Here is a 144,179-nt window from a genome sequence, read left to right as displayed (position 1 = left end):
CCTTGACAAAGCCAGGAGACACGGTGTCCTTGGAGTCCTTGTTGTGGAGTCAGCAATGGCAGCAGCCAGAAGAACACACCAGGTGCCATGAGGGAATTAATGGTTGGAAACAGAGCTAGGACAGATGCATATTTTATATAAAACTGCAAACGTGCAGCTGGGCCCTGAGGCTCTCATTCAAATGTCGTATGTAAAGGTCTCTACCTCTGTGAAACTATGGCAGAATCCCAGTCTGGGATATAGGTAAAAGAGTACAGAAACCTAATTTTTCCCAGTGGATTAAGTAATAACCCTTGATGAGACCTATATAATGTAGTATCTTATTATATGTTTATTTTGATCTCCAGTTAGAAAGGATTAAGGATTTGCTCAGTTGTAAAAAAATCACCAAATGGAAATAAAATTTGATTAGCTTGAAAAAAAACAAGTAAGTAAATTGCTTTTAAAATTGTTGAAATGTAAATATCTTCTGTCATTCTATCTCCAGATAATGGAGAATAAACACTAAGTATGGATGATATCCAACCAGGTGGGCATTCTCCTGGAGAAAAATAAAAATTACGTGAGTGCTATGTTAAAGAAATCATGTGAAAGTTAAAGGATGAATTGCAGAAGTTACAATAAAAAGTATGTGGTGGGGTTCCCCTGTGACATCATGGGCCTCACAGAGACCCAGAGACATAGGTGAGCATGAAATTATTGTCTCCGAGACAAGTCCCACATTGGTTGGTATGTCCCTGAGTCTCATATTACTCACATATATCTCTCTGTCCAGCGCTACTTCTAGCCTCTTTACCAAGGAAAGATATGATGTGAAGAAGGAGTGCAGGAGGGCAGGAAGAGGGCAGGCCCAAGGAGGCTCTAGGAACCAAGGAAGACAGGAAGAAGATGCAGCTTGAGTGGTCTTTATCCATTTCGCTCCTTCACCACGTTGAACCTAGGGTCTTCGAGTACATTGGAGTAGGAGAAGAGATTCTGGAGGAAGTCCACCTGCTCTTAACTTCCTCAGCCCAGAAGTGCTATCCATGACTTCTACTCATAGTCTGTGGGCCAGAACTAGTCACGTGCCCCACCTTACCTGCAAAGGAGACTGGGAAATGTAGAGTTCATGGACAGTTGGTGAGCCCTGTTTCTGCCATAGCATCTACTTATCTGTGCCTGTACTTTGACTGCCTTTGGGTCTTCTTGGCCTCATTGCTTGCTAATTCACTGACTTTAGTCTGCTATCTCCCAAAAATCTCCAACCCCACAGAATGAGCCAACACTTAGGGGAGGACATGGAAGGACTTTCCTTTCAGCACAGGAAGTCCAGCACACGTACCACATCAGGCTTGAGCTATAATAAATATACAGCAAATATACAGCAAACAGGGAGCTTCTTGTCAGTGTCTCTGCATCAATTACACTATCTCAGGATCAGGTAACATGGAAGGTAAGAGGAAATGGTTCTCGATCACCTTTTCCATTTCCTTTTAAAGAAGGATAGATTCTTACTGGGAGAGAAGCCTGGCCAAGAGGCTCCAGGTGCAACTTAATGGAAGGAAGGATGGACCTCCAGAGGAGGGTGTGTTGGAATGTGTGGGTGCAAGGATACATAAGCATATGCTATGGAAGAAGGTGGGCTGCCATGCTGCATAGGGCATGGCCCCTATTATGCTGCTCCAGTGTTGTGAGCAAACAGAATTAGAGATCAGTAAGAAACATATTCTATCTCTCACTGCCTGTCATCTTAACCTCTACCACATGAACTCCCGGCTGCTCCCTAAGCTACTGTGAGGCTGTGGGGCCACCTTGAAGGAGCAGAGAGGGGGCAGGCAAGAAGAATGATGGGGCTCTGTGCTTCCCACCTGTTCTAACAAGCTTGGAAGCCAGGGGCAGTGGTGAGTAACCCAGAGAGGAAGCCTGAGTGCTCAGAGATTCTGCTACCTCCAAATGCTGAACTTAGAGCTATCTATACTACCTGGCCTTTGGATATATCCAGTCTTTGTATATTAATGAATTCACATGTCTGGTAATGCTCCAAAGACACTGCTTTGCCCACTTAACAGCAGAAATTCCAGTGTTTTCTGTCCAGGGGTTCTCTGGCCCTAGATATCTTCCTAGTGGTGTTGTCAATATGAATGGGAAATTTACTTCCATCATTAACACTACTGCTTCTGGAATGATTTTGGACTAGGCTCCTTGAGGCTACTGGGGGCCAGGGCTGGGGTGTTGAAGTTGTATATCCTTGAATTGCCCAACTTTTCATATTCATTATACATATTTGACAAATGCTAGAAATGCAGTACAGCAAGCTGGTTGCTGCAGGGTGGGTTCTCAGAAGCAGATGCAGAGATGGAGGTTGGGGTGCAAGATGTTTGTTAGAGATCAACACCTGTGACAGGAAGGGGGATGAGGCAGGATTAGGCAGAGAAGTCAAACAGCAATGTAGGCCAACCCAGTGGGGGCTCTAGTGTGAATACTGCCATTCAGAGTTGTCCCAAAACAAATGTCTGGGGCTTTATATTCCTGAAATAAATGGGCAGGTCTTGTTCGGTTACCAGATGCATAGTGCTCCAGGATGGGCACGATCTCTCTGCAGTTGAGGCAGACCCTGAAGAAGGTGGTGCATATCCATGTCTACCATACTGATGGGCTAGTCCATCCAAACCAAAGAAGAAGGGGAAAGAGATGAGAAAATTAAAATGTGTGAATGGGACAAGGAATGAAGAAGCTGGAGCCACCTAGAGTGTGAGGTCAAATCCAACCTTCGGTCTTGGGGTAGAGAAGACACTCAAGTCAGAAGCAAATTCAGAGACAGAGGGGAACAGTGCGTCAGGAGCCTGAGGGTGCATGGTGACCAGGGTCAAATACAGGAAGTCAGAGTCAGACACGAGAGGCTTACAGCTGAGGCAGAGAGCTTGGGTTTGCCACTAACATCCATCCATTCATTCAGCAAGCAACTCTGTGCCAGGCACTGTGCTAAGTGGTGTGGACTGAGACATGAATAATTGAGCTCAAGGGCTAGAGTCTGCTGACCAGATACCTCATGGAAGGGCTGCACAGTCACATGCATTCCTTCTTCTGTGGGAGCAGCTTGATGCACAGTGGGACCCCTTGGTCGGACTATGTATCCAGTGTTGACACTCCACTCAAGCTGATGCAATTCAATTTCCTACTCTGGAATTTGTAAATTGTAGTGGAAACACCCATGGATAGAGAGTGTCAGAGCTGGGAGGCATTAGTGGCAGAGCCCTGGAGAGAAGGTCCACACACACCCTGTAGCATCGTTTTAATATCAAAAAATGAAAATAACTCATGGGCCAATTAATGGGAGATTAATTAAATAATTGGTCATATAGCCACATAATACAGTGTATGTAGCCATTGAAAGGATGAAGAAAATCTATTAATATATTTCTTTGCATGGAATATATCTGTGCCATATTATTTGAAAAAGCAGTATTTAAATATGTTAAACTGAAAAAATCCAATGCCTATGAAACAACTACTTATCTCTGAGGGAGAGGGATTACGCATGTGTTTCATTTTCTTCTTAAAATCTTTTCTCACCTTATGAATCATCAGCAACAAATATATTACTGTTTTTATAAAGGTAACATATTCTCACTTTCAGAGAAAAAAAAGGAAGCTTAATGATTTGTCCATTAGACCCCTCTTAGTGGCAGATGAAATGCTCTCAGCTTCGTCTGTCTCGGGATCCCTGGTGACTTGTTCCCTTCCAGCCTCACTGCGATGACCAGCTCCAGGGAGCCTCCAGCAGCCTGACAGGCCTTGCCTCTTGCTTGCTGCTCTATCCTCTTGGCTTGGGCCCAACTTCCTCAGTGCTGATGAGACACGGAACCACTCAGTGCCCGCAAATGTACAACCCCAAATGGGGAGTTTGGAATTGTAAACTGTACCATCTGGTAGACTTCAATTTTCACTTGGCGTGGTTCCCCCATGGCTAAGGAATTCCTCATTTCAAAGGCACATGTGAAAGTGCTCTCGTAGGTATCCAGAGGTGGAATATTTGACTGAACAATGAGTGCAAGTTTCTGCATCGGACCAGATACCAGGTGGAGGTGAAGGACATGGAAACATTTCTTGCTCTTTATCTTCTGAGTTTCCTACCTTAAAAGAAGGAACACAAACACACTTACTAATTCCAGCATTCTGAGTTGGGGGGAAAAATGACATAAGTACTTTTCTCCACTTTTAGAAAGTGACAGAGCTGGGCAGTTGATTTAGGACCCATTGACCAAAGGGAGGCAAAATATAAATTCTTCTCCCCCTCTCTGTGAGACTGAGCAATCAGCTGTGCTTACCATTGCCATGGAGCTGGCGATACACCACCACATTGGCCTTCCTACTTTCCCGTTTCACTCCTTTTCCCCACACTCCTTCCCTGAGATTGTACTCTCTAAGAAAGCACTAGCACATAAACTCTTGCCTCAGGCTCTGCTCTTTGGGGAAGCCAGGTTTGTTTCCTAAGTTAGGACAAAATGTCTCAGGATCATGCAGCAAAACAACCAGCCATGTGCAAACGTCAGGGCTGGTCCAAGGATGTCAAGACTTTTGCTGTGTAGAAAGAAACTCCCTGCCCCAACCCCCCACCTACCAAGGGCAAAATCTAGATTCTGATCTTGCCCCTACCTACTGTCCCATGTAATTAGAGCTTTAATGCATGCAAATTTGCCCTAATCCCTTGCCTTTCATCCCAACCAAGAAGAAACTAAAAGTGGAGAACAGTACTTATGTCATTTTTCCCCCCAACTCAGAATGCTGGAATTAGTAAGTGTGTTTGTGTTCCTTCTTTTAAGGTAGGAAACTCAGAAGATAAAGAGCAAGAAATGTTTCCATGTCCTTCACCTCCACCTGGTATCTGGTCCGATGCAGAAACTTGCACTCATTGTTCAGTCAAATATTCCACCTCTGGATACCTACGAGAGCACTTTCACATGTGCCTTTAAATGAGGAATTCCTTGGCCATGGGGGAACCAGGCCAAGTGAAAACTGAAGTCTACCAGATGGTACAGTTTACAATTCCAAATACATTATTACCAGACCAACATGATGCACCAACGGAGCCTCTTGCAATGGGGCTTATTTTTATGTGTCACTCATAGTACAGCAATTGCTTTGCACCTAAATATATGATGATGTAGCTGAATCACCTGCTAGAGATCCTGCATTTTTTTCCCTCTTTAAGACATGGAAGCAGTTGCACCTGAAAGGGGAAGTGCTGGGGTAGCTACCCTTGGCACAGGGCTGGGGCCCCTATTTCCAAAGAGAGTAGGATCGGCCCTTTAATGTTCATAATTTTTACACTCCCTGAGCACCACCAGATACCATGAGCCCTTGGTGCACCTGGGGATTCTCTTGGAACCTACTACTACCCTCAGCCAGGTGAGGAGCTCACACTCTAGGGATGAACTGGGACCCAGGGGACAGTGGGCAGGATTCAACAAGACTGTGGAAGGCTGTGGAAGCCTTAAGCTCTGTTATCTCCTTGTCTGCTCTTCCTTCTGCCCAATCCTCTAACATTACAGAAACAGGAGCCTCCCACAAAGAATTCGGTGTGAGGCTCAGTGGAAATAATAAAAGATTAAGAGAGCTTGTCAAATCGCAGGCTGCCGTTGTGCCGACACATAGGCCGAGATGTTTGCACTTCCATTTCTCCTTTGCCACGTACTGTCTCCTCCTGCAGCCACAGCTCCTTTCAGGAGTCTTTGAACTTTCCTGTGAAAGAACATCTTTTGCAAGCAGGTGGGAGGAACAAAACAAGAGTGAGACTAGGTCCACTTGAGTCAAACGTCAAGGGCTCTGGGCAGAAACAGGGTGGCATGGACACCAGAGCACTGGGCTGAGAAAAAGGCCACTGGAACCCAGCCCACCACTCCCAAGGAGAGAGGGCTATAAGTGCCCCACTGAGGCCCAAACCTCTCAGAAGCACACAGTTCTCATCTGCAATAATGAAGGCATTAGCCTGTATTGGAGGCTTTCAAATTTGTTCACTGTAAAGCATAACCACCCTTTATTCAAAACAGATTTAAAAAAAAGAAGAGAAGAAGAAAAGGAGCTGCTCTTCTCGAACTTGGAAAGGAAACAATTGAAAGCTACTGGGATTGCTAAAGCTCCTGACTAAAAATGACCAGGCACAAGGTACAGCCCGAGGATTCCTCTCATGTGCCCTTCACCCTGTCCCCCCAGATCGACGATGTCTCACCCACCAGGAATAGGCAGCATACATCCAACTCCAGTGAATTTTCAAGTTGCAAAGTGATATTTAAGTATCAAAACTGCTATTCTGTTTTGGCAGCAAAGAAGATGAGAAGTGACTTGTGCCACAGTCTGTGGTAGTTGTAAATGTAGCCACAGTGGAAGTGACACTTGATAAACAGGAGGAGAAAGTGTGTCGAGGAATTTTGTTCTGGTTGCTGCATCCTGAACTTGCATGAGAGGAAATGGGAACACTGCGCATGACTCGAGTTGAGATCCTGAGTTTGCACATGGTTTAGAGGGTTAGTGAGGTCCCATCTGCACTGCAGGACAGCCAGCTCTTCCGTCCCTGTGGGGCTTCTTTCTACCACCACAGACAGCTTCATTCTACCTGGGTTCATCCTGACAGATCAGGAGTTCAGAGACCTCCCCAGCTGACAGTCAGCAGTCTCTGGCCCCTAAGAAGCACTGCCACTGGCTTCAGAGGGTCCGGTTTTCCTTAGACCCTGGGGATGGGGTTAGGGAGATCTGTGTGGTGCCTCTTGAGTCAGTAGATGGTAAAACATCAAAAGGGAACTCTAAGCATGCAGCTGGCTCAGAACCATGAGTGCGCTAATCTGTGGCATTCCTGGGATTACCCAAACGTGGAGCAGAAAGGTTTTCTACATACCTCTTGGGAAGTCAATCTATAAGCAGTGAATGAAATTCTTGAGAGTAAGATGATATTCAAAATATTTACCAGTGGTTAATACCACATCATGTATACTGACAAATTAGAATGGATAATCCACTGGAGTGGATTCTGGAGAACTGCTGTTGTGCCAAGTGTTGACTGTTAGTTGTTTGACGGTGTTATGGGTTGACTGCTGTCCTCCCAAAATTCATATATTTAATTTCTAACCCCCCCACCTCATAATGTAAACTTATTTGGAAATAGAGTCATTGTAGATGTAGTCAGTTAAGAGGAAGTCATACTGGAGGTAGGTCCTGAATCCAATCTAACTGGTGTCCTCTAAAAAGGCAGCCTTGGACACAGACATGCACACAGGGAGAGTGCCATATGAACATGAAAGTAGAGATCAGGGTGATGGGTGTACAAGCCAAGCCCCAGAGATTGCCAGCAAACTACCAGAAACTAGAGGGAAAGGCCTGGAACAGATCTTTCTCCAAGTACCTTCAGAGGGAGCATGACCCAGCCAACACCTTGATCTGGGACTTCTAGCTGGCTCCTAGAACTGTAAGACAATAAGGTTCTGTTGTTTGAGCAACCCAATTTGTGGTACTTTGTCACAGCAGCCCTAGCAAACCAATATAGATGGTGAGGGTTTCTGGAAGTCCCAGAGGTGAAGCCAGAGTGGCAAAGGGAGAACATTTGGAGGCTCAGAGAAGTGTCTATTTACCAACAAGTATAAATGCATTTCAGTATTTTACCCATCAGTTTGGCTGTACCATTGCATACAAGCTGTTTATCAGACTTGACTGAAAGATCATGGAGTATCACGGTCTCTCACTTCCAGGAAAGTACAAGAAGAAGAGAGAGAAATATCTTTCTTGGAGAGTTAAAGAATCCACCTTTAGTAGGTGGTTGGAAAAGATGATTTTTATTTGCGGTCATTTTAGTTTTGTGAGTAACCTGAGCACCATTCTGTATTGTGCACCCACTACTAGTTGCTTTGCTGGCCGAGGCACTGACAATGGAAACCAGTCTAAGATTGTGTTTGATCTCCTGGAATTTACAGCCTCACTGGAAAGATAAGATTGAGCCATTTGAAAGAAAAGTTTATACAAAGCAATCGAAACGTAAGTATGATATGATTCATATAAGTTATTGTTACTATTATTATTAAGTACCAACTCAGATGACTAAACTTTAAAGATTTCCACCAGTCCAGGAGCTCTGGTGTGAGATGAATGGCCACGAAATGCTCGCGCTGACAGTTCACGTCTCTGCCTCCTGCTCCTCCCCCCCCTCCCCCGCCCCAGTATGCAAGCTGCTCAGAACATTTGGGTGTGAGCATCTCTCTCAGCTGTGAGCTGACGCTTCCTAAAACAATCGGAACAGACCCTATGCCTTCCACATGGGGTGTCAATGTTCCTCTCACGATTTTTTTTAAAGTCTCAATCCCAATATTTTAATTCATTTTCCATTTGGGTTCTGTAAGTCCCTCCTGGTTGTGAAACGTTAGGGTGGTCAGTTTATGTTTCACTAACTTCCCCTCAAGCCCTTTGAGATTTCTAGTTTGCTTAGGGCATCTGGACGTGAGCCAGGCCCATAAGTGTTAGCTGTGCTTTCTAGCAAAAGCCAACAGGAATTCTCTGTGTGGTGAGGCGAGGAAGGCATGTCTGACTGACAGGAAGAGGGAGGGAAAGGGTGAAGCTGAAACATAAGCAGCAACAGGCCTTCCCAGAAGTGGCAGAATTTACCAAGGGACACATTAGGAAACAGGGACTGCCAGGAACATGGTGCTCTTTTTAGCCCCTTTGGGAGGAGAGCACAGCCTTAGCATTGTCACCTCCGAATAAGAATGCATGAATTGAGAGGCCAGGGACAAGTTCCAATGTCTTAGAGCATCCAGTTAGGGCATCCTAAGGGATATGAGTCTGGTAATAAATACAATTCCAAGAAGAAGTTCCAACATCTGTTCCATCTGTGTCTGGGCCCAGACTGGGATACCATGAAGCCAATTGGCAAAATGTATTATTTCTCCTGGCTGGGAACATAGCATCTTTAGAAATCTAAATTCACCTTGACTTTTCTCCCACTTCTGTAAGTTGTTTTTGTTATTGGGTTTTGTTTTTCTTCTAGCCAGATTTTCTTCCTAACTACTTCAAACCCTGAACTTGGACACACGCTCAAAAAGAAAAATGCTGCCACTGCAGATTCTGTGAGCCTGGAAGACGGTAGCTTCGGGATGTGGAGAAGAGAACTAGGAACAGAGAAATTCTGATCATTCTACTGTTATTAATATTTAGAAATGGATCTAGATGCTTTATATATACTTGAACTTCATCTCATGAAACTCTTGTTGGCTTTGCCTGTATCTTTCCACTGCCATAAATGTCTCAGGGTAACACTGATGTGGTCAGTAACACTTAGATCATTTCTACCCCGATTATCAATCCTTTAGAAATAATCACCTTGATTTGCACACAGCTGCTTTGCTTCTATAAATTAATAATTAAATTGTGTTTCCTTTTCACTTTACTCCTAGTCCTGGAGCTGATCTACTGGTTTTATAAACTCTCCATGAACCTTGACAGTCTGTGGTGACCTACAGGCAAATTCCCTCCAGCAGGATGGAGCCTTCGAAAGAGCGACTGACTGATACTGAAGTGGGCTTTCACATTCCCCCTGCTGGTGACATCACTTAATCCCAGGATGTATGATTTTCTGAAAACTATAGGCCGGTGATCTGGGTTAATTAAAGCATTAAGACACATGCCCGTCTAATAGAAATCCAAAATGAAGGCCAACTGAAGAGTAAAGGAGTTAGAAGAATTTTAATATTTTCTCCTTTTAGTTCATTTCTCCTTGTGTTGGTTTGTTTTCTTGGAAATTTGCATATATGACCCCTTCACTTGTTTTAATCAGCCATTTGTGGGCTTTTGGCCTGGTGCACAAGGAAAGCAGTGATGGGAGGGAGGCAGGGAGGAGGCCGAAGGGACCAGGAAATGGGAGTGAGACTCAGTTAACGGTCTTTGTTGCTTGTCACTGGACTCTGATGATTTCTGAAAACCATTGCAGCCTGTTTTGTATATTTACAGAGGAGCATCAATTTACAGGGTAAATGAAGTTTTCTTCAAGGTCATTTATCACAGTGGAGCTGCTACCCCCGTGGTGCCAGAGCTTTGTACACAGAAGATACCCTTTGTACATGGGAATGTGTATTTACTACATTTACATGAATTCCTAAAAGTTGTGTGTGAATTCAGTTTTTATAAGTTGAATTATACTTTAAAAACATATGGGGAGCATATTTAAAGGAATACCGCATTGGATCATTTTGTAAAATGAATATTCACCTGCTGATTTAGCTATTTTGCAAGCAGAACTGGGTTTATCCGGTTTCCTAAAAACCGCTCACGATCGTCTGTACCACATCTGCAACGTGAGGGGGTTAGACTCTTGGGTTGATTTTGGATATTTCTTCTGGTCTAAATTTCTGGTTTTAAAATCTACCTCCAATTAACATTAAATTTTAAAAGTTGAGAGATCTGGCCGCTTTTTCTGTTTTGAGGTGTAGGGGAAGAAAAATAATTTTTCCTTCAACCCTCATACATTCTTAGTTAGAACAGATCCCTGTAACAAAAGACAGATTAACAAGAGAAAAGCAGTTATTAACATGTATATTTCATATATACATGGCAGACACCCAGGAAATGAGTAGTTTTCAAAGAGGAGGTTTGGATTCCAGCTTATATAGCATCTTCAACAAAGAACAGTAAATTTTTAGAGAAGCAACAAGACAAAGGAAAAGAACTTGGATTCTCTAGGGGTGGCAACTTGTGGAAGGTAAATGAATGGCAGACAAAGGCCAGTTAGGAAATCTTGTCCATGGGGATTCCTCTGGTGCCATCTCCAGCCCCTTAAGCATCTAAAGTTGCCTTCAGTAGTTAACCTTCGTTCTCCCTCGTAGAGAGAGAGGCAGGATACCTTTGTCTTTGTAAATCTATGTTCTGCTTTAAGGCAAATAGAGGGAAGGCAGCGAGCTTTCCTACATCTGCTTCTTGTTAATTGCCTTCAGTGCAACAATCCTTCACACTTCAGGGTGGCATATTCTGGTTTCCCACAGAGGGTACAGGGAGAAAAGGTAAAGTGATTCTTCTCAAGATTTGTCTTCTTTTCACAACCAATCCTTTGTTGCAATTATTTTATCCTGAAATAACAATTATTTGTATCAAGTTAGATCTACCTCTGACATTAGGGAGAACTCTACTGTGAATTCAATGTATTATTGACCTTTTGACTACAAACTAATTGAGCTCTGCTGGATTGAAAGGGGAGCAACTGAGCATCCCTCCTCCCTGTGGGGACTGACTGTTAAAGATGTGATATGTCTTAGCAGCAAAAGCACACAATTAAGGCACTCTGTATGTGTATGTTCCCACGGGGAACAAAAAATTAAGAAACATGCTTTTTTGGTTTTGATTATATAACAAATTGCATTCAAATGTACTGATGGATTATGGTCATTCAGCAAACCCTCTCTTGGACCAAATACCCTGCATATCTTTATAAAGTGAAAGAGTATTTGATTTCTACATTGACTAGAACACTGTCAAGTGATAAGGCCACTGTTACAGCCATTTCTCTATGTACATAAAGAGAGAAGAATGGATGGAAGGAGAGGTAGAGGTATGGATGGATGGATGGAAAGAAGGAAGGAAGGAAGGAAATTCATACTACATATGTTTTCTGGTTTTTTGAATTTGTTTTTAAATATTTTCTAATTTTAAAATAGTTTTAGATTTACAGTAAAGTTATAATACAAAGATAGTACAGAAGGTTCCTTTACATCTAGTACCTAGTTTCTCCTATTGCTAATATCTCATGTTAGTATATTTGTCAGTTAAAACTAATGAACAAATATTAATACATTATTACTAACTAAAATTCATACATTATTTGAATTTCTTTAGTTTTTACCTGATGTCCTTTTCCGGACCCAGGATCCCATCCAGGATACTGCATCACGTTAAGCTATCGTGTCTCCTTAAGCTTCTCTGGACTGTGACAATACCTCAGACTTGTTTTTGACAACCTTGACAGTTTCGAGGAGTACAGGTCAAGGTACTTTGTAGGTTGGCCCTCAATTTGTCTGATGTTTTTCTCATGATCACATTGGGGTTACAGGTTCTTGGGAGGAAGACAACACAGGCAAAGTGCCATTCTCATCACATCCTATCAAGGGTATGTGCTATCAACATGACTTATCACCAGTGCTAGTCCTGATCACATGGCTGAGGTGGTGATTGTCAGGTTTCCCTGCTCTTTTTGCCTCCTTTTCCATACTGTACTCTTTGGATGGAAGTCACTGTGGGCAGCCCGTACTTACGGGACAGGGAGTTATGCTTCACCTACTTGAGGGAGCGTGGTATCTACATAAATTATTTGAAATGCTTTTGTACAGATTTGCCTATGCTTATTTATGTATTTATTTATTTAACTCAATAATTTATTTGGACTCAAGGATATTTTATTCTTTGGGTTATAATCCAACACTGTGTTATTTATTTTGTTGCTCAAATTGTTTCACCTTTGGCCATTGGGAGCTCTTTCAGTTGGCTCTTGAGTCCTTCTGATCCATTATTTTGTCGTCTGAACACTTCCTTACTTTCTGGGACCACAAGATGCTCCAGGCTCATCTTGTATATCCCTGCCCCAGCCTTAGAATCAGTCATTTCTCCAAGGAGCCTTGTTTCTCTTTATTGTAGAATGATATTAGAATCTTGGTCTCAGTTTGGGTGTCCTTATTGCAGCCAAAACTCTAAGACCCAGGCTCTTTGTGCTGGTATCTAAAGTAGCAAGTTTTCAAATATAGATTCATGTGGTCTCTCCAGACCAGGCGGCTTGAAGCTGGTGAGGGTGGCACATCAGCAAATCTCTCCCTCAGCCCCACTGTCTGGTGGCTTGGAGTCTACTGACCTGTCTCTAGAGACATTCCTGCGTCTCCCCTGGGCCACCTACATCCTTAAGTCTGACCACATTAGTCAGAGATTTTTTTTTTTTTTTTTAGATAGATCTTTCCACAACATAACATTTCATTTTGGGGAAATGTTGCCAGCCAAAGATCCTAGAGGGTAGGTTTAACTTTTACATTTCTCCCTCACTTTGATTTCACAATATTTTGAGTATGCTTTGGAGTGTGTGGTCAGAATTGGCAACCATTTCTTTATTTCACTGAAGATGGAAGGGTTTTATGGCTTTCTGTTTGCAAGGGCAGGGGGTAGTGGTGTCTTTTTGTTTCTGTTCTATTACTATTACATTTTTCAGTGAGTTTTGAGAACAGTGGACTAAAAATGCTTATTCAATTATGTTTAATTGAAACACTTGGTGTTTCTTTTCTGAACCATTTTCCAATTTGATGAAGCCAAATATTTCAAACACTGATTGCGTGTCGATTTATTAAATGCTCAACACAAGAAATTGTCAACGTGCTCAAAGGCTTCCAAAGAATAACATCAGAACATCTCAGCTTGATTCACAAGGTCTAGTTTTCTTTTCAAATATCACACCCACCACTCCCTCTGTGCAGCCTTACACTCCTGAAAGCCTGACTTTTTTTCTTTTATAGGCTGGTTCATTCCAGCTCCTGTATTCTTGCTCATATAGTGGCAGGTGATCTAATATATGAGGAGCCCTAAAATAGGTACAATGATTTTGCTTTTTAATTATTTTACATATTTCACTTCATGAAAGTGGATTAAACAGAGAAAAAAGGTATTGTAAAGGTTACCGCAAAATTGTTTCTGTTTAGCTGCAAACTCTGTGATTCCTGGGTTGAAAACTTTGACCATCAAACCAGATATTGGCAGGGCAGAACATTCTACACATCGAAATTGAATCCCTGGATTTTTAATTTTCCTGGCTGTTAACCTACAGGGAACCCTCATGAATAGTATGCATTCTATACACATTAATAAATCCTCTATCGAGATACTTTCATCTTCACAGAAGCAGCCCACAGAAGACAATAAATCATTTCGTTTTTATTTGGTAATGCAATCTTTATTGAGCAATGAATCCTTTGTATATAAGTCAGAAGTTTATTGAATAAAAAAGAAATGTCTTAATAATAAGCACTTGTATCACTGTGGCATAAATAAACTTTGAAGTTTCACATTAAGAACTTTGCTCTACTTTATTTGGCAGTACTGAAAAGTAATGAAAGGATCTATACAGTAAACAAGCTTTAAGAATACATTTTAAGGTTTGCAGAATAATTTAAATTTAACAGAAGATGTAATTCTTTGGGATTTTTTATTAGGGTGGATAAAAGCAGGCATGCAGCGCCAGGTTAAAAGATATGGCATTTATTGTTGGTGGATACTTGCTTTACAGGCCATTCAAAGACAAGCCCTGTGTCTATGGCTCACAGTGAATAAACTGGAACTTCCTGGCTCACAGATTTCAACTGCCATACTTTTCTTATCTTGTCTCAAAAGAACAACCCGTTGTGATTACAGTGACAGCTGTTAGGAATGACTAAAGCGATGTTTCCTGTTTCTTTACCCTCTTGGGTAAATAAACATCACCTTGTGCATCTCAAGGATGACACTGGATAACTGTGTGTGATGCTAGTGGCCCCTACGCCATCAGTGGAACCCCATCAGTGTGCACTCGCATGCGTGCCACGGGGGTGTTGCTCACCCACACCTGCAGCTTTGACACTGGTCACCAGCCAGCACGGCATGTTTCTAATCTGCCTGTGATTATGAATGCAGTCTGGGAGACTGGGTTCCTTTATTATTATTATTATTTTTTTATCACTTGTCTCTCAGCTCCAAATTCTCTACTCTACACACTGCTCTGTAATACTGGAACGAGGACTCTGGAAACTGCATGTCCAGGACTCCTTTGCCAGCTGCCTCCCCAGTTCTACCAAGAAAAAGAGACTGGAGGGAGGGAGAAGAAAATTCCTGCTCTTTTCTGTTCTTGTCAAAGTCACCAAGTAGTTGGGTGACAATTGGCTACAACTGCTGGTGCCAACTAGCTTTTTGTGATTCCCCCAGAAAGGGCCATGCTCCCTTAGAGAGGCTGGCAGCAGCCGGTCAGCACCTCCCCAAGTCTGAACACCAACAGGTCAGGGACCCCCCTCTCAGCACCTACGCTTCTTCCCTGCAATTACCATTTCTGAGTTCATTTGATGTTCCTCTTTGCTCTTTCAGTGCTCCTCTATCTGTGTAACCAATTGCCTGTACTAAATCCCATCTTTCTGAAATACAGTGCAATTACTGTTTCCTGGCTGGATTCTGACTCCATGAGAGTGACAGAAGGGTTCAGAGGACAAGACTAGGAAATCACCTTCACCAGAACCCCCAGATTCCAAACACACAATTTGCAATTCTTTAAAAATAACTTAATTTAAAATTTATGCTTAAATTTATATAGAGTAAAATTCACTCCGTGTTGTCCAGTCGTATGGATTTTGACAAACGCAGAGATGTGTATCAGCTACTACAATCACAGTACCGAACAGTTCACTGATCCCTAATTCCCTCCTGTTGCCCTTTGCAGTCATCCCTTCTCCATCCCCATCCTTTGATATGCATGGTTCTGTTGTTCATCCTACAGTTCTGCCTTGTATGGAATGTCATATAAATGGAATCATACAGTGTGCAGCCTTTTGGGTTTGGTTTATCTCAGCAAAAATGCATTTGAGATTCTTCCATGTTGTTGCATAAAATCACTTAATTTTCATATTAATATTCATGTACTACATCAGCATAGTTTAGATTCTGCTCTGTTGATATCCTTGAATGCCTGTATTATAAAATTTTCTATTGCTGTATAATAAATTAACACAAATTTAGAGGCTTAAAACAATACCCACTTATAACCTTCCATGGGCCTGCAGTCCATCCTCCGTTCAGGGTCTCACAAGGTTGGAACCAACATGTTGGCCAGGGCTACAATCTCATCTGAGGCTCACGACCCTCTTCTGAGCTCTCTGGTTGTTGGCAGAATTCAGTTCCTTTTAGCTCCAGGCCAGGTCCTTGTTTTCTCGCTGGCTGTCGGCTGATGGTCTCTCTCAGGCTACAGTTTCCTGCCACAGGCCCGCTCCCCAGTGAGGCAATTTGCTTCTCCAAGGCTAGTAGAAGCCTGTCTCTCTTGCTTCAGATCTCTCCCTTCAGCGAATGCCCAGACTCTCTTTTAAAGGGATCACCTGATTAGACAAAATCCACCCAGGATAATGTCTGTCTTGGTTAATTCAAAGGCTGCTGAGTAGGAACCTTAATTACATCTGCAAAATCACTTGGCCTTTGCCACATAACGTAACCTAGTCACAGAAGTGAAATTCCATGACATTCACATGTGCTGCTCACACCAAGGGAAGGGGATTCAGGGTTTGTACACCAGGAAGCAGCAATCTTTAAAATTCTACCTACCACAATGCTCTATTCCTTTCTACCAATTCAAATGCTTCTCACACAGGCCATCTCAAATCCCACTTCTCTATGAAGCCTTCCCTCAGTCCTCATTTTGTAGGTAACAAAATTGAGGCCCAGAGCATATGCAACCTGCTGACAATGACTGATTAATGGCAGAGAGCCACTATCACAAACAATCATTTCACCTCTCTAAGCCTTACTTTCTTCATTTGAAAAGGTCAGAATTTAATGTGGAGACTATTCAGGTGTCCCCGGCTCTCACAGCAACAGAAGCAAGTGGGATGAGTCCACCATGAGAAACTGGGCAAGTCACCGTAGGGGGAGCAGAGCAGTTCAACTTTCATCTTATTCACATATTGTCACACCAAGGAAAATTGCGTGTGAAAAAATTTTTAAGAACTTCAGGAAAAAACCTTTAACACCATTGGTTTAGCCTAACCTCCCTCATCTTACCGATGAGAAAGCTAAGGTTCTTTCTCACTCTCCATTTCCAGTTCTGGGAGGGGAGATGAAACCCTTGATGGAGGGGCCCAATCTGAGTAGGTGCAGAGGAGAACAAGGACGAACAGAGAGAGCAAAGGCCGGGTGTGTAGACTGAATAATGGCCTTCCAAGGTGTCCATGTCTTAATTCTCTGGATCTGTAAATATTATTGTATATGCCGAAAGGGATATACAGCAGGATTAAATTAAGGATCTTGAGATGGAGCGATTACTCTGGATTATCCAGGTGGGTTCTATGCAATCTCAAGAGTCCCTATAAAAGGGAGGCAGAAGAGAAGAAAGAAGGGAACATGAAAAGAGGACAAACAGATTTGAAGATGACACACTGCTGGCTCAGAAGATGGAGGAAGGGGCCATGAGCCAAGGAATGTAAGGAATGCAGCTCTACAGAAAATACAAGGAAAAGATTCTCTGTTTGAGCCTCCAGAAGGAACCAGCCCTTCAGACACTCTGACTTTAGTGCAGTGAAACTGATTTTGAATTTCTGGCCTCCTGAAAGGGAATCAACTTGTGTTGTTTCAAGCCGCTTAGTTTGTGGTAATTTGTTACTGCAATAGGACACTAACACATCAGGGATTAGGAGAGAAGTGTATGCCCAGGGGATATGTTAAAATAAAACAGGGAGTCTCAACATTTTTGGTTGCAACTCTTGGTAAAAAATACATTTTATATCAATATCCAATATGAGCAAGCATACAGCTGTGCACACACAAACACACATAGAATACAAAATTTTGCAAATTGAGATTTATTTCACAAAGTATACTGGTATTTTCTGTATTATTTTATTCTATTCCATTGTTTCATTTTTTTAAAAAATGCTGGTTGGAACACACTAAATTGACTCCATAAATCCTCTAATGAGTACCTTCAAAAACACTGGCACTCAGGGAAGAGTAGGCCCTAAGAAGCGTAGATTGGGATCCAACTGAGATGGGCTTTCAATGTCAGCCTCTTGACAGCATTCGACAAATACTTCCAGTGGCTCCCAGTTGGGGCCACTGCCATCAGGGCCCCAACAAAGTACGGACTAGATCAAGTGTTTCTCCAGGACTCTGAATTCTCTTTCAGTGGTTCCCAACTGAGGGTGATTTTGCAGCACAGGTCCCGTTGGGCAGTGTCTGGAGAAATTTTTGCTGTCACATCTGGGAGCGGGGCCGTCACCAGCCTCTGGTGCATAGAAGCCAGGGCTGCTGCTGGTAACCATCCTACAATGCACAGGACAGCCTCCACCATGATGAATTGTCCAGCCCAAAACGTCCACAGTGCCGAAGTGGAGACATCCTGCTCTCGCTGCATCTTCCGTCAGCAGTGTTTGGTGTAGTTCAGTCTCTTTTGAAACCTTTCCCCAGTGGCGTCCTCCCTTACAATGCCCTGAGCTCCAAAACTATGCTTCTCCTACCTAGTATAACATGTCACAAGCTCTTGTGAATTAGGCTTGTGATAAGTGATAGTTGCATTTAAAAGAAGAGTTGATTAATGAATCTGAAAGTGGTGATTGGGACTGCACCAAGTATAAGAGATCTTCCTGGAACAAAGTGCCCTATTCCAGGCCACCACTGTAAGTGAACTAAACCACATGTGCACATTGTTTCAAACCTCCAAAGCTGCAGAGTAGCTAAACTCTGTCATTTAAAAGTCCGCTACTTTAGGTTATTGGATTTTACTGCAATCAGATTTAAAGTACTGTTTGAAGATCATTCGAACAGGGCATATGTAGCATTGGTCCATTGAAAACTGGAAGGATGACGACTTCCACATTATAAAGCTGTTTAGGAGCTGTTTTCACTCTACTAATAATTTTACCATTGTCTCTAATTCTGCATGTTCCCTTGTACTGCACTAGAAAGCAGCTTAAGGATAGAAGGAACAGTGAGTAACCAGCTTCTGTTGTTTCTACCAATAACTGGTATAAAGTATAGCATGTGTTTAAGAAATGACATCTAATTAAAGTCAATGTGGGACAACTTTCCCTGGGAGGCCTAGGCTACATTCACAGGGCCAGTTCATTGGGATATAGTAGTGTGGTTAGTATCAAAGGATGGAATATGAAAATAATCTATTTTAACCTCCACACTTGGGGGCTTTGGGAAAAAAAAAACCACACATATATTGCTAATAATCCCAGAATAAATGCTTTTTAGGTTTGGGTACTAGTGTCTCTTCTTGTTTCACGGGAATATGAAAGCACCTACAAAAATAAACTCTAGGAAGTTGAAAGAAACACTATAGTTTTAAACATCATAATTAGAATTCCTGCCTCCTCAAACTAAAATAGCTTTACTGTGGAAAATACTCTGATCTTAAATTCTGTGCTGCAATATGCAGCCCCTCCCCAACCCTTGGGGAGACTGGAGTGGTGGTGAGGAGAGGTCTCAGCAAACCAAATTTCAGGAGCTTGAATAGTTAAGGAAGGTGTCTGAAAAAGTAGGTTCCAGAAGGGAATGTTCCAATCAGAACAAACATTTGAAAGTGAAAATATTTACTAACCAGTCAGGTTCCTTCTGTATTTGTACAGACTTCCCCTGAAGCAAATGCACAAAAATTAAAAAAAAAAAAAAAAGCTACCATTTCATTAAATGCTGATCTTGTGTTTGGCACTGTGCTAAGCACCTTACATGAATTAGTTCATGCAATCATCAGATGATTACCCCATCAATTCTATGGGGTAAATACCATTGGCATTCCTACTTATGGATGAGAAAACTGAGGCTTACAGGGATCATTTGGTTTAAGAGGGGATGAAGCTGGAATTAGAAAGCAGACACTCTGACTCTGGAGGCCATGCAATTAATCATCCCGAGACATGCAGTGCAGGAGATTGTTTAAAGTACTGTCAAAGCATTATTTTACAATGGGCTCAAAGTGAAGGGAACTGTTGAAGTGTGAATAGTTGAAATGGGAGAGGTCAGTGAGTTCCTTTCTTTCCTGTTCCCAATCTCATTAATTTTTATGGAGCAATCTATTATAGAAGCTAATTCTAACATAGAAATTATATTCCCCAAATCCTGTGATCTTACACAAGTAGGAGCCGAATAGGTAATCCTTACCTCTTTCTCACCTGCAACAATCTTCAGTTTGGTCTCTCTTCCTCTCTCTCCCTACATACAACACAAACACACAGACACACACACAACATACTTAACATCTGGTTCTGGAGTTTCACTGAGTGAGCTGTGTTAAGTCAGTGGCAAGAATGCAAGCAGTAGGGTCCTAATGAAATCCATCTCCAAAATGGCTGTGATTTCCACTAGATGACCCATGATAACTATTATTTATTGTTCCCTGAAAAACATCTTTTTGGTCAGACATCAATGAGCTGTGCAGGAACGGTGGATGGGGACTCCTTTCTTTTCCAGCTGGTCTCTTGATATGAGGAGCCTGAAAGAACTAGAGGGCAGCTGTGGATTAAAAGTTAGTGTGTGCCTTGTTGTGCCTCTGAAAGCAGCACTTCCTTTCCGGGAACCAAGACATCTGCACCCATAGATCCTAGAGTCGTGAGGACCAGAAGCACAAATTCCTCAAGTGGGTCATTGGAGTGGTGAGTGGGGCCACTCCTACTTCTACCCCTTGGTACTTGGACCTATGGAGCCCACCTACTGGGGACACAGCACCATATGATGGCTGTTGATTTAGGGTATATGTTACATCCTGGTGAATATGCCGATCTCTGCAGAGTATCAGCTCCAAGCTGGTGCTCAGGTGTCCCTTTCAAGGGCCATTCCATTGCTCTATCAGTCCAGCAGCTTCTGGATTTCATGGCTTGTGGCAAGACCAGTCAATCTCACGGATCTGTAGTCACTGCTATCCGTCCTCTGCTGCAAAGTGGATTCCGTGGTCCTTTGTGATGTTATGTAGGATCCTGTGTAGGTCAATCAAACTCCCTAAGTCCTTGGATAGTGTTGTTGGCTGAGGCCATGCAGCCAGGAAGGACACGCTCATACCCAGAATATGTATCAATTCCAGTCAGGACTAATTTGCTTCCCTTTCCAAGATGGAAAAGGTCCAAGGTTACTTGCCACCACACAGCTGCTTGGTTGCCTCAAAGGAAGGTGCTGTGTCAGAGGCAGAGCCTTGGTCTCTTACTGGTAGATGGGATATTTGGCAGAAGCAGTTTCTAGATCAGCCTTGCTGAGTAGGAGCCCATGCTCTTAGGCCCATGCGTAGCCTCCATCCCTGTTACCATGGCCAGTCTGTTCAAGTTACCATTGTGTCAACGCTGCAGTGGACAGGAACAGAGGCAGACTGACACTTTTCTGAGTCCTTCTGTCTATTTGACTGTATTGTGCTTCTTCTGAGATAGATGCTCTCTGATGTGTAACATGCAATTCAAAATTTTCAAATGCACAAAAATTGTATTTTCATGCTCATTCCCATAGGTCCATCCACATGCTTCTTATCAAAACCTCCTTGTTTCTGATCTTCCAATCATTTTGACTAACCAGTCAAACCATTAGCCATTGCCTATGATCACATATATATTTTTACCTTGGGCTACTTTTATATTCACATCCAGAATGCCCATGTGCCCGACCCAAAGCTCTGCCCATTGGAAGGATTTCTCCTCACCACTATCTTACCCAGGCCTGAGGGAAAGGCATTGTTCAATAGGGAAGAATGAAATTGGAGCCAGAACCCCTGCAGCTAATTTGTCCCCTCTGACCCCATTCTTTCCCATATACCACTTCTGTCTTACCACAGATTGTTGCTGGGGCTGCCTAACCTTACGAGTCTGTGAGCTGGATGGATCCCATCTCAGTTCGGGATGCATGATCACTTGTCTCAACCAAGGCCTCGTAGCATCCAAGGTACAGTTTTTCACATGGTATATAATTTTTCACTACAGGTCGCATAGCTTGGTTGCAGAATCCTGGGGGGCCTGTGTTGTGATTCTCCAACTGAGGCTTGCCCATAGACACCACACAGCATCTTTTCCCATCACTGACAGCTCTAATATCGTTGGGTCTGTTAGGTAATACGGTCCAAAGGGAAGAATCACTTGCATAGTAGCCTGGACCTGCTACAGAACGCTTTTCTGTTCTGAGCATCACTCAAAGCTGGAAGCTGTGTAAATGGGCTGGAATAATGTTCTCATATGAAATATACTACCTCCAGAATCCGAAGAAGCCTACCAACCACTGTGCTTGCTTCTGAGTGGGGAAGTTATAAAATGCAATAAAACTTTAAAAGGCGTATCACAGACCTTTGGAGCCCTACAAACTTCACTGATATGGCAGGCTCTGAATCTTCACAGGGTTTATTTCTCAACCATTGAGGGATTGCATCGTAACAAAGCCTTCAATGTGCTTGTAATTTCTTGGTCATCCAGTCCAAATCGTGCAATCTTATCAAAATGTAGACCAAGGTGATTTTACACCCAGGGGATGCAGATCCTTCCATCTATTTGTCTTTTTATTCTACTTTTTAGGAATCCTCTCAACTTTATCTTCTAACCCTTCCATTAAATATTTTTTATAATATTTAAAAATATATCCAAGAACCTCCTTTAATTCCCATGTTCCTTTTTTTTTTTTTTTTTTTTTTGAGACAGAGTCTCACTTTGTTGCCCGGGCGTCAGCCTAGCTCACAGCAACCTCAATCTCCTGGGCTTAAGCGATCCTCCTGCCTCAGCCTCCCGAGTAGCTGGGACTACAGGCATGCGCCACCATGCCTGGCTAATTTTTTCTCTGTATATATTTTTAGTTGGCCAGATAATTTATTTCTATTTTTTTAGTAGAGACGGGGTCTCGCTCAGGCTGGTCTCAAACTCCTGACCTTGAGCCATCCACCCGCCTCGGCCTCCCAGAGGGCTAGGATTACAGGCGTGAGCCACCACGCCCGACCCCCACATGTTCCTTTTTTGCCCTTATTTTTTTATCTTTTACTTCCCTGGGTGTCTTACGTAACCTGGGTTCCCTGAAAGCATAGCCTATGACAAAGGCTTACACAGAAGTAATTTCGGGGGAATGCAGTCCCAGGAAGGTGTAGAGAGTATGAACTATACAGAGAAGGGGGGAAAGTCAAGAAAAGGATGTACTAGGGAGTTGGTTACTGCTACAGGCAACTGGCTCTCAATCCCATGGGACTTTCTGAGTATTACTTTTGAGATAATTCTCAGAACTGTCCACTAAGGTATAAAATGGGAGAAGCATCTATTCCACTCACAGCATGGTGTTAATTTTCCCTCACCTCCAAACTGTGCATATATTAATACCAAGAGCATTCCCACAACATTCAGCTGGGGTAGGGAGAAGTCCCCGGGCAGGGAGCAGGAGGTTATAGCTAGGGCCCCAAACAAGGCAATATCCAGTTGTAGCTGAAACTGGTCAAGACCATGAAGAATTGGTGGCAGAAGTAAGTGGTGGGCCAAGAGGATTCTGAAATGGTATGTGAGAGGTGTCTGATATACTGGGGATAGTGATGATAACTTTCCATTTTTTAAAATTTCATTCCTATTAGTTTGATTATGTTGTTTGGTCCATACTTTTCCTATGAGAATCTCTCCTCAAATATTTGGTGATTTTTGGCTGTCTGCTCATGTGTGAGGCTCTAAAAACCTGACTGGAAGCTGTGTGCGCATGGGAGAGGCTTTTCCACAGAATGGCTTTAGTGGAGGATTGTATGGATGGTCCACATCAATGGGGAACCTTAAAACATCACTAACTGCAGACTTTTCTCGTAGGCTAATTTCCCTAAGGAAGAATAGTCTAGAATCTCCTGCCTGACAAGATGGAGTCTAAGTCTGGTTACTAACAATCTGGGAGCTCAGTGGCAAAGTGGGCTGAGGTCCCACCATTCAGAAGGTATGCAGGGTGATCTCCTGGCTCTTAGTGCAGCACACCTGCCCTCAGCTGTGTGTGTGCCTGCAGCCTCCTGCAGGGGTGAGTGAGAATTGCTAAGGTTTGCGATATGGTGAGGGTGATCTGAGAGTCCCTCTGCTTCAATATAGACTTCTAGGTAATTCTAGTTTCAGTCCCACTGTACCTCTACTTCCTAGTCTTTCTGGGCTCTGTGGTGCAAATTCACATGCTTTCATGATTATCCCATTGTCTACTTAAATTTTAGCTGTCTCAGGTTTGCCTAGTCACATACTACTCATTCACAAGTTTTCCAGCTTCTAAAGTTTATAGCTGTTATCATTTCTCTGATTTTTTATTTTTTTAGAGACAGGGTCTTGATATGTTACCCAGGCTGGATTCAAACTCCTGGCTCAAGGGGATACCTCTCTGATTCTCTTTATCTGTTTAGCTCTATGTCTTCTAAAAAAATTCTTTACTATCACTTCAGTGTGGTTTGAAACAGCACAAACGTGAATGAGTGTGCTCAATAATCTATGTTTAACTGGAACTTTCTGCCTTGTTACTTTCCAAAATATCAAAAAGTTTAAAATTTATATCCCTTATTGTAAACCACCCATGAATAAACGTTGTGAGAGATTGACAATAGGGACATCAAAGAACTCACTCTCCCTCTTGCCCAACCTGCTACTGGCTCCTTGCTGTTTCTCAAACATGCCTGCACGCCCCTGCCACTGGGCCCTGCGGTTTGCTATTTCCTGTCTGGATTACTCCTGCCCTCCAAATACCCATGATGCTCTCCTTACTTCCTTCAGGTTTTGGTCAAATGTTACTTCATCAAAGATGCCTTCTCCCACCCATTCTGTACATCACAACAGCCCAACTCCGCCCTTGTCTGCTACTCCCATCCCTTTCATCCAGCTTTATTTTTCTCCATAGCGCTTATCACTCCTGACATGTTATATATTCATTGTTTGTTTCCCCCATTTGAATTTATGCTCCAATAGACAGTTTTGTTCCCTACTCTATCGTAGTACCTGGAACAATGCCTGGCACATAGCTGATGGGCAGTAGTTACTGAAAGAATTGAAGGAAGGTAAAGGGAGGGGAGGGAGTAGGGAGCAAAAGAAGAAAAGGAAGGATGGTCGGTTGCTTAGGCACTGTATTTGATAGAATATTATGGAAGATAAAACACTTCTGACTGTTTCTTGAGGTTAAAGTATGGTCTAGCCCAGAAGTTTCCCTAATTTGGCATACCCTAACCAAACTAACACTTAACCTTCCCATAATTTTTTCTCCAAAGAGAAAAGTGGGGAAAAGTGGGGTGTGGATATTGCCAGGCATTTTGTGTTATTATATATAGCTCCATGAGGACAGGGACTTGTTCAACTGCCACAGTAGGCACTTTATAAACATTTGCCAAATGACTGTAGACCAGTGACCTCCCTGAATGTTCTATTTTGCATAATGTTCCTTCAGGATTTTTACATATGTTTGAGCTGATGGCAATTCCAATCATCACAGGCTGAATTTCCTGTTATGTCAACAGTCAGATTAACTTTACTTAGAAAAAATAAAGTGACTTTTCTTATATCCCAGAGTTCTTGGAGTAAAATTCATAAATGCCACAAATCTAAAGAAGTGTTTCAAAGAGAACATTTGGAGAAGGTGGACTACAATTGTACAGAAAACCTTCGTCTAACTTGAAAAGGAACCTCACTCATTCATAGTTCATGAGACCAAATTAAAAAATGTGGGCTGATGAATGAGAACAGGACTTGAGAAAACATTAGTTTAACTTTGACTTTGGGATGGGTGTAGCCCCAAGGTTTTTGTGTCCCAAACAGACTAGGTATTTACAGAAATTATTTTTCATCATATGGGCAAGAAGGGACAAGATGCAAGGCTTAAGCTATTTGTATAAAAAAGATTTCATTTTCTCAAAATGTATTTTAGAAAAAGATTGTTACTTCCCACTCCATATCTCACCCTACACAATATGCTATGAGATACATTACTTTTTTTTTTTTTTTTTTTTCTTTTTTTTTGAGACAGAGTCTCGCTTTGTTGCCTGGGCTAGAGTGAGTGCCGTGGCGTCAGCCTAGCTCACAGCAACCTCAAACTCCTGGGCTCAGGTAATCCTTCTGCCTCAGCCTCCCCAGTAGCTGGGACTACAGGCATGCGCCACCATGCCCGGCTAATTTTTTCTATGTATTTTTAGTTGTCCAGATAATTTCTTTCTATTTTTAGTAGAAATGGGGTCTCGCTCTTGCTCAGGCTGGTCTCGAACTCCTGACCTTGAGCGATCCTCCCGCCTCGGCCTCCCAGAGCGCTAGGATTACAGGCGTGAGTCACCGCGCCTGGCCACATTACTCTTGATTTATTAAACAATTGAGTTTCAAAATAATTTAGTTAAGTTTCTGAATATTAAAAACATGAGTATAAAATAAATTGACATTAACAGCTGCTTAACAGTGATAAAATATACTTTATTTACTTTGTTGAATCAGAGGGTTGTAAAAAAAAATTATTGCTAAAGTAGATATCAGGCAAACAGAAAAGTGCTTTAGAAGTCCAGTTACCTTGGAGTTTTATTTAAACTAAGAGAAAAAGGTCATAATGTTTTCATGCAATACATACTTGGTTTTTTTAAATAACAATTGTGTAACAAATAACAGAATGAATTAAGGAATGCTGCACTTGTGATCCATACAAAACACCAACATTTGGGTTGTACATAATTAAAGAAATATCTCAAACACTTTCTGAAATACTGTAGTAGCCAATACATAGAGGCATGCCTTAGGTGGCCATAGGAATGCAGTTTAGAAAAGAAAAAAAAAAAAAAATCACACAGGAATTACTCAATTTTTTTAAAATCACTGAGCAAGAAAAGCAACACTGAACTTCCATACTGATTTTACACACTTTCTATACAGTACCTTGACTTAAATCCAAGAGCAAAACTTAATACTCTCCTCCTCTATTTTTGGTAAACAACTGCATGGTAAACTTAGATGACTTTTCCCCCTGGATTTTACCTGGGAGTGGCCTTTTAAATTTTTTATTTAAAAGAGGGCAGGTTTGGCACTTTTATACTGATGTCACCAATGTTAATATTTCTTGGGATCTCAGGAAGATTCATATTCTTTACAGCTGATACAGCACGGGCTGGAGCTCCCGCTAAGCCAGCCTGTATACAGAAGCAAATAAAAGAAAAAGAAAATGTACAACTCAGGTGTAGCTCATCATAAAACACTTACAATGGAAGACAATGATAAAAGATTTTCATATAACAAGTTTAGAGACCAGATGGTAGTTTGAATTGGTATGGGATGGTTACTTTAAATACTAATCTAGAAAGAGAAAACTGTGACACATTTAAAAAAATACAGTGAATACATGCAATGATAACAATGTAAAGATTTAAATACAAGTTAATGTATACTACCACACAATATTCACATGACAAAAGCTAAATCTTCAGCTACATCTTGATTTAACTGACATATGACATAAGCATGAAGCATAATTTACATTAGTTTCCTTATTAAACAGCTCTTGCAACAATCATGATTTTTTTTTGCGTTTAAAATGGCATTTATTATCAATATGTGCTGTGAAATAAAAACTGAAAGTAATAGATCATGCTTGTTTATTTTCTTTGCTCAGGGCTAAACCCTTAAAACATTTCAAAACAATAAAATTCGTTTTTAAAATTGTGGGGGCTCTTCTAAACTTTTCTAAGAAAGTTCTAGATCATTAAAAAAAAAAATCAGGCTTTTAAGTGAAGCCTCAATCCAAACATAGTAGTTCTGCCTAAAGATGAAACCACAAGCTCATTCCAACCCTTCCATGCATTAGTTAAAATATAATGGTTAAAAATGTTTTGTTATATAAAGTAGATTCAACATAGGTTCAGCTTACAGTGTACAAATTTAGAGAAAGAATAGCATAATTGCAAGAGGTAGTATATATAAATAAATGAATTCTAAAATTTCCAGGAAGTATCACTAGTGCATACTATTTGGCTTTCTTCTTAGTGGGAAAATTTATAATTTTTTAAATAATTTCAAAAGAAGTACCCTTAAAAATAAAAGAAAAATGCACATAAATCATTTTTTCAAAGAGCTACATTAATAGCCTTCATATTTAAGGTTTAATTTATATAAGCAATTAGATTTCATTAATTTTTATTCAGGCTAGATAATAAAGCAAAGCCAACAAACACATCTGAGTTCAGTGGCATCATTTTGTACAAAAGTAGACAAGTAACAAAAACAAATCTTCCACTTTGCTTATAAAAGACAGTATCTGTGAAATTAGAAACACTAACTTTACAGTCCCTTTTCATAATTTTAGTTTTTTCCTCTTATGTAATCCTACCTCTTTCGTTAATTAAAATAAAAATAATAATAAAGCTGTTACCTGAGAAAAATCTTGACTGATACAAAATAGGCCAGTGTAAACTATTTGCTGAATAAAGGATACAAACATTGTTAAGCAATGAAATAAAAGCCATGGATTATCAATTCAGAATCGGAAATAGAAAAATTAGTAAAATAGTATTAAAATAGATATGGTCCACACAGGCAATGATAAGGGTGATATGGATGAATAACTCCATACCCAATTAAAGACTGAACTGGGCTGGAGAATTAAATTTTTATAATTTAATGGAGGTTAGTTGTTTTTGATGTACAACTAAAAATCTGACCTCTATATTTATACCTACCTGAAGCAATGAAGTTTTTGTTATACCCCATTTCCCTCCTGCTCCCCGCAAAAATGTTGAAGATACAACTAAATAATATTTAGAGCAGCATGTATCATATTCAAAGGGTCCTCAATTTGATCATTTGAAGCTAAAGGTATAGCTACTGAAATTTAGGATGGTTTAGGATGAAAAAATAATACAGTTCAAAGAAGTTTACCATCTTGTAGGCTTTCTTTTATCAGGAAGTGTGTTGTCAGCCAAGGGAACAAAAATTGTTTTACAAAATTGCAGATATCCTGGAACTAGTATCATTTTTCTAGGTAGAAGGATTTTGTAATTATTCTAATTAAAAGACAAGTTGTCACTACTTTACTTTGGAATTTCCACAAAGGATACAAATAATGAGTTGACTACAGAAAAGTATTGATAAATATTTAAATATAAATATTTTAGAAGTCATGAATTCTTAAACAATTTTATTATTGCAAAAGTGAATCAGAGAGAATGTGAGTGTATGCCTGTGTCTGTATATTTTACTGGGTGCTATGGTTTACATTTATAAATAGTAAACATAATTTTTTCAGTATTAAATTAAATGTTATGAAGCCTTCTTTTCCATAATACCCTATACCATGAACAGCTACACTAAAGCAAAGAAAATGAATAAAAAATGTATCCTGTTAAGTCTCATTAAATTGTTTCTTTGTGACCAAAGATGGTGTCGACTGTAGGCTGCTAATGAGAATATATAAAGTCAATACAGCAATTGATTTAAATAGCATATATGTGCTTATTATGTAAAACCAAAAGAAGTTTCTAAGTACAACAAACTACAATTCTTCTAAACATAAGCAGCAAGCCATAGACATGCAAAGGATGGGAACTATTCAGAACACGCAAATGAATTAGGAGAATCAAATTATTTCTCAAGCATGTTCAATACTTTTGTGTAGTATGTCATGAGTTTAAATGGTGGGAAATTAAACAACTGTAATATGTGCTTTAAGTTTTAATTAAACTAACATTTTAAGAAATCAGATTCTGAAGGATATAAAATGTTAAGGAAATAACAAGAACTGCTGATCAGTAAGTAGATGCTTAACCGTGCTATCAATGTTTATACATAAAAACTTGGGGCTAAAAAAAGAAGACTTTATGTTACTCAGGCAGTCAACACCAGAATGGTTATTTAAAAAAAAAACCTCATTTTCAGACTTTCATGAAAGTCTGAAACATTTTTATTAAAACAAGATGTAAAAGAAGTAATTTCCCATCGGGTAATCAGTTTGCTGATACAGAGGTATAAAGTAATTTTCATCTCGGTTAAGACTTTTTTTCCCAGTTAAGATATACTCAAAGCAGCCAGATAATTTTTATTAATTCTTAACTTTATCAACACTAAAAGTTGTTACAGAAGTTAAGTTTACCTGATTCGTTAGTAATACAGTAGTCCCCCCCCCTTATCTGCAGTTCTGCTTTCCACGGTTTCATTTACCCGCAGTCAACTGCAGTCCGAAAACAGGTGAGTACAGTACAAGGTATTTTGAGAGAGACCACATTCACATAACTTTTAGTACAATATTTGTTATAACTGTTTTATTTTCTTATTAATTATTGTTGTTAATCTCTCACTGTGCCAAATTTATAAATTAAAGTTTATCAAAGGTATGTATAGGAAAAAACACAGTGTATATAAGGCTCAGTACTATCTGTGGTTTTAGCCATCCACTGGGGGTCTTGGAATGTATCTATCCCCCATGGATAAGGGGAAACTACTGTTTACATATTATAAAATGTAAAAATAAGATATTTCTGATAGTACAACATAGTTCTTAAAGATTTAAGATTACATAGTTGACACAAAGTAGAAATAAAAAGAATGAAATTCTACTGGAGAAATAACTTGTTTCCGTCTATGTTATACTCGAGCACCACCATGGCAGGTAAACTGTAGCAACTATACTAATAAAAACAAATATATGAATCCAAAGCAGTTAAGAGTATGAACTGGATGAAAGAACGAAGTACAGTATATAAAAGAATGGTCATGTTTTCTCTCCCATGAGATTAAATAAATTAACAGAATTAAGAGAAAGAAAACAAAATGAAGTCTGCAAGTATACCAAAATGAGGCCAAACAGATAGAAGACTTATACAGACATACTCTTGGAAATTTCAAGCACTTGAATCACAAAGATAGTAATGGATGGATATGATTTGTTTTTGATTTTGTTTTTAAATTGCCAGACCCAAAAATAAACAAAATATGTGCAAGCAAAACTGAAAAAGCAGCATTACTAAAATATATTTCAAAAAACCTGAAAGCTCCCTTTTCCTCATGCAGTAAGCAATTAACGTTCTTAAGGGAAAAGGAAAGTAATAACCTAGTAATTTATTTCATCTCAGACACAAAATACCATCCTACCATCTTAAAATATTTTTTCCAAGCTTGAAATATAGCATAATAAGATGGTAGTTGGAATAATTTGTACATACTAAAACCTTTACCCACCCTTCCCGCTGGAAGATGCTATATGCACATTCATAATTTTGACCTAACAGCAAGTGAAAGAACACCAACATTAATAAACACAGTATTAAATGGTTTCAGACTCAAAATCATTAACAAAATAATGGCAGATTTTGAAGGCATGTTTTTGAGCAAAACAGAAAATTTTAATATTTTAATTTCTGAATAGGAGGCAGAATAAGTTTTAATCTGGGGCTTTATAATAGGCTTGTTCTTTGCTTTAAAGACAGTGTTTTAATACTGCAATTACAAACAGATTAGAAATGCTGATGACAATCTTCCAGTGAGCAAGAACTATGCCATTTTATAAATAATTTTATCAAAATTAGAATGTTTAAAAATTTAAAAACCTTCCAAATTAGTAGTCATTTTATACAGATTATCTTCAGTTATAGTTTTAATTTCTAATGTACGATTTCCCTATCTGAAAGAAATGTAGCAAGCTAATGACATTCATGGATTTATTATTTCTAGTTTTGACCACTATAAGTGACCTCAGGTATCCTCACCGTACTGCACGTCAGGGTGGAGGAACAGAACCAACTTATGAACTGACCTTCCAACATCTGTATCTTAGGGCCACTTTGCTTATTCTCTGCTCTTTGAAAATAGATATTCAATTAAATAAAAAGCCAATTACTAGTTCTAGAGATGGAAGTTAACAGACTTAAGTGATTAGTGGTTCTTTGCTAGAAAATTGAAGTTTAATATAAATACTGGAACATAGAAATTGGCAGAGATTTCCATTAATGGGGGTTTATGAGATCACTATGTATTTTCTATACCAGGGATAAAGTAACACAGACACAGGGACCAAAAATGGTATGCCCGGCTTCGTGATATAGCCCACAATCTCAAAATAAGATATTGTAAAGCCACCTACCTATATGTTGCTCCTTGTCAAACATGGCCAGAGAGCAATAATTTAGTGGATAAAAAGCAATGCCAAATTCTCAGTGATATTTTTCTAATTAGCAAGGCAGGTAATCTAACTTAAGTTTATAGATTTTTTTCCCTCCATAGGACACAGTGATTTATTTTCATTTTAAAATTTTAAATTAGAAGCTATGAACATTTTTAGTTTTCCTGAAATGGTTGTGTACAAAAGAGTTGCTCACCACCATCTCCATGAAACTTTTTCAAAAGTAATTCACAATTAATTTATGGTGTGAAAAAATGTACAGGAAATATTAGAAGAAAAATTAGTTTTGTAAAGCTAGGAGTCTATTAAAAACATTTCCAATATTTGCCAATAAGCTTTGCAAAAATATTCAGGGTTTTTATTCAATACTGAATAAAATATTATACGATACTTTACTGAATCTGATTATGATACGTTTGGATGTCAGTTTTGTTAAAATGGAAACCCATTGTATTATAGTTTGGTCAATATATTTAATTCCATTTTTAGAGCATTTAATTCAAGTTTTAGATGATTTCTGATCTTATTTTGTGTTGTCCACTGTTAATATGCACTTGCAGATCAAAACTGTAAAAGCAATTCTGTTAAGACTTTGGAACTGAAAACCATTTGGGGAGAAAAAAGTACTATTTAGCAGTCACTCTTCTAAGCCTTCACTGCTTCCCACTTCGTATGCAAAACTCTAAATGTTCAGCTTTTGGTTTTTAAATTCACAGCTTCTAAAACCCAGCAGGCAATTTTACGTTAGAATCCTAATTTAGAGATAGAAAAAAAAAATCTGTGAGAGTTAAATTAAGATTGGTACTGTTATATGATTCTCAAAATAAATTCTTAGGTTTCTATATACAAATTGTCATTTCTACAAATGCAAATTTGTCAGTTAGATGACAATGTTCTTAAAAAAAATTTAAACTTTCCTCTTACAATGCAGGCAGACAAAACAGAACAAACATGACATCAATGATATACTAGTAAAATACACTAAGTCCAATAAAAGATGAGGAAACTACAAGGAGAAACTAGAATGGAAATAGGCTACAGGGACTATATGGGTTCATTAACACAAAGAATTTTTGAGTCTGGCCTAAATAATTAATTGCCTTTGACATCATTTTGCTTTCCCTTTGTTAAAGTACATTTTTCTCAAAGTCAGCAATACCTTGTCTACCTGTCCTGTCTGGGAGACTGAAAGATAAAGGTCTGTAAGAGAGAAGAATGGAAAGAGCTAGAAAGATCAGGATGTTCGGGGAAAAAAGAGGACTGACTTTTTAAAAGTAGTGACTAAATTCAGACTCATTTACCCATCTTAAAAATAACATGAAATACATAAAAGCTAACAAGTCTCCCCAACCCCACCCCTCTACCTCCACCCCCAGGGAGCCCTTTTATTCTCAGGCAGATTCCTGGGTGCCTCTTATACTTCCCCCAAATCCCACCAACCTCCCAGCTTAAACCCTCCTCTCCCAAGATCCCAATGTTATAGTAAACCACTTTTCCATCAAAACAATAGATGACAACACATTCAGAGTGTATCTTTGCTTTTCCTCTCTTTAAAGATGAGGCATCTTTGCTTCTACCTGTCTAGGTATTGAGAATTAAACTGGTTTGCTTTAATCCATTACCAGAATGTTCCACCTTTAAGCCAATATAATAAAATCTTTGATTTCTGACAAAGCCCTAGATAAATCCTTGTTATATTTTAAAAGCTGTATGCTAATTATGCCCAGGCTGATTTTTAAAAGGTAAATACTATTCCTACAACACTGCTTATATGAATTGTTAAAATATGCTAACCAGTTCTTTTCATTAATCATGAAATTCTGGACTATAATTAAGTCTTTCTTGGGTTTTTTTGCTTATATAATAAATTTTAATGGAAGTTTAGTAAGAGATTAATAAAAGTTTATACTTTGCTCTTAAATAATTTTAGATTATTCTACAAAGTCATATCTCTGGTATATAACCAGTTGAAGTAACATGGAAAAGAAACATGTATGAAAAACTTTGACATTTCAATGTGTCTGATATAAAGCCGGCAGCCTTTCAAACATACTTAAAATACATGAAAATTGCTGAAAAATTACAGAATCAACATAATTTTCAACACTGCTTTTAAAATATGGTCAGGCTTTACTTTAACTTGAAATCCTATTTAACTACAATATCAGCAGATATCACATGTAGAAAGACACTTGAGAGATTTGTAACTTTGTGGTTTATCCTCAATCAGATTCAAAACATACTTTCTTGTAAAGGACAAAAAGGAAAACTAATTTGGTAGCAGAGAACAAATGATTATATATGTTACAAGATGACTGGTGGAGAATAATAGAAATGTTCAACAGTATTCTAAACTATTTTAAATAGCATTGTTTCTGTGAAAGGATTTTAAGTTATAGTATTCTTACAACTATTTCCTTCAAAAATGCAAATTCTGCATTTTACTGCTCTTTATAGATAAGAAAAATTACTTCATTAACAAAGTTTTACTGGACAATAAATACCCATTATGCAATTATTATAGGTCCTTCATGACTTTTTAAAAATATTATATATACCACACTAAGGAGCAAAAGAAAAAGAAGGGATACCACCAATGGAAAGGAGGTAAGTACCTGGAAATGTGAAAATTCCAGTCAAGTGATCAATATATTTTTGCAAATGATTACACAGAATTCACAAATTACCATATCCATTCATTTTAGACCTATTATTAATGGATTGTGTCATTGTTTGCCCATTGGCATTTAAAATCTATAACCATACAGTTTTGTAAAGCAATGTTTAACAAATCGCATATATTTTATCATTTTAAGACTTTAAATAAACTATAGTTTAGGGTTTATAGTAAATCTTTTCTGTACTAAACAATATACTGTGAGTCAGCTATACTAAATAATATTGAGCCCTTTTGCTTGTCCTAAAACAAAATTTTCTCTATTAACCTAGTTTGTGTTTGTTTTCCCCTTTCAAAAACCAATATTTTAAAAATGGGTTATAGAATACACAAAATAAGAGAGTCATAGCTCTTCATCACCATTACAAGTGTCTCCTTTGGGAAACCAATAGGCATGGCAAACTGAGGTAAAGGAGAAATGCAAGACTATTTTTAATTTAAATAGCACATTAGAAAATGTTTTTATAGAAATCTTCAACTGTTTCTAACCCTCAGATTTCAGATTTATCCATCATCCTGTGTTTCCTTCAATTCAAATGAGCACAGAATTGCGTTAAATCGATCCTTTAACATGCCAACAAGATAATTTTTTCAGAACTCACCTGTTGTAAATTAATGCCAATATATTGGCATAACTTGCTGATTTCATAGTAATATTTACTTTAAATCAACCAAACATCTGAGCTTACACTATTATAAACAAAATTTGTTTTTTCCAATCTCAGTTCTGACTGTAAATACTAAATGTAAGAATATCCTCAAACAAGTAGTGTTGAATGAGATATCAAGACTATTCATGGTTGATGGTAATAACCAACCAAAGTAATGTTAAGCTGAGTGGCTCAGCTATAGCAAGCACCTGCTGCTGATATTCAGCTTAGTGCTTGAGGGAAGAGTCACTAAAATTCTAAAGTAGGGTTTTATATAGTGCTTAAGTGCTGGCTGGTCTTCATACACCCAATCTAAGGTTGAATCTAACAGCACAAAGTTAGCCAAGTATAACAAACCAAATATTGCCCTCATAGAATGCAATAAAAACCATGAATATATATGTATCTATGTATAAAATATGTGACTTAACTAAATTCTCAGTGACCTTTGGGAAAGATCCAGTATTAAAAGATTAAGGTATTGAATTTCTTTCTTAAATGTACACTCAGACTTGTTAAGCACCTATTATAACTCAAAACATTATTTCCTCATAAGCATTCCATTTCTTCTCCTTTCCCTTTCCAGATATAGTTCTGTAACACTAAATTTACATGTCTTTAAAATACAGTTCTAGGATTTCTTTGGAAATTATTGATTGAAGTCTTGCAAAGCAAGTATTAGGTTACATTATTCAAATAAGTAATGCTTTTTTTAAACAATAAGAGTTTGGAATTGTATTTATTACCCAAGGTAGCTATGACTGTGTCTACAAGAAGAATACACAAAGCTCATTGGTAGATAGTAGTCACAGAACATTTAACATACTAAAATGTGTATCTTCCATTTCTTTTAAAACTGAATAAGCATATTGGTTATACCTAAAGGGTGATACTGAAGGACAAACAGTGAAAGCTACAAATCATGCATATTTATGATCATGCTTAGAACCTTTTTAACTAGAGCATTTTCCATTCTTACCTCAGATTTCTCCAGTTTATTTTGTGCATCAATTTGCGTAACAATCTCATTCATGTTGGTCTCCAATACCATTCCCCCCATCACCATTTCTGCAAGAATATTGTGAACCTAGAGGAAAAAATAATATACACTCATAAAGAAAATTCACTACAAAAAAATTCCATGATTTCAGTAACTTTGTTTCACATTCTGCTGTGTCTTTTATAACGATGACTGGTCAGAATAATTTGGAGTGAAGGTTCAAAATCCACTTTCATCACTACTCTGAAGCCCTAGGAAGTTATATAACCTCTAAGTCTTTGTTTAATGGGCTGCAAAATGAAGATAATAATAGTACTGCCTTCATAGGAGGTAATCCATGGACGTCCCCAAAGTAAATGATAAATAAATATTAACTACCATTATCATTATATCAAAATTTAATAATCAAAAATAATCTACAAGGGCCTTTTTTTTTTTTTTTTTTGAGACAGAGTATCACTCTGTTGCCCAGACCAGAGTGCTGTGGCGTCAGCCAAGCTCACAGCAACCTCAAACTCCTGGGCTAAAGCAATCCTACTGCCTCAGCCTCCTGAGTAGCTGGGACTACAGGCATGCACCACCATGCCCGGCTAATTTTTTTTGTACATATTTTTAGTTGTCCAGCTAATTTCTATTTTTTTCTTTTTTTTAGTAGAGATGGGGTCTCACTCTTGCTCAGGCGGGTCTTCAACTCCTGAGCTCAAACGATCTGTACAAGGGGCCTTTTATACCAGATTCTTAGCCAACAATTTTCAGGTTGCTATTTTATACTCATGGTACTTAATGAAGCCATGTAGTACAGTACTACTACTAAGCTCTAGGTTGGAAAAACAGTAGAATTTTCTTTTTATTATAGATACTTTGTGCTTTAACCCCCAAACTGTCTATCCATGTAATATTCAGATTTCTTATCATAAATAAAATTAAAAACAGTGTCTTCCATTGGAGAGTAAAACCCAGGTATAATATAACCCAGGTGTTTTTTCATAAGGTATTTACTGGATCAAAAATCAACAATTCAGAGCTGAATGAAGTTTCACAGACTAGTATACTCTATACTCTGCTATAACTTTTTAAAAATAATCTGATAAGTTAGAAGTGGAGCCACTGAAATTAGATAGGCATGAATAGTGACTGTATCACTTACGAGTTGCATTCCCTGAGCAGTTACTTCACCTCTCTGAGTGAAGTGACTTATTTATGAAATAAAGATAGAAGCAGGATAGGTACTTCATAGGGTTATCATAAGAATTAAAAAAATAATTCATGTAAGTGTTTAGCACAGTACCACTAGGTATTATAAGGTATTTATTATCTTTCCAACATACTCAATTTTCAGTCCTTTATAAGATTTCATACAAATGTGTTCATGATTTTAAAAATATCCTATCATTATCATTTACTAATTTTTCATTTTGGAAAGATGGATACCTAATGTACAAACTCTGAAGAAAGATTTATATTGATTACTTTTCCTAGCAAACAACACAAAATCAGAAGTCACAGTTGTTTTGAAAACTAGTGCTAAATATCGTAACTTCTACCATCGCTAATGCGACTAGACATTATTTATTTATTTATTTAGAGACAGAGTCTTACTCTGTTGCCCGGGCTAGAGTGCCATGTTGTCAGCCTAGCTCACAGCAACCTCAGACTCCTGGGCTCAAGCGATCTTCCTGCCTCAGCCTCCCGAGTAGCTGGGACTACAGGGATGCGCCACCATGCCCGGCTAATTTTTTCTGTATATATTTTTATTTGTCCATATAATTTCTTTCTAATTTTAGTAGAGATGGGGTCTCGCTCTTGCTCAGGCTGGTCTCGAACTCCTGAGCTCAAATGATCCACCCACCTCAGCCGCGTGAGCCACCGTGCCTGGCCTAGACATTATTTATTAAAGCTGTGTTGATGCTGTACTTAGGGGATATAATTTAATTCTCACATCACCCTTTGTTACAGCTGAGAGAATAACCCAGCTTACTCAAAACACATAAGCTAGTGTGTGGCAAACCAACAACTGAAACCTAAGTCTGAGTGACCCAAGTTCATTTTCTTGCTTTCTTCCGTAACAGTAATGAATGCAATTGACATAGCTAATTAACTTTTAGTCATAATCTATGAAAATTCACTTAAGGGTCAAGAAGGTAATTAGGTAACAAAATAAAATTACCTTATAATATAGTTAATAGCTATTGTATTCAGAAAGACCATAGCCAGAGGACAGAGATTTTTTTAAAACTTCTGAAGTGGAAACTTCCCTCTTCTTTTTAAAACAAATTCTCATGAGAAAACACAATTTATAAGGTTCATAAAAGCCTTATAAATTGGGGGTGCCACCCCCACTTTACTCAGCCACTCTTAATGGGCTCAGAATCTTCTTATCCCTATGTGAATTACACTATTGCCTTTCCAGAAACATCTAAGAACACAAGCACTAGATTAGTGGAAACCATAAATTTCAGTATTGTAGAAATGTCTACAAGGGTCAGAGGTATTACAGTACGAGTGGCCCGCCAATGGGGGTCGCACCCAAGAAATTTTAAGAACATATATCAATTTAAGAGACAAGAACTAAGGTGTAAACTTGTCTTCAAAACAAAAATAACTCCTATGAAAGCAAATTCAAAAATCCAGAAGAGAAAGAAAACAGAAAAGGGTCCTGTGAGCTAAATCCTCACAGAAACATAGTCCCATTTATTATAAAGATAAAAATGCCTAAAGACTATATTCTTGATGGGGAGATACTAGACATTACATAGAAAATTCAGAAAGATAAACATGTAAGGAAATGAGAATTATTAATTGTAATGCTACTCCAGTATTATTAAGGATATGGTATCCAAAATAAGCTATGTCACACGAAGAGAAGAAATTTAGAAGCTGAACATGACATGTCCAGTGATGAAGAATTCATGTTCCCAGAATTGGTAAGAATTTTTGCAGACTTAACAAAAGAAAGAGAATGATAAAAGATCTGCTTTTAGGTCAACCCTAACTCATATGGTTGACATTTTAGTACTTTAGTACTTTGTTTCATATATATTTTATTTAAAACAGATTTTTTTGGGAATTAAAAGAAGGGTGACAACATGCTTATAATACAATTGATCTATTAAACTGCTCTGATGTTCACCTAAAGTAAGAATTCACAGTTTTTATCTTTTTCTAAAATTCTATAGATACTTAAATGTTTAAGAAACAGTAAATACCACATTAACAATGTAATTCTGGGTTTTTTTGTTTGTTTTTTAATATTTACCCTATCTACCCAATGGCACAGTTTCTTCTGGACATAGACCAGAACTTCTAAGTTTCATTTTTATGGCTTTTTTTTTTTTTTTTTTTTTTAGAGACAGGTTCTTGCTCTGTTGCCTGACCTAGAGTGCAGTGGCATCATCACAGCTCAACATAACCTCCAACTCCTGAGCTCAACAAATTCTCCTGCCTCAGCCTCCTGAACAGCTGGGACTACAGGCGTGAACCATCAGGCCCGGCTAATTTTTCTATTTTGTTGCAGAGACAAGGTCTCACTATGTTGATCAGAATGTCTCAACCTCCTGGACCCAAGTGATTCTTCTGCCTCAGCCCCCCAAAGTGCTAGGATTGCAGGCGTGAGCCACTGCGCCTGGCTCATTTTTATGTTTTTAAACAAGCAACATAGGCAAATGACGGAAGAGTTCAAGTCACACATACACTACTGTACAAACAGTAGTCTCCACCACACTCTGCAACCCTCTATCCAAAGATAATCAGTTAGCTGTATCTTATATATCCCTCTAGAAAACCTGTTAGGCACACACTTGTTATATGTGTGTGTATATGTATATCTAATTTACACAAATGAGACCACACTATATACATTATTTTCATAGTTACACAAGAAAATAAAGAATGAATTGAAACTTAAGAGGCAGGAGAGAATGAGGAATTAAGTCAAGAAAATTGTAACAAAGAGATTGGTGCCAGATAAGTGTTCAAAAATGATCAATGAAACTTTGTTGGTAAGAGCAAACAAAAATACAAAAATGTAAAACAGTGCATCTACATTAATTATTATACATTTGAAAAATGAGAGAAATCTATAGATTACTGAAAAATATAGTTTATTAAATGAAAAAAAACAGTGGTATAGACAATATCTATAATATGGTCCCAATGAGGTTTACCAAAAAAGTTTATATACTTGGATATGCCCAGAAAAGCATTAAAATACTTTTTAATATATAGTTACCTTAAGAATGGGACTGGAGGAATGAGGAAGAATGGAGACTTACTTTTCATTTTACAGTTTTGTTTGGAAAAATTTTAACATGTGCATGTACTACTTAAAAAAAAAAAAACCCAGCTTACTAAAAGTAAAAGAGATGGCAGTAATTCAGAGGAACATTAAAGGCCTAAACTAATGGCCATGCACATACTTAATTTATTTATGAAGTAGCATAAAGGTGCTGAATATTTGTTGGTAATAAGAAAAGGCACGCATGCCACTTTTCACATGTGTTTAAATGCTAAGAACTCTATCTTATACATGTATCTATGCAGAACCTGGAAACCTTTGCTGAAAACTACTATAAGATACTTAAGGATTAAATGATGTATCATTTTATTACTATTTATAAAATATTATAAAGCACACTGTGGGTATCTAATAAATATTAAACATACTTTTTTCCTTCAAAATAACATATAACAATTAGGCCAAAATTCAAAAATTACAGAACAAAGCATTTATTTATATTCGACAGTTTTCACTACCTTGCTGTCAGTAAATCATTTATTAAATATTTATATATAGCACTTACAGACAGCAACATCCTAGCTTTAAAAAAGCCGATATAGTCATTGAAAAGTAGAATGAAGATAAAAATTAGGTCATTAAATATGTAATGTCCGATTTCAAATCAAAAGTTTACTTTATTATATCTCAAACAAGAAGCAGCATATGCCTAAGCTATTGACACAGTTTTGTCATCTTAACAGAAGCTTGCTTATGCCAGCCACAAAGAAGCCTGGAGAGCAAGTGGTGATGAAATCGCGAAAGGCATTTTCCATAGCCTGTTGAGAATTGAATATTTTTCTGTGCAAGAAGTGATCCAAAGCCTGGAAGAAGTGGTAGTCAGTTGGTGAAAGGTCTGGTAAATACAGTGGATGACAGAGAGTTTCCAAGTCCAGCTTCTATAGTTTGAGCAGCGTTCTTTGTGGAACATGTGGTTGAGCGTCGTCTGGCAAGAGGATTGGCCTGTCTCTGTTGACCAATCTCAGCTGCTTAATCACAAGCACCCTCATCATTTTGTCCAATTGGTTGCAGTAGACATCTGCTGTATTCAATTGACCAGGTTTCATGAAACTGTAGTGGATAATACCAGTGCTGGACCACCAAACAGACATCATTTGCTTTTTTTGATGAACATTCGGTTTTGGACTGTGTTTCGGCACTTCATTTTTACCCAAACATTGTGCTGAATGCTTGCAATTATCAAAAAGAATCCATTTTTCATCACACCTAGCAATACGGTATAGAAATGGTTCACCTTTATGTAATGACAGCAAAGAAAAGCAAGCTTCAAGATGATTTCTTTCTGATGCTTGTTTAATTCACGCGGTACCCATATATCCAGCTTCTTTACTTTGCCTATTTGTTTCAAATGCTCCAATATTGTTGGAATAGTAACATCAAACCTGGCCACTAATTCACGTAGGTTGGGATGGAATCGTTTCCACTACAGCTTCCAGCTCATCATTATCCACCTTTGTCTCCGGGCACACATGTGGCTCATTTTTAAGATTATAATCACCAGAATGGAACTTCTCAAACCACCGAGGTACTGTGCATTCATTAGCCACATCCTTCCCAAATGCTTTGTTGATATTTTGAGCTGTCTGTGCTGCATTGGTTCCACAATGGAACTCATATTTGAAAATCACACGAATTTTTGACTTATCCATGGTTTCACAAAAATTGCTCTAAAAAAAAATTTGAAAGATAATCACAGGCCAAACCATGCATTTGAAAGAATGGGTTATACTTTCACAATAAAAATAAAACAAGAAGTGTCAAAGTGAAATGTCAGAGGTATCAACTGTCAAACTTAGTACTTAAGGAAAGCGGACATTTCATACTTAATAACCTAAAATTTCACTTCTTAATAGTTACAAGCTTTCTATTAGACTGAACTAAGATCTAAAAAAGAATAAATAAAGTAAAGTAGGTCAAATTCTGTAAATTCTTTTCTATAGATTGTCACCTGTTTTCAGAGCATAAAAGCTACTTTGTTATAGTTTATTTTAGAAATGAGGTCCTCCACACAAAACATTTTTTGAATTTGATTACATTAGCAACTGACTATAAAGGTGGTCAAGTAAAATATGACATATCCATTTTATTTAATACTTCACTTAAGAATAAAGCTAATATGTATGCATTGACATAGAAGGATCTGAAGACATGATGTTATTAATAAAGTAAGGCAAAGAACGCTATGTGAAATAAAAACAAACTTAATTGCTCACTAAGCCAAATGAAGTATGCGTATCTTGATAAATACCTAGACACAAAACGTCTGGAAGCCTATTCAGACAAACTATTGAGAAATTACTTCAGGGAAGCAGTGCGGGATGGGTGTGGGTGGATGTAAGAAGGATAACAAGGTAAGAAAACCGTTCACATTTAATCATATGGCATTCAGTATTGTTTGATTTGTTTTTAAATAAAGATAATTACTATTACTGTAATTGTAAAATAATAAAATATTTTTAACATTTTAATATTTTTTAACAGTGTGAGGGAAGAAGAAAAGAGAGAGATGAACACAGATACACAGAGGCAGACACGAATCACCTATGTTCCTAAAACAACTGCAAGCTACTTGAAGACTGGGACCAGGGCATGTCCTTTACATACCCTGCAGTAAGATGTGTTTTGCAAGGAACACCTACTTCTTCTCTGCTTGCAAAATTGAACAGGAGCTAAAAAATAAAGTGCTCAAAGCAGACTTATAAATCTACTCTAAAAACTATACAATTAGACATGATGCTTTCATTTTAAGACAGAATAGCCAATTATGACAAAATGATAAGAAATTACTTTAAATTATGTTAGTAGAAAATTTCCATTTATGTACTTCTGTAGGTCATGCTTTTATTAATTTGATAACATTTTAATACATATATACTCATTTGCTAATAAAAATTTTAAACAATGTATTTATTACCTATATTTATAATTCTAAATGATCTAATCTCTCTTCACATTTTGGTATTTCTTCAAATCTATGCTACCATTAATTATAAAAAAAATTATTTTGGAACTAAATGGTGGAGTAGATACAAGCTGGCTTCACTCTCTCCCACCTCTCCTTCGAAAACTAGAAACAAATATACAGCACTAAAATGCACACCAGCAACAACCTCAAGCATGAGGATGAGACAGAAAATTCCTGGGACCACAGAAAAAAGGAAAAACTCCAAGCAGATGATAAGAATATCAGACTTCCACATCACCAATGTTCCTCTCCCCATTCTGCCTGGCACCAAGCATGAGGAAACTCTCCTCTTGGCGCACAGTTTCCACACTGAAAAAAGTGAAACAGGTAGTCAAAAGCTTCCCCATCTTCTGGGGTTCCCTGGCAAAAAGACCTTGCCTTAACCCATGGGAAGCATCATGACTGCCTGAAAGGAGAAATGTCCCTAAGGACAGACAGAGGCAAACAGGAGAGGTGGGACTACCATCCCCAGCCCTGGAAACTCTGCTCTGTAACTCGGCCTAAGGAGATACCAAATCAGAGTGTGGCTGTTCAGAAGCACCATGCTGTAAGAGGTATGTTCCCTAGGTTCCCCGGGGAACAAAGCCCTAACCAGCCTTCCCATACTGCTGGAATAATCCCTTTGGGACTTCCTCTAGTTTGATAATTTACTAGAGCCAAGGTGAATCTGGGCTTAAGGCGCTACCTAGAGCCAAAAAACGAGGTAACAACCTATCAATGAAGATTCGCTATGCAAATATATTCAATAAAAGGCAAAACAAGCCAGACAGAGAAAACCAGAATAACTAATCCTTCAATGCAACACACAGATATATACCCACAAAAAACAAAAGCAAAGAGGAAATCATGACCTCTCCAAAAGAACAAAGCAAAAATCCAGTGACTGACCCTAACAAGACAGAGATTTGTAAGCTCACAGACCAAGAATTCAACATAACAGGAAACTTAGTGATCTCTTAGTTTTTAAGAAAACTTAGTGATCTCCAAGATAACACAGAAAATCGATTCAGAAATTTATAAGAGAAATTTGAAAAAATAATAATAATGAAAAAAACAACCAGAATACTTGGAAATGAGAAAACTACTTGCTAAACTAAAGAATTCTTTTCAAGGCTCTCAACAGCATAATGGATCAAGCAGAGAAAAGAGTTAGTGAGCTCGAAGACTGGCTATTTGAAAATACATAGAGAAGAAAAAAGAAAAAAGAACAAAAAAGTACAAAGATTGGCTACTACTGGGGTCCCCATCCCGCAGACCACAGACCGGTATTGGTCGTGGCCTGTTAGGAACTGGCCACAGAGCAGGAGGTGAGAGGTGAGCAAGCAAAGCTTCATCTGTATTTACAGCCGCTCCCCATCACTTGTATCACCACCTAAGCTCCACCTCCTGTCAGACCAGTAGCGGCATCAGATTCTCATAGAAGCGTGAATCCCACTGTAAACTGCACATGCGAGGGATCTAGGTTGCGTACTCCTTATGAGAATCTAATGCTTGATGATGTGAGGTGGAGCTGAGGCGGGGATGCTGGCGCTGGGGAGCAGCTCCAAATACAGATTATCACGAGCAAAAAGGTTTGACTGCACAATAAATGTAATGTGCTTGAATCATCCCGAAACATTTCTCTTCCCACCCCCACTCCCATCCGTGGAAAAATTGTCTTCCATGAAACTGGTCCCTGGTGCCAAAAAGGTTGGAGACTGCTGGGATACAAGATATAGAAAACTACCTCAAAAGACTAAATCTAATAACTATTGGTGTTCAAGAGGGAGCTGAGCAAGAGCAAGTAGTAGAATGTTTATTCAGAGAAATAATAACAGAAAACTTTCCAAAACATCACAAAGATATAAATATACAGGTACAGGAAGGTCAGAGAACACCAACTAGATTCAACACAAACGACACTACCCCAAGACATGTAATAACCAATCTCTCAAAGGTAAAGGACAAAGAGAGGAACCTAAAAGCAGCAAGAGATAAGAAGCAAATAATATATAAAGGGGCTCCAATTTGTCTGGCAACAGACTTAACCAAAACTACACAGCCACACAGGCCAAGAGGTAGTGGGACATTTTCAAAGTGCACGAAGAAAAAAAACTGTCATCCAAGGATATTGGATCCAGCAAAATTATCATTCCAATACGAATAAAGTCTTTCTCAAACAAAAGTTAAGAGAATTCACCACCACCAGAACCATCTTATAAGAAATGTTAAAGAGAATTTCAACCTGAAAGAAAAAGATATTAATGTGCAAAAGAACACTTTTCAAGATATAAAACCCAATGGTTAAAATTAAGTGCCTGGGCAAACCCAAAATACTCCATTACTGTATTTGTGGTGTGCAATTCACTTATAACTCTCGTATGAAGCTGAAAAGACCTATCAAAAACAATAATAGGTATAGGAACCTGTAAGAGATAAGTAATACAAAAATATGTAAATTAAGTTAACTAAAAGTCAAAATGTGGGAGGATGGAGTTAAAGTGTAGCTTTTGGTGTGTTTTTTTGCCTTCGTTTGTATTCTTTTCTTTGTGATCGAAGTTGTCATCTCTTTAAAATAACATATCTGTAAAGTGTTTTTTGTAAGCCTCGTGGAAACCACAACACAAAAACCTGTAATAGATTCACTAAAAATAAAAAGTAACAAATTAAAACATACTACTAGAGATAATCACTTAACCACAAAGAAAGACAGTTAAGAAGAGTCTCAAAATAATTAGAAAACATGCATCAAAATGGTAGTAGTAAGCCCTCACTTATCAATAATAATACTAATTATAAATGGATCCAATTCTCCAATTAAAAGGCAGAGAGAATGGCTAAACGGATAAAGAAACAAGGGCCAGTAGCTGATTCACGATGGCTGAGCAGAGACACCAGCTGCCAGAAGGAAAAGGTTTAGATAAAGGACAAAAAGCAAACAGACAAACAACATAGATGGGATGTAATTCTGAGGAAAGGGTGCCAGAAGGTACAGGAGACTCCACAGGAAGAAGTTGTGGAGCAGAACAAGAGGGAGCAAAATACTGGCAGAGTTCACCCGAGAGGCTTGGAGTCCAGCGAAAAGGGTATATATAGTTGGAGTGGTTTGTTTCTCCCTCCCTTGCATCTCTGACAGTCGGCTGATTCCAAAGCTGCAGGAGAGACATTCTGCACCCACAGCCCAAAAGCTGCTGCAGCCAGTGAGCTGAGAGCTTCCTGTGGACAAAGCACCAGGCTCCCAGCCCCCTGGGGGGAATTCCCGTCGACACCACAGACACAGGTCAGGATGGCAGGCGCCATATTGCTTCTCTATCCACCGTGCACCTTGGTCCTCCCCAGGTGGCTTCAACTCCTCAGGTTCCGTCTTGCTCATTCCCACACAAACATTTGCCAACTTTGGCTCAGACTGCGGGAGCCGCAGGGGTCCAGTGGGTCCCAGGGGATCTCTGGGACTCCAGAGCCCGGATGTTCTGGGTAGGCTGCCTTCCAGAGGGAGTAACAGAGGTGACAAGAATGATAGCTTTCCTCCATCCAGACTCTTTTCCTCCCCTTCCCCTCCCCAACCCAAGCTGCTAAGAGAGACAATTGAGCCACCACACTGAGATTTCCAAAGAGAGTGAGGCTCAAACTTTTCCTCTTGGGGTCCTGCAGTAGAATGCGGGGTGCTCAGACTATAAGCTTCCTGCTCACCGGCCCTCTCTGGTGCTACCTGCATGGTGGCTCCACTGGAGCAGGGCACACCCCCAAGCAGAAGGATGTCAAACCTGTCTGAGCACCTCATAGCAATTCAAGACCAGAGCGCTTCTCCCTGGCATGGTCAGGGATTGATCTTCAGGGACCTGGGGACAGGCCCACAGGCCAGATCCCATGCCCCCAGGTCTCGATGGTGTTGCTCAGGGGCATGGAGGGTAGATTTGTGAACTAATATTGGGAGGCAAGCAGCCCACATGGGCAGGACTAAGAGGTGAGTGCAGGATGGGCCCAGCCACAGCGTACTTGTGCAGTGCCCCTCCCCCTACAGGAAGGCTGCGCTCTCAACCAGGGCTGGGATCCTGGGCAGGGAGGCTACCTAGTCCATGGCGTAGTCACTGGAGGGAAACCACAGAGCAGGGGAGTAGGGAAAAGAGCGAAACCCACTCCTGACAGCCAGATGGTGGCTCTAAGACAGCCCCGCCTTCACGAGCAGACATTCTGGTTGGGTGGGGCCACTTCAGCCCCTCCCTGGTGGCTTTACCTAGAAGCTGGGAACAGACCTTTGATCCCTGCCGAAATAGCGACCTTGCCAGCTTCTGTGGAGCCTGAGGGCAAGCTCACCCAACCCAGACTTGCCCAGCTGCACTCCCCCCTACCCACCTCTGCTAGGGCAGAGATTAAGGACTCACCTGGAAGTTCCAGGGCCCCATCCACCACCTGGGGCATTCAGTGCTTCTCCTTAGGGACTAGAGCCAAGCACAGGACCCCAAAACAACATAGCAGCTTGTTCCTTCTGGCAAGTGCCACCTACTGGGAGGTCAATTAGAATGCCCTTTACGGCATTTACTGACTCAATCTTACAGGTGCATGGGGGTCCAGGGAGTACCCGCTTGGGGGAGCACCTGATTAGTGATGCTGAGCATTTTTTCATATGTTAATTGGCCATCAAGGCAATCGTAAGCAAAAAGAATAAATCTGGAGGTCTCACACTACCAGTCTTCAAACTATACTACAAGGCTACAGTAACTCAACTAGCATGGTATTGGCACAAAAATAGAGACACAGACCAATTGAACAGAACAAAGAACCAGATATAAAACCATCCACATACAGCCAACTGATCTTTGAGAAAGCAGACAACAATGTACACTGGGGAAAAGAATCCCTATTCAATAAACGGTGATGGGAAAATTGGACAGCCACATGCACAAAATGAAACAGGGTCCATATCTCTTACCACTCACAAAAATTACTTCGAGATGGATAAAGGACTTAGATGTAAGGCATGAAACTGGAAGAATTCTGGAAGAAAATGTTGAAAAAACTCTTTTACATATTGGCTTAGGCAAAGAATTTATGAAGAAGATCCGAATGGCAATCATGGCAATAACAAAAACAAATAAATGGGACTTGATTAAATTAAAAGGCTTCTGTGCAACCAAGGAAATAATCAACAGAGCAAATAGACAACCTGCAGAATGGGAGAAAATATTCACAAGCTATACAACCAATAAAGGACTGATAACCAGAATCTACAAAGAACTCAGGCAAATCAGCAAGAAAAAAATCAAACGATCCCATAAAAAAGTGGGCAAAACACATATACAGAAGCTTCTCAAAAGAAGATAAATGGTCAATACATATATGAAAAAAATGCTCAATGTCACTAATCATCAGGAAAATGCAAATCAAAACCACAATGAGCTATCTCCTTACCCCAGTCAGAATGGCTTTTATGAAAAAGTCCAAAAACAACAGATGCTAGTGTAGATGCAGAGAGAAAGGAATGCTTATACACTTGGTGGGACTGCAAATTAGTAAAAACCTCTGTGGAAAACAGTATGAAGATTTCTCAAAGAACTAAAAGTAGAACTACCATGTGATCCAGTAATCCCACTACTGGATATTTACCCAAAGGAAAAAAAGTCATTTTATCAATAAGATGCCTATACTCAAAAGTTTATTGCAGTACAATTCATGAAGATGAGGAATCAAGCCAAATGCCCATGAATACATGAGTGGATTAACAAAATGTGGTCCATGTATACCATGGAATACTATTCAGCCATGAAGAAGGATGACTTAATGCCTTTTGCAACAATTTGGATGGAACCATCCAAATTCTTGCAAAAAATATATATACAAAGCAACAATAATGCCAATAAAAACTTATTTAAAAACATTAAGTTGCTTCAGAATAAAGTGGGCTGGGCATGGTGGCTCACGCCTGTAATCCTAGCTCTCTGGGAGGCCAAGGCGGGAGGATTGCTCGAGGTCAGGAGTTCAAGACCAGCCTAAGCAAGAGCGAGACCTCATCTCTACTAAAAATAGAAAGAAATGATCTGGACAGCTAAAAATATATATAAAAAAAAATTAGCTGGGCATGCTGGCACATGCCTGTAGTCCCAGCTACTTGGGAGGCTGAGGCAGAAGGATTGCTTAAGCCCAGGAGTTTGAGGTTGCTGTGAGCTTAATGCCACGGCACTCTAGCCCAGGCAACAGAGCGAGACTCTGTCTCAAAAAACAAAAAAAAATTAAAAACAAAAAAAAAGAATAAAGTGCAAAGTCCATGGCACTAATGGTTCTTCAAAATTAGGCCTCTTGATCAATATCAATCTCTCCTCATAAAATAGCCTGTATTTTACATCTCTGCTAGTACAGTCACTCTCTCCTTTGCTACCTGCGAAATATCTACTAATCCTTTAAAATCCAGTTTAAATGTAATTTCCTCCCTTCACTCTCTCATGCAGAGGTAAGTGGTTCATTTGTGTTCCCATTAACATGCTGTACATACTGTTATCTGTTAATGTCATTGTTTCCTCCCCTAGATATGAACTCCTGTAGGGCAGGATCTGAATCTTCTCCACCAAGTACTATGCCTGGCTCATAGTAAAAACAATGAATTGAATAATAAAAGAATAAAAATAGAATTATCCACTAAACCATGTTTTGATATGAAAAATGCAAATTAATGTTTTTCTTAAATAAAAACTTAGAAGCTTTGACAATATAGAAATATTACCTTGTCTACGTGGAAAATCAAATCCAGTTCACAGACATTTTCAAAACATTTGTCTAATGTTTCTACGAATACCTATGGAAAAAGAAAAGAAAAAAAGGTTTTGAGAACTGTTTTAGTTCATTCAAACCTACTATCTACAAGGCAGATAATTCTTAATTGTGAATTAAAAACTTTACTAACTCTATTACCACATTTTTCTTTTTAAAACTACAAGCTGCATCAAATGCAAAAGGTGTAAAAAAAGACTATTCTTTCAATACATAAGTATACAATAAACTTTTTTGACAATGACCAAAACTAGAAAGCACCATTATTTACAAAAGCTCTTAAAATACTCAACTCAGGCTCCTTATCTTCATGCAGAGAGGGAAAAAAGCTCATTAGAGATATTTATCAAGATAAGTGGGCACAGTCCAAGTCCCTACCATACCTAATGTAGCCAATAATTTTTAATTAGCAAATCAGTATAAAAGACAACTAAAAATGATTTACATAAAGAGCACAGACTTTGGAATCAGACTTACCTGGGTTCAAACTCTGGCTTGAATAACTTATATGACCTTGTATAGGAAAAGACTCACCTCAGCAGGCCTGGGTTGTTCAAACCCTGCACATTCCCCCAAATGGCCTGTTTTCAGGACTAGCTCTTGGCCAGCGCCTGAGAACTAAGCTCTGACCTTTTAAAAAGTGCCGTCTGATTAGTGTGTTTTTGTATGCCTGTGGTCTTGGGCCATGCTGTACCAGTCTGAGCAGATAGTTTAGGCTAAGAATGTGATTCATGGAGAACACCTGCTTTTTCTCAGAAGCTCTGAAGCTTAGTAACAAAGGTCAGTCATGCAGGCACCACATGCCTCTGTGACTGACCCCCAATAAATATCCTGGACACCCAGGCTAGCATGGCCTTCCTTGGTTAGGAACAATTTGCATATGTCCTCACATCTTTCTGGGGGAATTAAGCATGTTCTGTGTGACTCCAGCAGAAAGAGACATCTGAAAGCTTGCAAATGGTTTCCCCCACACCTCCCCCCATGTGCCTTTACTGATTTTACTCTGTATCCTTTCACTATAATAAACCACAACCATGAACACAGCAACTTCTGAGTTCTTTGAATCCTAGCAGATCACTGAGGTGGTCTTGAGGACTCCACCACAAACCTTCAAAAATTAATCTCTTAAGTTCCACCTTGCATAGTTGTCACTGACCATTCTATTTCCATTTCTATTCCCACCACTCCTCTCAGTAGTAATCTTTAGTTAGAGTGACCATACAATTTATCACCCAAACTGGGGCAGTTTTAAGAGTTAAGAGGGAAAAGCTATTAATTATTATTATAATAATAGTATGCAATGTTATCATAATGTAATAACAGCCTGGAACAACAGATGTAACTCAGGACTATCCCAAGCAAACTGAAACATATGGTCGCCTATTCACAGGTGATCCTATTGGGCAAGGAGTAAAATCTAAGAGGCTTCTTGCTATAACTGATCCAACCTCAGGCTACTTTACACAGATACACAATCCAAGGTTTCTTCCTGGCATCAATGTAGATGGATAAAACATGTGAAACTATGTAGGTATGTAACTACAGCTGACCCCTGAACAATGCAGGGGTTGGGAAGCCAACCCAACCACTCATAGTTGAAAATCCACGTATAACTTTTGACTCCCCCAAAACTTAACTACTAATAGCCTACTGCTGACTGGAAGCCTTACTGATAACATAAATAATTGATTAACACATTTCGTATTTCACAAAAAAGTGCAAAGTCTTCACATCTGCTGGCATAGCTACAGCAAGAGCTTCACAAATTTCCTTTTTTTATAATAGTCCTTACACCATCTTTAAATGTGTAAGTCCTTACACCTTATCTTGAAATGGTGGGCAATCGCAGCTGCAGACCTCAATCTGTGATACATATCAAGCAAATCAACTACTTCTTGTAATGTTATGACTTTTCTCTGCTTCTTGGGAGCACTTCCAGCATCACTAGTGGCACTTCGTATAGGTCCCATGGTGTTATTCAAGATGTATGGTATTTCACTAAATATGATGAAAAGTACACAAGAACACAAGAAATTGCTTTTTACTGTGACACACAATTTACTGGAGAGATGAACTGCTCACATGGAGATGATTAGCATTTTAAGCAGACACTCCCAACACTTGAGCTCAACACAATAGCAACAGAAGGTGGCTATGAAATTATTACAGTAGTGCAGTACATACTTCCATTAATTTTATGCAGTTATGACTTAATATTGCATCTTTACATTTACATTTGTCTCAAATGCAAATGGTGCCATGTTTAGTCTTTAAGTGTTTGTGTGCATAAGTTTTAATAAATTTTATTATTTATAATATTATACATTTTATATTATAAATTTTATAATTTATAACATTATAACTTTTTATAATAGATTTGTGTATATCCAATGGTAGTAAATGAAATAGACTAGTATCTATACCTATCTTATGCATTCATGACATACCTAACTTTTTCTTAATTTTTTTCAACATTTCTAGGCTACATGGTTCATCTGCAAGTTTTTTCAAATTGTTGAAAATCTCTAAAAATTTTTCAAATGTATTTATTGAAAAACATTGGTGTATAAGTGGACCTATGCAATTTAATCCCATATTGTTCAAGGGTCAAGTGTATGTAACTATAATCACTACTATCTTAGATCAGGGGTGGGCAAACTTTATTTGCAAAGGGCTAGACAATTAATACTTTAGGTTGGGGGCCATACAGTCTAGCACAAAAACAGCCATGGACAATATGTAAACAAATGAGCATAGCTCTTTTTCAATAAAAGTTTATTTACAAAAACAGGTCGCAGTCTGGACTTGACCTGCAAGCTGTAGTTTGTTGACTCCTGCCTTAGACCAACATCACCAGGAGAAATAATAGGTCTGCAGTAACCAAGAATATATATAGATTTACTCATCATCTCATCTGTCAGAAGAGAGCAAGTTATTAAGATGACAACCTCCAGGGAGGGGAGAGGGGCTGAAACGTTAAGTTGATCGCCAACAGCCAATGATCTAACCCATCACGCCTACAAAACGGGGTTTCCATAAAAATCCAAAAGGACAGGGTTCAGGGAACTTCCAGACAGCTAAAAACCTGGAGGTGCCTGGAGGGTGGTACACCCAGAGAGGGTATGGGAGCTCTGCACCCCTTCCCATATAACTTCACCCTATGCAACTCCTCCATTTGGCTGTTTATCTGCATCCTTTGTAATATCCTTTATAATAAGTGGGTAATTTAACTGTTTCCCTGAGTTCTGGAAGCTGCTCTAACAAATTAATCAAACTAAGGAAGGGGTCATGAGAATCCCAATTAACTGCCATTTGATCAGAAGTACAGGTCACAACCTGCAACTGGGGTCCGAAGTGTGGGGGCGGCAGGGGCAGTCTTGTGGGACTGGGCACACAATCTGTGGGATCTGACATTATCTCTAGGTAGTGTCAGAATTGAATCATAGGACCCCAGGTGGTGTCTGCCGGAGAACCCCTACACAGCTAGTGTCAAAAATACTGTACTGAGTGACTGTGGAAGTAAAGGGAAAAAAACAGTTTCGTCCTTTTACAACAGGTCAACCTCAAGTGAGTTTTTAGTTTAATTTTGTGGTAGGTAGAAAATAAATATCATTGAGTAGCCAGCCAAACTCCCAACTAATTCCGATACATTTTCCCTCTTTAATACAACAGATTCTTCTTGTCAGAATTGAACGGGGTAATGCTGCTTGAATACAGAGTAAGCAATTAATAAATATTAACCTTTTGGGAAGAGTAAAAATAGGAGCGAAAAGGAAAAAATGCTTCCTATTGAGAAAGAAGAATATATTTACTTTGGAAATAGTCTTTAATTTAGAAATTGTCTGAATACTAATTTATACAATCATAGTTAAAAGTTATGAGAAATGAAGCCATTTCAATCCTCCCTTTAGTAAATTTTTAATTGTATATGATACAAAATATCATAACATATAACATGATAGATTTTGTGTAACCAACACCCAAATCGAGTTTTAACATTACCAGCACTATCGAAGCCCCCTCCCAGGCCACCAGTCAGTAGCACCACCAAAAGTAACCAATACCTGGCTTTCTAACACTGTAGAACCGGTTTTGCCTGTTTCTGAGCCATATTTAAATGGGAACATACAATATATAGTCTTTTGCGAGTGGCTTCTTTTAGTCATTGTTATTTTCCTGAGATTCATTCACATTATTACATAATATAATAGTTCATTCATTCTCGATGTATAGTACGCCACTGAATTAATATACCACAATGTATTCGCTCTACTGTAGACAGAAATTTGGGTTGTTCCCAGTATGGGGCCATTATAATTAGTACTGCTAGGAATATTTCTTACACATGTCTTTTAGTGAACATATGTACACATATCTACTGAATGTATATCTAAAGTAGAATTGCCAGGTCATGGAGTAGCCTATGTTAAGCTTTAGTATATAGTGCCAAATAGATTTTCAAAATGATAACACAAATTTAAGACTCCAAATAATATTATATTAGCGTTTCTATAGTTCATATTCTTGTCAGCACTTTATGTTATCAATCTTTTAATTTTAGCCATATTCATGGGTGTGTGGTGGTATACAGTGATAATTAATTTGCATTTCCCTGATGGCTAATGAGATGTGTACCGGTTCATCTTTATTAGCCATTTATATATTCTTTTTCATAATACCTGTTCAAGACTTTTGCTCATTTTTCTACTGGTCGTTCTCTTACTGATGTATGAGAATTTTTTACATTTTTTACATATTTTAGATACAGTCCTTTCTCATATGTACGTATTACAAATATCTTCTCCTGTTCTGCAGTTCACCTTTTCCTTATACTAATAGTGTTCTTGGAAGAACAGAAGTTTGACACTCCAATATAATCCAATTTTTCAGTTTTTTTCCTTTATGGTTAAAATATCTTTTATGTCCAATTTAAGGAATCTTTGCCTACGTAAGGCCAGGAAAGATATTCTCCTAGAAGAAAACAAAAGCTTTACTGTTTTATTTTTCAAGTTTGGACTGAATCTGGAATTGACTTTTGTGTATGGTGTGGAGTGGTCTTTAATTTTAAGTCATTATTAGACTTCTAAATTTAGAACAAAATTTCCACTATGCCTTTATTTTTTCTTGCTTAATTTTTCCAGTTCCACTGGTTTGACTACCTTTATGTTGCAGTCATGCTTTTTTTAACCATTAGAAGATGACTATCTTGATAAAAATGCTGTCTAAATAGAGTTTCCCATTACTCACATGTGCTTACAAAAAGTCAGTAGCACCCACTGAATATGCAGATTACATTGAGCAAAAAATAAAAAAAAATTCTTGAAGCATTAAGTGTGCCACTGGTGAACTAAAAATATGGGCTGCCTATGGAGGCAGTATGGTACAGTGGCAAGGATGTACGCTCTGAAACCAGAAAGACCCGGCTTCAAATTCTTACTCTGTGGCCTCGAGCATCATTTAACACCTTTAAATCTCAGAACTATAAAATAATGATAAAACTCCTTTGAAGCTCTGACTCTGGTGGGGCAAAGACAACATATGTAACCTAAACATTTGTACCCCCGTAATATGCTAAAAGAAAAAAAAAAAAACTCTCAACCTTTCTGGATTATCACAAAGACTGAGTTAAACAATTTAAACAGAATGCCCATCACAATTCCAAAACACATCTAATAAATTTCAGCTGGAATTAGTTTATCTGGCTGTTCAAAAAGGTAGTAATTGTAAAATTGAAATAGAGATACAAAATTCCAATTCTACTGATAAATACTGACATAAAAGCAAGGTATCAACTGCCAAAATGTTCTGATTTGCTTGTTTACTTAAAAGGAAAGAATGCTGCCCTTATTTAAACCAGAACAATACTGCCTATAAAAAATGTGAATACTACAAAAAAAAAGTACAAAAATGTCATTTTAACTACATGTTCTTAATTTAGGAAGAGTATTCTTAAGCTTTAAGAATTAGCATTCAAATACTAAGTTTCATTTAAAAAACAAATCAAAGACCTCCTTCAAAAGGCTTTCCATTAATTTTCTTTTTATTTAAAACAAATTATTTAATATAATTAGAAATCCAGAGCCCTAAGGTAGACACACACTGATGTCTGTTACATGGACAAGTCTAATACGAAACAAATAATGTACACACTGAAGAAATTAATAAAAAAATTTTTTAAGGGTCTTGGTGGTTCTAACCATAACAAAAAATAATAAAATTGCTGTTGTATTGTTTTACAAAGAGAAAGATAAAGAGCCAAGATCTAGAAGTGACATGGTAAATAGCACCCTCTTGTGTGTCATTTAAAAAATGATACAAAGTTTAAAGCCAATTTTTAATAGCACAGGTATCTAGCTACTAAAGTAGCTAGTCAGGTAACAGGGATATATAATCAGATACTTAACCTCTGGCCTCAAGGAATTCAAACGTTAGGGGATGAGAAATTACTTTTAATTTACTAAAAGAATCATATTTTAAATTTCTTTCATTTTAACTACATAGTATTCAAAAAATAAATTTACAAGAAATACTCAGAAAAATGCCACATCTACATATAGAGTCAGTCCCCCTTTCCCATGCTCTTCTAGCAACAGAACTTCCTTTCAAAAATCTGTACATCCAGGCCATAAAGGGTAATAGGAATCTATTATGAGGCAGCTTAGTACTTACATGTACTTACTTAGTACTCAAAAGCATAAGCTTTAGCATGTCTACACGTAAATTTTAGTTTTGCCTCTAACTCTGCAATCTAGAACCAGTTATTTAACTCTAAGCCTCCATTTCTTATTTGAGCATAATAATGGTACCTATATCCTACAGTTTTTTTAGTGATTAAATAAGTAAAGGGCTTAGAACAAGGTCTCACAAAGGAAAACACTCAGTACATGTTAGCTAGCATAATATCATATACATGGAGAAATAAAAGTATGCACAAGGTAAAATAAAAATAGATGCCATAAAATATCCTTAAGCAATACCACTTATTTCGCAGGCCCCCTTTAGAGTTTCTAGATTAAAAACATAATTTCTTTCTGGGTTTAGAAATCTCTGCTAAAATTCGGGAGGAATAGATACTGCTGTTTGGAATCCATAATAATAAATAAAATACAAAAGGGTTAAATTGACAGGTAGGAAAAGTGCAAGAATAACAGGCATAAATTTAAGAATACTAACAGTATGCCAAGAGACCTAAAAAAATTTTTTTTAGTCACCAGCCAGATGTTCTAGAGAAATAAATCTTGGTTTATCTCAAAAAGAACTCAAAAAAAAAAAAAAAAAACCCTAAAAATACTGATTATACCAGTAGAGTTTGGGAAGACAAACTGGACTTAAAATCAGATTAATTACCTTTGAAAAACAATTATGAATGTAGCCTAGATACACTCTCCAATACACACTGTTGCATGTACTATTCAGAATCTTTACAGTATGATATTTAAGGTATGTAGATAGCACTTAACTCAGCATATGACTGGATTCTGGACTGGATTTCCACTAAACCTGACCTGGATACTCATGTGCCAATGATGGAATGTTAGTAAAAATAGAGACATTTTGTATGCACTTACTAAGTACCACACACTAAACACATATTAAACTCTGAAATTAAGAATTGATGAAACAACCATCTTTCCTCTATATCACCTCACAATAATTCTGAAACAGTTTAATGATTATTTTTATGTGATTTATAAAAGAAGGTTAATGATAATAATAGCTAGCATTTATTGAGTACAGTTGACTTTTGAACAACACAGGGGTTGGGGCACTGATCCCCACTCCCCACATTTAAAAATCCACATATAACTTTTGACTCCTGCAAAACTTAACTACTAACAGACTGCTGTTGACCAGAAGCCTTACCAATAACATAAACAGTTGATTAACACATATTCTGTAATGTGTTATATACTATATTCTAATAATAAAGTAAGCTAGAGAAAAGAATGTTATTAATAAAATCATAAGGAAGAGAAATATAGTTACTATTCATTAAGTGGAAGTGGATCATCATACAGGTCCTCTTCATCCTCATCATCTTCACATTGAGTAGGCTGAAGAGAAGGAGGAAGAAAGGGGGTTGGCCTTGCTGTCTCAGGGGTAGCAGAGCAGAAGAAGTGAAGGAGGTGGAAAGAGAGGCAGGCACACTTGGGGTAACTTTTATTCAAAAAAATCCACAAATAAGTGGACCCACACAATTCAAAACTGTGTTGTTTAAGGGTCAACTATACATACTAGTATGGTACTGCTACTGTTCCAAGTGCTTTAAATAGATTATTTTATTTGATCCTTCACAGTTATCCCATAAGGCAGGTACTTTATTTTATGAATCATTTGCAGAAGAATAATCTAAAGCAAAAGGTTAACTATTAAATACTAACAGTTAAGTGACAGAGTCCTGATTCAAATCCAAAAAGTCTTACTGCAGAACCCACATTCTTATTCATTATTCATATCACTTCCACAAAAGCAAATAGTATTTTATTTTTAACATAGTAAGAAGTGATTATTTTAAAAATTTGAAAATTTTTAAACTAAAAAGTATAAAGCAAAAATTTAGACTGTCCATACTTCTAGCACCCACAAATATCTACTGCTGGTAAAATCCCATTCATAACTTCCTTTTAGGTGAAGAAACAGAAAAGGAAATAAACAAAAAACCAGGCTTTTCAAAGCATTCTTGAAAGCATATCATCCACCTAAATCAGATAATAAAATTCAAAGAGAACAAAAGAATAAAGGATCTAATGGAAAGTCATTAATGTGTCTTTGGAACCAGGAGGAAAACACCTAAATGTCTCAAGAAAGCAGAAGAAATGAAAAATACAACTAAAGCTGTGAATGACGTTGACCATGTTAGTGCAGACTTCTGAAAGTAGAAGGAAGCCATTATTTAAGTACATATTATTAAGTCATATTACTATGACTTCAACCTAGGAAGGAGGGCTTTCAGTCCAAGCCACTGTCTATGTAATAGAGTACCTACTACCAGGATTCCTGTTGGTGTGTTAGCAAAGAATCAATCTTGGGATGAGGCCAAGGCCTCTCAAGTCAACAGAAAATCTCAGAAACTAAAAACAAAAATGGTTGCCGTACTGGTTAAGTGATTTTTAACCCCAGAAAATTTAAAGTAACAGAAATTATAAAGTGAACCATAGTATTAATATTTTCATGCTAAGTTTAGAAATAATCTCTATAGCTGGTATTTAAATATTTAAGCCTCAAAAAGTCTGGCATAGTAAGAATATCTAACAGATTAGACTTTTATAAATCTAAATTTAAACGTATACCTGGATAACCAATTGAGACGTGATTTTTGAGTTGAATAATAAAGGAGAATTTGACTATATTGATGGACATATTAGAATATTTAACATAACTTATAAGTCACTATAATACACAAGCTTTTTTATTGGTTATAGAGACATTTATATTTAGATAAATATATTTAGAAATTTATATTGCCAATCTTGGCACTTAACATAAATATTAAATATATAAATTCATTTTAAAATATAGGCACTCCTTACTTTACATATATGATTAATGGTTCTCAATTACCAGTGAGCCATGCAAAGAGATGACATGGTTCCTATGAATATAAGTTTCCATTAACACTAGGTATTGTGGGCCGGGCGCGGTGGCTCACGCCTGTAATCCTAGCTCTGGGAGGCCGAGGCAGGTGGATCGCTCGAGGTCAGGAGTTCGAGACCAGCCTGAGCAAGAGTGAGACCCCGTCTCTACTAAAAATAGAAAGAAATTATCTGGCCAACTAAAAAATATATATACAAAAAAATTAGCCGGGCATGGTGGCTCATGCCTGTAGTCCCAGCTACTAGGGAGGCTGAGGCAGTAGGATCGCTTAAGCCCAGGAGTCTGAGGTTGCTGTGAGCTAGGCTGATGCCACGGCGCTCACTCTAGCCCGGGCAACAAAGTGACACTCTGTCTCAAAAAAAAAAAAAAAAAAAAAACACTAGGTATTGTGTACAATGAGGACTGTTTGTATTGTAGGAAATTTAATTATTAATATGTTGTAGCCCCTCCCCTTAAGTGACTTAATATGATTTGTATGTCGAATGTAGAAGTCCAAGGAAGAACTGGGTTTCTGAATTTGTACAGTTAATGAATCAATTATTAATTTAAAAATGAAAGCAGCCTCTGAATAATTTCTTTCTGGGCACAAAAGCTACTCATGAGAACATTTTAAAAAACTTACATTAACACAAATTGTTAAAATTATATTTAAACTTCTAATCAAAAGCTGATTTTTAAAATGATATTTGGCCTTGAGCAATATTCTTTTACCTATTGTGAATATGGTATAACTGATATTTTGAGCACTGACTTAAAATAAAATGAATACAGTAGAGCTTTTCCTTACAGTAGAATTTCAACGAATAAATATAAAAGACATGATGGAAAGAACCACTATTTGGTAAATACCACAATTGCTGTTTCAGGTAAGAATCATCAATAGATGCCAAAATTAATAAACAAATGTGTGATTAGAAAAAGATATTTATATAATGTCAAATATTCCCCATAAGATACTTACTAGCACAAAGGGAAATGGAACTTTAAAGAGTATAAACCCAGCAGGCCCCATCTTAACCAAGTGATCAGAGTAAATATCACAAGTTATGGAACAAATGGACATCATGTACCTATTGATATCAAGGACTGAGGACATAACATCACTTCTGTGGTATTTTTGCCAAAAGCTGCTTAAGTTGAATCATTAAGAAACATCAAAAAAACTCAAATTAAGAAATATTCCAAATCCCTGCCAGTACTCTTCAAAGGATCAATGTATGAAAAACATGAAATGAATGAAAGACAAAGATGAAGAACTGTTACTGAGTAAAGGAGACCAAGGAGTCATGAAAACTAAATGCAGTATGTGAATTAAATTTTGAATGAGAAAAACAACATTAGTGAACTGGCAAATCTTAAGGTCCACAGATTAGATAATAGCATTGTATCAGTATTAATTTCTTGATTTTAATAGCTGTACTGTGTCACAGAAGATGTTAAATTTGAAGAGTCTGGGTGAACATATGTTGTCCAATAATCCTTTATGTTTGCCAGTCTTGTTAGTGGGAAATAGTTTCAATACGAAAAGTTAAAAATTATTTTTTTCTTTAAATTTTTTAAAACTAAGCTCAAAGGGCACTCTCCTTTATGTCCAATTCCACCCTGAAAACCAACCATTCTATACTAGGAAATGACACATTTACCCTAAATCAAAGGAAAACACCAACATAAGCTAAGTTTTCCCTCTTAGACTTACACAATAATCTACTGTATATTTCAAAATAGCTAGAAGAAAAGAATTGGAATGGTTCTAACACAAAGAAAAGACAAATATTTACGGTGATAGGTATCCTGAGCACACCGATTATCATTGATCTTTACCAATTATATGAATGTATTAAATTATCACATGTACCCCAAAACTATGTACATTCATTATACATCAATAAAAAATTTGCCATATATACACATACACCTATATTAAAGGGGAGAAATTAAATCCCAGCTCCAAAATTCTGATTTTAAGCACTTGAGTTCCAAAATATTTCCTTCATCACTGTGAAGGAATAATTTGTCTACTATTTTCTAGGCCCTGTGCTGGCTGCTTAGCTCTAATTCTTACAATTATGCTGGCAATTATGAATATCAGGACTTACAGAAAAGAAAACTGTGAACAAATGAGGCTTTGCCTAAAGTTATAAAGCTGTCAGGTAACAGGGCCAAGATTCAAACCCATACCCTCTAACTCTGAACACCAATTTGACACCATGATGCCTCCCAAGAGGACTGCTGAGATGGCAACAAACATGCAAATTAGAAAAGTAAATATCATCAGGATTTATCCTGAACAAGTTGCAATGTAAATAAGTGAGAAGTGATTATTATCTTTCCAATTTTTGGAAATCAGACTTCTCAATCATGAAAAATAAGAGCACAAAAATTTTAGGAATCCTGAATAATTCTAACACAGTGTCTAATTCAAACTATTTACAGAATTTTTTTTTTATTTCTCACAAATATATGAAAACAAATCTTATTGACAATGGACAGTTTCACATATTCTAATAACACAGTATGGTGTAGGAAGCAGAATTTTCCTAAAATGATCCTGGACATTCACTCTGGATTGCCTGGAGAGTAAGCCTGCTGGGCCAGGGCTCCCTCCTTCTCTGCCTGGAAGAACTGCGCCAGAACACATCTTCCCATAGGACCAGAGGTTTATTTCTCCCCAATAGGGGAGGCTGCAGCTTCCCTCCGTCCCCAAGTTCTGAACAACTAGTTTTTCCAGATTAATCTTACAAACAAGTGGTACCCAAACCTTGATAGCCTGATGCTACTTAAATAGCATATCTGCTACCTCACTGACAAGGGTGCTTTCAAGCCTACCCTCAGAATAAGAGAACAATGATTGGGGGAGACCTTCACTGGCACACCACTGCATGTTCAGTACGTCAGCAGCACCTACATCAGCATAATCTGCGATGCAGTAACAGGAAGATCAGAGGATCTTTCTTCACGTAAGTATTTTCGACTTACAAGTTTCCCCAATTAAGCCTATTTCTTATCACATAGATGTGTCACCACATAAAATTCATCCCAAGCCATTACACAACTCACAAATGTTTCTAAAAATGAGAAAGTTAGAAAGATACAAGGATTTTTTATCTAATTCAGTCCGTGTATGAAAGAATGAAATAATACTTTATCTGCCTTTCTTATAACCATATGCTTTAATGGTAACATTAGCTAAAAACCACTGACTACTACATGTGAATCATATAGCCATGGGTTTCATGTACAATATCTTTTTTTAATCATCTTACCTACTCTGTGGGTTGCTATTATTGTTACCCCCATTTTGCGGATAAGAAAAATTAGGGTCAAAGAGGTTAAATAATTTGCCCAAAGTTATAAAGCTAGTGTACAGCAAAGCCTGAATGGTTTTAACCACTAAGACTTACTATATTGCTTTAATTCACTTATCTTTCTAATAACCTCATGAGGTCTGTAGGCAGCATGTTGAAACAAGCATACTTTACAGGTGAAAAAAACCAAGGTCTATAAATATTAAATAACTTGCTCAGTCTCAAGCTAAATTAGCATTAGTAGACAGAAGTAAAATAATTTACCAAAATCTAGTCTAACAGTACTGTAAGTAATAATGACAAATGTGATATATGAAACTCTAGTTTAAATACATATTCTAACACCATGGTCCAAACACATCTTTCTAAACCTAAAGAAAAGTTTAGCTGTTAGTTCTCAATTTTTTCTACTAACTACAACTGAACAAGACTGATGCTGTGATAATTGTTGCGTGTGATACAGAAAATTATAACAGGAATTCAGAATTATTCAGTGAACTTTTATACCTCCATTATCAGCCTGGCATAATAAACTAATTGAGGACAATATGACTGCTTATAAATAACTCAAACAATCCAACATTAATATTTAATGAATTTCTATTCTCACCCTGTAAATATTTTAACACTTCCAAGAACGATATGCTACAACAGAAAGAACTCTTTAAAAAGCTAGTTTATATTAACTCTGAAATTTGCTTATGTGGCAGATAATATCACACTAAAATAGTATAATACATATCAAGAACAAAAAATGTTCACCTTTTTTTCCCAATTTATAAGGAATTAAAAAGGGAAACAAAAGAAAACAAAAGCTGATTATTCAACTGGGTGACATATAAATTCCATATAGCATTTACTAATAATGCCTTCTCCCAGATTTTATATAAGATATAAAGTCAAATCTGGTACATTTGCATATCTTAGAAACACTACATATTTGGATAAAATTATATGCTTCCAATTATCATTTGAATGGTATCATTTTTAACATTTCAAATATCAAAATGATAAACATATGTTTAGTAGTTTTATATTGATGTTAGGTTTTCTTGATCTGTTCTCTAAAGAATACACAAGATGCAAGGGGTTTTGATATAAAGTCTCTTGGTTTATAATTTTTGACTTTTACTTTTTACATTAAAGTTGCCTTTCTCAAAACTAGAGGATGAACAAATTAAGAAAATAAGTTCTAAATAAACTCTGAATAGCTGTTTGATGAAACAGAAGCAGAAACAATTAAGCTACTCACTTCAATCTTTGTTCATTCAACCAATGTTTTTAAAGTGACTGACTCATGCACGCTCAGCACTCCCTCTTAAGTATTTAATGAACTGTGGTAACTGAAGGCGAAACACAGCAACTACAGAACTTCCAACATGTTCACAGAAGTGAGAGACTTAGTACCTGCAAGGTAAATTACAAAACTTTTCTGTTTTGTGACACAACAGATCAGCATGTGATAACTCAACAGGGTCTTATAAAAACATCTCTAGCCTACTTTAGTAAGGGGAAATGACGCAATCCTGCTGAAATCCTCTTTTCTGTATCTTATTTAATATAAAAACAAATTATCAATTATGGAACACTAATGGCTAAAAAATTTGCAAAACACAAGAGATAGTTTCCACTTTCCATGAGCACATGATAGAATTTACTTCAGATACAATGTAGGATATTTGTTCTTTAGCAATTCCCTATCTAATTCCCTTCTGAGATATAACAACTATTCTCTCATCACAATTAAGATCAGCCACAGCATCAAAATAATAATCAATGATGATGACTTAATTTCAGGACAGAAGTGCAAAATACTTCAGATGTACCTTTAGGAAAATTCACATTTATTTCAATCTTTCTTAATTACAACATTTCTCTTCAATAAAATATTAATAGACTGAATTTGAAACAATATACTATCTCCTGTTTTTCCTCCTGTAACTCTAGTAGCTAGCATAGGTAAATAAAAAACGGTATTTTAAAAGGTAGCGTGTATGTTGACCACTCTCTTCAGTCATGGATAACCAAGAGAGAAACAGCACAGAGAGAAATGGTAAAAAAAAATTTTTCTATAAAAATACGAAGCTTCCTTAACATAATATAATAAATTAACTACTCCCCTACATGGGAAAAACCAAGAAATGTAATTATGAACAAAGTTAGAAGGCAATGCAATATACAGTCCTTATCAACCCTTAACTGTTACCAGAAGTAAAATTTGGCTTCTCTTTCTTTACTAAAAAAGCCTTTGGGAAAAAAAAATAAAACTTAAAAGTATTTCTCAAATAGTCCCCAGGAGGAAAGTGAACACATTTCCAAGGGATCTTGGGGCCTATTTACCTCAAGCTAAAAATTTCTTTATCAGCTCCTCTTAGGGCTTTAAATGTTACAAAAAATTTGTATTCTACCTCATAATATATACATGTTTATCTTCATTTCTTCATCACCAAAGAAAACAAAGACTAGAAATGTTATTACTTTGTGGTTTCATGTAACTGGTACCTAGCTTCTCCTAGAAACCTAGTTTCAGAGTTACAGATTAAAAGTCATATGGCATATTGACAGCACCAATGATCACTTATCTCTGTTTTGACTTAATTAACAGTTTTTATTTCTAAAGCCTTAATCTAACCACCGTACTCAGAATTTATTACCTAAGTTTTCTGCTTAGGTTAATTTTTCATATATTCTATAACACTAACTAGAACTCAAACCATGCCTCCTTCTTGCCAATTTCAAAAACACTAAACTTGTTCTACAAAGAAAACTTCCTTTTCACATGTAGCCTTCTCCAATTTACAACTTACCTACACCATGCCCCTATGTTTTTGCACTGTCCAGAAAGAGAAAGGAAACATGAATTCAGCATATTCCCTCAGGATAGTCTTAATCCAATACAATTATTTGTAGCAACTACATTTTAAATTGTGACACAGTTAACTTTTTTATAGAAGTATTGCATACAAAAAGTACAAAAATAAGTGTACATAAAGCTTAATGGTTTTCACAAATAAAACAATGCAATGTAACCAGCACTCAGAACAAAAACAAACAAAAACAAAAAACAAAATGTTACTACCATGTAGTAACTACTATATTTTATTTTCCTAGCTAACTCTTCTTATCAACCTTTGGGCTTTGTTGTCAGTTATTTTACATAGAATGCTAAATATGAGGAATTAAATTCATTCACTCACTCAGCAATTATCTGTTGAGGACCTACTATGTGTCAGGTGCTATGCCATGCTATACACTGGGGACAAATAAGTGAATAAAATAAACAAAAATCCTGGCCCTCATAGAGCATACATTCTTATAAGGGTAAACAGCAATAAACAAGTCAAATATCTATCTAGTATACTAGTGATGGGCGCTAAGGAAAAAAATAATAAAATAGGAGAGAGGTTAGAAAATGGCAAAGAGAGAATTTTTAGAATGACTAGAGAATACCATATTGAGAAGGTAACATCTGGGTCAAGATCTGAAGGAGCTATGGAGCTAGCCATGGGAATATCAAATGGAAGAACATTCTAGGGGCAAAGATAAGCAAGTACAAAGGCTCTGAGGTAGAAGCATGCCTGGTATATTTAAGGAAAGCAAGGAGCCAAGCAAACGGAAAAGGAGTAGAAGAAGATATGCAATATGGGTGAAGGAGGAGAGTCAGATCACGTGGGGTCATTGTCAAGAATCTGGCTCTTACTCTGTGTGAAAAAGTGAAGTCACTGAAGAGTTCAGAATGGAAGAGTGAAAGATATGAAATATTTCAACAATATCACTCTGGTTGTTGCATTAAGAAAAAGACTAAAGGGAAAAACAGTGAAAGCAGGGAGACCAGTCAGGAAAATACTGTAATAATCCAGGCAAGAGTTGATGGTGGCCTGGATCAATGTGGCACCAGTAGAGAGGGTAATAAGTGGGTATATGCAAGAGGGTCTGCTGAAGAAGCATACGTGGGGGTCAGAAAATGAGAGTCAAGGATAAATACCCAGGTTTTGGCTGGTCTGTTTCAACTGGAAAAGTGAAGTCATCATTAACTGATATGGGCAAGACTTCAGGAAGTACAGATTTTGATGGAATATCCAGATCTCAATTTGGGACACATTAAGTTTGAGGTCTTTATTAGATATCCAAGTAGAGATGTCCAGCAGGCTAGTTGGGAAATCAAGTCAGGAATTAGCAGGAAAGATCTGTGCTGAAAATTCAAATTTTGGAGTCCTCATTGTATAGAAAATGTTTGATTAAGATCATGTAGCAAATGAATAGAGTCAAAAAAGAGAAGACATCCAAGGACTGACCCCTAGGGCGTTATCAACATTTAGAGGTAGCAGAGATCAGAAAACCAAAATGAAGTAACTGAGAAAAACCAGGCAAGTAAGTTGTCTTAGAAGCCAAGTGAAGAAAGCATTTCATGGAGAAGAGTGATCAATAATCAAATAAAGAGGACTGTTGAGAACCCCTGGATTCAGCAGCAGTAAGGCTAAAAGCCTGACTGGCATGGGTTCAAGAGAGAAAGGGAGAAGAAAAATTTGAGACAGTCTATACACTTTTTTAAAAAAGTGTTTTGTTATAAAGTTAGGGAAAGAAATGAGGCAGTGGAGAGGGAAATAGGGACCGGACTTTTTTTGTTGTTGTTGTTAAAGATGAGAGATCATATTGTAGGCTGGTAAGAATGATCTAGAACAGCGGTCCTCAACCTTTTTGGCACCAGGGACTGGTTTCACAGAAGACAACTTTTCCATTTTTTTCCATGGACGGGGGTAGGGCGGGATGGGGGGCTGTGGGGCTCTGCAGCCTGGTCCTATACCTGTCCTCAGCGCAGGGGCTCGGGACCACAGATCTAGAAGACAGGAAAAAATAATGATAGAGAAGGGAGAGAATTGCTAGAGCAATAATGAGGTGGAAACTAGTATACAAGTGGATGGGTGGCCTTAGTCGGGAGAGAATGGTGAGTTCTGAGTTCATGCCTCACAGAAGACAAAGCAGAGTACATAGGCACAGCTGTAGACAGGTAGGTAGATAATGGGAGCCTGCAGAAGCTCTCTTCTGATTGCTTTAATTTTCTCTGTGAACTAGGAAACAAGGTGCTAGAAGTGCTAGAGGTTTGAAGCGGGAAGAAAATGCATCAGTAGTCATCTAAGAGTACAGAGGAATAACATGACCAGGCAAATAGAAAATGATTACTGGGTAGCATTAAGGACTCACTGAGTTAAGGGATCACGAATTTAAAGTGAGAACAATAAGCATGGTTACATTTTCCTCTAGCTATGTTCAGGTGTAAGGATACCAGCCAGGAGTTGAGTGTATACAAGGCTATGAATATTATGACTGACCATGCAATTTAAGCTGGATAAAGAAAGTAAGACATCAGTAGGATAAATGACAATGAAAAAATGATAGATTTTAAAAACTGAGGGTTCCAAGAGGCCCAAAGACTTTTAGAATAATAGAAGGTGATATGAAAAAATAAAAAGTACACAGAAGAGAGGAAACCATGAAATTCAGATTATGGAAGGGTTACAGTTTGGATAAAAATAAGGTCTAGGAATGGGTAGGTAGTAAGGTGAGGTAGAAGGTAAAATTCATTGGAGGAGAGCAGTTTCAGATTTGAAGACACCAGGATACTGGAAGAATTATACGTGTGAACAATGAAGTCACTATGAATTATAAAACAAGCAATATTAGGGTGAATGTCAGTGAACTAGGAACCAAAATCTGTTAGGAGACAATTCTCCATGGATCTCATGTTTCTGAACAGATTGTGAACAGAGGCACTGAATGTCTTTGGACTATCTTTTTAGGCATGCTTGGATAACAAACAGCCCTGGAAAATGGTGTCTTCCTCTAGAGCAAGAAATAGGTTTACTTATACCCTTGGAAGAAAGAGACAGTCTCTCCTTCCCAGGCAACGTGGACACGCTTAATATCCATTATAAAAGATTCCCGTACCCTAAGCTAGGGGTTCTTTATCTGCAATTCAGTCCACTGTATATGCAGGTATCACCTGGTCCTCTTCACATCCCCTTTGGGAATTGGAGAACCAGTGCAGGCAAATGCTGTTACACTGGCTAACGGTCTTGCTTTAGTAATAAAGATCCTTTGTCTCTGGCCCAGGGGTCTCCTGTCTTCTGCCAACACACATGAAACTGTGGCAGGTTAACTTACTAGGTCGGAAGTAGAGTAAATTCTCAAATCTTTCACAGTTCTTGACAAAATCTCCAGTGAATGAAAGGTGGGGAGCAGAGATGACTGTAACTAGATGGATAGAGGTGGTATAGTTTTATAACATGAGAGAAAATTTAGAGGAGTTTTAGAAGACAGAATGGTCTGAAAAAACGCAATGAGAACCCAAGAGAATACCTCTGGGCTCAATGATATGAAGAAGCAGGAGAGAAAATGGCTACCACTTGAGAGGGTTGCAGATAGTATCATCAGGGAAGCAAGATTTAACTTAGAGCAAAAAAAGTAAATCAAGATTAACAAAAAGGGTTGAAGACGAAAAAGAATTTGCTGATGACTGACCTTAAGTTCCAAGCATATTATGAAAGATATTTAGAAGACAGGGGAGAGGTAAGTTTTAGGGTCAGACGTGGATACACGTGGTAAGACACTCATGAGTCTTGGGCTCCATGAACAGGAAAAAAGGGCATGATATAATTAGTTTTGATTAGTCTTAATCAGATTAGTTTACTTATTTCTATATTCCTTGTCCCTCTGTTATCCACCCAGTATCTACTATGAAACACTTTATTTCTTACCAAACAAAATATCATTTTAGAAAATTTAGAACATGTAAGTTTTCAAAAAATAAAAACACCAAACTGTTATTTAAGATATAGTAAGAAGCAAGTGCTAACTTACTTGAATTAGATCTAAAATTCCAAGTTCACTTTCTGAAGAATCCACACAGAAGACAAAATATAACGTTGCATAATGTCTATAAATCAGTTTGTTGTCAGATCCTCCAATTAATCTAAATGACAAAACAAAACAATTGAAATGTTATGATAAACAAAATGCAAAACATTTTCATTAGCTCAAGCAAACTGACAATTTGTTTAAAAACCTTTTATAAAACAAAAGGTGACATTTAATGGCACAGTGTTCAAATGAACTTATTTCAGAGACTAAGTAAATTAAGATGGCTGTTTTCTCCAGAAATGTTAAGTAAAAGACATTGTTTAATATTAGTTTATACATTCATTAAACTATTCTCTGAGTAACTACTATGTGCCAGGCACTGATAGTGGGGAAGGAGCAACAGATAAATAAATAAGAAAATTATCAGATAGTGGAAGGTGCTACATAGAGAATCAAAGTAAGATGATGCTATATTGATGGGTTTGATACTTCAGTCTGGTTATTAAGAAAGAGGGACATTTGGCTGAGATCTCATGATAAGGAGCTAGCCATGAAAAAATTTAGATAAGAGTATTTCAGGCTAAGGTAACAACTAATAAAAAGGTCACTTCATCAAGAACAAAGTATATATGTTCAAGGAATAAAAAGAAGGCCACTGGACAAGAAAAGATTAGTAAATGATGAAGTCACAGAAGTAGGTAGAAATGAAGTCATAGTGCTACTAGATTTAACTCGTTAGGTCACAGCTTAAGACTGATTATCAACTAGGAAAAATAATGACATTTCTTAAGTTTTGGACAGATTTACCATCAAGATCTCCAAAAACACATTATGTTTTTAAATATAAATGCAAGAAAACTAAGCTAAGTGATGCTCACTTCTTCCATTAAATACTTTTATTTATATTGACTGGAATTTCAGCATTCTTAAAATAATAATTACACCAAATATCTTATATTTTTCTAAACATAGTTTAGCTATTTCCTAGTTAAGTTTACAATAATGAGTTCACTTTCTCAAGACTCCAAGCAGTAATATAATTTAAAATCAAGGCTAAATGTAACCAAAGCTCACTGAACATTCAGACAGAATCTATCTCTTACTCAGTAAAAGTTAACACTAAATTTACAAGTGCAAAATTTTTGTAAGTATACACTACTTCCATGTTCTCTAATACTGCAGTCCCCAAACCCCAACCCGTTAGGAACCCGGTGCTGTATTGCCTGTGCTCCGCCCCTGCTGCCCCACCTTCCATGAAACCATGAAACTCAGGAACCCAGGCCACACAGCAGGAGATCTGTGGAAAAACTATCTTCCATGAAACTGGTCCCTGGTGCCAAAAAGGTTGGGGACAACTGCTCTAAGCAAAAGTAGAAATGATCTTTGAAAAGAATTAAAAATTCCTACTATGCTAGACACTTTTCTAGAAAATAAATTTAATTAAAAAATATGTACATGCAATTTATAGATTCTGAGATTATATTTATAGACTATGATTGCAACTGTTACCTAAAAGAAATAAAAAGAAAACAAATAGTGGCTTTACTTCATCCTGAATCAGAAATTTCATGATTATCTTAAACTCTTCTTTTGCTTTGCTTTACAGGATGATGACCAAACTTCTGAAAACCGTAAGTTTCTAAAAGGCCATTAGTGTTATTTTAAAAAAGTAAAGATATTAGTGTGGCAAGTACATATTTTGCCTTTAAAAATATAATTTTATCTTTAAGCTGTACAATATTGATACAAATTCTTGTATGAAATGCAATACACCATGTAAACCACAGAATTTTAGAAATCTTCTTAGTCCAAATATATCATTTTACAGAGGAGGACACTGAGGACTTTAAGTGACCTAAGGAAATCAGGTTGTTAGTGACAAAACTAGAACTAAACTACATATGTAGCCTCATCTAATACAATATTTGCTTTCAACTTTTTACAAGGTTAGAAAGAACAATCACAATTTCAATTCATAATTTCTAGTTCAAACAGTACCCTACCCTAGTTAAATCAATCAGGTTCTTGCACATCTACTACATGCAATGCACTGTGCTGGGTGGCAAGTTTCCAAGGAGATAAGAAATTAAGAGGCTGGGGTAAGAGAAAGTGATAGTAATGGCAAAGTTAAGTTAAATCAGTACAAGTAAAATTAAAAAAAAAATAGAAGCAGGTACACTTGTCTTAACTATTAAATTAAGGAGCCTTGAGTTAATAGCAAAATCTACAAGTTATAAGGGTACACTGAACATTTAAGTGCAGCATGATATAAGAAATGCAAGTAAGTAGTCTACAAGATAAAAAGTAACTTATGATCGTGGGTTTCTGTTATCTAAACTATTTCTCATACTATGCATCATACACATTAAAATACAGAAAAGTCTAGGTTTTTATGACTAATCTGTGATTTTCATAAGTCTCAGCTAAAGTTTAGTTCTTGAATTTCCAATGAGGAAATACCTGAAGTATATTAATTATATAAACAGGGGAGAAAACATCTTTGAAAACATGTGAGAGCAAACTGTCTTAATAGAATCTATTAATTTAAAAGTATTTAATTATAATATTTGGCAAGCTAAGTATAAGTAATTCTTATGTATTCATTTTAAACATAGAAAAATCGATTATGAATCATATATAGGTGTGTAGATACACAGATATATTTGAAAGACTTCAGTCTTATTTGCAATAATACAAAAAATATAATCTAAATTTTTATAAACATTCACACTATAGAATACTCTGTAGTCTTGAATGAGGTTGCACTAGATGTGTTTATATGCAAAGCTTTTCAAAATATTAAGTGAAAACTAGCAATATGCAAATGAGCATACATGGTATAATCTCATAAGTAAAATTTTTTAAGGTTTTCCTTTAATATGTTAGTCAATGCAAGTTAATTTTTTAGAAGGATACACAAGAAACTGGGAAGAAGAACTAGGGTTGGAAGATTCTTATTTTACATTTTATACTTTCCCGTAATGTTTCAATTTTTACTATATGAATATATTGCCTTTATATAAAATGTCCTTACAAATTTGGGAAAAAAAAGATTGCATATCTTTAAAAAATTCTTTAAGTTAGATTTATAGCTAACATAGATGGCAATTAATTCACCTAATCCAATTAATCAAAATTAGAAAGCTTTTACCATAAACTGATTAAACAGTATATATTTTAATCATATAGTCAAAACTTAGAAATGTCTATAAAATGCTTTACTTACAATCCTCCTTCTAGGAAATTACAAACATTTTCATCTCTCTTAGATACCAAATGGAAAGTCTCCCTGATGATTTGCTGTTGTGTATCTTCACTCTGAGAAAGAATAATTCATATACATTAGGTAGGTTTAATAGCATTTTTAAATTTTTAAAAACAAAAGACAGTAATATCTGTCTGGGAAATCCCTCTAAGAGAGGGGTCCTTGGAGAACTGACTTAAATTATACCACAGAAGCAAAACTCAATATTTTTTGGATAGAAGAAAAACCAAACCAATGCTTTATAGTTTACCACTACAATAAAAGTAACATATTTTTAAGTTTTAAAAACTAACAAGAAAAAGTATTAGATGAATTACATACACTAGTAAAAGCTAAACTACATAAAAGGGAAACTAGATAAAGTCCACTGTTTTACAAATGAGTAAAATGAAACAGAGAGAGGTAAAGTTATAAATAATTCATGTAGCTAATCTGTATCTGAATGGAAGAAAGAAACAAGTTTGGAGCTTCCAAATAAGTTTAATCTTTTCTAAATGCATATTGAGGTAATAGTCCATTCATCTTGAACCTGTCTTCATATAAGCATGATCTAAAACCAAGAAGTGACTCAACAAATATTTATTAAAGTCAACTAAGCAATTCATATCCCAGAGTAAAAGCTGGATTCTCAAACACCATAATAGAAAACTGAGAAAAATCATGAACAGGAATTTCACAACAAAGGAAATGCGATGATCATAAACAAATGAAAAGATGTTAAACCTCAACAGTAATTAAGTGAAATATTAATATAATTGTGATAGTTCCACATGCATATTAGCAAAAGTGTAAATATTACAATATCAAGTGTTGACAGGATGTGAAGCCACAGAAAGTCTCATCCCACCAGTGGGAGGGTAAACGGTACAACTAAGACAGAGCAGGGACCCTCCTCAGGGGTCTGTCTCCCCCGAGTCCCAGCATAGGAAAAGGAAAAAGCTTGAGTCTCTTCAGGGGAAATTCCAGACACCTAGCTAGCTTTGAGAAATAAATGAGCAACCTGATAAGCAAGAAGATAGTAGTCTCCCAAGCAAATCAGAGTCACAACGTATTTTAGTTCCCTATAGGAACTAAAAGATAGTATCATATGTTCTTGAGTTATGTTTCAGAAACCCGGACCCTCACCAGTTGGAAAATGCCAACTGCTATCACATAAACCTCAGATTAGGGGTAACTGAGTACTGAACTTGGACTGTCCTTCTTCATTCTAAATTTCTTCCTGAAGGACCTACAGAGTCAATCACAAGCCAAACCTTAACATTCTTTCCGATGATCTCAAGTTTTCAGACAAACCCTTGATTTCCAATTGCAAATCAAAGAATCTCTGAATCCACCTAAGACCTGTAAGCCTTCACTTTAAGATATCCTGCCTTTGGGGGACCAAACCAATATATAACCTCCATGTATTAGTTTACAATTTTGCCTGTAACTTCAGCTTCCCTGAAATGTAACCCTGCCCTTAAAAACTCTTATTTATAAGCCATAGGGGAGTTTCAGGTCTTAAGCAGTAGCTGCCCATTCTCCTTGCTTGGTGCCATGCAATAAATGCCTTTCTTTCACTCACTGCAAATTCTGGTTGTCTGTGTTTGGCTTTGCTGAAATTGGTGAGCAGACTCAAGTTCAGTTCGGTAACAATCATTTGTGAAAAGTTTTATTAACCACCACTTTCACTCTTATATACTATTCTAAACCATAGGAAACCACTGTTTTTGAAGATCAAAAACAATTGAACTTTGGTAATTACATAAACATCTGACCCCTGAATGATGTGGGGAGTTAGGGACCCTGACTCCTCACACAGTCAAAAAAAAAAAAAAAAAAAATTCATGTGTAACTTTTGACTCTCCCAAAACTTAACCACTAATAGCCTACTGCTGACTGGAAGCCTTACAGATAACATCAATAGTCAATTAACACATATTTTGTATGTTATATGTATTCTGTACTATATTCTTACAATAAAGTAAGCCAGAGAAAAGAAGATGTTATTAAGAAAATCATAATGAAGAGAAAATACATTCATTATTAGGTGGAAATGGATCATTATAAAGGTCTGCATCCTTGTCAGCTCCAAGGTAAGCAGGTTGAGGAGAGGGAAGAGGAGGGGTTTGTCTTGCTGTCTCAGGGGTGGCAGAGGCAGAAGAGGTGGAGATAGAAGTGGATGCAGGCACACTCGGTATAACTTTACAGAAATACATCGTAATTTCTGTCTTTTTTGCTTTTTCATTTCTCTAAAAATGTGTCTATACATTACCAATCTTTCTTCTACAGTTTGCTTTAGTTTCAGTGCCCATATCACAGAAGGGTCAGTGTTGCAAAAGAAGTCTAATGTGGTTTTGAATAATCAGAACCCTCTGCTAATGTCACTTTCTTTTCTGGCACTGCTTCTTCTGCATTTTCTTCCTCATTGTCTGGCACTGGTTCAGAAGCACTCATCTCCACCAAGCCGTCTTCTGTTAATCCCCCTGGTGTGTGCCTATAAGCTCTTGAATTTCTCCAAGATCCATATCTTGAAACCCTTCACCCTCTTCCCCTTTTTGCCATATCCACAATCTCTTTCATGATTTCCTTGATTGGCTCTGTCATAAACTCTGTGAAGTCATGCACAACATCTGGGCACAGTCTTCTCCAGCAGGAATTTATTGTTTGAAGTTTGATGGTTTTTTCTGTAACAATGATGGCATCACAGTCCTTCTAGACTTTCATGATGTTCTATCAGGGTTCTCTTCAACAGTATTGACAATCCTTTCCATTGAGTACTGGGTATAACGAGCCTTAAAGATCCTTATGACCCCCAATCCATAGGCTGAATTAGAGACATGTTTGGAGGCAAGTTGATCACTTTGATGCCTTCAGTGTTGAACTCATGGGGCTCTGGGTTGCAAGGGGCATTATCCAATATCAAAAGAATTTTAAAAAGCAATCTCTTACTGCTAAGATACTTCCTGACTTCAGAGACAAAGCATGAATATAATCAATCCAGAAAAAAAGGGTTCTTTTGGTCCAGGCCTTCTAGTACAACCAAGAGACCAGCAGCTAACACCTAGCTTTTGGCTTGGTGATTAGCAGCTTTATAAGGGCAGTCCTGATCATCAACTTGACAGCATCAGGCACAAAATGATACAGTTGGCCTATCCCTTCCTGCCTTAAACCCTGGTGCTCACTTAACTTCCTTACTAAAAAATGTCCTTTTTGGTTATTTTTTTCCAGAATAGGGCACTGCCCTATTAAAAACCTGTTCAGGCAGATGTCCTTATCCTGAATGAGTTCCTTAATGGAATCTGGGAACTTGTCTGCTGTCTCTTGGTTGGCAGAAACTGCTTCTCCTGTTATCTTGACATTTTTTAAGCCAAGCCACTTTCTAAGATTATCAAACCATCCTTTGCTGGCATAAAATTCTCCAGCTTTAAATCCTTCACCTTCCTTTTGCTTTAATTTATCATATAATGACTTCACTTTTTCTTGAATCACATTAGTCTACAGGTATGCCATTCTTACAGCAACCCTGTATCCGCATAAAACCTGTATTTTCAATATTAGATAAAAAGGTATTTCACCAAATGTGCAAGGTTTTCACAGCTGCTGGCATAGCTGCAATGACGGCTTCATGGATTTTCTTTTTCTACAATGGTCTTTATGCTGTCTTCATCTTGAAATGGTGGGCAACCACAGCTGCAGATCTCAATCTAAGGTACCTATCAAGCAATTCAACTTCTTCTTGGAATGTCATGACTTTGCTTCTTGGGAGCACTTTGTGTGGGTCCAATGGTGTTATTCAAGGTTTACAGTATTGCACTAAACATGAAAAAATACACAGGCACTTCGAGAGATTACTTTTTACTGTGATAAGTGATTTACTGGAGAGAGAAACTTCTCATTTGGAGATGATTAGCATTTTAAGCAGACACTGGCAACACTTGAGCTCACCGCAATAGTAACAGAAGGTAGCTACAAAATTATTATAGTAGTACAGTATGTACTACAGTTAGTTTTATGCTGTTTGGACTTCACAGTACATCTTTACATTTGTTTACATTTCTCTCAAGTGTGAATGGCATCATGCATAGCCTGTGTATCTAACTTTTGATAAATTTTAACTTTTTATAATAGAGTTGTGTATATTTTATGGTAGTAAATGATAAAATAGGATAGTATCTACATATATTTTATGCATTTATGGCATACATTTTTCATAATTTTTTCAAGTTCCACAATTGTTTGCAAGTTTTTTCAAACTGTGACAATGTCCAAAAAGTTTTCCAATATACTTATTGAAAAAATATGCATAGAAGTGGACCCATGCAGTTCAAGGGTCAACTGTGTATAATAAACTCTTAACCTGTACACTGGAAGACACAAAGAAGAATGTTCACAAAAGCACTATTTGTAACAACAAAAAAAGTTGAAAACAACCCAAATTCACTAATCACAGAATGGATAAATTATGGTATACTCATACAATAGAATCCTATAAAAAGGAAAAGAAGCAAATTACACCCTTAAATATGGATGATATTCAAAAAACTTAATGTGGAAACAAGAGGGTGTCTTAGCTCTGGTTGCCATAACAAAATGCCATATACTAGGTGGCTTAAATAATAGAAATTTATATTCTCACAGTTCTGGAGGCTGTAAGTTCAAGATTAAGGTGCCAGAATGGTTGTTTCTCGCAAGGGCTCTCCTCCTGTCTCATAGATCACCACCTTCTCACTCTGTCCTCACATGGCAGGGTGAGAGGCAAATGCAAGCCCTACAGTGTCCCTTCTTAAAAGGGCACACGAATCCCATGAAGAGGGTCCAACCCTCATGACCTCATTTAAACCTAATAACTTCCCAAAGGCTCTATCTCCAAATACCATCAAACTGGGAGTTAGGCTTCAACATAGGAATGTTGAAGGGATATAATTCAGTCTATAGCAGGAGAAGAAAAAAATATCAGAATGATATGTAATCAAATAAAATTCAAAAAACATTTAAAACCAAATAATATATTATTTAATGATACAAGTATAGTCAATAAAAATGAAACTATTAAGAAAATCAAAGGAATGATTAATAAATTTCAAAGGATTAACTTCATAAAAATTATATTCTCTAACTACACTACAATTAGGTGAAAAAAAAATCAATAATTAAAAGCATGTTTTTTTCTAAAAAAGCCCAAACAGGCATCCAAATTAGAAAGGCAGATATAAAACAATCTCTTTTCATAGAAGACATGATCTTATACCCCCCAAAAACCCTAAAAAAATCCACAAAAGACCTGTTAGAGCTAATAAACAAATTCAGTAAAGTTGAAAGATACAAAGTTAGCACACAAAAAATCCACTGTATTTCTATACACTAGCAATAAACAATCCAAAAAAAAAAAAATCAAGAAAACAATCCCATTTACAGTATCATTAAAAAAAACCCCAAGAATTTTTTTTAAACAGTAATATTTAGGAATACATTTAACCAAAGATGTGTAAGATTTGTTATTGCCTTCCTTAAAGATCTCTAGTTTCCATCTGACCAAAAACACAAACTATCTACACCATGCCATAAAACATCCTCCAAAATCTAATCCAGACCTACCTCTGAAGTTTCATCATCTACTTCTTCTCCCCTCTATAACCTTGCTCCAGCCACACTGAACTTCTCTCACCATTCACTCCCTTAATATTTTCCCACATTCTGTCTTGGAACTCTTTCCTCCATTCTCTAGCAATGACACAGCTCTCTCTGTGATACAGCTCAAACATTTTAACTTCTATGAAGTCTTTTCTGACTTTGTCAAGAAAAATTAGTTCTAGGGGGCTGAAAGATGGTGGAGTGGTGGTGACCTCCTGGATTCGTGCTCCCGGAGAAGAAGGCCTGGATCTCAGTCTCCCACAGCGCTAGAGGATCGCTCCCCCGCCAGAACGGCGGTGTGAACCCACGGAGACTCAGCGTGGGACACAGAGAGCAAGACAAGACTGAGGTGAACGGGAAATCAGATCGTGAGAATCTGGAGAGTGCGGGATGGACAATAGAGAGGGGAGCGTGGGTCGGCTGTACCCGCCTCACCAGCCAGTGAGGGGGGTTCAGCCCCACAGGAAAGCAGCCTGTGTCCCCACTGACCCCCACTCCCACTCAGTCAGGGATCTGCCTGAAGCCGGTGCGGAGTCACCACAGGGGACGCGGGGCTCTGTGGAGAGGAGACAATATCGGGGGGCATTTCGGCCCGCGGAGCCCTGTGGGCAGACTGCGACCCGCGGGAGAGGGGTCGCACTGGGCGGCAGCGACAGACACCTGGGGGACCCCGAACTGTCTCCTTTACGCGGGCGCCTGGGCTCCCGCAATCCCGGCTCCCCCATCCCTGCTGGACCCTGAACATTCGCCCCCAGCGCCAACGACCAGCGCGTGGGCAGCCGCCATTGTCGGGGTCCCCAGCCTGGCCGCTGCGGGGTGACTGGGAACCCGGCGGCTCCCTCCCCTGGTCCGCGGCCCCCACTAGGAGCCCCGCCTTTGCGTGAACACTGAGCGCTTCCCCGGTCGTGAGGGAGCGGAGCGCGGACCTTGGGGACACTGGGGCGGGCGGACCGTCGCCCCCGGGAGCCGCAGCATCCGGGGCGCGGGGCGAACGCAGGTATCCCCATCCCCCCAGCCTCTGTCTTTCGCGCAGAGAGAGGCAGAAACCACCTCGGGAGAGGAAGAGGCAAGGAAAAAGTCGCTTTCCGTCTACGATTAAATCAGCCCAGGGACGGGACTCTCAAACCGGTTTTGGACCAAATTAATTCTCTGGGGCTGGACCCAACAGGAGCAGCCCCCCAGCTGAGGCAGCAAAATCCTGAACAACTCGCAAAGGGCTGCCCCTAGTGACAGAGGAGGCAGCTCACCTGGGCTGCTGCACAGCCCAAGATCTGTGCGCATGGAGTGCCTCTGTCCAGCCCAAAGCTAGCTGAAAGAAGGGACCTAAGGATTGATCCAGATGGGAAGGCCTCAGCGAAAGAACTCTGGGAGTTCAAAGAATCAAGCTGAAACCTCGGCTTCGAAGAAGATTACTAATTCTCCACCAATTGTCACAAATCAAACATGAAATAGCAATATGTCCCAGGAAGAATTTCAATTATGGATCATAAGTAAGCTGAATTTTATGTAAGAAAAAATGGATAACCAACACAAAGATACCACAAAAAAGATCCAAACTTGGAAGAAAAATTCACTAAAGAAATCGAAATATTGAAGAAAAATCAAACTGAACTCCTGGAAATGAAGAATTTATTCAGGGAGCTACAAAACACAGTGGAAAGTCTCAAGAGCAGGGTAGATCAAACAGAAGAAAGGATCTCAGAGATCGAAGATAGCACTTTCCAATTAAATAAGTCAGTCACAGAGATGGAGCAAAGTAATAAGAGAAATGACCAGAGCCTACAAGAAATGTGGGATTATGTGAAGAAGCCTAATGAGAGAGTTATCGGCATTCCTGAGGGTGAAGAAGACAGTAAGCAAGGGCTAGATAAGCTATTTGAAGACATAATTGAGGAAAATTTCCCAGGTCTTGCCAAAACTCTAGATATACAGGTTCAAGAAGCTCAAAGAACCCCTGGCAGATTCATACCAAATAGGAAGACACCACGTCATGCAGTTATTAGATTGACAAAAATTTCCACTAAAGAGGCCATTCTACGAGCTGTAACGAAGAAGAAACAAGTTACATACAAAGGAAAATCCATCCGAATTATGCCAGATTTCTCAGCTGAAACCCTACAAGCAAGAAGAGACGGGGGCCCCATTCTCACTCTTCTGAAACAAAATAATGCCCAGCCTAGGCTCTTATACCTAGCTAAGCTCAGCTTTATATATGAAGGTGAAATTAAGACATTCTCAGATAAACAAAAACTCAGAGAATTCACCAGGACAAGACCAGCTCTCCAAGAAATACTCAAAACAGGGCTTCACACGGACCAGCAAATGAAAGACCCACGAATATAAAACTAATCATGAGAAGAAAACAACCCAGTTATCACAATGGCTCAAGTGAGAAAACAGAATAATGAAATTCAAGCCAACATGAGGAACAGAAATCAGCCTCACTTATCAATTCTCTCAATAAATGTGAATGGATTGAATTCCCCTCTCAAGAGACATAGGCTGGCCCAATGGTTAAAAAAATACAAGCCAAGTATCTGCTGTCTTCAGGAAACTCATCTAACCTGCAAAGATGCATTTAGGCTGAAAATAAAAGGGTGGAAATCAGTATTTCAAGCAAATGGAAGTCAAAAGAAAGCGGGCGTGGCTGCTTTAATCTCCGATAACTTAGTTTTTAAATCAATAAAAGTAATGAAAGACAGAGATTGTTACTACATACTGGTGAAGGGTACAATTCAACAAGAAGACATAACTATACTTAATATATATGCACCCAACTTAAGTGCACCCAGATTCATAAAGCAAACCCTACTTGCTTTGGACAAAATGACAGATAAGAGCACTGTGATAGTTGGAGATTTTAACACACTGTTGACAGTACAGGACAGATCCTCCAAACAAAAAATAAACAAAGAAACAAAGGATTTAAATAGAATGCTAGAACAAAGGGGCCTGACCGACATCTACAGGACATTCTACCCAAAATCCATTGAATATACTTTCTTCTCATCAGCCCATGGGACATTCTCCAAGATTGACCATATCCTAGGTCATAAAGCATGTCTTAAAAAATTTAAAAAAATAGAAATTATACCATGCATTTTCTCAGATCATAGCGGAATAAAAGTAACAATGAACCCTAACGGAAACTCTCATTCCTACTCAACGTCATGGAAGCTAAACAACCTTCTCCTGAATGATTATTTTATAAATGAAGAAATCAAGATGGAAATCAAAAGATTCTTTGAATTAAATGACAATGGAGACACAACTTATCAGAATCTGTGGGACACAGCTAAAGCAGTCCTGAGAGGAAAATTTATTTCCATAAATGCCTATATCAAAAAGACAGAAAACTTACAAATAGACAATCTAATGAATAGACTCAAAGAGCTAGAGAAAGAAGAACAGACGGACCCCAAACCCAGCAGAAGGAGAGAAATTATTAAGATCAAATCAGAACTGAATGAAAAAGACAACAAACAAACCATAAGGGACATTAATAAATCAAAATGTTGGTTCTTTGAAAACATAAACAAGATTCACACACCTCTGGCTAGGCTAACCAAGAGCAGAAAAGAAAAAACTCTAATTACCTCCATCAGGAACATGAAAGGAGAAATCGCGACCGATGCCACAGAGATACATGACATCCTCTATGAATTTTACAAAAATCTTTATGCACACAAATTGGAAAATGAGGAGGAAATGGACAAATTTTTAGAAACACACAGCCTTCCCAGACTCAACCAGGAAGAAACAGAATTCCTGAATAGACCAATATCTAGATCTGAAATAGAAACAGCAATAAAAAACCTTCCCAAAAAGAAAAGCCCTGGACCAGATGGGTTCACACCTGAATTTTACCATACCTACAAAGAAGAACTGGTGCCCATCCTACATAAACTATTCTCCAATATTGAGAAGGATGGAATTCTCCCCAACACATTCTACCAAGCCAACATAATTTTAATACCAAAACCAGGAAAGGATGCAACAAAAAAAGAAAACTACAGACCAATATCCCTTATGAACATTGATGCAAAAATTCTCAATAAAATTCTAGCAAATAGAATCCAAGTGCTTATCAAAAAAATAATCCATCACGACCAAGTGGGCTTCATCCCAGAGATGCAGGGATGGTTTAACATACGCAAATCTATAAATGTAATTCACCACGTAAATAGAAGCAAAAATAAAGATCATATGATCCTCTCAATAGATGCAGAAAAAGCATTTGACAAAATTCAACACCCTTTTATGATAAGAACACGTAAGAAAATAGGCATAGACGGGGCCTATATCTAAAAATGATGCAAGGCGTTTATGACAAATCCGCAGCCACCATCATACTGAATGGGGAAAAATTGAAAGCATTCCCACTTCGAACTGGAACCAGACAAGGCTGCCCACTGTCCCCCTTACTTTTCAACATAGTATTGGAAGTACTTGCGAGAGCTGTCAGCCAAGAGAGCAGAATCAAGGGAGTCCAAATAGGGAAAGAAGAGATCAAACTCTCACTCTTTGCTGATGATATGATGTTATATCTAGAAAACCCCAAGGATTCAACCAAGAGACTCCTGGAATTAATCAATGAATTCAGTAAAGTCTCAGGATACAAAATCAATACACACAAATCAGAGGCATTCATATATGCCAATAACAGTCAAACGGAGAACCAAATTAAGGACTCAATACCCTTCAAAATCACAACAAAGAAAATAAAATACCTAGGAATATATTTACCTAAGGAGGTAAAGGACCTCTATAGGGAGAACTACGAAACACTGAGGAAGGAAATCACAGAACATGTCAATAGGTGGAAAACCATACCATGCTCGTGGATCAGAAGAATCAACATTGTTAAAATGACTATACTACCCAAAGTTATCTACAAATTCAGTGTAATCCCTATTAAATTACCAACATCATTTTTCACAGATATAGAAATAATAATTCCATGCTTTGTGTGGAACCAGAGAAGACCCCGTTTAGCAAAAGCAATTTTAAGCAACAAAAACAAAATGGGAGGTATTAATTTACCAGACTTCAAACTATACTATAAAGCTGTGATTATTAAAACTGCTTGGTATTGGCACAAGTGCAGGGACACAGACCACTGGAACAGAACAGAAAATCCAAACATAAAACCATCCTCATATAGCCATCTAATCTTTGACAAAGCAGACGAAAACATACTTTGGGGAAAAGATTCTTTATTTAATAAATGGTGCTGGGAAAACTGGATAGCCACATGTAGAAGACTGAAACAGGTCCCACAGCTTTCACCTCTCACAAAAATCAAATCAAGGTGGCTAACAGACCTAAACCTTAGGGAAGAAACTATTAGAATTCTAGAAGAAAATGTAGGAAAGACTCTTACAGACATTGGTCTAGGCAAAGAATTTATGAAGAAAACCCCTAAGGCAATCATAGCAACAACAAAAATAAACGAATGGGACCTGATTAAATTAAAAAGCTTCTGCACAGCCAAAGAAACAGTCATGAAAATAAACAGATAGCCTACAGAATGGGAAAAAATTTTCACATACTACACATCAGATAAAGGTCTGATAACAAGAATCTATTAAGAACTCAGGAAAATCAGCAAGAAAAAAATCAAACAACCCTATCAAAAAATGGGCAAAGGACATGAATAGAAATTTTTCAAAAGAAGATATAAGAATGGCTAACAAACATATGAAAAAACGCTCAATGTCCCTAATCATCAGGGAAATGCAAATCAAAACGACAATGAGATATCACTTAACTCCAGTGAGAATGGCCTTTATCAAAAAGTCCCAAAACAACACATGTTGGCGTGGATGCGGAGAGACGGGAACACTCATACACTGCTGGTGGGACTGCAAACTAATGCAACCCCTGTGGAAAGCATTATGGAGATATCTTAAACAGATTCAAGTAGACGTACCATTCGATCCAGCAATCCCATTATTGGGCATCTACCCAGAAGAACAAAAGTCATTCTATAACAAAGACACCTGTACCCGAATGTTTATAGCAGCACAATTCACAATTGCAAAGAGGTGGAAACAACCCAAATGCCCATCAATCCACGAATGGATTAGTAAACTGTGATACATGTATAGCATGGAGTATTACTCAGCTATAAGAAATAACGGTGATATGACATCTCTTTGGTTCTCCTGGAGAGAATTGGAACCCATCATATTAAGTGATGTATCCAAAGAATGGAAAAACAAGCATCACATTACTCACCAGAAAACTGGTTTCCCTGATCATCACCTAAATGCACATCGGGGAAGGGTACCAATTAGATATCAGATTGAGATGGAGGGTGGGGGAGGGGTTGGGTGTATGCCTACATGATGAGTGCGTTGCGCACCGTCTGGGGAATGGTCATGCTTGAGGGTGCTGACTCGGGGAGGTGCGGGGTGGGGGGAGGGGATGGAGGTATGACTACATGGTGAGTGCCAGGTAAACTGTCTGGTGAATGGACACACTTGAGGCTCTGACTCGGAGGCATGGGCAGGACATGGACATTGTATATAACTTGAACTTACGTACCCCCATGATGAGCTGAAATAAAAAAAGAAAAATTAGTTCCCTCTTTCTCCATGCTTCCTTGGTACTGTTTCTATTCCTATTATACACTTATAACAATGTGCTCAAATTTTCTTTGTATATGTCTGAATTCTAACACAACAATCTGAACTTTGTAATTGAAATGCTAGCAAAGTGGCTGGCATAGAGTAGCCAATAAAAATGTACTGAATAAATAAATTTGTAATCTAGAAGATAGGACCCACATCCATTTATATTATCTAATATCTGCATTACCTTACACAAAAGAACCAATAAAGTTAAGGCACTATGGTGCAGGAGTTAAAAGTATGAGTTCTGTTCTAATTAAGATGGTAAATTAAACATATATCTGCTTTTGATGCCTACCCAAATCCCAACTAAGACAATATTAAAGGGCTTTTTTAAAAAAAAGAAAGCATAAACCCATAAGGATGAGGAGAATGGGAAAGGAAGATAAGAACAACAAAATTTTGAAAGTGGCTGAATGAGTGGTATTGAGTAGACCTTTGAAAATTTAATCCTAAATCGGTTGAGAGGAAAGTCCAAGAACCAACTCAATCAGTATCACAAAACAGCCAAAGGCTCAGAAATTGGTGCTTTTAGCTACTTCTGGAAGTGAGCATCAAGAGAAGAATGTAAAATAAGAACTAAAAGTCTGTTTAAAAAGCAGAAGGATCACTAAATTCCCTCAATCATCCCCAAGAAAAGTCTGTAGGCTTATTCTTAGAGAGAGATAAAATGGAAGATCTTTGGTGAGCAAGAGGTATTATGGTAGGCTCACCAAAAAGGACAACACTCTAGTCCCTGGAACCTGTAAATATGTGCTCTTAACATAACAAAAAGCCTTCAAAGATGTGATTAAATTCAGGACCTGGAGATGGGGAAATTATCCCAGATTATTTGGGTGTTCCTAATCTCATCAACAGGAGCACATACAATTAGACTACATTTTCCATTCTGTGAATTTAGGTAGAGTCATACAACTTAGTTCTGGCCAGTGTAACGTGACTGGTAGTATGCCAGCGCTGGCACAAACGCCTATTGGCCATATCTCTTCCCAATTCTGCATTCAGTGACAGCATACCATAGCCTGAAATTGGTCATGATGGGATATATTTATACCATGGAGATCAGCAAATGCTACCAATTAGAGCTTTTTCCTCCCAGATGAGCAGGTTGTTAAAAATATACCTACCGTCCAAGCCTCACTCATAAAAATTCCCACACAATCTTTCACGCAAGCTAGATACAGAAGTTCCTTTGATGCCTTCTCAGGAATGATAAACAAATGCTCACATGGAAGGTTCTAGGTGATCAAGAACACAAACCCTGGACTTCACGTGACTGAGAAATAAACCTTTATTGTGTTAAGCAATGAAGATTTGGTGGATTGTGGTTAGAGCAAATGAAATTCTTAAACTACCTAACTGCCTAGCCTGATCACCTCAAGTAAAGATCACAGAGACAACCTCTAATCATGGATTCAGAGCTTCCAATCAGGTTTCAGTACACTATTCTTAGAAAGGAGCAGTAAATCAAGCATTACTGGACTTCTGAAAACAACTCTAACATAAAATAGGGGGAAAAACAAGTCAAACCAAGTAAGGAGAAGAAAATTAAAAAATATACATCATCAATATCAGAGTGGTAAAAATAGATAATGCAACTATGAAAAAACAACAGCATACTATAAAACAGTAAAATTGAGAAATAAAAAGGGAGCCCATGGAAATTAAAAATATGAGGAGAAATTTCAGAATTCAGGAGAAAAACTGAAAAATAAAGTTAAGAAAATATCCAGGAAATAGAGCCAAAGGGCAAACAGACAGAAAACAGAAGAGAAAGGATAAGAAACAGTCCAAAGAAATAATAAAGAAAAGGAGATTCAAAAAGAAAACAGAAAACTGAGAAATGTCTCCAGTAGAAAGAATAAGAGTTCCCAGAATAAAAAGGGTCCATCAAGTACCTCACACAATTAATGAAAATGCCATCCATAGCAAGGGTCTGTGAAACTTTAGAAACTCTGCAAACTAACAGGAGTCTATAAACTAGAACATAAAAACAGATCATACACAAAAAATAAGTAATCAGAATTGCTTCAGATTTTTTGATAGCAACACTGGAAACCAAAAGGTAGTGGAGCAATACAATAAAAATTCTGAGGAAAAATTATTTCTAACCTAAAATTCTATATGCAGTCAATGGAAAGTTATAATAAATCTTTTTAGGCATGCAAGGTCTCAAAAAATCTAACTCCCATGACCTTTTCTCAAAAAGTTACTGGAGGATGTTACTGGCTCCACTATCATAAGGTAATAAACAAACAAAAAACTCAAGCAAGAAGAGATCCAACACAGGAAACAAGTAAAAGGAATCCCTAAGATAATAAAGATCCTAGCATGACTGCCACACAACTGGTTCAAATTGGTCCTGGTCAAAAGATTCCAGAAGAGATTTCTTTAGGAATATGAAACTGATAAAAGATGCATATGATTTAGACAACTGGTGAAGATGCAAATTAGTGGTAAATAAAAATTAGATCAAAGGAAAAGGTAATTATCATCTTCAAAGAAAATAAAATGTCAGGAAAAGAAAAAACTTAGCACTATTTACAACATGTTTTAGCCGAGGATAGTGTTTACATATAATAATAAATTAATGTAAACACAGAATACTGATCTAACCAAAATTATGAAATAACTATGAAGAGAAGAGAGCTCAGTTATCATTTTCAGCAGAAGTTAATAGATCATGTCTACTAGTAAAAACTCAGGCAGCAAAACAAGCATGTTATTTGTACACATGTATGTAAATACCAAAATAATCAGCTAAAAGTAGTTACCTGTGGGAAGGGAGAAATGAGAGCTATTAGATTCTTTAACCAGCGTGTATACATAACTTGGATAAACTAAAAATAAAGATGGGAGGGAGCAGAGCATAGAATCTGCACTCAGACTGTATGGGTTTATTCTTGCATGTACTCTTTATTAACTGTGTGACTTTGGAAAGTTACTCAACCTCTCTGTGCTTAATGGAGTTGTTATGAAGATTGAGTTCATATACATAAAGCTCTCAGAATACCTGGCACATAATAAGCATGCACTATCACTAACTTATTTTTAAGTATCTACCTCTAGGCCTGATCTGTCAAATAAGCTCTAGAATTCTAATGATAGTGGAAAGATCTTATAGGGAGTTTTCTTTTGAGGAAAGTTATCTTTCTACATTATATTATTGTTTATCAACAAATAGGTCAAATATGCTAAATTTATGTTTCATTATTTTGGCAACGAAAAGAATTTCTCATAGGAACTTCACCGGCCACTTGGAATCTTCTCAGAATGCTGGCAGTACTCAACTAAAAAAATCAACATAGGTAATTACCAGGGGTTGGGAGGTGGAGGAGCAGGGGGAGAGCTGAAGAAAGGGAAGATGTACATCAAATGGTACAAAGTTTCTGCTAGACCTGAGAAATAGTTTTAGCCATCTATTGCATTGCACAGTGACCACAGTTAATAACAATGTATTGTATTTTTCAAAACTGCTAAATGAACAGATTTTTAATATCCTCACCACCAAATAAATTAGTGAGGTGACAGATATGTTAATTAGCTTGACTGAATCTTTCCATAATGTAGACATAGATCAAAATATGACACTGTACCCCATAAATACACATAATTGTCAATTAAATATAAATTAAAAAGAAGAAAAAAAGACAATCAATATGGGAAAGAATGCCTTAAATTTTTAATCAAACATCCAAAGTCTGAGCTAAGATTAAATAAATCAAGTCTGCGGACAATAGACCATTGCCCTTCCCTTAACAATCGATGTAACTTAACATCTCTCATAAAGGAGCCCAGAACTTGATTTCAGGCTGATCGGATTTCCTAACACTATAGTTTCATAAAGGAAGTCAAAAAAGATACATTTCAGTTGGTCACAACTCCTAGATTACATCAGTCTAAAGACAACTAGAATTACATAAAGGCAATGACTTTTATTATTTTAAATACTTCCTAATGCATTAATGAAAAATAAAAACAAACTTAAAAAATTCAGAAATCTACTAATAAAACTTTCTCTTTTCCTATGTTTCCTTCCTGTCCTTATGTATATGTCATAAAAACCAACTTTAAAATAAAACTTCCCTCTAATTAAACAGAAAATATGTCATTAACCTCATCATTCTTAAACAATATTTAAGACATTTTTTCTTAAAATACATTCATTCACACTGATGGATATAAAAATATAAAAGATTACCACGATAAAAGAGAAATAAATCCTTTTCTCAAAGCTTATGATATCATATAAGAAACAAAATATAAGTTGGGTGTAGTGGTGCATGCCTGTAGTCCCAGCTACTCAGGAGGCTGAGACAGGAGGATTGCTACAGGCCAGGAGTTCGAGGCTATACTGTGCAATGATTGCACCTATAAATAGCTGCATTCCAGCCTAGGCAATACTGCAAAAGCCTCTCTCTTTAAAAAAAAAAAAAAAAAAAAAAAAGACAAAGTATAGACATAATTATTTTAAATTTTTATTAGGGTTTTGTATTTTGCCTTTTTCTATTTCAAAAAAGAAATAAAAATCTGTAATCCCAGCTACCCCGGATGCTGAGGCAGAAGGATTGCTTGAGCCCAGGAGTTCGAGGCTAACCTGGGTGACATAATTAGCAAGATCCTGTCTCTAAAAATAAAAAAAAGTAAAAATAAACAAATATTTAAAATTTTATTTAAAAAAAAAAGAAGTATAAGGGGAACAATGATTTTGAGCAGACATTGAGGAAGGACCTTCAGAATAGGTAGAATTAAAAAATACAGAGAATTGGGAATATGAAGATGCATGACATTCTAGGAAGAAGAAAAAATTTGGACAAAAGCATGGATCAGAAAAATAAGGGAATATTGGGCCGGGCATGGTGGCTCACGCCTGTAATCCTAGCACTCTGGGAGACCAAGGGGGGTGGATTGTTTGAGCTCAGGAGTTCGAGACCAGCCTGAGCAAGAGCAAGACCCCGTCTCTACTAAAAATAGAAAGAAATTATATAGACAGCTAAAAATATATATAGAAAAAAAAAATTAGCCGGGCATGGTGGCGCATGCCTGTAGTCCCAGCTACTCGGGAGGCTAAGGCAGGAGGATTGCTTGAGTCCAGGAGTTTGAGGTTGCTATGAGCTAGGATGATGCCACGGCATTCACTCTAGCCCGGGCAACAGAGTGAGACTCTGTCTCAAAAAAAAAAAAAAAAAAAGAAAAGAAAAAGAAGGGAATATTACTCACATGAAGAATAAAAATTAGTTTATTTTGTATTAAAAGGAAGAGAAGTGTGAGGACTAAGCCTCAGAGTACTCCCACATTTAGGAATCAAGAAAAAGAGAAGGCCTCAGCAAAGAAAATTCAGTCAGTATGCTTTTTCTGCCAGGCTCTCCCAAGTGAAAAGTCTGGCTAGAGACTCAGTGTATGTGGGCAGGCCACCCTTTAGCCTGACTGGACAAAGAACCAGTAATCAGGATGGGGGTATACTTAAATCCCAAACAAGAAGGAACCAGGATACCTACAACAGTAACTTTATTAGCACTCTCCAATATATTTCATTAAATTTCTTTAGAAAAGAATCCTCTGGTATTTTCCCTTATAATGTATAAAAAATCCTTAGGAAGTGCTAAATAAATGGCAGCTATTATTAACATCCTAAACCATCATCTACCATACTGCTTTGATTTGAATGTCCTCAGGAATGGATTAATGTCATTATCGCAGGAGTGGGTCCATTTTAAAAACAAGTTTGGTCCTCTCTTGCTCTCTTCCAACCCTCTTTCTCATACACCTCTCTCTCAATCTCTTTGCGCTTCTACTCTTTTGCCATAAGATAACACAGAAAGAAGGCTCTTTTTCTTGCCAGACCTGTGCCTTGATATTGGACTATCCACCCTCCAGAACCATGAATCAAATAAATTTCTGTTCATTACAAATCACCCAGTCTCAGGTATTCTACTATAGCAGCAAAAAATGAACTAAGACACACACTAAGCTGTTTCCCAGTTTCAGTGCCAAAGAGCATATTATTTTATTTAAATAACAAAAAGCTGAGATGGTAACAGTTTGAAATATTTAAAGAGAATCTGAAGCATGGTAGCAGCTGAAAGGTCTGAGAACTCCAAGAGCAAGATAAAACTTGGGGAAAAAAATTGGGGTAAAGTACCAAGGCAATTCAATGGGGAAAGAATAATCTTCCACAAATGGTGCTAGAACAACTAGATATCCACAAGCAAAAGATTGAAGTTGGATCCCTACCTCACACTAAATACAAAATTAACTAAAAATGAATCATAGACCTACATGTAAGAACTAAAGCTGCTAAACTCCTGGAAAAAATATAGGTTTTATTTTATGACCCTGGATTAAGCAAAGCTTTTTTAGATATGACACCAAAAGCACAGCAACAAAATTTGAAACCACTGTGCTGCAAGATCAGCAAGAAAGGAAAAAGACAACTCATGGAACAGGAGGAAATATTTGCAAATCATCTATCTAGTAAGAGACTTGCATCCAGAATATATAAAGAACCCTTACAACTCAATAATAAAAAGACAAATAACCCAACTTAAAAATAGGTGAAGGATTTCAATAGACGTTTTTTCAAAAAGGGTATGCAAATGTCCAATAATCACACGAAAGAAAATGTTCATCATCTCTGATCAGGGAAATGCAAATCAAAATCATGAGATACCACCACCTGACATCCACCAGGATGGCCAGAATCAAAATGACAATACCAAGAGTTGGTGAAGATGTGGAGAAACTGGGACCCTCAGACATTGCTGGTGGGAAAGTAAAATGGTACAGTCGCTTGGAATACCACCTGGCAGTTCCTCAAACAATTAAACATATTGTTGCCATATGATCTAGCAATTCTACTCCTAGTTATGTACCCAAGAGAAATGAGAACGTATGTTTACACAAAAATTTGTATATAAATGTTCATAACAGCATTATTCATAGTAGCACAAAAGTAGAAACAACCCAAATGTGCATCAACTGATAAATGAATAAACAAAATAATGGTGCATTTGTGTGTGTGTATATCTATCTATACACACACACACCCATACTGGAATAGTATTTGGCCATAAAAAGTAATGAAGTACTGATATATACTACAACATGGGTGAATCTTGAAAGCATTATGCTAAGTGACAGAAGCCAATCACAAAAGACTATAATATTTTTCTATAAATCTAAAACTATTAAAAAGCAAAACAAAAAAACCAAAGACTGTTTCATAATTCCATGTATACAGAATATCCAGAATAGACAAATCTATAGGAACAGAAAATAGATTAGTGGCTGCCAGGGGCTGGAGGAAGTGGGCTTTGGAGATGAACTGCTAATGGGTACTGGGTTTCACATGGTTTTATGAAAATGTTCTAAACTTAGATTGTGGTGACATAATATTTAAAAACCACTGAGTTGCATACTTCAAATGGGTGAATCTTATAGTATGTACATTATATCTTAATAAATATTTTTTTTGATTCAGGGTCTTGCTCTGTCGCCTGGACTAGAGGGCAGTGGCATCATCATAGCTCACTGCAACCTCAAACTCTTGGACTCAAGTGATCCTCCTGCCTCAGCTTCATGAGTGGCTGGGACTGCAGGTGTGCACCACCATGCCTGGCTAAATTTTGTATTTTTCTGTAGAGACAGAGTCTCACTATGTTGCTCAGGCTGGTCTTGAACTCCTGGGCTCAAGTAATCCTCCTGCCTTAGCCTCCCAAAGTGCTAGGATTACAGGCATGAGCCACCATGCCCAGCCAATAAAGATGTTTTTAAAAAGATTAATTCTTATGAAGAAAAAGCCAGGGCAAGTTTCATAACTACATTTTCTCCCAAAAGAGTCTCCTTACAGAACTCTTCTCTGGAAAAGTCTTAGAGGACTTTGAGTTTTATAATAAGAAGGAAGTACATTCCAAAACAGGGCCCACATAATTTAAACACTGGAGCCTTTGAGAAGAAAAATAAGAGACAATTCATTCTAAGGAAATACAAAGAGTATTTGAGAACAATCTCTAGAATGTTCTGTAGTTCCTTGGCTACATGATCTTCCAATAAGGGATAGGAAGTAGCAAGTAGTAGTAATCATAGAAGTAATTGTTATTAATTTAGGTAACAATTACTGAGTCCTTATTATGTGTCAAATTTTATAAGTATTTTCTTTTTAATCTTCATCAAGAAAACCTTATTCAAAATAAAAGTCCACAGTAGAATACTGGTTAAATTATGGCATACTATACAATTAAATATTAAAAAATGAATTTCTGGATATGACACTAAACACACAGGCAACAAAAGAAAAAACAGTTATGTTAAACCTCATCAAAATTAAAGGCAACCCATGTAATGGGAGAAAATATTTGCAAATCACATAACCAATATGACACTGATATTCAGAATACATTAAAAGAAAATTCCACAACTCAACAACAAAAAACACACAACTGGATTAAAAAAAAATGGGCAAAGGACTCAAATAGACATTTTCCCAAAGATATACAAATGGCCAATAAGCACAAGAAAAGATGCACATCATCACTAGTCATTAAAGAAATGCAAAGGGAATGTAAAATGGCACAGCCACTATGGAAAAGCGGTATGGCAATTCTTCAAAAAAAATTAAACACAGAATTACCATATGATCTAGCAATTCCACTTCCAGGTATGTATCCAAAAATAAAAGCAGGAACTCGAACAGATATTTGTACATCTATGCTCATAGCAGCATTAATCACAGCAGCCAAAGGGTGGAAACAACCCAAGTGTCCACTGACAAATGGATAAACAAAATATGATATTTATATAAATACAATGAAATATTATTCAGCCTTAACAAGGAAGGAAATTTTGGCACATACTACAGCATGCGTGAATTTTGAAGACATTACGCTAAGTGAAATAACCCAGTCAGAGAAAGACAAATATTCCATGATTCCTATATGAGGTTCCTAGAGCAGTCAAATTCACAGAGACAGAAAGCAGAATGGTGGTTGCCAGTGGTTAGGAGAAGGGGAGAATGGAGAGTTAGTGTCTAGTGTATATAAAGTTTCTGTTGGGTAAGATGAAAAGTTCTGGAGACGGATGGCAGTGATGCTGGCACAAGAAAGTGATAGACTTAATGCCACAGATCTGTACACTTAAAAACAGTTAAAATGGTAAATTTTATGTTATACATATTTTACTACAACAAAAAAATTATAAGCCTTTCATATTGTACTAAGATATCTTAAAATGACAGGAAATAACAGGATACAAAAGTAGTATGATGAACTGGCACTCTTTCCCCACTTAGCACCCAGAAACTGAAACAGTTCAATGCATCTGGAATATTGAAAAAGAGCCCTTTCCTCTTGGGTAACAAAGAAAAGAATGAATGACAGCAAGTGAGTCTTGTAATTACACCAGGCTTCAAGCAAGACAGGAAAGATGTAAATGCTTCTCAGCACAACATAGGTGGGTCTAGTGCAGTGGTCCCCAACCTTTTTGGCACCAGGGACCAGTTTCACAAGATAATTTTTCTGTGGGATGGGGGACAGTGAGGGGATGGTTTCAGGATGATTCAAGTGCATTATATTTATTGTGAAGTCAAACCTCTCTGCTAATGACAGCTGCCATGTCAGCTCCTCCTCAGATCATCAGGCATTAGATTTGCATAAGGAGCCCACACTTAGATCCCCTGCATGCACAGTTTACAGTAGGGTTCTCGCTCCTATGAGACTCTAATGCCACTGCTGATCTGGCAGGAGGCAGAGCTCAGGCGGTGGTGCAAGCGACAGGGAGCGGCTATAAAGACAGAGGAAGCTTTGCTTGCTTGCCTGCCAGTTCCTAACAGGCCACGTACCTGTGGCAGTCCACGGCTCAGGGGTTGGGGACCGCAGGTCTAGTGGCTTCACATAAATTCTATTCACATACAATTAAGGCAATAAGCTAAGAAAAATAAATGCTTTTCTTGAGTTGTGTTACTTTACAGGAGACTTAGGACATGGAACCAGCTTGATCATAGGTCTCATTGGTAGATAGACTGGACAGAATTGGAGCCCTCTTTTTTTTTTTTTTTTTTTTTTTTTTTAAAGAAACAGAGTCTCACTCTGTTACCCAGGCTGGAGTACAATAGCACGATTATAGCTCAATGCAGCCTCAAACTCCTGGACTCAAGCAATCCTCTTGCCTCAGCCTCCCAAAGTGCTGGAATTACAGGCACCACACCTGGCTTTGAAGCACTCACTTTCGCTTTCATTCATGCTAGCACCCCACCTCTCCAGAGTCCAATGATACCTAGGTAGAGAAAAAAATAACTGAGCAGAGGAGAGTACGTATCACTGGCTCTTCTCAAGAGGCACTATTCAACTGTGCAAAATACAATTAGGATTCAAGAAGAAATATCTCCTTTTGTGGAAAGCATGTGGGGGATGATGTCATAAGACTGAAACATGTGAAGAAGGGGCATGATGTGGCACATAGGCATGATCTGGTCCTGCTGTTCTCTTTAACCTCATCTCCTGCTACCCCTCCCTGCGATCACTCAGCTTGCCGTCTTGTTATTCCTGAACACATCCTTTGAGAGACTGTGAACCTCTTTCTGCCTAAAACATTCTTTCCTCCGCTTTTGTCATAACTCTCCCTTATCTCATTCAGCTCTCCTCTCAAATGTCAGGTCCTGAAAGAGGCTTTCCCTGATCCTATCTAATACCGTCTCTCCCCCATCCCTCTTTATCCTCTTACATTGTTTCATTTTTCTTCGTAGACTAATCACATCTTACACAATTTGTTTATTTTCTATCTCCTATTACTAGACTGTAAACTCACAGGGTAGGGGTGACATCTGTCTTCCTCATCACTGTATTACTACAGCTTCTAACAGGGCCACACAAACAAAAAATATGTACTTGTTGAAGGAATATGGGCAGGGAAAGAGAGAAGAGTGCAACAGAGAAACAAGTCAGGTAGTATCCAGAAAGGCTACTCCTCTTCTCATAGCCCTAAGTTTAAAAGTGCCTCCTCCACTCGGAGTCTTAAGAAAACACCTGTTAGCTAGACTTAGCCTTTATTCCCCTTAGATTGCATTACCCTTCCAAGAGTTGCCTGGTCCTTCAGGAAAGAAAGTTGTTTATCTATAGTTCAAAGGATCTGAGAAGGGAAAGCCAACAGTGCAGAATGGGTGAGGAAAGAAAGTATAATTTGTCCTAGTGTGAGAGTTTGAGATAAGAGGCTGGAAACGGACTGGTCCTCTAGGTGGTCCACAACTCAAAATCACCTTGGATTATCAGCAGGAGTGAAGAAATCCATAATCCACAAGCACAAAGAAGACTCTTAAGTGATAAAGACAAGAATGAACCCTGACTTTTCTAACAAAAATTAGCAAAGCTTTCCCTTTGGAATGAGAAGAGAGAAGGACCCTGATACACTCAAGGTTACATATGTAAGCTCAGTTTTGTAGAAACAAAAGTCATATATACAGAAAAAAAATATGTAAATTATTAATGTGCTGACATATAATAATGTATTTTTAAAAATTTTAACAACAGAGTGGCCAGACATTAACCTTTATCATAAAGCCATAAATGCTTGATAAATCAATCCACCACACCTTCAAAGCATTCATTTTGTGTTATTTATGTCTAAAAGGTACACATTCTTCTTTGGGACATTCTAGAAGGAAAAATAAAGACTGGGGGAAACACACTAAATGTCAATAATTATCTGAGTGTGGTGGAATCAAGGATGACCTTAGTGATATTAATACTTAAATATTTTCTACATAATCACAAAAAAGAAGCTTATTTAAAATTTAAAACAATAAATAATTTAACAATCAAAAACTTTGCTAAAGAATATAATATAGCCACCTTATATAGACCTTCCTGTTTAGAAAAGCCATAGAATGACCTATAAACTGTTCTATTTATAACATCTCCCCCAAAACCAAAAATCACCGTAATTTTGAACATTTTATTTCCTCTGTACAACTTAAAGCTCAACAGGTTTAATCTTAATTTTTAAGAAGCAAGTCTTTAGGCATATTCCACACATAAATTGTAACTGTATTAGAATTTGAGTTTTCCAATGATCCTTTGATATAAGGAATACCTTGAATTAAGATCTATTGTGGCACATGTTCAGGACTGCATATTACAACGAACCACTCCTTATATTAATCACCTCAGAAGCAATCCAAAATTATAGAGAGAAAAAAATTATATCTATTGAAAGTTAATAAAGAGAGAATAATGGTGATAGATATGTTAATCAGCTTGATTTACTCATTTCACAATGTATACATATACAAAAACATCACGTTGTATGCTATAAATATGTACAATTATTTGTCAACTATTCCTGAATAATAAAATTTTTAAAACATTTTTAAAAGACAAAAGAGTAGCCCCTTGTTTGCCTGCCTAACATCTACTCCTCTCTTCCATCTTTCCAACAGAGTATCAGTTTTATTCCTGTTTCTACCCTCATCTTCAGCTCTAAGGCTGGATTCTGATTAGGGTAAGCTATTATTAGTCTTGGGTAGGTCTAACCAGACTGAAGAAAAGACATATTCCAGGATTGCAGGAACAGATCACCTCTCTTTGTGAATTGAACTGATGACCACTGATTTCAAGGAGAAAATCAGCCTTTGGAGAATAGTAATTTTGTGAAGAGTAAAGCAGAGAAAGAGAAACTGGATTTATGATGAAGTCACTGATCCGCTGAATCAAATAATTTTGGAATCTGTCTACTACTCTGCACTTCCCATTATGTACCCTAACATAGTTCCTTTTAAGCATTTGAGTCAAGCTACACAAAACCAAATTTATGTAGACAAAAGCATTCTAACCAATATGGAAGAAAACCAAATCATCTGGAATTTTCTTCTTAACAAAAGAGCTGTAACATTATGTGTTAGTATGTGTTAACACCTTAATACTCAGAACTGGTGATAATTAAATCTTGATCAAAGAATAAATTTAACAATCCCATCTGCTACATTGTCTTAAAAGTCACTAAAAAAAGTCATCAGTAAACATGGATGCATCTTTCCTAAGGATTTTTAAAAAAGAAAAAAGAGTTACACATACCTGTAACACTCTATTGCTTATGGGGAAAAAAGGAAAGAACAATCTCAAGAGTTCCTCCCAGGAATGTCTGCATTTGGTTAACAATCAGATACAGTTTATAAGAAAATTGAGACAACTCATGTATATTACAGTTTGAAAATTTTCCTGCATGCATATACAAACACAATCTTTTATAACTGTGGGAACTAAGACAATTCATATAAAAGAAAAACTACTTTATTAAAGTAATTCGCCATAGGATACGCTATGATACATTAATAGCACAGGAATCTTAATCCAAGGTTGTTACTTTTTCTTGTTTGATAGCTACGTATAAATATATCTGGTTTATAAAAATGTAAGTCTCAGTCATTTACAGTAATACACAAATATATTGTCAGGCAAATATTAAAAGACTAAAGGTTATTGTTGCCAAGTAGCTGTGGCTAAGCATAATTTAAAAAGAGAAACCAAGAAAAACATTTGAACTTAGGCAGTCATAGCCCAAGGATACAGAAGGCAAAAACAAAAGGGGATGCATTGAGCCCACCCTTGAATTCTTAATGTCTGACTCTAGCCGAATGAACTAAAACTTCAGTTTAGCAAAACAGGTGTATGACTTCATATGTCTCACACATAACAGCTTGGAGGCACAATCAAATCTAAAAATCTATTACAGTATGAAATGGAAATCTGCACTGTTACAGGGTAGAGATGAACGCATAAGGTGTTATATCATGAGGGAGGATAAATGGGGAATGAAAATCCGGTGCATGGGGGAAACTTGTTGGCAAATGGTTAAACAGTTTTCAAACCACTCAATGTTAAACCATTACTGTTAGACTCAAACCTCAGCACCCTGTCAGGGTATGGTTTGAGTCTAGTCATACCCCTAGATATTGCTTAATAAATTAAACTCACAACTGTCTTACTGGATATGTATTTCTTAGAGACTTCTTTCAACTTAGAAACAGTTGAAGTAACAGCTATTCCACCACTACTTTTGTGCTAAACGCATGGGTTTTTAAAACCTTTATTTCATGAAGGACTAAATTTTAAGAGTTGGAAGTAAATTCAGGAAGTCAATTCTAATCCAAACTCTATTTCAAGCTAGCATATTCTAAATGAATGCATTTAGCAAAGATTTACTGATTTACTGAAAGTTCGAGACTCAGTGTTGACTTCTGGGGGTGATACAAATAAATCTAAAACCCAATACCCAAGGCCTGGATTGCTCTTCCCCAGATATCTGCAAGGCTGGCTTTCTTACCTCCTTTAAGTCTCTGCTCAAATGGCACCTTCTCAGTGAGAACTTACCTGACTACTCTATTTTAAATTGTCATTCTCACACACCCTATCACTCTTTCTTGCCTTATTTCTCCCACAGCATTCATTACTATCTGGCATGCTGTAATATGGCTTACTTCTTATTAGCTCTGTCTATGCTTCTCCCTCCCACAAGAGCAGAAGTTATGTTCGTTTATCTCCAGATTTTAAAACAATGCCTGCACATGGTAGGCATGAAATAAATATCTGTTGACAAACTGACTGAAGAAATAAACAAATGGAAAAAATATCTGCCCTCAAACAGCTTATGGTCTAACGGAGGAAGCAAATATATAAATAAATTATCTTAAATCATTCCTGAAAGACAAAAATATACACACAGCAAAATCCAACTTATAACAGACTAATACACGGAAACAGCTTCTGGCAACCCACTTCTACACGGTCGGTGACCACCAGATTCTTCTTTTTATACCTCCTAGCTCCCTGTCCCCAGGAGTACTGTCACTCATGCAGTGGCCAAAAATGCCACCAGAGCCACTGCTGTCAGAACTGCCTCTTCCCATATTAACCTTCACTGCTATCTACTGAGTGAAGGGAAAGAATATTTCTATTCCCACTGTTGGACAAAAGAAAGATATATTTCTGGATTTACACATTAAATTCATTTTTCTGCAGGTAGTTAAATTCTACACTACAGGAGTGATTGATATTATAGATGAGCCAAGAAACCTATTATTTTGAATATTGCTTAATTATTAAGTTTAGATACACAAAAATAAATTTGTGAATTCTGTTTCATTATTGCAACATACCTTTACTACACTGCAAATGAATAGCACTGGCAAAATGGTTAAAAGACAAACTCCTTCAATAAAGCCTAGTACTACATTTTAAGCAAAGGGGTACAATGTAAAATTAATGGCATTTTTTTCACTCACAAGGATCAATTACAATTGTATACTGGATTAAAGAACGATGTAGAATTCTTAAACAGAACATTAGTATTTGAGTTAAACTAAATTAAAACCACACAGGAAAAGTAGAAAATATTCTCTATTGCTAGCAAAAGCAAAACAACTTAGGGAAATGAAGAATAAGCTCAAGATTTCTCACTTCAACTAACACCTCCACAGATTGCATTATCATTTTAGGCAAACTGACATTTTCACATTTAATTTTTAATGGCAAGAATGATTTCCATCTGGGACTCATATGCTTAAAAGCGTTAGCCTTGGCACAATTTCAAAACTGAATTGGAAGTTCATTTCTGGCTATAAGCAAAATGCCCCACTACAACACAACAGTTATATCTCACATTAATCCTGCCACTGGGAACCCCGTTTTACATGTTTTACCTGCTGGCGGATTTCGCCCTCAGATAAGCACATAAGTCATCTTTCTCAATCATCAATAAACTACTTATATTTATTACCTTAAAGCCTTCTACACTTACCAATATTAAACAATATTTACACTTCTAAGAGAAGAGTTTTGCAAATATTACTATTCTTCATAAGTGTAAGGAAAACTACAAATTGGGGAAAATTCCCTTACGTAGAAAAATGCCAAACCAGAAGCTGAAGTCTTAACTTTCAGGTATAGAATCACAGTTCTAATCGGTCAACTACAAACGTGGCCAGTTATTTAGACAGTAAATAATTTACAGCCAGTAGGTAAAAAGCCCGATAAAAATATTAGGTCCTCGCTTATCTTTCTCCTTAATAAAAAGACATCTGAAGTTACCCTATGTTTTATTTGCAGAAACATGGAGAGGTCTGGAGGACATTATTTTAAGTGAAATAAACCAGGCACAGAAAGACAAATATTTCATGTTCATACTCAAATATGGGTCCTAAAAAAAAAAAAAAAAGATTGATCTCAAGGAAGTAGTGAATAGAAGGGTGGCTGCTAGAGATTGGTCAGGGTGGTGGGAAGGGGTAATGAAGAGATGTTGGTGAAGGAGTAATTCTGTTTAATAGAAGGAATAAGCTCTGATGTTCAGTGGTACAATGAATGGGGCAACTATAGCTGACGATAGTTTACTGTATTGCAGAATAGCTAGAAGTTTTCAAATGCTCCCAACATAAAGCAATGATGAATGTTTCAGGTGAAACTTGTCCCTGTTACCCTGATTTGATCATTGTATGTCGTGTGCTTGTTTCAAGATGTAACATGTAATCCATGAATACGTACAATTACTATGTATCAATCAAAAAAAAAGAAAGAGACGTCTGAAAGTCACAGCAGGCAGTTGATCACGTATGGAAACATACAGGACTGTACAAAGCGCGCAGCTATCAAAACGCAGGAAGCCAAAGTTCCGGCGCTATGGGAGGATTACAGAGGAAAACAGTAGCCATCTGTCCACAGGGGAACAGAAACAAGTCCACCTGGAAAGGCTGCGAGTCCGGGAGATGGGGCGGCGAGAGGAACCAGCTCTGCACGGTCTTCCTCCCCCCGGGCTCAGTGACGCCGCGGGCGGCAGGAAGGCAGAGCGCCGGGTGGGCTCGCGGGGCTGGGGCGCAGGTGGGCTGAGGCTGCCGGACCGGTGAGGGCCTCGCCCGCGCAGCCGGGAAGCCACCCAGCCCACAGCGGGGCGGGGGAGCAGCCTGGCCAGAGCCACGTCGGAGGCTGGGCGCGCGGCGGGGAGGCGGACACCTTGCTCACACCCCCCGGGGGGCTGACAGCCTGGAAGCTCCGGGCGGCCGGGGCGCGAGAAGGGCCACAGCGCGCCGGAGGGGGTCGCTCCGAGGAAGCCGCGCTGGGCGCTGCCCGTCGCCGACGACTCCCCCTCGCCCGGATCGGCGGCGGCTGGATACTCACGTAGGGCTGGTAGAACTTCGAAAGCCGCGGCTTCCCGTGGTTGTTGAAGATGAGGATCGCCTTGATCATGGCTGGGCCGGGCCGACCGGGTGGGCGCTGGGGGCCGGGGCGGGGGCGGGCGCGCGAGCCTCGCCTCGGGATCTCGCCGGCGATCTTCCCCACCCGCCCCCTCCCGCACGCGCGCGCGCGCGCTCCCGAGCCGCCGGGCGGGGCCGGGGGCGGAGCCTGGGCGGGGCCGGAGCGGAGAGAAGCGGAAACGTTTCCGGGTCCGAACCCACCGGCCTGAGGGGCGCCCGTGCCCTCGGCGGGGCGTGGGGGTGTTGCTCTTGGCCCCGCTCCCGAGGTTTTTTTCTGCTGCAGGAAAACACTCAATTTGTTATTAACTGTCAGGGCTCTGCGATAGTTTGGGTAGGGAGGACTAGTAGGAAACTCCAACTTTCACTGTTGGTTCTGTCCCCTACTTCGGCGCCTCCTTTGCGACGCTCCCAGGCCCAGAGTCCGCCCACTGCACGTGCTCAGCCGCCACTTCCGCTCCAGCTTCCGCTCCGGCCTCCCACCGAGCAAGATGGCGGAGGAGCAAGAGTGTGTGCTGCAGCTGCCTCCCGCGGCTGCCGCTGGCGGCGAGGGACTCACGGAGGTCTCCCCGGAAACAACCACCCCAGAACCCCCTTCTTCCGCCGCAGTCTCCCCGGGGACAGAGGAACCTACTGGCGACACCAAGAAAAAAAGTAATTTTGAGAGCAATTTATTTCTGGGCAGAGAGGTGGGGGGTTCGGATTGCATCCGACCAGGGGTGCGGGCCAGTCAAGAAGCAAAATTGAGGAGGAGTCTTCCCAGACATGCATTTTAACCAGTCCTCAGAAGAGAGAAAGTGCACTTTCCGATTTTCCAAATCTTTGAGTTGCGTTTCTCCCAAAGTCATCTCTGGCTTGGTTAGGTTCCCTGTAGATGTCGTGCCCCGTATTTGGCTGCCACACCACTTTTTACACAGTATTTTAATCTTACTTTGAGTTGGCCAGACTGGTAGGTCTTCGAAAGAGGGAGCTCAGTGGGATCTCGGTAGTTCCAAGTACTGGAGCTAATTATTCAAATGATAATTTACGGTGGTGTAGGGATGGTCAGTGGCAAAGCCTAGGTTAGAATTCACGCGTTAGGACTACTTCGCTTCCCCACCCCTATTGAGTGTAAATTTATTCCTTGAATCCAAAACCTGAAATCTTACCCAACGTGAAGAATGCTAAGGGAAAACTAAAGCCATAGGTATTGCTTTAATTAAAAAAAGAAAATTGGAATCTTTGAAAGGGAGTTATTTCATTGCTTGAACTAGTTGTCTTCAACCTTTATTGCTTGAGAATTAGTGTGCCATTATAAAACACAGAAATTTCTGAAGTTAACTATTGTGATGCACGCTATGTAGAGTTAGAGTTGCCTGTGGAAAAACGGCAAATATCTTTTCCAAATGTCTTCCAAATTTTTCCTGCATATTCCAATTTATCATAAGCAGGAGCGTACTTTCAAAGGGTTTGTTGTTTTAAGGTCTAACAGTCTTAGTCAAAAGTTTATTATTTGACCCTGATAATATAATAGCTGTGTAAAACAGAGGCCAAAAAGCAGTGGCTTACAACCCATATGTTGTCTAAGGGCATGTTTTCTTTGGTCTGCACAATATTTTTTGCAACTTGAGCTGTCATTTAAAATTCAGATTTGTTTTTTGGCTCCTGTTAGCATTTGAGTTCGCCTCCCCAGTGTAAAACTTAGTGTCTAGCTATTGATTTCCTACCCTGAGATTGCTGTCATTTTTTGAGGATAGTCTGATGAAAGAAGCTTAACTATTAATATTTCATGTAGTTGACCTTTTTTTAATCTACAGAAGAAAAATTGTTGAAACAGACCAAAGTTTTGGCCCTGGGGGCACATTTGGTCACCTGGCGAGCTATTGAACATACCAGTGCCAAGGCCCTAGTTCCAAAAAGATTTTGATTTGTGTGGACATCTGTATTTTATGTATTCCCCCAGTTGATTCTAATGTGTAACCAGAGTTCAGAACTACAAGCAAATCACCTTTAAAATTTAAAAAGAGACTGCAGCTAGAATTAAAATACTTTTCCTTCTCTAGTTTCTTGCCTGCCCTTTCTTCTTCCTTTAGTAGTACATCTCATAAAATTTCTGCCTCATTTTCTTGAAATGCATAATTGCATTAACTGAGTTATTTTATTTATAGCCCCAGGGTATTGAGGGAGCAGGGAAGGGAGGTATGAAAGGCTAACCAAAAGCTGCAGATTTATTCCTATGCCTAAAATAACTCATGCTAGGGTCATTAAGTAGTTCTTTAGTAGGAAGATAAACTGTTTGCATCATGTGTTTTACATGCCTTCATTTCAGGAGTAAACATGAATAAAAAAAAATTGATCCCTGACCCCCATTGAGTCCCAACTTTTAATACCCAAAGAATGGGGAAAGAAGGATGTAATAGAATAGAGTTAACTTTAGGGGGCAGCAGTACACTATTCTGCTTTCAGTATTTTTTGGTTTTCATCATAGTTTTTTGGATTCTTTTAAGCAAAATCACTTCAAGAGAAATCCTTAGTTAATATTTTGAAATAAAACATAATGTCAGGAGACATTCATAGCCTTTGGGCTTGCATATCTCTATTTTGGATCATTGAAACCTTATGTTTTCTCTCTCTGAAACTTTTTGTCCCCTGGTTATTGTATTTTCTTGTTAATAACTCACTGCTTTCCTTTAAGTTTATTGAAAATTTTGTAATTACAAAAAATGTAAGTAAAACCAAGTAATTGCCTGTAATGTTACCACTGAGAAGTAACATTTTTGTACATAATTATTTTATATATATGTGAAATTTTTTTGGTTGTTTTAATGAAATTGAGACCATATACATGCTGCTTTGTATTTAGAATTTTGCTAACTTTGCTGTTAAATATGATTTTATAATGTGTTCTTTAATGGCTGCTTAATAATCTTAAGGTTCAATAAGTATGAGTTATGTGCAGGATACTGTTCTAAGCATATATTAACTCATTTAATTCTCACAACAACCCTACCAGGTAGGTGCTATTATTCTCTTTTACAAATAGAGAAACTGTGGCATGGGGAGATTAAAAGCTTCTCCAGGTGTATATACATAGACACACATACATACATACATGCACACATCTAGCAAGTGGTTGAGCCAGGATTTGAACCCAGGCAATTTAGAGTATGTGCTCTTTACTCCATTATATGGTAGAATATAGTATCCTTGTTAGATATTTAGGTTTACCATTTTTTTTCTATAAAAATAAATGCCTAAATGAAGGTGAAATCTTTCTAACTGAATCTTTACACATCTCATATTTTCTTAGACTAAATTTCTAGAAATATTACAGAATCAAAGTATATTTTTAAGTGCTGGGATCTGTATTAACATATTGCTTTCCAGAAAGGATATACCATTTTATATTCTCAACACTGGTGTGATGTACACTATTCTGATGTTTACCTATTTGATCAGTGAAAATGGCCATGATGTTATTTTACTTTGCTGTTTTCTTTATATCTTTATTGACTAGTTATATTTCTTCTCTTTGGAATTGCCTGTTAAGTTAAAATGCATTTTAAAGATTAGTCCCTTGGGGAGAACTTTGTAGAATCAAGAAAAAGAAATGGTGAAAAAGACTCTCATCATCTTCATATCTCTGATATATTAGATTATTAAGTACAGAATGTCCGATTTCCTTAAGTACTAAGTTTGACAATTGATATATCTGATATTTCACTTTGATATTTGTGGGTTTTTGCTGTTGTTGTTGTTGTTGTGTTTTTTATTGCAAAGGTACATTCTCAGTCTTTCAAACGCACATTTTGGCTTAGGATTATCTTTGGAAGTTTTTTTTCCAGATCAATTTTTGTGAAATCATGGATAAGTCAAAAATTCATGTTATCTTCTGATATGAATTCCATCGTGGAACCAACGCAGCGCAGACAGCTCAAAATGTCAACGAAGTGTTGGGGAAGGCTAATGAAAGCACAGTACATCAATGGTTTTAGAAGTTCTGTTCTGGTGATTTTAATCTTGAAAATGAGCCATGTGGGTGACCTCAGACCAAGGTGGATAATTATGAGCTGAAAGCTGTAGTGGAAGCGAATCCATCTCAGTCTACATGTGAATTAGCAGCAAGGTTTGACATTCCTAGTCCTATAATATTGGACGGTTTCAAACAAATCAGCAAGGTAAAGAAGCTGGATAGATGGGTACCATGTGACTTAAACAAGCGTCAAAAGAGAAGTCGTCTTGAAGCTTGCCTTTCTTTGCTGTCATGACATAAAGGCGAACCATTTCTACATCATGTTACATGTGATGAAAACTGGATTGCTTTTGACAATCACAAGCGTTCGGCACATTGGTTGAATAACGATGAAGTGCTGAAACAGTCCAAAACCGATTATTTGTTTAAAAAAAGCTAATGGTGTCTGTTTGGTGGTCCATCCAGTGCTGGTATTATCTACTACAGCTTCATAAAACCTAGTCAGTCAGTTACGGCAGATATCTCCTGCAACCAATTGGACAAAACGATGATGATGCTTAGGATTAAGCAGCCAAGATTGGTCAATAGAGACAGGCCAATCTTCTTGCAAGACCACATGTAACAGAAAACAATGCTGCTCAAACTGCAGAAGCTGGACCCGAAAACTCTTGTCATCCACTGTATTCACCAGACCTTGCACCAGCTACCACTTCTTCCAGGCTTTGGACCACTTCTTGCAGGGAAAAGTAACTCAATTCTTAACAAGCTGTGGAAAACACCTTTTGCGATTTCATCACCACTTGCTCTCCAGGCTTCTTTTTTGCTGGCATAAACAAGCTACTGTTAAGATGGCAAAACTGTGTTGAGAGACACATACTTTGATTAATTGTATTGCTTCTTGTTTGAGATATAATCTAAATTTCTGATTCGAAATCAGATATTCATGTTTAATGACCTAATATCTTCAGTATCATAAATATATAAAATGTATGTAGATTAAAGATTAAGATTTTCTAAAGTCTTTTATATCACATTCTCTTTAGATGTTTCAGTGTAATTGTCAGTAATTTTTTTTGTTTTACAGTTGACATCCTGCTAAAGGCTGTTGGAGACACCCCTATCATGAAAACAAAGAAATGGGCAGTGGAGCGAACCCGAACCATCCAAGGACTCATTGACTTCATCAAAAAATTCCTTAAACTTGTGGCCTCAGAACAGTTGGTATGAAACTGATGGTGATCATTTCCTACAGAAATTTGCAATAGTTCTTATGCAACAACAAATAACTAGTTTATAGAAATGCATATGGGGCCACAAATGTTACTTTTTTGTTATGCTCTTTTATTTCTTTATTGGTGGAATTTACTTTATGAAAAGATTATCTGGGAAATCTTGAAATGAAATGAGGTTTAAATTTGCTTTACAATGTGAACCGTTTTTTAAACCTACTATATTGATTGTTTTCCTTAGAAAGTCGCTGAATACCCATGCAGAAAAATCTATCGTAGAACATTACATTATCTGTACATTAGTACAGAATTTTCTGTAAAATTTGTTTTCATACCAGTGTTGCTTTTTTTTCTCATTTTTTTCTTGAGGTAAGCAGTGAATCTTTGCTATGTGTTGTGAAAGAACTAAAAGCTATACCAAATATTGCACATTCTAGTATATGTTAATGAGTGCTTCATGGTGGTTGATGTACTAGGGGTTAATACTTTAAATGTCACTGGTTTTTAATTTGGTATTTGACTATAAAAGTATGTATCAGACACCTTTATCTGCAAATAGATTACAATCCTGGGTATTACTGACTCAGCATATGAGTTGATAGGTAACTGAAGAATTACTAAGTATCTTTGAAATACAAATTAGGAGTTTGTATGTATAAGCGTTGGGAAGGGGTATATGTTTGCTTATGAACACAGGAGTGAGAATAGGTAAAATGAGTAAACTGATCATTACAGTGGACCTGTTGGAATTTCTTTTTGTCAATGAGGAGCAAAGAATTGACTGATCTAAGAGTTTGGCTATAAGTGGCTGTCACAAAAGGGGCATTGGCATAAAAGTAAATGCAAGAGAGATTAATCACTAGAAATTATCTGAGGCAAGAATGGAATAAAGCCAGGGATCCCTCCAAGCAAAGTTGTTTGGGAAAAGTATTGGGAGTAACTGATAAGAACGTCATAGAATCTAATTGAAGAGGGAATAGCAAGAGATTTTAGTGTTGTCCACATGCACATGGTTGCTAAACCCTCAAAAAGCAGAGGACCTTGCCTAGAGCTCAAGTCTAAATGGAAAAGTCAAGGGAATGAGGACATACACTTGAGAGAAATGAGCAGAGGCTGTATCTCTACTAAAGATGCAACGTGAAGAGTTGATAAGGTAGGAAAGCGGAGTAGTGCCAAGTAATTGAAAGGATTAGTTTTAGAAATATAGAGAGAAGAAAAAATCTTCAAAGGTAGCAACAGTAGGCCAAAAAAAAAAAAAATGGAAGAAAAGATGAGGTGATGCTATCCTATATTAGTGTTAGGGTCTTGAAATTTTGTATTGCCTATTTTCAGTAATCTGAAAGGCCTTGATATCAGTATGTATTTGGTTGAACCATGCAAAATTGCCATCTATCGACCATCAAAAACAATTTCATATGGGTCAAATTAAAGTTTCTGTAGTGAATTTGATAATCTTTTCCTATTTAAGCAATCAGAAACATAAAGGAGTCATTTTTTATTAATACTTTCCTAAATTAAACTAGAACTTATATCTTCAGACTTTCATCAAGCTGTGTCTAGGTCCTACTTGTAGCTAGCAAAATGGATGTTAAAGGAAAAAAGTAATGTTAGAAATTCTGGGAAGATAGCAGTGGTATCAGAAGGCATAGTTGAATCTCTTTGATTTTCCATAAAAATTTAATCAACTAGATAGCAAAATTAAAAACTGATGATCAGTACTTATAACAAAGCTAGGTGACAAGATATCCTCACCAACCCCAAAGCATATTGGTGGGGACAAACCACCAACAACCACAGGACCAACATGGATTCAGCATCTGTGGTGAAAGAAACAGCAAGCAACAGGGTTAGCATTGATAGCACTGAGAAAATAGCAAAAGGTCCACTGGAAAGCAAAGTGGGCCAATTTAAGATGGAAGTTGAAACTAAGGGATCTTGCCCTCCGCTAAAGCAGGTGATTGCAATATGCCTGCACTAAAGAGTACTAAAGGGGCTCAAACTCTTTATAAAAATAGACCCATTATGGTTCCCTTCCAGGACAGGAGCCCCTACTGAAGAGAAATGATGGGAAATGAAATGAAAATTAAGCAGGATAGGAACATGAGAAAGAAAGAGAAGGACCAGATCCAAGTGGAGGGGGAACAGAACTTGGAAAGCCCAGAAAGCAGACTTCTACATTTTTAAACGCTACAAAAAAACAACAGAAGAGGGAGCTCTGAAGTTGGAAAAACTAACCTAACCCACTTCAACTAAATTCTAGAAGTTGAAGAAAGCTAATTTCACATAAAAGTGTGCAACAGGAAGTATCAAGGTCAAATTCTGTACAGTGTTACAAGAAAAAAGTAAAAGCAGAAAAAGCAGAACAATATCTCTAATTACAATGAAATCATGCCAGAAAAATGTGCCTACAAGACAAGTCAAAAACTGTAACTGCGTATTTCAAAACAAGCTGAAAGATACTAAGAAAATGGTACAAAATATAAAAGAACAAGATAAATCAGCATTAGTAAAACTAAGAAATGAAGTGACAGCTCAGGAAAAGAATTAAAAGAAAAATTATTTCAGAAATGGATACTAAACTAGAAGGAACATAAGAACAAATAAACATATTGCCTTAAAAATAGAAGGCAAAAAAATATTTTTGAATTAAAAAAGTAAAAATAGTCAAGGGAAAATGATATTATGAACAAAGGAGAATGAACATATGAACAAGATTCCCAAAGCAAAGGAACAGAAGAAATAAAACTATCATGCAAAGGAAATTTCTTAAGATAAAATAAAATTTGAAACTACATATTGAAAAAACATACCAAGTACCTGAGAATATCAACCTAGAATGAAGAATATCGAGACACATTCTGATAAAATTACTGGACTTGAAAGAAAAAAACATCCTGTAGAAATCTAGGGGGAAATAAGAGGGCATGGCTTACATAATAAGAAAATTATGCTATCATGAAACTTTGTCAGGAAAGATACTCAAGGAAAGAAAGTGTGAGATAAGGGTTTTGTATCCTGCCAGTCTGACTTAATGAGGGCACAAACTATTAGCAGAGTGCAAGAACTCAGGGAATACTATTCCTGTGAACCCTTGCTGGGGAATCCGCTAGACAAAGAACTTTATAACAACCAGAATAACTAGAGAGACATCAATTTAAAGACTGGTAATGTAAAAACTAAATCATTTAGTAAAACTAATTTTATCTGCCCAAGTTCTTGGATTTTAGAGATTTTATTTTCATAGACCCAAGGTAACTACATCTACTTTAAGAGTAACAAATTATAAACCACTTCTGGTTTCTTCAGTGGGAATGATGATGGTGATAACCTGTTACTTGTACAGAGCTTTATGGTATACAAACCCTTATAGCTTTATCTCTTTTAAACTAGCTGAATTGGTTTTTTTTTAATTGTATTTACTTCCAGTTGTTAACTCCTGTTACAAAACCACATTGAGTTCCTTTTGTTCTCTACTCCTATTCTGCTGTCCATATGAACACTCATGTTATCTTTGTCTCCTTTGCCTACAAAGTTCTAGTTACTACGTTGTTCAACTGGTTGAATCTTGCTTATTCCTCGTGTATCTCTTCCAGGAAGCCTTCCTTGACCCTTTTGCTAGGCTAGGCTAATTTTTGTGCTACATATCTCAATAGATGCACAATTCTTATCTATATTCTTATCTACTTTTATGTCTTTGCCTCTCCAATAGTCCATAAGCTCATTGAGGGGAGACATCATGTTACTTTTCATAGTGCCATACCTTGTATAGTTGCTAGCACATCATAGACACTCATGAATATTTGCTGAAATAAACTGTCATTCAGAGCCTTTCCTCTAATTTATTATAATGTACCAAAAGAGGAAAATCAGTGTTCACTCAAAGTTAAATGGCCAGAAACTAAACACAAATTATGTCTGTATTACAGGAAATTCACATTAAAATGCACATTGCTTTCTGTTTTATGTCTGAGCATTTTTAAAAAATAATTTTTATTTATTTTTGAAATGAAATCTCACTATGTTGCCCCAGCTGATCTCGAACTCCTGGGCTCAGGCAACCCTCCCACCTGACCCTCCCAAGTAGCTGGGACTATAGGTGCACACAACCGTGCCTGGCATAGTTCTGAAGTTTATGTTAGAGCTTTACTCAGATTTAACCATGAATTGATATTTAAACATGAACTATTTTTAAGTAATTTAATAATGGGTATTGAGTACATATACCAGACACTGATACTTGGTGTATGTTACCTCATTCTATCTTTCCGAGCAAATTCAAAAGGTATAGGGACTATTATTTTTCAAATCTTACATATAAGGAAACAGGATGAAAAATGTTACTTATATTTAAAGCCAGTATTCAAACCCAGATCTTTCTCAGTAGAACCTATAAACTTAATCACCACACTATTTTGCCTAAGGGAGAAATGTGAGCAATATTTATTTCTGTTATACTTCGTGACCAAAATAGTATCTAACCAACTGTTCCGATACTGTTTTTATAAAAAATACTATGTTAGGTCCAAGATATTGTAGTCTGAGCATTTGATTATAGATGTTAAAAGGAAATTTAATATGTTACATTTGTTACCTGCAAATGTCTTGTTTTCTAAAAAGAAAATTATCAAAAGGCACTTTGCAACTATAATCTTTTGTTTCAGTATCTTTAGGAATTTTTTTAAGTACTAGAAATATTTTAGTAAAAACAGATAAACTGAAACATTGAACAGTGAATCCTTTAAAGAACAAGGTTCTAAGGACGTTTGGTTTCGATTATGCTACCTTTTTTCCTACTGGATTTATCTGCAGGTGACTTTATGATAGTGGCACCCCACCTGAAGTTCAGTACCTTTGGAAGTTTTCAAAGATGGTAAAGGTTAAAAAGAAAACCTTGTATGTCATGCATTTACCCAAGAAAAATGCACAGAGTATCTTAAATACTAGATTTTTTTATTTCTGGCTGTGTATGTGAAATTTTATTAGGAGAAATTCTGCATTTATTGATGAGCCAATTTTTATGATAATGTAATTTTTTGAATGGCCCTTTAAAAGCTATTTGTAAAAAATATTTAAAAGTTTCTTAGTTTTAAAAAGTTAGGAACCACTAAGAACAAATTCTGTTATTTTTATTCCTCTGGAGGAAAGATGCAATCTTCATAAAGTTAAAGAGACTATTTTGTGAGAATTAGAAGGAGTTTAGGGAAGCTTTCTTTAATTCTGAAGACAAAGGAAGTGAAATAGCTGGCTGATTGGAACCCAGAAAAATGCACATTAATCAGAATACCATTAAAAATGAATCTCTGTTTTTTGTCTTTTTTCCTTTCTTGTAGTTTATTTATGTGAATCAATCCTTTGCTCCTTCCCCAGACCAGGAAGTTGGAACCCTCTATGAGGTAAAAAGTTACTGCTTTTTCTTTTCTTAATGGAGTGTGCACATCTATATAATATGTATATTGTGGTGTATAGTATGACCATTAATTCACATCTTTATTTTAAGAAATGGCATGCTGTTCTTAATTGTCTATTTGAGAAAGAAGTGGCTTTCTTGTTTTCTGTTACATCTCTAACACATTAAATATAAAAGGATCTTAAGAAATTATACTTCAAGGTAATCTTTTGTTTGTATTCTCAGAAGGTAAGATTCCCTTCTTCTGTATCTCGTTTCTTCTACATTGTTCTTATAATCTGTAATCCAGATCTAGCTCCAAGAAAATGAAAAAACTACATAAGATTGACTTTATTCAACAGTCTTGCAGTTTCATGGAAATAATCAGAGTGTACATACTAGTACCACTAGTAGAAAACAGCTGAAATCACATACTCTGATTGGAGATGTAGAGAAAGGGACAAGATTTGCCCATCCATGCCTAAGATGCTTAAAGTACAGATTTATTAAACATTTATGATTATTGATACATGTGTGATAGAAACTGGCATCTTTGGAAAGAAATAGCCTATCACAGAGGTAACTTACATGTATATGAATATTTAGGATACATATGACTTATTTTTTCTTAGTTTCATCTAAAAATAACAAAAATTGAATTTGATTTATTGCCTTTTTTTTTTGTAGTGTTTTGGCAGTGATGGTAAACTGGTCCTACATTACTGCAAGTCTCAGGCATGGGGATGAACCACAGAGAAAAACAACTTGCTACTTAAAATGAATTTTCACAGAGGAGACAGCTCTGAAAAGTCGATGCTTGTGGCAAGAGACTTAACAGATATTATCTATTTGGCGTGTGTCTACTGTGACCCATATTTATGCATAAGAAAACATCCATAGTGTGAATGGACTCACAAAAATGTGATTTGTATCAATATACAAATCATCATAAAAGACCCATTGCTCCTACCCTTTATTATTATTGCTGCAGATCTGCCTCCAAGATGGAATAGGAGACTAAGACTGTAAACTTCTTCGTTACTAGTTCTCAAAATTACTAAAATTGTTATATAACTAGCACTCCAGTGATTTTTTTTCCCAGTGGTAAAATTTAATTTGCCAAAGGGTTCTTATTTCTCTTTTCTCTCTCTCTTTTTTTTTTTTTTTTTTTTTTAACGTATTCAGGGAACTTCAGTTTGTTTGGGATATGGGAAATTTACATTTATATCCACTGTGTTACCTTGTAAAATCGCATTGACCTGCTGGCTGAATACCTTAAATAGTCCAGTAGAGGGCGGCCCAGCTGGCAGAAAGGCTTCAGCAGTTTGGTTTTACATCTTTGCCAGGGGAAAAAGCTTTTCTTGCTGATTTCTAGCTAATATGTAGCCAGGAGAGCCAGCATTTTGGACAAACTGAAAGACTGTTTTAGAGAGTATGGGAAACAGAGTTTTATAAATTCTGGACAAAGGAGTCATACAGCTCTTTTCAGTTGTATCATTTAATGATTCTTGAGTCCTAATCATGTAACTGTGGTGTTACTGTCACTTATTTATATAGTGTCAAAAGCACTCATTGAGTAAACCTGGCAACATCTTTGTTTCATAATGCATTTTCCAACTTGATAATTTTCACTAGATAATTGAAAAACAGCCTTAGATTTTACGCATATTTCATACCATGACCAAAAGAATACCATTTTTAGTGATGCTATTAGACTGGTAAGTGCTTAAAGTGAGATTTAACTTTTTTTTTCTTCATTCTCTATTTTATTTGTAATGCCATATTTTTTAAAAAGTATTCCAATAAATTGAATGCAGTGTCCAAACAGGATCTAAGATATGTACTAGAATTCCAAGTGTTTATTTTCAAAGGTAATGTTGGGAATGATATGATTGTATTGAAGGACTTCAACTACGCTTAATGTCCCTTAAATCCCAGAATGCACTTTATGATCTGCTATATGTTAGCATTAGGGGATGCTAAGTAACAGTTAATTTTGCAGTAATAAAATCACTGTTCAGTTCTCATTTTCTGCCCAAACGTGAATTTTTGTGTCCCCTAATACCAGTGTCCCTGTGTAATAAATTAATACAGCTAATAGCACTAGAATAATACAAGTTGAGTTGTGTAAAATTATAAGATTAGGGATGAAATTTGTATATATATTGAAAGCTGGAAAGTATACTATTTTCAAGTAAAGTCAGATACGAAAAAGATCTGTTCTTTTTCTACCTACAGTTTACCAAAGGAAATGAATATATTTATTTATGTGCATATATATTTAACAAATAACAAAAATGTGTTGAATTTGTGTATTATGTTTGCTACTGAGGTATCAGGTAGGTAGAACATTAACTACCTCAACTATCAGAAATACTTGAGTTTGAATTTGTAGCATCAATTTAGTTATTTTTTATTTAAATAACTTGTTTGTTAACTCTAAGGTTAGCTAAATATGTATACCTTATTTTCTTACCTAATAACCTTGAAGAATATATAAGACTTCCCACTTTTTCAAACCATATTTATGTTATTATGTCTTGATCTTTACCCAAAGAATTAATCATTCTGTGCTAAATTTGTAACATTTACTTGTAAGCCTGGATCCCATAAGTTATCGGGTGACTAGAACTTAAAACACAATTGATTCACAAATAGTTTTGCAGGCATGTAGTTTAAACTATCTTAAGTCTAATTAAACTTGGAGGAGGGAAACTTAAACTTATAGGTTATATTTTTAAGTTTTTCATGTTTATGACTAAATAGATGTCAATAATATCATGCTTTATATTACTGTGCAAAGATGACTCACAGCACACAAAGTATATATGATGTTAGACTATTTTGCTTCCATTTTTAAAAGTGTCTATGCCAGGGACCTCATAATGAGTTCCCCGTATTTAGGGAATAAGGTAAGAATGTTTTATCCGTAATCAAAATGAGATTGGATACTTCCTGCAATCTATGATTTCTAGAAGTTTCAATCCTATCTAATCAGATTAGAAAACTAAAGTGCAGGATATGCCTCAGATGATATAACACCAGTCAATTTGGTTGTATGTAACATAAAGTGGGAAAGCCTTGGGTGTCGAAGCGAGTTTGAAAATGAAAATTGCCTTTCATGCAGCTTCTGCTTCATTTTCCAAGGGTTACAATATGGTAGGTAAGCTTTTGGCACTATGAAAGCCAGTTCAAGGCCACGTAATGAAAAATATTTAGAAAACATTTCATCAGGTTTAGTCTTACAGATACTATTACCCTACAGTATTATTCAACCCAAACTGGATTCTCCACTATTCCCTGAACACACCTTGTATTTGTTTTCTACACCTGCTTGTGCAGTTTACTTATACCTTTACCCCTTCAAATTCTAACTCTCCTTCAAGGCCTAATTCAGATTTTTTTTTACAGGGTGGACAGGGTCTTGCTCTGTTACCCAGGCTAGAGCACAGTGGGGTCATCATAGCTCGCTGCAACTTCAAACTCCTGGCTTTAAGTGATCCTCCTGCCTCAGCCTGCCAAGCGGCTAAGACTATAGACACATGCTACCATGTTCAGCTAATTTTTGTATTTTTTGTAGAGACTAGGTTCTCTCTCAGGCTGGTCTCAAACTCCCAGCCTCAATTGATCTTCCTGTCTCAGCCTCCCAAAGAGCTAGGATTACAGATGTGAGCCACAATGCCCAGCCCTAATTCAGATTTTAACTCTTCCCTAAACCTGTCTGAATTACTTGAGGAAATACTCTCTCCTTCATAAGAACACTAATGGCAAACTACTACTATTATTATAGCATTTAACTGCATACTGCCTTACAGGGATGTGTATAACAACCCTTCATGATTGTAAGGTCCCTGAAAATAGGATGTTATTTGCTTTTTTATTTGGTACCCACATACACATAATACTTAGTACATTTCCTTGCACATATATAATCAGTAATGTAACATCAAATGTTGAGTGAGTGAAGTTAAATGTGATTAGCAAAGTATGACTTAGAAAAAGACAAAAAAAGGAAATTTGTATCATTTAAATTTTTACACAGCAGAAGGTAAAGGAAAATATTTGCAACATATGACAGGGTTTTTAATGTCTTCAGTATATGAACTCACTTCAGTTGGTAAGAAAAAACAAACCAACTGATGAAAGGCAAACAATATTAAAATGCAATTCACAAAAATACAAATGCCTAATAAAATGTGAAAAGCCTTGAACCCTAAATTAGTTATGAAAAATGAACATAAAACAATGTTGTTTATGACACCTATCATTAATAATTAAAAACAATTTAAATCTCTGGATTGGCACAGTTGTGGGGAAATAGTCCTGTCATATTCTTGGTGAATGGAATGTCAGTTGGTACTTAATTTTTAAGGGGCAGTTTGGCAATATCTATCAAAAATCATGAAACCAAGTGTAAGCTTTGACTTGTTCATATAACCTGTTCATTCACATATTGAGTGCCTACTGTGTCCTGAGCATTGTAATAAGATTAATAAAATCCTTTGTGATACTTTGATTTTAATGGGGGGAGGCAGATTTTCCAATTTGAATTTAAATCTTGAAGTTTTTTAATTGAATTTTTAGAAATATTGGAAAGTAAAGATATTTGATACCTAATATTTAGCTTTACGTATGTTTCTGTATTTGATATTAATGAGTGAAAGAAAACACTTATGTATGAGCCTGAATAAAATCTTAAGAGTCCTTATAAATACAACTCCCATAGTTCCTTCTGTTATCACAACAGATACACATGAATCTTAACATTGATTCTGTGATAGACACAAAGGAAGCCCTATCCATTTTGAGATGGCTCTATTTGTTACAGAACTGTCTGCCTTACAGCATGCCAAAATCTGCCTCCCTCCATCTTCCAACTATTTGTTCCTATTTCTAGTATCTATCTACAAAGCATATATTTCCCCCATTCCCACCCCTGTTTTCCCAAATCATCTTTGTTTTATTAAATGGTAAATCCATGCTTCTTTCCTTAGAATTTTGACTCCTCTCTTCCCACCCAGTTCTAATCCCCCCATCAGCATATCCTGACAGCTTTACTACCCAAATCAATATACAGATTCAGTGCAATCCCTATCAAAATACCAATGACATTCTTCACAGAAATAGCGAAAAATAATCCTAAAATTTATATGGAACCACAAAAGACCTGGAATAGCCAAAGCAATCCTGAGAAAAAGGAACAAAGCTGGAGGCATCACACTACCTCACTTCAAATTATACTACAAAGCCATAATAACCAGAACAGCATGATATTCACATAAAAACAGACCCATAGACCAAATGGAACAGAATAGAGAACCCAGAAATAAATCCACACATTTACAGTCAACTTATTTTTGACAAAGTCACCAAGAACATACACTGGAGAAAGGATAGTTTCTTCAATAAATAGTGCTGGGAAGACTGGATAACCATATGATGAAGAATGAAATTAGACCTCCTCTCTCACCACATACAAAAATCAAAATGGATTAAAGACTTATAAGACCTAAATCTATGAAACTACTAGAAGAAAACTGGGGAAACACTCTAGGACGTTGGTCTGTGCAAAGGTTTCTTGGACTAAGACCTGAAAGGCACAGGCAACCAAAGCAAAAATGGACAAGTAGAATCACATCACACTAAAAAGCTTCCACACAGAAAAGTAAAAAGCCCACAGAATGGGAGAAAATATTTGCAAACTACCCGTCTGATGAGGGATTAATAACCAGAATATAAAAAGAACTCGACACAATAGCAGTTAAAAAATGGGCAAAAGATCTGAATAGACCTTTCTCAAAAGAAGACATACAAATGGCCAAACGGTATATGAAAAAAAAAAATGCTGAACATCAGTAATCATCAGGGAAATGCAAATCAAAACTACAATAAGACATCTCACCCCAGTTTAAATGGCTTTTACCCAAAGACAGGTGATGGATGCCAGTGAGGAGAAAGGGAACTTGTGGAGAAAGGGAATTCTCCCACACTATTGGGAATGTGAATTAGCATAGCAACTAAGAGAACAGTATGGAGGTTTCTCAACTAAAAATACAGCTATCATGATCCGGCAGTATCACTGCTGGGTATATATCCAAAAGAAGGGAACATTAATACATCGAAAAGATACCTGCACTCCCAAGTCTATTGCAGCACTATTCATGATAGCCAAGATAGGGAATCAACCTAAGTGTCCATCAACCGATGAATGGACAAGGAAAATGTGGTACATATACACAATGGAATATTATTTGGCCATTAAAAATGAAGTCCTGTCATTTGCAACAATATAAATGGAATGGGAGCGCATTATGTAAAGTGAAATAAGCCAGGCACAGAAGGACAGATACCACATGTTCTCATGTGGGAGGTAAAAAAAATTTCACTCACGGAGATAGTAGAATAATGTTACCAGAGGCTGGGAAGGGTAATGGGGAAGGAGGGATAAAGAGAGGTTGGTAAATGGGTACAAAAATACAGTTAGAAGGAATAAGATATAATGCTCAACACAATAGGGTGACTACAGTTAATAATTTATTATATAGTTCAATATAGCTAGAAGAGTGGAATTGGAATGTTTGTAACAAATGATAAATACTTGAGGTGATGGATATTTCAGTTACCCTGATCATTACACATTGTATCAAATGTTCACATGTATCCTATAAATATTTAATGTGTACAACAGTTGTATCCCTAAAAATTAGAAATTAAAGATTAGTTTTACCTTTAAAACATTTTCAGAGTCCAACCATTTCTCATCTGCTATCACCCTGGCAAAAGCCACCATTATATATATATTTTTTCATTTGAATCATAGTAGACAACTAATTGGCTCCCCGGCATCTGCTCTCTTGCCAAAATTCTCCAGTGGCTTCCAATATCAGAGAAAAAGCTGAAGTCCTTACATTGGCCTGCAAGGGTCTATGGGATCTGCATTCCCCACCTCCTCACACTTTGTCAACCCATGTCTGTGTTCATCCCTACTGTTCTTCAGACACTAAACTTACTCCCATCCCAGGGCTTTTGCACCTGTTTCCTCCACCTGAAAACCTGCCAGATGTCTTGCTAACATCCTTCAGTCTTAAGTCACTTCAAGGAAGTGTTCCCCTAAACTCCCTCTAAAATGGCAACTCCTCACCACTCTGCATACCCAACTTTCCCTGCTTTATTTTTCTCTGTTTTATATTGTATGCAGTATTTACCCATTTCTCCATGTAAACCATGTACGCTATTTGTTGGAGTGTCCCTACCCACCCACCCCCATTAGACTGTAAGCCCTCTGAGGGCAGTCAGTGACTTAGTTTTGTGTGCAGCACCTAAATGTAGTACATGCTTTTAAAAATGTGTTGGATGGATGGATAGATGAATATTTACAGATCTCTAATCTAGTTCCCTTCTGGGAATCTATGCCCACCCACATCAATGTCTATCTTAAAATGTGACAATCATTGCCCTGGGCAACTCAGAGTACAGAACTACCTCTTTGGACCTAAGTATTCTGTTTATATTAATAGAGCATATAATAATACCTTTTATGACTACTTTTTTATGTAGTTGGATTATAACATGCAACTCTTTGGGGAAGAATTCTGGTGTCCTTTGCAGAGAAACTGAAAAAACCTGAGAAAAACAAGTCTTTGTTGGATTTGAACTCAGAACCCCAGGATCTCTAAAGAAAAATTAGCAATTGAATTATTCTAGCCAATATGCTTTTCCTAAATTCATCATTCATGCATGCACTCAAGAAGTATTTTTTCTGTGCCTAACCTGCACAGAGCACTGTGTGCAAGGAACTGCTGGGGATATAAAAATAAGATGTAACAGGAACCTGTGCTAAAGGTTCTCACTGTCAAGGTGATCCACATAAGAAACTGCAATACATGCCAAGAAATGGTAAGTGCCATAAGAAATTGAGTATTGTCCCAATTGTTCAGGAAAAGGAAAAATTATTTGAAAGGAAAGCAAGAGCTGGGCCTTAAAATAAGATTTGGACATGCTGAACTGGCCTTCTAGAATCTAGGCAGAAGGAAAAGCTTAAGCAAAAGAATGCATTCGGTAAGTACAAGAAACAGTGATGAATTTAATTTGGCTGAAAGATATGTTTGTAAAGAATAGTAAAGGGTAAAAGATTCAAAAAGGTAGTTTAGAGCCAAAACATGGAGAACTTTAAATGCCAGGCTGACAAGACCTATAGTGTATAGGAACGTCAGAGTTAAAGTATATGACCAGGAAACATCAGTTCTGTTTTAGGGTTACGAACCAAGCAGCTGTGAATAATCATGGGAGAAAGCCAGAACCACAGAATCCAGTTTAGGAGGCCAGTGCATAATCTACCTAGTCAAAATAGAACAGAAGCTTGAATAAGTGAAGTGGCAATAGGAATAGGAGGGAAAACAAGATTTGCAGATAACAGGACTTGGCAATTGCTTGAAAGAGCCCTGAAGAGTGATCCAAAGAAAGAGTAGGCAGCAGTGGGTGAGGTGTTTGAGGCCCATTGCCTCATTGCAGAAACAGAACCTTGTGGAGTTGAAGAGCATTCTTGAAAGGAATTTCAAACTTGCTGCATTTGAGGTGCCAAAAAGGTGTTAGAGATTGCACTCAGCATATAAAATAAGGGAAATGTGGTAGGCATCAACGTAGAGATGATAATAAAATCGTTTGAAGAAATGGAGTTGAGAGAATAGAAAGATAATGAAAACGTGAATATGACTCTTAGGAAGATCCTTGAGGTCTTTGAAGATCAAGAAGAAGAGTCAAAGAAAGTAGAAAACGAATTGTCAGAAAAATTTAGAAGTGTTGTCAGCTGAAATGCAGAGAAGATAGATTAAGTTTGTATTTTATTTTCATTCCAAATATTCATGGATTAGACTAGCTGAAAAGTAATTAACAGGCTCAATGGGAAATGTTGACAAGAATAAAAAATTACTTGGAATAAATAATGAAAAGTGTACAAGTTACTCTTTCCCAGACTACTTTGTTATTTAACCACCTCCCAGCAACACACACCACAAAGGTTGGCTTCTGGAGAGCATTCTACCTGGATCCCTTTTTGAACAATGGTGATTGAGCTGTTTTTCCTTTTTAACAACATTGTTAGAATATTTATAACGTAATAAGTTTAACCAGGGATGTTTAAGGTTGTATGTGCATAAGTAAATTTCATTATATAGGGGGAGGGAGCCCATAATCTAGAAAAAACAGACTGGTCTTCCAGAAGTCTAGGCCTTTAATAAACTGGAATCCAGATTACTCCCTTCCGTCCATTTATAATGAGACGAAAGTCATCTATACTTGTATTCTATTGATCTTTCTCGTTTTTCTTATTTAAACCATACTGTATTTAATTTGTGTTGTTCCAAGGCTTGCTAGGTGCTGTGCGCAACGTAGGAATGTGTTTCCTTTATGTATGTACCAGGCGGCTCCTTCATTCAAGCACAGGACTAAGATTGAAGGATTCAAATCGTCTGATTAGAACCTTTCAAATTCCTGCGTTAGGAGCCGCCTCCCCCTCAAAAGAAGCCCCGTTTTTACTACCAGTGGAAGCATCAGTTTCTTTGCCCTGGAAATTTTTAAGGAAATGTTTGATTTTAAAATCAGTGAGTCTAGAATACCTAGCCTTCCATCGTTTCATTTTGTCCAAAGGTACCTACGGTACACTACATTAAAAAGCTATTTTTTAACTTCGACTTATTTTCATCTAGTCTGGGGCATATTATGGACAGTTTCATTCGACAGAACAGTCGATCTCTAGGCTTGGAGTGGAATGCATCCTCAACCTTCGCAGGCTCCTCACTCACGACCCCTCAGCTCTGTTTATTTGGAAAGAAGAATCCCTCCCCTGCCCTCTTCTTTCCCTTCCTTCCTTTGTGTCCCCCTAACCGTCTCCTCCAGATTCTGGCGCGGGGAGAAGGGCTGGGCCCAACAGGCGCCGTGAAGGTGGGGGAGAGATTGCGCAGAGCCGGCCGCGAGCGCTGGGACACTGGGCAGAAAGCGACTCCCGGGGAGGCCCGAGCGCGCAGACGCCGGGGCTGTGCGCGTCGGTCTTGCCCGCACATTCTCCCCGCCTCTGTTACCTTTCTCCGGTCGCTGTCCTCCTCCCTCCACCCCACAAAGACGGTTGGTACATTCCCGCTGACTCCAAGAGCTTAAAAAGGGCCCGGGAGGGTAAACCCCGCAGATTGGGTTTTGATTGGTGCACACAGTGTTCGTTTAGCAAGCTCTGATCCACCGCGCTGTCAGGGGGTGGGTCTCTACATATCTTTGCGAGGGTTTCCCTGCGTTTCAGCGCGAGTGTCTGGGTGTGTGTGCCGCTGTGTAGCCGGCAGCGAGGCCTCGTAGCCCCCGGCCCCTCTGCTCGCCCGGCTCGTCCTCCGCAGCCCGGCAGGGAGGCGCGCGCCGCCAGCTCCGCGCGGCATGGAACAGACCGAGGTGCTAAAGCCACGAACCCTGGCTGACCTGATCCGCATCCTGCACCAGCTCTTCTCCAGAGATGAAATCAACGTAGAGGAAGTGCAAGCCGTCATGGAAGCCTACGAGAGCGACCCCGCCGAGTGGGCAATGTACGCCAAGTTCGATCAGTACAGGTGAGCGCGCTCTGTCCTTGAAGCTAAGCGGTGCCCGCTCTGCCAGCGGGAGGAGGAGCGGGCGCGGTGGGCACGTACGTGGGGGTCTGGCTCGGGGGAGCCCAGGCCTCAGTGCTCCCGCTGAGCCCCCTCCCATCGCCCACTCGCCCCCTCGCTGGCGAGCCACCGGGCTGGCGCTCCGCGCTTTGTGCTCTGCGGCCGCGATGCGGGCGGACGGCGGCCCCCGCTGGCCTTGCTGCCCGCCGGCCGGAGGCGGCGGAGACCACCGCGCGGCTGCGAGGTTTTCTGTCCTCTCCTCGCCCGCCAACTCCTCTGCTTCCGAACCACTACTCCTCCTGCCCCCGGCCGGGGGAGCAATGCCCTCTCCTCTGGAGCCATCGTCAACCCGGGCCGCGGAGGTGCGGGGAGCCCGCACTCGGGTTCCGACCCGCTGGGCACCTTGAGGAACCGACGGGCTGCACTAGGGGGGGTGCTCCCGGCAGAGAACCACTGGAGCCGTCGGGAGAAAGGTGACGGTGAAGGACACGATTCCCACGTCCGTTCTCCATCACTACGCCTTCGGTCACCTGCCGCCAGGCACCTTCCAATGGGCATTTTTACTCATGTAAAATAGGGTCCTGGGATAGCAGCTACTATTCAACTTCTGCTGTCCCCTCTCTCAAACCAGTTTAACCTTGCCGACTGCAGGCTTATTCAAACCCACTGTCAGGTTTCGCAAATTAACGACCGCTGTTGTTGCAGCCCCCAAACGATCTGATTTCTCTTATCCGTGGTTCTGAGTTTCTGGAGTGTAAACTGAAGGCCCTTGCTTCCAGACCTGCTTGGCTGCGGTGTCCTGGCAGGCTGGCTTTTTTGCAGCCCGGCTTGGTGATTTAAGTAAAAACGAATCTCCCTACCAATCCCCTGAGACCAGAGGTAAAACTTAATTAATCATCCCGAAAGGTGAGAGGTTCGCTTTTTCCAAAGGGCAGTCAGCGCTTCAGTCTCTATGGTTTGTTGGGTTGACGGTTGGGAGAGCGGGATAGCTGAAAGAAAAGAATAAGGAAAGAACTGTTTTCCTTGGGAGCAGTTTCTATTAGTCACCTCTTAACACGTAGGGTGTTTGGTGAAGTTTTGTTGGCAAGGGCCGTTTCAACTGTATTTTAGGATTTGAAATAGAAAAAGTGAAGCCCACTTAGGATCCCATTTTCATTTGCAAGTAGCTTTAGGAAATTTCTTTGGTTCCTGTCAACGCAGTTCATGGTAAAGCCCTTCTGTAGGTGTCAGTAAAGCTATTGGAGAGTCTGATTTTTAAATTTTCGTGCATTTGCTCCAGGTAATTGAGGGCTTGTTGTGGGCCAGGTACTGTTCCAATCCCTTTACACATATGAATTAGGTACCATTCTTATCTCTATTTTGCAGGAACAGTAGGCAGTGAAGAAGTTAGATAACCTGCACAAGGTCTTACTTCTATCAAGCAGCGGCTTCAAGGTTCAAATTAGCATTATTGTTCCAGAGTCTACACTCTAATCACTACTAAACTTCCTAGACATAGGACACTCTAATAGTTTTTTCTGGCTATATAAATTATTGGCCAAGTGAAATTAATTAATCAGGATGGGCTGTAACAGCTCTTAATCTTTGGAACAAGCATATTTCCAGAGGCCTTAAATTAGTCTTGTTTGACAAACTATAAACCTTTCAAAATGTATCCAATTAGATTGATTGATCTTTTGGTAGGTATCTGAGGCACTGCTCCCTAAGATAATGGGTGTAGTCCTCTGAGTGGGCAGTTAGGGAAGAGGGAGATGGGAAAGCAGAAATGAATTCTATAGTATTTTTTTGCATAGAATATGTGCCCAGTGCTGTGAAAACTTCTGATCTCTCACCCTTGGGAGGACCAGTGCAGAAGAACCAAGACAGAATACATTCTGGTGTGAGCCAGCCAGTAAATTTTCTCGAAGAAGCCCAAGGGAAGCAAGAGAGATTAAGCTAAGGGAGGGAAATGGTACAGGAACCCAGTTTACTATGAATTTAAGGTTGTGTGCACAGCCCCTTGCTAGGTCATAAAGAGCTCCAAAGTAAGGAAGACTGACTGTAAAAAAGCTCTTGTTAAACAACTCCCTCAAGGATCAAGCTCTGCGAGCACCTGGGGAAGGGAAAGGAGGATCGGACTGGGACAGGACAGAAGGGGCATGCAGGACGCTGAGTAAACTGGTGACCAAGAGACAAATACTTCCAAAAAACTGGAGTAAAGAACCCTTTCCTAAAAAATAACACTCTAAACGAATACCATAATTGTCAAGCTTTGCTAATTACCTGGTGTCAATAGCACCCCTTGAACCAATAGAAACTTTAAAGTTGTTCCTCCCTACCCACCATGGTTATGGTGGTTGGTTGGGGCTTTTTTGTTGTTGAGGGTGTGTGTGTGTATGTTTTCCTTAAACACTGGTTTCTCCTAATGGTACTAGGTTTTCAATGTTCTTTACTTTCCTAATGTAGTGTTCTTTGCTCTGATACTTAGGTCAACCTTCACTCTATTTGTGGAGGACTTTTCATTGTGAGTGCTTTTGAATGTAGTTTGTGTCTGGACTTTAGTAAAACTAGGGAGAATTCTAGAATAGCTATTTAATGAAAGCTTGTTTCTCAAGTCCTGGTTTAACTACAGGGAGAGAGGGGGAAAAAAAGTACCCAAAACAATAGCAACATTCTTGCCTGGAGCAGAAATGTACTTTGCAAAAACTTTCTGTGAAAAGCTTACTCTTTTTATCAGCCTGAGGCTGTCACATGGCTTCCCCGCCTCCTGTTATCTTTCTTATACCATGTATTAAAACTGAGTAGCTACCTCTGTAAATGCAGTGATTGAAAATACAGAAATGTCCAGAATGAGCTGTGGAAAAAGATATTTTTCATTTGTGCTGGATTTCTAATTAGAAAACCACATTCAAAGTTGCTGAGAGGTAGAAATATTAACATTTGTGAATGAATTGTACTTTGTGACACACTATTATTACCAGCGCTTATTTCAGCAACCCAATTCAAACTTCTGAATACATTCTTTTTTTAGGTATACCAGAAATCTTGTGGATCAAGGAAATGGAAAATTTAATCTAATGATTCTATGTTGGGGTGAAGGACATGGCAGGTAATATAGCTGTTCATCATAGATATTTATTAGAGCATCTTTTCTAGCATATGCAGAGTACAGTACAGCCTGGCCACAGGTCTTATAAGTACTAACAGATCTCATTTTATAATTCAATTTATAATTATTTACAATGTCTGCAATCCCAAAAAACTCCTCATGGGAATTAGCATACGGGGTTCGGGTATGTGTCATGCATATTAAAACCAGTCCCCAAAATGAGTAGTAAATCAAAGGAGATAAGTAATCACCTTAACCTCATTCTTTGTTTTCTGTGGAGTGAAACTTTATATGAAATTGTTCCCAAACTTGATCTTTGATTGAGGAATGTAAATAATTCTGGGAGCAAAGATCAAAGTGTGGAGATTTGGAGCTAGAAAAGCATTGCACAAATTCAGAAAATTTCTTTCTATTTCAAGTTCATTCTAGATAATTCTTTTTCTGCCTAGAAGGCAACTTAAATACTGATTCTTTGAAACCTGGTTCCTTAACTTGTCTTTAGTTTGTACATTTGCCAGTCATATTATCAACTGAGAATTGTTATCCTTTAAAACAGATCATTCTCAATCTATTGAGAATGATAAAAACAACAATCCAGACCAATTTTTTTTAATATGGGAGAAAGGAAACACAAATTCACAAGGCTTTATAAAGATAAATTATACATTTGTTAACTCATATTGAATGAAATTATTTCTATTCATTCTTAATATTTTTGAAATTAGATTATGTCAGGAGTTGGACTAGGTTCTATAGATTTAGGAAACAAGTTCTTATGTTGCACATATAGGTTAATCAAATTCAACATAGGAAATACTAAAAATGTATAAATATTCATATATTTTAATCAACCATATGGCTACTACTTCATATATTAAATACTATTTACAGCTGGGAACAGTGGCTCACACCTGTAATCCAGTACTTTTGAAGGCCAAGGTGGGAGGATTGCTTGAGGCCAGGAGTTCAAGACCAGCCTGGGCAATATAGTGAGACCCTGTCTCTACAAAAAATTTAAAAATTAGCTGGGCATTGTGGCACATGCTATAGTCCCAGCTATTCAGGAGGCTAAGGCAGGAGGATAACTTGAGTCTAGGAGTTAGAGGCTGCAATGAGCTATGATCATGCCACTGCACTCCAGTCTGGGTGACAGAGCTAGACCCTGTCTGTAAAACACACACACACACACACACACACACACACTATTTACTCTAAGATTACATAAATTCTTTCTTTCCTCAAATCCAATTTACTTTTTTTCCCTGCCAATACTGGGAAGTAATCACAGGTAGGATGCTCTAAATCTACAAAATGTTAACACTAAATCTACAGTATAATGGTAACATATATATGCGTGCCTTCCCAACCCCTCCAAAGGAGAAAAGAAAAAAAGCCTTGGGAAAAACCACTAAATGTTGAGTGATCTTCTCAGTGTGGTGCCATTATTATAGATGATTATCCTTTCTAAAATTTCTCCATTGTACTTTCATAATCAAATTCTAGCCCAGCTTAAATGAGTTATTAAAAGCTATATTTGGGGAAGGTAAAATGTGTTGCTGGTTTTGTGTTTCTGAAATCAAAGTAGTATTTACAACAAGGTTAAAAAAAACTGTTCTTTAGTAGGGGTATGCATCATAAGTACCCTTTATATGAGTTGATATGGATGATATGTTATTTTATTACTTTGCCTTGAACATTGTTGAATTGTAAATTGGTGACATTTTAAAAATCCAGCAAAAATGGATTTTGGCCTGGGAGATGTCCTATTGACAGTGTGCAGGTGTCAGCTCTGGTCTGTTACTGTTGGCCTGGGTATAGACCATCTACTGAGTTTGTTTGTCATTTTGTGTGTATATAGCAGTATTCATGATCACACCGACTCCCACTGCTTTCTCAAGATGCTACAAGGAAATCTAAAGGAAACATTATTTGCCTGGCCTGACAGAAAGTCCAATGAGATGATCAAGAAGTCTGAAAGAATCTTGAGGGACAACCAATGTGCCTACATCAATGGTAATATCTTATCCTTTTTCTAAGGGCAAGTGGGAAAAACTTCGACCTCTTAATATTGGTTACTTATCTATTATGCAGTCATGGTTAAAAATACTTGGGAAATGACATAAACACAATGGGTTTTGTTTTTTAAGGCTTTGTACCCGGGTTGGAATCATTTACTAAAAATGTATACATGCAGATTAGTGTCCACTGAAAAGTTATTTGTCTGCCAAGACTTAAGACAGTTAAAATCAAATATGAATTTACATAAGTAAAGTCTTCCAACAAAAAAGATCAAGTTGGAAACATGAGTCTTGTGTTAGAAAATATAATGATATGTTCTGGAAGCGATTAAGAATGCTAGCTAGTCCCTGTTTTTCTAAAATGCATATAGCATACCTAAAAGAGTATCCTCTAGGGAAATTCTGCAAGACATATTATTGGGCAGTGACTTACAGATATCTTGCCAAGAATTCATTCTTTTTCCTGAGGCAGTGATTAACTTCTGTATTCCTAAAAAAAAAAAAAAAAAAAAAAGTAACTTTCCAAAAAAGCTCATTAAAACTTATATGGGACAGATAATCTTTTATTCCCATTTATAGATGAGGTTGCCAACACATAGGAAGATTAAATAACTTGTCCAAAGTCACTCAGCTTTTAAGTTGCAACCAGGATTTGAACCTAAGCAATTTGATTCCAAAAACCCATGCTTTTCATCAGGATGCTATCCCCATTTATAAAGTATTATAGAAATCTATTTATGTTTTTTGGCAAAGCAGGTTAGTTCTCTGTATATATAAAAGTCCAGTATTGGCGTCAATACTTGGCCTAAATGTGTTAAGTAATTAGAAATGCAAGTTACTTACAAAGTTCAGATTGTATGGGAAGAGTCCTGCCTCCCTTTCACATAACACAAGAGTGTTAGTCTCCTATGTAGCAGAAAACTGTTACTCATTTATTCCAACATTTGAAGGTTGCTATATTTAAGGCACACCAGTTTTCCAAGAACAAGTTTGTTGCTTGTACCATTCACAATAAGGCCAAAGCCTTTCGGAATAAATTACTGGCAGCTGGAGTCAGAGTCATTGTGAAAGGAGATTAAATGTTGAAGAATAAATAGGTAAGCTTTTTCTAGGATCTCCAGTGCAAAAGCCTGTGGAATCCAAACAGGTAAGGAAGTGATGCAGACCAGGGATGAAGCTGTGATGAGGACTGGGATGAACTGCGGAGTGCAAGACACACTGAGGGGACAGCAGTAGCCACCCAGCTCCAGCAAGATTGTCCTGACTCCTTTTTCCATAGAAGTTGGAAATTCTGGTTTTTATGTGAAATTTTGACAGTCAATAAAATATTAGATGGGATATGCTAAATATTTCTGTAGATTAATCACCTAAATAACTTAAAGGGCACAATTCTTAATCTCTGATTTTAACAGATCTCAGAAGTAGGTACGGGCTTGGGGAAGAGGTGTATAGTGATCCGAGGAGGGATGTTTGAAGTGCAAGGAAGAACATGAGCGAAGGCACAATCATAGAAACTCTTCAGGAGTTGGAAGGAGGAACGAAGGAGGAAGAATGGGCTTGGACAACGGAGCAGCAGAAGAGTGAAGTGAGAGCAGGGCCTGGGCCCCCAAGACCAGCTTAAAGTAAGGGACTTCATAGGTCAGCAGAGTTGTACTGGAAATATATTGATTGATTTGGTAGCAGCATGCAACCCAGGGCAGAGGAGAGGGGAGAACTGGGGCAAGGAGACCAAGTTTCCTATTGTAATGGGCATAAGGGTGACAGGGCCTGGACCTAACTGCCCTCCATACATATCATCAAGAAAATTTCAGTACTACTGTGACAGAGGGTACACCATGAACATAAAGGAAAAGGAGGCAAAGATCAAAATATAATAATAATGCTGGAATGTTAATAGTGGCTTCTCTAGAGGATAGGTGATTTGTCTTTGAAAGGTCTTTGCTTGCAGGCGTGTCCAGCATGCATTGGATGGTGTATGCACTTCCAGTGTTGAACATTGCTTGTGCTGAAGCCCAGTGTATTATGAAGGCAATAAGCTATAGAATTGAAAGAGTTTGCAGGTCTGAGAATTAGGCCCCATTTTTAGAAATAAGGAAAACTGAAGATCCTAGAAGTTGTACTTGTTCAAAGGTAGCCTAGCTAGTCCCTCTAGGGGTAGAACCTAGATCTTCTGTTCTTTATCATGAGCACTTGTGGAGCTAGATCATAAAGAAGAAAGTGTAAAACCACGTTGAGTACCTACATTAATTACACTGAATCTCTTCCTTGATCCCTCAAACTCTCTTCTCACTGTATAAATTTTTCTCAGTGTATTTTTAAAAAATCAAGTTTATTGTCCTTTTTTTTTTTTTTTTTTTGAGATAGAGTCTCACTCTGTTGCCTGGGCTACAGTGCCATGGCATCATGCCTAGCTCACAGCAACCTCAAACTCCTGGGCTCAAGCAATCCTTCTGCCTCTGCCTCCCAAGTAGCTGGGACTACAGGCATGCGCCACCATGCCTGGCTAATTTTTTCTATGTATTTTTAGTTGTCTAGCTAATTTCTTTCTATCAGGCTGGTCTCGAACTCCTGAGCTCAAACGATCTGCCCACCTCAGCATCCCAGAGTGCTAGGATTACAGATGTGAGCCACCACGCCCGGCCTTATATTGTCCTTTTTAAAAAATCTTCTTGAAGACATCTGTCCTGGGGCCGTTTGACTGCTTCAGTACAGACTGGCTGATCTCTAGGCCAGGGCTCAGCTGTCATCCTGAGATTCCCTTTGTGTTATCCCAGGCTCTCCCTGTGCTCTCTCCCTGGGTTGGGTCCCGTTTCCTGATCTCATGTTTTCTTCACGCCTTGGTTCATGCCCTTGTTTTGGTGGAGCATGTCCTCCAATGGCTCTATGAGAAAGATTAATGGAAGTTAAATTTTTAAGACCTCATATGTCTAAAACTCTCTGTATTCAACTCTTAAAACTTAAATGATAATTTACCTAGATATGGATTCTGACCTGGCAAACATCTTCCTCAGAACTGTGAAAGTAATCTCTTTGTCTTTTAGTTTCCAGTGTTCTTGTCAAAAACCTGATGCTTCTGAGTCTTGAGTCTTTCTATGAAACCTATTTGTTCTTTCTGGGAGCTTTTGGGATCTTCTTTTTTGGTGCCCTCTCTCTGTCCCCACTATTCCGAAATTCACAGTGATGCATCTTGTTCGATGACCCATTCATTGTGCTGGGTACTCAGTGGGTTCTTTCAGTCTGGAAATTCGTGTCCTTCAATTCAAGAAAATATTTTCAGGTTATATTTTTGGTTTTTATTTCAGCTCTGTTTCTGAAACTTGTATTGTTTAGAACCTCCTGAACTATTCCTCTGATTTTTTTTCCTTTCTTTCCTATTGTCTATCTTCATCCTTTTGTTCTTTGACTCTTCCTCAGCTTCTTCTGTGAACCCTTCTATTCAGTTTTCTGTTTCTAAAATCTCTTTTTATTTTATGGTCCCTTTTATGTATTTTCTCTTATCTCTCTGAGGACATTGATGATAGGCTTTTTTAAGTCTTCTCCTGAGTAGTCGCTGTTTCCAGTCGCTTTTTTCTGTCTTCTCTGCCCTTTGGGTTTCAGGCTTTGCTCAGACGTCTGGTGGCTTTGGCTATCTATGTGGTAATATTTAAAAACCAAGGACAAAGAAGTTAATGGGTAGCTCTGAACACATGAATGGGGCTTATCAACTGGATTTCACTCTGCCATAATCTGGCATTTTCCTTGAGGAACTTCCAGTGATAATATCTTTAGGGCTTTTTCTTGAGCTAATCAGATTCTCTGAGAAGCTGCTTCCCATCTCTTGCCTGAGGAAAAAAATCCTGTCGGGTAGCCTTCTGGCAGCTAGGTAGTAACTAAGGCAGGGATTTTACCATTCAATATGTGGATTTTTGTTTAATTCACCTTTTTTTTCACCTGGTGCCCACCAGTCCCAAGTTGATCTATTGCACTCTTACTAGAGACCACATCTCGGTCTCCTTCTGGGAGGGAGAATTGATGAAAGGGATTTGATACTCTATATACATGTGCTTTCAACCAGTTCTGGTATTTTTAGACCCCTCTTCACCATCATTTCCAGAAGTACCAAGTGCTGCCGATTCCTGAGCTCTTTGGAGTTTCAAGATATGAGTCAGGTTATTTGTTGGCTTTCCCCACAGATGGCTTAGGACTTAGCTTTCTCTGTGTAAAGCCATCCATCTAACTTTCAAGCTTTCAGATTTTTATTAATATTTCTCTTTTTAAAATTTGTATGTTGGTATATTTTATTCTTTTTTTTTTTTTTTTTTTTTTTGAGACAGAGTCTCACTTCTGTTGCCCAGGCTAGAGTGCCGTGGCGTCAGCCTAGCTCACAGCAACCTCAAGCTCCTGGGCTCAAGCCATCCTCCTGCCTCAGCCTCCCGAGTAGCTGGGACTACAGGCATGCGCCACCATGCCCAGCTAATTTTTTCTATATATATTTTTAGCTATCCAGATCATTTCTTTCTATTTTTTTTTTTTTTAGTAGAGATGGGGTCTTGCTCTTGCTCAGGCTGTTCTCGAACTCCTGACCTCGAGCGATCCTCCCACTTCGGCCTCTCAGAGTGCTAAGATTACAGGCGTGAGCCACTGTGCCCGGCCAGTATCTTTTATTCTTTTACTGCAATTGGGGCAGATTTTCAGGAAGGAACAGAGGCTAATACATACATGTCGCTTACTACCTTTCAATGGAAGTTCAAGCCGGACACAGTGGCTCACACCTGTAGTCCTAGCTACTCAGGAGACTGAGGCAGGAGGATCACTTGAGGCTCAGAGCTCGAGATCAGTCTGGACAACATAGCAAGGCCCCATCTCTCTAAAAAAAAAAAAAAAAGGAAAGAAAGAAAGAAAAAATTAGCCAGACATGGTGGCTCCAGTCTGTAGTCCCAGCTACTGGGGAGGCTGAGGTAGGACAATCACTTAAGCTAGAACTTTGAGACCAACCTGGGCAATATAGCAAGACCCTGTCTCTGGAAAAAAGAATAAACAAAAATTTAAAAAATTGGAATTCAATTTAAGTTAATTTCTATTAATTCCATATGTATCACAATTGATTTGTGATCTGAGGTGATTAGCAAAAATTTTGCCTACAGCTGTCACCTAGGTTCCTTCATGTATTCTTCCCTCTTGGACATTTAGATTCCATTGGCTTACATCGAGTAGAGAACACCAGCCATACAGAACCTGCCGTGAGCCTTCACTTGTACAGCCCGCCATTTGATACATGCCATGCCTTCGATCAAAGAACAGGGCATAAAAATAAAGTCACCATGACATTCCATAGCAAATTTGGAATCAAAACTCCATTTGTAAGTACAATTTCTCTCTCCTACATTTAAATGCTTTGTGAGTTGGCACCATTACAGTGTAGGCATTGCTTTTTGTTATTCTGAATATTATTTGAATATCTTAAGTTTTAAATATTCTTGAAGAATGAGATGAACCTTAACTCGGGAAAGACTCAATATATCTTAATTCTTTTCTTTAACTGTGGAGACTACATTTTCAGTTTATTACAAAATACCATTAAATTAGATGCAAAGAATTATTTATTGAGAAACTTCAAACCGTATGTTCAATCCTAAATAAAATGTTTTCTCTTCATTTATTTGGGAAATAAGAGTGAAAACTATATTATTTGCTATAACTGCTATTGCTATGACTTACTGTGCCTAGGGCTAATTTGCTGGGACAACTCAAATAAGTTGCGTTGTTAACCTTTGTAAAGTTGAGATCCTAGTCTGATGGTATAACGAAAGAAAACTGTTTTGTTTGCCAAGGTTGCTTTTTCTTTTTGAGTTGTGCTGCTATTTAGAACATGAATAATTAAGAATAGACTATACTAACATGTTCCTTCTTGAAGAACAAGAATTTCCTCCTAAAAATAACACAACCGGCACTAATGTGGTAGGGCAGTCTCTACCTCTGGTGAAATAAATTGGTCTTTTAGAGGAATGGTCTCTGTTTAGTCATTGGAATGTCCATAAATAGCCAATGCATGAAAGCAGACTGAAAACAATCCTCATGGATCTTAGGAAAGCAAGCCTTTGAGAGAAGCTGGGGCAGAATTTTGAAGTCACTGCCCTGCTTCATCTTTGTCTCCTACGTTCCAGACCCTAAGAGATGTTCTTATCACGTAACAAAACAACAAGTCTCCGTGGCCATAGCTGAATTTTCATGCAGTGCTGGAAAAGCAGGACTACTTACAACAAGCTGAAATGTCTTTCATAAAGATTCATACATAGGTTTTTTTTTCTCCCTCTCTCTCTCTCTCTTACAGACAACTTCAGGTTCACTGGAGAACAACTAAGGAGCACCAGATCCTGAGATTGTACTTTAAGGTCCACTGTACGTTTGCCTTGCACGGGAAGGCCACTCACCACTTGCTGTCCAGTAATACACTTCAATAAGCCAATACTTAGATCGACTGTAAGGCAGATGCTAATTATAAGGCATTAAGTAAGCAAATAGTGCCCTGAGCTACTGCAGAAGAAAAATCCCATTAAAGAGAAAAGTATTGTGATTTTTAAAAGCCAAATTAAGTGCTCTCTTTGTTCTATCCTAATTCCATTGAAACCATGCTGGGAGAGTCAATGAGGGTTTTTGTAGCTTTTGGAAACACTTTGGTCTCTGGCCTGTAATTAGCGAGTAAAACCAAGAAACCACAAACATCAAATGCCTGCTTTGTTACCTGAAGGACTAAATGTAGTTGTCTTTAATATACTTTGTATGTTCTTAATATTTGAAGAGAATTTTTTCAACTCTGTGGAATTTATTTTTTCAATCTTATTTTACAGATTCTTTTTCTATGAATAATAGATAGAGGAACGTAAGGCACTTTGCCGTTTGGTAATGAAAGAAAGAGCAGAAGATTTAGAAAAGTACAGGTTCCCAAACCTACAACAAACCAAAACAAACTCATGTCCATGGTCATAGTCACAGATTTTGTACTGCTATCAAAATTGCCAGATTTAATAAAACTAGATTTGAACACAGTTGAAAGTTGTCTTTCTTCATTAACATGATAAAAAACTTCACATAAATCATAGTTTCTTAGATTTAAATAGGTTAACAAAAGCACTGGAAAATGCTCTTATGATGCCAGAATATGAGTGGGCCAAAAATATGCATCAGAAGCAACTTGGCTTTTTGGGCTTCACATGTGTTTGTTCATTGGCCAGAGATACCAGCCTGAGGACCTCTGGCTCTAGTGTAGCTCATTGACATGATCAGGTCTGCCTGAACATTGTGTCTGTCTCTGTATGTGTTTAAATGTGAGTTGGTTTTCAACATTTGAAAACTAGAGATTTCATAGAAGGTGAGGATTTCCAGCTTATTGAAAATTTGAATTATCTAGAATGCTGGGTCTGCACTGCATTTTCATTGTCATCAGTTAGCTAGGTTAGGGTCTGCCCGAGTGGGGCCCTCTCTTCAATCTACTGCAGTCCCCAGCTCTCTTGTTTCCATTATTACCTGCAAAGCCCACATAAGCATTTGAATTTGCTGTTCCTGCTCTAGGCAATTTTCTTAGGAATATCTGTCATAATCTTAGAGTGTATTATCTCTGGAAACTTAATTAGACAGTAAAGTCCTCTGGAAATAGCTTCTGTGTAGGTTATCAGTTGTGTTTATATCATCTCAGAATTATTTACATCTTAGCTTCCTGTCATCTTTAAGGATATTAACACTTACTGAATGCTTACTACATATGAGGCATCGTTATAAATTGTTTAAACACACTAGCAAACTTAATTTTGAAAACAATCTTAATGAATTAGATACTGTGTCATCTACTGCTGAGGTAGCACATTATCACAAATGTAGTGCCTTAAAGCAATGCGGATTTATTACCCTACAGCTCTGCAATTCAGAAATCTTGTTTCCCAGCACTAAAATCAAGGTGTCAGGGCTGCACTCCTTTAAGACTCCCCATGTTCCTCAACTTGGGCTCCTTCCTCCATCTTCAAAGCCAGCAAGGGCAGGTTTAGTCCTTCTCATCCATTTTCCTTTTCTACTCTGAGGGACTCCTGGGATTAGATAATGTCTCTACCTCAAGGCTGTAGCCTTAATCACATCTGTAAAGTTTTTATTTTGCTACATGAGGTAACATATGCTTAGGTTCTGGGAACTAGATATGGATGCCTTTGGGGAAGCCATTCTGCGTATCAGGCTACTATCTTGCCCCCAGGGAGCCAGGTCCATCCCACATGGAAAACAGATTCACATATCCAAAGGTCCCGAAAGTCGCATTCCATTCCAATGTCAACTCAAGAGTCCAAAGATCTTGTCTACATCTCATCTAAATTAGGTACGGGAGAGGATCTTGTTACACTCTATGCCAGGACGCAATTCCTCTCTATGCATAGAACTATTAAGCATAGCTGGTTAAGAAATTTGCCAAAAGTTATCCAGCCAAGGTGTTGTAGAGCTACTATGTAGAGCCAGGATTTTATCTCAAGCAACCATCCTCTAAAACTCATTCTCTTTATATTCAAGCCTTTCATGGTAAAGCAGCCTGGCCCACTTCCTATTTCTGTGTATCCCATAATATTACAAAAAAATTATGGTATAATTGTGTGCTTTATACATATGTTATACTTAAAAGACTGAAATGTTTAATAAATTGCGCCTCTAACACACCCAAGTGAGGTAATACCCTATGTGTGACAGTAATGGCAAAGTGTAAATTTGAGGATCCCTGTGAGTGTAAGGCTTAGCACAGCTGGCCGCGCCACTCTCCCGGCCTCTGTGATGGGCCCTGCTCTCTCAGCCCACAGCAGCCTTCACACCGGAGCAGACATGTTACTTCTCTCGGAGCTCAACGGAGCTCCACATTTGCTTGTGTCGCCGAGGTGTTTGCACACATGCAAGGCAGTGATGGCATCAGGGGCTCAGGTGGATTTTGTAGCAGTGAGAAAGAACGTTGAGGGCTGGAATCATGCTGGAAGCTAAAGGACGGATGAAATGTATTAATAAAAGGGAGTGAAAGACCTAAGGCTGGAAGAAGAGGAGTGAGCCCCGAGTGTGAGGGGACAGGCAGGTGGAGACAGGTGGCCCAAGCACATTCACTGTAGCACTCAGTAACTCCCATCTCACCTGTGGCTCGAGCTTGTGCATCCGCCGTTCCCTCTGCCCGGAATGCCTTTTCCCAGCTCTTTTACATGGCTGGCTCATTCTTGCCCTTCAGATCTCAGCTCAAATCCCATCTCCCCACCCACCCCACCTAAAGGCGAAATCTCCAGGCCCTCTCTATCCACTTTGACTGGAGCACTTACAGTTATTTGAAAAGTGTTATTTCTTTTTTCACTCCTTTATTGTCTAAATCCTACTGATGGAGTGCTATTCAGCCACAAAAAACAATGGTGATCTAGCACCTCTTGTATTATCCTGGATAGAGCTGGAGCTCATACTACTAAGTGAAGTATCCCAAGAATGGAAAAACAAGCACCACATGTACTCACCATGGAATTGGTATTAACTGATCAACACTTAAATGCACATATAGTAATAACATTCACTGAGTGTCGGGCAGGTGGGAGGGGGGAGAAGAGGATGGGTGTATTCACACCTAATGGGTGCGGTGTGCACCATCTGGGGGATGGACACACTTGAGTTCTGACTCGGGTGGAGCAAAGGCAATATATTTAACTAAACATTTGTACCCTCGTAATATGCTGAAATCAATCAATCAATCAATCAATCCTACTGATAGGATGCAAGCCCCATAAGGGAAGAGAGATCCTGTCATTTGTTGCCGGATCCTGAGCACTTAGACTATACCTGGCACATAGTAAGTGTTCAGCATTTATGAAATGAATGGAGAAAGCCTCAACCTCCTCTCATGATCATCTTGTATTAACGTACTCTGATGCTTTGAACTTTTCTGTGTGCTGCCAAGTCAAATGTGCCATGTTATTTTTATTAAGTACGGAAATTTTAAGGATCATTTTCTTGAGTCACAGATTTCTTTTGTAAGACCTATATAAGAGACATCTTTTGGTGTGGGTTTATTAATCATGTACTTAAACTAGTTGATGAACAAAGAGCTTTTATGTATGTTCCACAGGAGAAGACAGCATTAATTACCCTATTTACTTAGCCTTTTTTTTTGATCATGGACCACTTTGCAAGTCTGAATGTTAAAGAACTCCTCTCCAGAAAGGTAACGCACAACAGATTTGCATACAATTTCAGAAAAGATTCACGGACTCTCTGACGGCCTCTAGGGCCCCTGATAAGAGCCCTGCCGTATATGAGCTAAGTCTCATGGGCAGTGGTGTCTATTTGACTTCATTTTCTGAGATTAAGGGGACATTAGCATTCTGGGCAACAAAAGGTTACAATGGGCGTTCTAGAAAACACCAGAGACATGAGCTACCCCATCCAAGTCATGTCCACACATTTCACAAGATCTGTTGTGTTTCTAAGAACATAAAAGACATTTCAGACTTTCACAGCTTTATTTATCCAGTTGATAGATGTTTTCTTTAGCGGAAAAAAAAGTGTATGTGTGAGAGTAAAATATGGGAGAGTAAAACACAAGACAGAGAACAACAAATATTGTATGCTCTCACTTATACAAGGTACCTAGAATAGGCAAATTCGTAGGCAGGAAGTAGAAGAGAGGTTACCAGGGACTGAGGGGAGGGAGAAGGGGGAGTCACTGTTTAATGGATAGGGAGTTTTGGGTATGATAAAATGTTCTGGGTATAGATAGTGGTGATGGGTACATAGTATTGTGAATGTATTTAATGCCACTGAATTCACAAATGATTTAAAAATGTGTCTTTTCCCACAATAAGTTATTTCTTTAAAAAGTATATGTGAGAAATAACTGTGTACGTGTGTGCATGTGTTGGTATAGGTAAGACATATTGATCATAGAAAATGCTAAAGATGTGAAAGGCATAGGGTGAAAAGTCCCCTTCCATTCCATGCACCAGCTCGCAGTTTCCCTCTCTAGAGGTAACAATGTTACTACTTTCTTCTGTTTCCTCATTTATTTTTTTCCTTTTTTTAAAAAAAAATATACAAGGTAGCGTTCTAACGTCGGTGTTGTGCACTTGTAAGGAGGTCTTTCCATATCAGAATACAAACAACTCCTTCCTTCCTTTGTACTGACAGCTGCATGCTATTCCAGTGTATGAAGGTACCATCATGTAGTTGGCCAGTCCTCTACTGATGGGCTTTATGTCTTTCCACCCTTGCACAGTTACAAACAGTTCTGCAATGAATAATCGTGTACATAATGCCATTTCACAAAAGTCAGTTAACGTATTTCTTTATTGCAAAACAAGCAAGATCACAGACCCCAGGAAATGAGGTAACAGCAGAAGGTCACGGTAAACTGCCCTTGCCTGGGGCTTGCCTTTACTGCAGAGCCTGTCCGGTGATGTCCTTATCTTCAATTCAGCCCTTTTGCACCCTGTTCACTGAGCCAACTGAGTTCAGGCGAAGCTCCAGTGCTGTCAGAAGTTTGACACTCACAGAGAGATTACGTATCCCAACCAAGAAAGTCCGAGAGAAGTCCACCTGTTGGTAAGAAAAGTAATGATCTAGTCATGGTCAATTTAGAATTCAGCCCCACTCTCAGTAGGAGAGTCGATGCATTCCTGATGTTTGCTTTTGTTTTATGTCATTGAGCTTTTTGTGTGGTTAAAGACGTGATAGCTTTATGGGCTGTTTGAAAACATGCCCCATATATTGCTTACTGAAAGGCATTTGGTTTATTTTTTGAATAACTCACAAAGAGATATAAGCTGTGAGAGACCAATTCCCCCTCAGTAATCTGAGGGGCATTCTTATACAAGCTCAAGGAAGTGGTCATCTGCTTAAAATATTTACATCTAAATATCCATATACTAGAGTGATGTGTATAATGTTCATGAAGCCACTCTAGAATAGTTGCTTGCGCATGAGTGGTAGAAGTATTACAGAACTGGAAAGTAATCTAAATGGAACTGAAGATTGCTTAGCCTTTGATGCCAAGATCCCCCCTAGGCATGTCATAACATGAGGAAACAGTGTCATTACAACAGATCACTGCAATTCCCCTTTCAGTGACACTGCATGATTATAATGAGTTCATACAAGATTCATCTGATGGATAAGTACAAAATAATTATACTCATGGAATTATGAAGATGAAATGTACTTGAGTGAGGATTTAGTCAAACAGGTATTTTGATAAGTGAAGAAACTGTAGCAGAGGAGGTTAACAAACGTATAATCTCTGCACAATGTTGTGCTGGTGCAGAGATGCTGATACAACCCCATTGGGGCTGTTACTGGGGAATTTGCAAGCAAATTGGTAGATTGAAATTGGCCATAATGGGAGCATTTATACTGTAGAAATTAGTCAACACTACAAATCAGAGTATTTTTCTTCCCCTAGAGACCCTGTTGTTAAATATTTGCCAATATACAAACTGTATCTAAGGTTATTCAACCAATTCAAAGTAAAGACAAGATTTGTTTGGGCTATTTAAACATGCATTTTTTTATACTTTCTTTTTTTTCTTCTTTTTTTTCATAGGAGGAAAGATGATGCTGACATTTTTTATACTTTCATTTTTGTTGTACTTCTAAATGTTTAGATCTCTTTTGCATATATATATGTGTGTGTGTGTGTGTGTATATATGTATATATATATAAATCGTCACTTCGGAGAAATACATCCTTTAAGGTAAGACAGATACTATTTCTCCCCATCCCATTTCAGAAATGAGAAGACTTAGGCACACCTATATTATATACTTTGTGCAAGAACACACAGCTACATAATGGAAAAAACAAAACAGAAATCAGTTCTGCCTAGAACACATCAAACCTTTGGTAAAAGAGAAAAACGATTAAGCAGGGACAGAAAGTCAACAATGTGGCCAACGTAGTTGTGACTCCAGGACATTCCTGTCTGAAATCTATCAACCAACCGGTTTCTGACTTCATAGTTTAAAAAAACATTCAGGCTGGATGGGACAGAGAGTAGCTTTATTTTTTCTAAGTGGAGCCAACAAATTATTATGTCATAGCAAGGTTGGGGCTGGGCTGGGTTTTATTCCTACTTATTTGACAAGGAACAGATGATAAACTTTGGGACTATGTTCATAGCTATCCCCATGGCGCCAGACCAGTATTCCAGGTTGGTTCAATTAGGACTCGCTCAGTTGCAAGTGACAAAGTGTGACCCAAACTGACCTTAACAAAACAAGCTTATGTAACTGCAAAGCACAAGGGGTAATCAGGCAAGGCTGGGCCAAGGGGTTCAAACAGCTCTCCACATTTCTTGACCCTAAGTCTACATTTGAGGTGTTAAGATGACTCCCAATATCTCCAGGCTTACAAGCCAGACTCTCCATTTCAATTTTGGCAAGATAAGGAGTTATTTCTTCACTATCTTTCCATAGGAGATGAGGAATTCAGCTTGCATCACACGCCCATGCCTGACCCCTTCACCAGAGTGTGATCTCTGACCTGGCCTGAGTCTCTTATTTGCCTTTGGAGTCCGGGGTGGAACCAGCGGCACCAAATCAAATGGATTCCTGTGGGGTCACCAAGAAAAATCAGAATTCTGTCATGAGAAGAAACAGGAAAAAGGGAGACTAGATGCTAAGCAGACAAAATCAACAGATTTCCACTATGTAAGAGCTTTGTAGAAATTTGTTGAATGAATGACTAAAAAAATGAAACAAAAGAATATGCCAACTAAATCACCATCACCTTTTTACCCCTGATAACACCAATTTTTAAAAGGCAAGACTAATTGTTTTTCTTTTTCTTCTTTTCCTGATGGAACTTGTAAACACATCCTCATCACTCCAAAGTCAAAGGACTTTCCCGTAGACTCATGGGTGTGCCCCAAGGCAAGCTCCAGTATCTACACCTCTTCTGTCAATCCCAACTCACGTCAACATTCTTCAGCAGTGTTACAGGGAGACACATGGGATTTTTCCACTGCCCTTGAATCTAGCTAAGGACTAAGGCTGAAAACAAAAGGTGTCAAATACCCTCACATTATAAAGTCACTAAGAGCTTGAGGTCAGGCAGGCTTTGGCAGAGCCTGCTCTCCTAGCAGCACCCTCCCCATCACCATCTTTGCATTGCCATCGGGAGTTACTCAAATGTTCCTTCCCCTAACGTTCATTCCTGCATGGCTACATCAAGTCTGTTAGAACCACATTCCAGCTTCTGCTGTGACCACACATGTCACTCTCGCTACCGCCCCACCTCCAATCTACTTCCCTTTTTCCCCTCCCGCTGAGCCAGGTTTTCCACTCCTTGGATCTGAGGCCTCCCTGTGCTCTGGACAAATAACACTTTCCTACTTCACTGGCTTTGTTTTCCTGCCTCCTTCTCCCTAAAACGTACTCAGCCCCAGTTCCCTGCCTTCTGGGGAAATATTGATATTAATAACAACTCCTCTCCAAGGCCTAGCTCAAATATCAATTCTTTCAGTAGTTGCCTCAGTGGGAGGGGATCTCTCCACTTTGCAGCTTCCATAGAATTTTATTTTCACTCTCTTCTATCACTTGCCACGTTCTGGTGTGTTACAGGAATTAGTTTGCTAATTGCTCTGCTACCAGGTAACAGGCTCCTGAGGCACTATGCCAGTTCTTGCATTGAGTTGTAGCAGGCCAATTTTTAAAATTAACTTTATTTTTTAATAGACAAATAAAGATTTTAATTTTAATTAATCTTAATTTTTAAATTTTAACAATAATTATAGGCCAGGTATGGTGGCTCATGCCTATAATCCTAGCACTTTGGGAGATCAAGGCAGGAGGATAGCTTGAGGCTAGGAGTTCAAGACCAGCCTGAGTGTGAGTGAGAACCCATCTCTACAAAAAATACAAAAATTAGCTGGGCATGGTGACGCATGCCTATAGTCTCAGCTAGTCGCCTGTAGACCCAGCTACTCAGGAGGTCGAGGCAGGAGGGTCACTTGAGCCCAGTAGTTTGAGGTTGCTGTGAGCTATGATGCACGGCACTCTAGCCCAGGCAATAGAATGAGACACGGTCTTAAAAAAATAAATGAATAAATAAATAAATACATATTCATGAGCCACATAACAATGTTTTGATACATATAATGAATAGTGATTAGATCAGGGTAATTAGCATATCCATCATCTCGAACATTTATCATTTCTTTGTGTTGGGAACATTCAGTATTGTCCTTCTAGCTATTTGAAACTATATAATATATTATGGTTACCTGTAGTCATCCTATAGTGCTAGAACAGTAGAA

At 38.0% G+C, this 144,179-nt stretch overlaps 3 protein-coding genes across 4 annotated transcripts; 2 read left to right on the top strand and 1 right to left on the bottom strand.

The window, feature by feature from the left end:
• Positions 1-26,081: 26,081 nt before the first annotated feature.
• On the bottom strand, positions 26,082-102,994 carry AP3S1 (adaptor related protein complex 3 subunit sigma 1). Its single transcript, XM_045566516.1, has 6 exons — positions 102,533-102,994; positions 73,093-73,184; positions 69,867-69,978; positions 50,063-50,134; positions 36,089-36,196; positions 26,082-26,806 (listed from the first exon to the last, which is right to left on the bottom strand). Exons 1-6 carry the CDS (start codon positions 102,599-102,601, stop codon positions 26,678-26,680), a joined length of 582 nt encoding a protein of 193 aa, XP_045422472.1. The 5' UTR covers positions 102,602-102,994; the 3' UTR covers positions 26,082-26,677.
• ATG12 (autophagy related 12) lies at positions 102,955-118,153 on the top strand. Of its 2 annotated transcripts, XM_045566517.1 has the most exons (4): positions 102,955-103,260; positions 107,643-107,779; positions 113,118-113,180; positions 113,861-118,153. In XM_045566517.1, the coding sequence occupies exons 1-4, from the start codon at positions 103,098-103,100 to the stop codon at positions 113,918-113,920; spliced, it is 423 nt and encodes a 140-aa protein (XP_045422473.1). In that variant the 5' UTR covers positions 102,955-103,097; the 3' UTR covers positions 113,921-118,153. The 2 variants fall into 2 exon arrangements, with proteins under 2 accessions (XP_045422473.1, XP_045422474.1); XM_045566518.1 differs by lacking the exons at positions 107,643-107,779; positions 113,861-118,153 and having other exon boundaries at positions 103,045-103,260; positions 113,118-113,179.
• A 5,191-nt stretch (positions 118,154-123,344) lies between these two features.
• CDO1 (cysteine dioxygenase type 1) lies at positions 123,345-135,926 on the top strand. The gene is made up of 5 exons (XM_045566030.1): positions 123,345-123,759; positions 126,806-126,883; positions 128,742-128,896; positions 134,071-134,240; positions 135,212-135,926. Exons 1-5 carry the CDS (start codon positions 123,590-123,592, stop codon positions 135,239-135,241), a joined length of 603 nt encoding a protein of 200 aa, XP_045421986.1. The 5' UTR covers positions 123,345-123,589; the 3' UTR covers positions 135,242-135,926.
• Positions 135,927-144,179: the final 8,253 nt, after the last annotated feature.

Source organism: Lemur catta, chromosome 12, assembly GCF_020740605.2.
Source record: "Lemur catta isolate mLemCat1 chromosome 12, mLemCat1.pri, whole genome shotgun sequence".
NCBI lineage: Eukaryota > Metazoa > Chordata > Mammalia > Primates > Lemuridae > Lemur > Lemur catta.
This window is presented reverse-complemented; position numbering and strand designations above follow the sequence as displayed.

Bases quoted from the DNA above. Each gene is read 5' to 3' on its own strand.
- CDO1 (XM_045566030.1), top strand. From the start codon at position 123,590: ATGGAACAGACCGAGGTGCTAAAGCCACGAACCCTGGCTGACCTGATC. The intron at 126,884-128,741 runs GTAATATAGCTG...GTGTGTATATAG, and splicing joins TGGGGTGAAGGACATGGCAG to CAGTATTCATGATCACACCG. The intron at 128,897-134,070 runs GTAATATCTTAT...TTGGACATTTAG, and splicing joins CCAATGTGCCTACATCAATG to ATTCCATTGGCTTACATCGA.
- AP3S1 (XM_045566516.1), bottom strand. From the start codon at position 102,601: ATGATCAAGGCGATCCTCATCTTCAACAACCACGGGAAGCCGCGGCTT. The intron at 73,185-102,532 runs GTGAGTATCCAG...ATTCTTTCTCAG, and splicing joins CGAAGTTCTACCAGCCCTAC to AGTGAAGATACACAACAGCA. The intron at 50,135-69,866 runs GTAAGTTAGCAC...CTTTTTCCATAG, and splicing joins GAATTTTAGATCTAATTCAA to GTATTCGTAGAAACATTAGA.
- ATG12 (XM_045566517.1), top strand. From the start codon at position 103,098: ATGGCGGAGGAGCAAGAGTGTGTGCTGCAGCTGCCTCCCGCGGCTGCC. The intron at 107,780-113,117 runs GTATGAAACTGA...CCTTTCTTGTAG, and splicing joins TTGTGGCCTCAGAACAGTTG to TTTATTTATGTGAATCAATC. The intron at 113,181-113,860 runs GTAAAAAGTTAC...TTTTTTTTGTAG, and splicing joins AAGTTGGAACCCTCTATGAG to TGTTTTGGCAGTGATGGTAA.